The sequence below is a fragment of the Myodes glareolus genome, chromosome 10, assembly GCF_982192425.1.
Source record: "Myodes glareolus chromosome 10, mMyoGla1.1, whole genome shotgun sequence".
Taxonomy (NCBI): domain Eukaryota; kingdom Metazoa; phylum Chordata; class Mammalia; order Rodentia; family Cricetidae; genus Myodes; species Myodes glareolus.
The window spans coordinates 49,994,667-50,138,845 of NC_142035.1; the positions used below are offsets into that span (position 1 = coordinate 49,994,667).

The 144,179-nt window shown below is 40.5% G+C and overlaps 2 protein-coding genes and 1 long non-coding RNA gene across 6 annotated transcripts; 1 reads left to right on the plus strand and 2 right to left on the minus strand.

The window, feature by feature from the left end:
• Positions 1–1,208: 1,208 nt before the first annotated feature.
• Anapc1 (anaphase promoting complex subunit 1) lies at positions 1,209–79,606 on the plus strand. Of its 4 annotated transcripts, none has more exons than XM_048460053.3 (48): positions 1,209–1,324; positions 2,579–2,815; positions 4,198–4,359; positions 7,972–8,023; positions 8,212–8,312; positions 9,230–9,312; positions 10,554–10,627; positions 12,631–12,776; positions 12,910–13,130; positions 14,267–14,476; positions 16,847–16,942; positions 19,016–19,106; positions 19,198–19,263; positions 20,396–20,530; positions 22,125–22,268; positions 23,160–23,220; positions 24,470–24,657; positions 29,015–29,089; positions 30,144–30,412; positions 31,217–31,308; positions 32,202–32,350; positions 36,095–36,173; positions 36,526–36,562; positions 36,653–36,723; positions 38,252–38,430; positions 40,625–40,839; positions 43,689–43,807; positions 46,227–46,498; positions 47,420–47,654; positions 51,030–51,121; positions 53,647–53,781; positions 53,941–54,023; positions 55,014–55,092; positions 55,710–55,784; positions 58,575–58,651; positions 59,247–59,337; positions 59,450–59,503; positions 60,769–60,962; positions 62,305–62,391; positions 64,656–64,773; positions 65,973–66,050; positions 66,362–66,429; positions 67,281–67,419; positions 69,832–69,918; positions 71,040–71,135; positions 72,683–72,878; positions 74,999–75,133; positions 76,569–79,606. In XM_048460053.3, the coding sequence occupies exons 2-48, from the start codon at positions 2,603–2,605 to the stop codon at positions 76,682–76,684; spliced, it is 5,835 nt and encodes a 1,944-aa protein (XP_048316010.3). In that variant the 5' UTR covers positions 1,209–1,324; positions 2,579–2,602; the 3' UTR covers positions 76,685–79,606. The 4 variants fall into 4 exon arrangements, with proteins under 4 accessions (XP_048316010.3, XP_048316009.3, XP_048316012.3 ...); XM_048460052.3 differs by having other exon boundaries at positions 1,232–1,463; XM_048460055.3 differs by having other exon boundaries at positions 1,232–1,463; positions 19,201–19,263.
• Positions 79,607–100,888: 21,282 nt separating this feature from the next.
• On the minus strand, positions 100,889–110,677 carry LOC148120637 (uncharacterized). Its single transcript, XM_087911221.1, has 10 exons — positions 110,378–110,677; positions 110,099–110,209; positions 109,816–109,932; positions 108,720–108,836; positions 108,347–108,547; positions 106,866–106,924; positions 106,473–106,558; positions 105,954–106,128; positions 105,768–105,854; positions 100,889–104,617 (listed from the first exon to the last, which is right to left on the minus strand). The coding sequence occupies exons 1-9, from the start codon at positions 110,505–110,507 to the stop codon at positions 105,795–105,797; spliced, it is 1,056 nt and encodes a 351-aa protein (XP_087767347.1). The 5' UTR covers positions 110,508–110,677; the 3' UTR covers positions 100,889–104,617; positions 105,768–105,794.
• An 800-nt stretch (positions 110,678–111,477) lies between these two features.
• On the minus strand, positions 111,478–116,938 carry LOC148120638 (uncharacterized). The gene is made up of 3 exons (XR_015739147.1): positions 116,841–116,938; positions 112,453–112,680; positions 111,478–111,587 (listed from the first exon to the last, which is right to left on the minus strand). It is a non-coding gene; the product is annotated as an uncharacterized LOC148120638 (long non-coding RNA).
• Positions 116,939–144,179: the final 27,241 nt, after the last annotated feature.

Below are 144,179 nucleotides of genomic sequence, written 5' to 3' on the forward strand. Positions count from 1 at the left end.
TCCCTCGTCTCTTCAACAAAAACCTTCTCCTCAACCATAACTAGTAGCAGTTATGTCCTCATTTTTACTCATTGACCAGTTTGCTCCCTACCATTTTGAGTTTCCATGTGTGGGTTCTTCAGAAGCCAAATCCCATATCCCTCAGGGGGACTTTTCATCCAAGTCTGGCAATGTGGAGACACCACAGTCTCAAGGAGTATGACAATGGCCTGGTGGCATAGAGAATCATGAAGAACAGCGTACCCTTCTACTCCAAGTGACCACTTTTAGGGTTGATAGGGCTGGTAGACTGAGGAGGGTGGGGCAAGAGGTAGAGGAGATGGAGAACGGAAGCGATGAGATTCTGAGAGGCAACTCAAGTGTGCTCTTCTATTGGTTCTTCCAGAAAGCCCTGTTGGAGATAGAACTTTGTAGGATGATGGGGTTTGTGGGAAGGAATATAAGATTGGAGTTGAGCATGCGGAATATAATTGCTAATTTGACTGTTTTGAATACCCAGGCAAGGAGAAGCGAAGTGAAGCTCAGGAGCTGAAGAGGCTTAGGATAGGGGGTGATGGTGTTGGTGTGTGTGTGTGTGTGTGTAGTGCTGAGAGGAGCAGGTCCCCAGGAAGGAATTCTTGTGTTGCTGGGAGAGCCTATTTCGAATACTCAGCTAAACAGTCATTCCTCTCACCAGTTCTAAGAGAAACTCCTTCCTGTTGGAGTGCAGCCTCAAGCTCTGAAGATGACATTCCAAGTAAAGGAGAATGAACCACAATATCAAGGTGTGTGTCACAATAGACAAATATGCAAAGGCATCAAATTCCAGATAAATGCATTTCCGGGAAAAGAACAGGACTGGAACTGGAACTTTATTCTTAGGCACTGAGAGGACCCGCCATCTTTATTTTTATTTTTTTTAAACTCAGAGATATCAAGCAATTACCGGATTAGAACCCATTTTTGGTGGGAGTATGCGAATTTCTGTACTTTGCTAGCATTCCTGAGAAGATCAGCGGCCTCCCTTGTGCTCCCGTTCTTCAGTCGGGAGGCACACATCTCTTCTTGAGATGAGGAGGACCGCAACCAGCTAGAAAAATTACCCAACATAACACAATTGAGAGACAAGGTCTGGAGCTAGCAAGGAGGTGACGTCATGCGACTGTGGATGCTCGCTCAGGCGCCTTCGTGAGCTGCGCAGGCGCTAGGCCCGCCCCGCTGCCGCGCGTCCCCGTGGCGCCCTGCCCCGGGCGCGAGGCAGGACGGGAAATCCAAGATGGACTCTTCCATTTGAGTTCCGCCCATCCGTCTTCGGTTCCCCGCTGCGGCCCGTTCTTCCTCCGGGGTCAGTGAGGGACAAGTGATGAGAAGCTGTGGCGGCCGAGGAGCCATCCTGACCGACCTGCTCTCGGGCCTCCGCGGCCCCTGCGCCTCCGGGGAGCAGCCGGGGCTCGCAAGCGCCTGACGCGTCCCGAGTCACTCAGGTGCGGGCCGGGCTGGCTTGCGCATCGCTGCGACTTGATGTCGGGGCTGCACTGCACCCGGTGACCGGAGGGCTGAGCGGCCCGGGGCGGGCCCTGAGAGCGTGCTGGGGTGAGGGAGACAATAGTCTCAGATGGGCTTTTCGGGGTGCGCCCGACGCGCCCTGCGCGGGATTCTCGGGCCGCTACCTCTCAGCGCGGCTTACTCAAAAAGCCTCTTTTTGTAGAGACACAACTCTGGGTTCCGCTCTTCGCATATGTTTCTAGTAACCAGTAATGACAGTTTTATTTATAGCACGCCAGCTATGTGGCCCGTAATGAATACCACAGTTAATAAGTTTGGGAGAACTGTGAGAGCATTAAGTATGATGCTTTTGGGCTAAAAGACATCGAACTCTGAAAATGATGCTGTAATTAATAATCCTGTAGGTTTGTTTTAAGGTATAAGAGAGTGAAATTATATAGTTGCACAAGAGTAAGTCGAATAAACCTGCCAGTTCTTTAATGTTGTTGTGGAGTAGAATTTGGAAAAGCCAGCTACATTTTGGAATTTTTTAGACGTTTTATAAGGCATTTATAGTTCTTCAAATTGAGCTCTTCTCAATACTGATGTAGTTCTAGGAGGCGGAAAAGACATAATCATCTCAGGGATGACATTTAATTCACAGCACGAAAGACTGTGACTGTAGAGGGCCTCATAGAAACTTAGGTGCTTGAACTTTGAGGTGTTTGTAAGGAAAAAACCAAAAACAAAACAAAACAAAAAACAAAAGACCGATGCTGTAAAACTTCAGATAAGAACTTCAAGTCATATTTAGTTAGATGTTGCTAATCTTAAGTGTCATTTTAAACACTAACAGTTGGCTATAGTACTCCTATCAAATGCTTGCTTTGAGCCATGTTTGGGGATTGTAATTTAACTGATATGCCATACCCTCTCTCACCTTACATACTAATGCCACACAGACCGTCAGGAGGTTAACCAGCCCTGCTTAAGTATGCGTAGAAATGTTTGTGCGGTGCTCTGGCATGTTTCCGCCTTAGCTCCATGCAGGTCTTTGTAGTCACAAACTGGTTTTGACTAGAAGGCTGATGAGCTTGTGTTTGGATTCACACAGAAATAATGTTGATATTTGGAACCCATGTCGAACTTCTCTGAAGAAAGGGCAACGATGATTGCAGCCGGGGATTTGCAGGAATTCGTTCCTTTCGGTCGCGACCACTGCAAGCACCACCCTAATGCTTTGAACCTTCAACTTCGTCAGCTGCAGCCAGCCTCTGAATTGTGGTCTTCCGATGGTGCAGCTGGCTTGGTGGGATCTCTTCAGGAGGTTACAATCCATGAGAAACAGAAGGTTTTATAACGATTCTCATCATACTTTTGAAACATAGCATGAATAAATCTACTTGTAATTTAAAGCTACGTAGATGAATATGCGAAATTAGTGTATGTTGGCACTTGGGCTTTAAAGGCTAACATGCAGTAATTTCAGTCTGTGCTGCTTACGTGGGTGCACTACATAACTTGTAATGAGGGTTGAGTACCGCTATCATGGCTCATTTTAAAGTTTGTTTTCACTTCATATGACTAAATGTTAGAGATTAGAAATGCTACCTGCAACACATTTTATGTTGTTACATAAGAGTATTAGAGTAGTGTTTTTTGTTTTTGTTTTTTGTTTGTTTGTTTTGTAATTAGGCTTCACTACGTAAGTCTAACCCTGAACTTTTGTTCCTTCTGTCTTAGTCTTCTGAGTACTGGCATTAGAGGTATGTGCCACAGTGGTTGGCAAAGTAGTGGTTCTTATGGAGATGAGATGTAAAAGTATGTCAGAAAACAGCAGCCCCAAAACACCAGAACAGAATAGTTTCTGTGTATCCCTCAGCTGCTGCTGCTTTTTATTTTTGGTAGTTCTGGAGCCAAGCCAAGGTCATGGTCTTGGTAGACAAACACTCTGTCACTGAACTATACATCTCCTCTGCTGCCTTACTTAATCTTCATATGCCTTCGAAATCAGAGCTCTTGGAATGTACATAGTTCGAAATCAGAAACTTTCTGTCTTCCATTCATCTTGTGGGTGGGACAAGGGGAAGAAGCTGTGCAGCAAGGACGTCTACACTGCATCAAGTCCTCCATCGAGCCACATGTGCACCTCACTGTCTCTTTTCTATTCTCTACATTATATTTAATACATACTTTCAGTTTCCATTCAAGCATGAATTTTATTTTATGATCTGTATGTAAGATATACTTTTTGCTTACCTGTGTTTTTGGCATAATAATACAGGGGACATAGAAATATAAAATAAAACACCTAACACGGAATTTTTGAGTCAACTTTAAAAATTATGTCTGTGGGTATTTTACCTGCTTGTGAGTCTATGCACCATATGTGTGCAGTGCCCACAGAGGCCAGAAGAGGGCCTCAGAGCTCTTGGAACTGGAGTTAGAGACAGTAATAAGACACCTTGTTAGGTGCTGGGAATCAAACCTGGGTTCTCTGGAAGAGCAGTCAGTGCTCTTAACCACTGAACCATTTCTCCCACCTCTAAGTAATCTCAAGAATCTCCTGATACAATGTACCACTTTGCTAATTCACCCATTTTGCTTATCCATGTACCACAGTGTTTTTGGGACTTAGTGTTGAGTTGAGTCTTAATCCACAGGCAATAGACTGCAGTCTATTGAAAACAAAGGAGGAAGTGCTTGAGCATGTCCCGTGTGTTAATTTTTTAGGAAAGCTGGCAGTTAAGAAAAGGTGTGAGTGAGATTGGAGATGCAGCCGACTACGATGAAGAGCTCTATGTGGCTGGGAACATGGTTATCTGGAGCAAAGGGAGTAAAAGCCAGGCACTGGCCGTGTACAAAGCTTTCACAGTGGACAGCACTGTCCAGCAGGTGAGCTCACTGAGTTTGTACAGTTGATTAACTATAATATAAGTGTTTTATAAGAAAGCTTGCATTTTAAATGTGTAACTAATGACAACAGCAGTGTCCATTATGTCATGAAGTGAAGAAACTGGCAGGAAAGTGAGATTCTCACTTTATCCATCATGACTGCGTTTCTGTAGCCCAGGCTGCCCTGGCACTTTTGAGATCCTCTTGCCCAGCCTCCTGAGTGCTGGGGGACAGGTGTGCACACCACACCTGGCTCAGTCTTTATTTATATTGCTATTGTTTTTGTAATACTGAGGATTGAATTTAGGGCCTTCTATATGCTAGGCAAACACTTTTACACACACACACACACACACACACACAGCACTGAGATAAAGTATATTAGCAGTAGATGTGGACCTTGAGGTCTGTTATTGTCAGCAAAAAGTTATGTGACCTTAAGCCAGGCAGTGGTGGTGCATGCCTTTAACGCCAGCACTCAGGAGGCAGAGGCAAACAGATCTCTGTGAGTTCGAGGCCAGCCTGGTCTTCAAGAGCTAGTTCCAGGACAGCCAGGACTGTTATACAGAGAAATCCTGTCTTGGAAAACCAAAAAGAAAAAAAAAGGTTTGTAAACTTTGTAAACTGAGGCTGCTCCCTTGTTTCCTGGCCACCCAGACCCAAATCATCACACAGAAACTATATTAATTACAACCCTGTTTGACCTTTAGCTCAGGCTTTGTATTAATTAACTCTTACATCTTAAATTAACCCATGTATTCTCACGAGACTGTGGCTTACTGTGCAGGGTTCTAGTTAGCGTCCTTCTCCTTGGGCAGCTACATGGAGTCTTCTTGTCTCTACCTACTCTCTGTCCTCTCTGTCTCTGTTTTGATTTCCCACCTGGCTTTGTTCTGCTAAGCCATTGGCCCAAACAGCTTTATTCATCAACCAATAAAAGTAACACATATACAGAAGGACATCCCACATCAAAAATTATGTGACCTGGTGAAGCACGCCTTTAATCCCAGCACTTGGGAGGCAGAGGGAAGGCAGAGGCAGGCAGATCTCTGTGAGTTTGAGGCCAGCCTGGGTCTACAAGAGCTAGTTCCAGGATGGACACCAAAACTACACAGAAACCCTGTCTCGAAAAACCAAAAAAAAAAAAAAAAAAAAACCCACAGGAAATACTTTAAAGTTCATGATTACTATAATTCATTTTCAGATGTTGAGTATATTAAAGTTACTGGATTTATAGTGAAAGGAAATTCAGCCTAATTTGTTGCTATTGTAGTGGTTGTTAGAACCAGTTTCTAAAAATTAGTAGAAGAAATTAAGCACTTACTATTTCAGGAAGATAGGCAATTTATCTTTTAACTTTTTGAAGAATACCAACCCATAAATGTAAAATAAATGGTAGAAGTGGAAATTAATTTGTAGCTTCTAGTGTGCTAATCAGTTCAGGCAAGGTTATAGTGGTTATTAACACCATTGCAGAAAAGGATAATACTGTGTCAGTAAGGTTTTACTTGGTAAATGTAAGTAAGCAAATACAACTTTTCTTTGAGGTTGTTTTTGGTGTCTGGCTCAGCCAAGTGATTGAGTTCAGGGCAACTTACAGTAGGGTAAAGGATATGTACTTCCAGCTAGCTGTAATATAGAAAAAAAATATGTCTACTATATTTTCTTTTGAGAAATATTTAATGTGTGTCTATTTCGAACTAGCTTCCAGTTTGTAATAAGCTTGAGGCCTAAGGGAATGAAACTACAAAGTAACATGAGATGCAGAGTTACTAATAGCATGAGATGAAGAATGGGTTGAAGATTATTTGTCCGTAGCTGTGGCCAGAAAGATTGCTAGGCTGATAAAGGTACTTTCTGCTAAGTCCAACAATCTGAGTTGAACCTACAGGACCCACATGGTGGAAAGAGCAGTGACTCCTGCAAATTGTCCTCTGACTGCTACAGGTGTGCTGTGGTGCACACAAAATAATAAGTGTGCTACTTGTTAACCCATTGTTCTTATCTATGCTACCACATGGCTGGGTACCTTTCTCAGCAGGGCAGGTCACATCTTGCCTCTTTGGAGTCTGGGCACGAGTGGGGGGAATGGACTTCCTCCTTTCTAGCATTCTCCTGTTCTCATAGTCCCACCTCTACTTCCTGTCGGGTTGACCCACCTATACTTCCTGCCTGGCCAATCAGCATTTATTCAAAATAAACAGATTGACAGAATACAGACAGTTCTCCCGCACGAACTACTAATGAAAAAGAACAAAGTTGGATCTGGTGGTGTACATTCCTAATCACAGCACTCAGGAGGAAGAGGCTGGCAGATCTCTGTGAGTTTGAGACCAGCCTGGGCTACATAGTAATTTCCAGGACAGCCGGGGCTCTGTAGAGAAACCTTGTTTCAGAAAATAAAAATAAAAAGGAGTGGCTGATGGCTGATAATTATGAAAGTTGGGAATGGAGATACATTTTGTGTACTTTGTGTGTATATTTGAAATTTTTCATAATTAAAAGTTTAAAAGAATAAAGTAGGAAATTAGTAACTAGATGAATCCAGAATTTGGAAATGTTTACATTCTGGTCTCTTTAAAAAAGTGAATCAGGGAGGAAAAGCACTGAATGGTGGGCACTAAAGTGACATTCTCAGACTCCTTTCTTTCTTGAGCAGCGTTTTACTGTGTAGGGCTCAGGCTGTGCTCAGATGAGCACCCCATTCCTCTCGCCTCTCTAGTGCTGTGTTTATAGGTAGGGCAGCCAGTGGTAGGCCAAATGCACTATTTTTTAAACTTTTTAAATGAACTTTGTTTGAATTCTGGTTCTAGAAACTAGGTAAAAGATTTTTTTTTCTTTTTTTGGGTGGTTGGGGAGTTGGAAAAGTTAAAAGAAGGATTTACTGTTAGATGATATTAGAGTATTATTTTCAATCTTAGTATTTGGGAGGTAGACCAACCTGGTCTACATAATGAGTTCCAGGCTAAGCAGGGCTACATAGTGAGACCCTGTCTCAGAAGCAAACAAACAAAAGAGAACATCTTTATTAAGTTAGATTTACTTCGTAGCATTTAAATTAAATTAAAGTTTTTAAATTAAAATTACTTAGTAGCATTTTATTATTTTTTTAGGATTGTGGCGGACTATATATGCACAACTTAATTTATGTTTTAAACCATTTTTAAGTGTTCAATTTAGTGAATTAATAGAGACAGATGTTTTCTAAACATTTTTAAAGTAAGAGCATAGAGAGTGGGATTAGTTGCTGAGTCACTTTTAAACTCAATTCTTGCTATTATAGGATGCAGGGTTTACATAGGCTGAGCTGATGTTTGAGCTTTAATTGCAAGACTTGTGTCAACTGAGTCTTACTGTTTTATTTTCCTTTCTCTTAAGATTTAATTATCATATGTCATCTTAGGATATGTTAAGTATTCTAATCTTATTTTTTGTTACTCTTGTTTCTTTCCATGATATGTATGTATGACTGTATGAGCGCATATATGTATAAAAATATATCTTTATTGAACTGAGGAAATGTATTATGTAAATATCATTGTTACTGATGTCATTAGCTGGCAGATTATTTAGATGTAATTTTCTTAGACAAGCATTTTGTTTTGGTTTTAGGCATTGTGGTGTGACTTCATTACATCACAGGATAAATCTGAAAAGATCCACAGTAAGTTTCTTTATGAAATCTTATTTTCCATATTTCCAAATATTTAACTCACTGTGTAATATGTTTATAAGTAATTCTTAGTCATAGTGATTTAAATTAAAAGTTTTGCATTATGCATTAATGAACTTTGGCTGTTTGGATTGAACTGTTTAGCAGGAAAATAACCCATAAATCTTGTATGCTTTCAGAGAGCCATGAAGTAGAGAAATGCATATGTATATTACAGAGCTCATGTATGAACATGCACAGCGTAGACGGGAAGGATTATATAGCTTCCTTACCATTTCAGGTAAACTTGAGTGTTTTAAGTTTGTCAGTGTATTCAAAAAAAGGGGGTGGAGAAGAGATGGCTCAGGGGTTAAGAGCACCAGCTGCTCATTCGGAGGATCTGGGTTCAGTTCCTAGCACCCATGTAGTAGTTCACAGCTGTCTGTAACCCCAAAATCTGAAACCCTCACAAATACATGCAGATAAAACGCCAATGCATATAAAATAAATTAAAAAAAAAAACCCTACCTCTTTTTTTAAAAAAAGAAGCTGGGCGGTGGTGGCGCACGCCTTTAATCCCAACACTTGGGAGGCAGAAGCAGGTGGATCTCTGTGAGTTCGAGGCCAGCCTGGGCTACAGAGTGAGTTCCAGGACAGTCAGGACTGTTACACAGAGAAACCCTGTCTTGAAAAACCAAAAACCAAAACAACAACAACAACAACAAAACCTTTTATGTGTGTTTTTGTCAGAGATCATGTGTAACAGCGTTTTACAAAGATCTTTATGTGTCGAGGGTGTTAGTTGTACTTAGTATTTTCAGTTCACCGTGTCTGTCCTTTTCACAGAAATAGTGTTTTAGTGAAGCAAATTACAGTTTGAGATGTTCGTCAGTTTAGTGATATTTAAGAAACCATTTTGGCTTTATTATAGTAGGTAGATGAATAATATTGGCCTTTTTATTGCAGCACATCATCATTCAATAATGATACCAGTGATATTGAGGTTTTCTTTCGCTCTCATGTTGGTGCCTACACGGGCAGCAGTTTCACACTGAGCACCTCTTCTGTGGTTTTGTCTTTGAAGTACTGTAGTTTGTGATCATGTTACTTCGAAAGCTCTCAGTAAATTCCATGAAAATTGAATATTCAGTCATGTTTACAGAAACATTTTCTTAAACTTGTTCTCTTACTTCTGTTCCCCCACCCTTGTATTGATAGGTGGCAAATGTTTGGGCCACTAAATATGGTTTGCTGTTTGAACGAAGCAGTTCTTCACATGAGGTGCCTCCAAGTCTACCTAGGTATTCAATTTATTCTCTTCAGAATGTTACTTCTTGGGCTTTTAAGTGTTGATTCTGAAGTAAACTTAACCTAAATGTTTGGGGTGGTGATGATGTCCATACTCACAGCATAAGAATTAAAACATTTTCATGCCAGTTTGAGCTCAGCTGTGACTGCTCATCCAACACTTCATTGTCCTGTGATCTTTGTGCTAACATTAAACCGTGGTATAGTGACGGTTCAGTTACTAGCTCTTCCATGTCTTCACGTACGACTGTGGACATATTGCCACTCTCCTTATTTGTTCCAGAAGTGGTACTTTTTACCTTTTGCCATCTGTGCAGACTCTCACAGACAGCCCAGTGTCTGTTAAGTGCTCAGTCATGGTGGATACCTGCTGATGGGCACCTACCTTGCCTCCCTGTAAACTGAACTTACTGAGAGGAGGAGCGTACAAACAAACACAGGGTGTGCAAAAGTAGGTGCTCACTGCGTCAGCTGTTTGCAGATTTGAATCTCTGCTTTGATAGAAAGCCAGCACTTTCCCTCCACCTTCCTGAAAATTGCATGCCATTACTTGACATACTTTTTTCTTCTATTTAAAAATGTCCCCTGTATGAACAAGGTAGGAAATTAAATTTCTTAACTACTATAGTCACACTACCCCTAAGGGGGATAAGTGAATGACTGTCTTAAGCCTGTTTTTATTCTTTGGGTTCTGTCATGTGATGGCTGCTATTTGCAGATTTCCCCCGAACAGTCATTTTCTTTCTATGTGTGAATTTATGGAGTTACTAAAAGAAGATATGTTTAGATATATCTAAAACAGAGAATGCTATGATAGATGGTATTTGAAGAATTTAGAAGGTTCCTTTTTGAGATAGCTGCAACAGGATGCTTGACAAGCCCTTGCGGGAGGAAGGATTGATTTTGCTAAGGGTTCCAGCCCTTCCTTTGGGGAAGGCAGGGCACAGTTCATGGTAGAAGGGCTATGTAGCAGAAGCTCTGTGGATCTTGGCCTATCAGGAAGTGAAATGAGGGATTGGGAACAGGGCTGGGCGTTAACTTTCAGACCCTATTTTCCCAAAGGCTCCAGTAGCCTCCCATAGCAGTGCTGCAAGTCGGGGACCACGTGTTCAAATATGAGCCTATGAGGGCATCTCACGTTCAAGTGGTAACAGTAGATTTCTAGTTGCTTGTTTAGCACGAGAGTGCACATAGTTATCTTATTGATGACTGTTTGCGTTTTGTTTATTGTTAGAGAACCTTTGCCTACTATGTTCAGCATGCTACATCCACTGGATGAAATAACTCCACTTGTTTGTAAATCTGGAAGTAAGTATACTTTTGTACTCTTTTATATAAGCTCTGTTTTAATATCAAGGGAGGGAGAAAAATAAAAATTTTATTTAAAGAGACTTTTATTATGAAAACAATTCATTGAAAGCGAGGACAACAGTTGTCTCAGTAAAACTAAAGACATAAGTCAGTGAGGGACACTGATGTTTGTTAATTTGCCTTATGTAACTGTCCTTTGAATGATACTTGGATGAACTTTTTTTTTTTTTTTTTTTTTGAGAATAAAAACATAGAAACATAGGTCCTGATTACTGGGCACATTTTAGTGTTCCACTTTTTTTGTTCAAGTTTACTGACGATCCTCACTTTGAATGTATCTAAAGTATTCCTGTATGCTTGACTTTAAATTTAGGCTTTACCAAGCATGAATCAACACCTACAGATAGTAAAGGTGGAAGACTGGAAGGACATTTGTAGTCTTTGGTCATTTTACTGGTGCATTCCAAATGCCACTGAGGTTCTATCTCCTGCATCATGAGTGGGATAGCCATGGCTAAATCGAACCTCTGTTCTGTTTCTCTAAAACATACCAGCTGTCTTTTTAAAGGTTGTAGCAAATGACAAAAAAGATTGTTGATCATGTAGGATGTTATGAATAATATGTAAAACTGTAAACACAGCAAGATTCTGATTTGATAGAAATGGGTGGTGGTGATAAGTACCTATAATCCCAGCAACTTCTGAGGCTGAGGCGGGAAGATTGCTTGAGACTAGCACTTTGTGGGCAGCATGGGCAACACAGTGAAGCTACCATCTATTTCTCTCTCTTAAAAGATTTTATTATTGTTAATTTTAATTATGTGTATATCCATGTGTGGGTTTGTGCACGTGTGTCCAGATACCCACAGAGATCAGAGGATAGAATTGAATCCTTGGAACTGGAGTTAAAAGTGATTGTGAGCTGCTTGGGCCTTCTGCAAGAGCAGTAAGCATTTTTAATGGCTGAGCCATCTCCAGCCCCATTCCTCCCTCTACTAAAAAGAAAAGCCCTCTAATTTTAGTGGAATGGTGACAGTCTGAAATAGTTTTATTATTTCTTTGGTTTTTTTTTTCATTTTTTTTTGAGACAGGATTCCACTGTGTTGACCTGTCTGTGCTGGAACTCTCTGTGTAGATTCGGCTGCCTCAGATTTACAGAGATCTGTGTGCCACTGCCTCCTAAATGCTGGGATTAAAAGTGTATGTCACCATGCCTGGCTAGTTTTATCATTTCTTTATAAAATAATTTCTATTTCTGGAGAGTAATCATGTTTTTTTCCATTTCCCAGTATTTTAACTGAGAAGGAAATTGTTAAGGATATGGAAAGTGGTCTGTAGTGTTATAGAAAAATAACTGAACTCAGCAGGAAAAACTTTTCATTTTTAATAAGTAAAACACATCATTCACTCCTGGGTTAGTTATTGGAGGGCAGAATAGAACCAGTCAGCCAGCCAGTCAATCAGACTTTTCTAATGATTGTAATCTTGAAAGAAATTGATGATTGGTTGGACGTGGTGGTGTGGGCCTTTAATCCCAGCACTTGGGAAGCAGAGGCAGGTGGATCTCTGAGTTTGAGGCCAGCCTGGTGTACCTAGTAAGTTCCAGGCAGGACAGCCAGAGTCTCATAACGAAACCCTGTCTCAAACAAACAAACAACTTCCCTGCTCTCCCCATAAAAGATGAAGAAGAGGTTGATTGTTGAAGGAGTCCTGAACCCTTTGCCTCTGGCTGATGAGTTTAATGATGAATCAGAACGAATCTTGAACTTTTGAGTTATATGTGTGTCCAAGACCAACTAGTCATTGTGTCATGTTCAGTGCATTTTGACACTCAGGAAATTTAAAATCCGTTGTCAGTATGTAACAGTGAATGGGTTTTGTGCTTTAATTGGCTTGGTTCCCTTTCCTTTTAGGAACAATGAGAACTTTCTTCATGGAGAGTTCTTTTAAAAAGGTAAAGCTACTGTTCTGTACCTGGTCATTTCCATTTTGATTTTCAGGTCTTTTTGGCTCATCACGGGTGCAGTATGTTGTAGATCCTGCCGTGAAGATTGTGTTCCTCAACATCGACCCCTCCATTGTAATGACCTATGATGCTGTTCAGAATGTGCATTCCGTCTGGACTCTGCGGAGAGTAAAGCCAGAGGTGAGGGTGACTGAGGCTGCTTCCTCTGTGAGAGAGAGTGAATCCTGAACATGTGTACACTTTTGAGGTCAATTGAGTTTCCATTCACTCTGTATTCTAATTGTTTGTTTTTTCCCATTCACTTTGACTTAAGGAGGAGAATGCTGTTTTAAAGTTCCCTGAGCAGGCAGGAACCCTTCAGAATGTAGCAACTAGCAGCTCCCTCACAGCACATCTCCGAAGCCTCTCCAAAGGCGAATCCCCCGTGGCTTCCCCTTTCCAGAATTACTCCTCCATTCACAGCCAGAGTCGCTCTGCCTCATCTCCGAGCCTGCACTCCCGCTCGCCTTCCATCTCCAACATGGCGGCTCTCAGGTGGGGCCTTTTCCTTGCTCTAAACAAATATTCCAAGCACTGGATACCTGGTGTTTTAGTTCTCTTATGTTTTGAAAAATTTATGGCTTCTGTTGATGACTTTTGGGTAGTTTTTAGGGGGACTAGGCATAAACCTAATTATGGTCTTTTTACAACTTCTGAATCTATGATGCCCCAGTAGTTTGTGTTTGAGCTGTGTTTAGAAGCTGCTTAGGATGGAACGCTATAAAATTGCATTGTTTCTCCCACGATGGGGCAGCACTTAGATGACATTTAATTCTACAAATACTTTGCTAGTGTTTTTAAACCTTACTTATTTTGGTTTTCGGGACAGGGTTTCTTTGTGCCTGAAACTTACTCTGTAGACCAGGCTGGCCTTGAACTCTTAAGAGATCAGCCTTGAACTCTGCCTCCCAAATGCTGGGAACAAAGGCCTGTGCCACCACTGCCTGACTAGTTTGTATGTCTGAAAGTACAGCAGCATACTTTGAATAGTGTATGCTATTTATTTTTTGAATAAGAAAATAGATTCGTTTTCGGTTCTAAGTGCATTTTTTTTTAAAGATTTATTTATTTATTATGTATACAGTGTTCTGTCTGTATGTATGTTTGCAGACCCGAAGAGGGTACCAGATCGCATTATAGATGGTTGTGAGCCACCATGTGTTTGCTGGGAATTGAACTCAGGACCTCCGGAAGAACAGTCAGTGTTCTTATCCTCTGAGCCATCTCTCCAGCGCCATGAATTTCTTTTTCTTTTTTCTTTTTTTTTTTTTAACACAGAGTCTCTCTGTGTAGCCTTGGCTGTCCTTGAACTCAGTGTGTAGATCAGGCTGGCCTCAAACTCACAGAGATCTGCCTGTCTGCCCCCTAAGTGCCGGAATTAAAGGCGTGATCCTCTATGCCTGTCATGAGTACATTTTAACATGAGTTGTAAATAAAGTTGTAAAAAAATTTAGGCTCTCGTAAATCACATCAGGACAAATCTTTTAAGTAGTTGTTCATTTCTGAAAGTGTCTATGTAACTAGGATTGTACCATGAGTGTTTCTCATGTGTAGGATTTAAGACGAATTATTGGCATGTGTTAGGAATCCAAGTTGCTCCTGGTGATGCCCTCTCTCTGGTTATTTTGCAGCCGTGCTCATTCTCCTGCCTTAGGGGTGCACTCTTTCTCAGGGGTGCAAAGATTCAACCTTTCAAGCCATAATCAGTCGCCAAAGAGACACAGCGTTTCTCATTCTCCAAGTGGCAGTTTTAATGACTCATTTTTGGCACCAGAAACGGAGCCTATTATTCCTGAGCTGTGCATTGACCACTTGTGGACTGAAACACTTCCTAATACAAGGTTTGGTGGATATAATTTTATATTCAAAGAAAAATATTGCTAACATTTTGGAAAATGTTTGATGTTTTGCCTGATGGTATAACTAAGTGGTAGAGTGTTTGCCAAATATGTGTGAAATGTTTTAAAATGTCCTTTGACATTAGTTATGGCATCAACACATAAACTATATAGAGATACATATTTATACTACCTTAATTTTAGAAGAAATTATTGATACTAAGGTGATCATAAAAATGCTTTTTCATTGAATTTTTCTTTAATATAGTAATCTTTGAGATTTGAGGTGTTTGAAGTTTTAGGACAAAATCCCTAATTCTGTAATGTTGTAATCAGGGTTCTATTGCTGTGAAAAGACACCAAGACTAAGGCAGCACTGATAAAGGAAAGCATTTACCTGGGGGCCTTGCTCATGGTTTCAGATGGTAGTCCATCATCATGTTGATTGGAAGCAGACAGGGATGTCATTGGAACAGTAGCTGAGAGCTGTACATCTTGATCCATAGGTATTAGGCAGAGCAAGAGCGAGACACTGGGTCTGGAGTGGGCTTTTGAAACCTTAAAGCTCACCCCAGTGACACCCCAGTGACACACCTCCTTCCACAAGGCCACACCTAATTCTCCCTTGATAGCTCATCAGCTTGGGGTTAAGCATATAAGTTTGAACCTGTGGGGGCCAATCTCATTTAAACACCAAATGTAGCTGCGGTTTTGAGGGAATGTTATCTTTGTGTTAGGTGTTAGCTCTACTTTTTGAGAAATAAATGACCCTAATCTTTTTATAATCTCATTGATAATTTGTTATTCAGCCACATGCCAGTGTGTGTGCTAATTAACATGGCAGTTTAGTGATTGTCCCACATAGAGCTAAAGATAGTGACATTGGAGTGCTCTCCGTTCTGCGGTAGGCCTTGGGGAAGATGGGCACTGTAGGAGGCTGTGATCCAAAGAGCAGTTTGGTGTGTGAGTGGATCACAAATACTCCTACTTTGCTTTGACAGGCTGAGAATGAAGAGGCTTGAGTGACTGCTTTTTAGGCCTGCTTATGTGTGCACAGGAAACAGAAACAACAGAACAAGTTGCAGGTGTGACTGAGGCAAGAGGGGTGGACTAGGATTTAAAGAGTGTGAGTATCAGGCTCCTGGGGTCCCTGGCAGGCCTGTGGATAAATTCACAGGGATTCTGTTAATTCTGAAATTGTTAGGTGGTGGTGGGTATGTGTAGTGTGTAGGCCTTTTCCTGGGCAGGTGTTTTGAACATTCATTCAATGTTCACATTAGTCTGTCACCTCCTAACAAGTTAAAACTGAGTGGTGTAGAAGGCTAGGGACTCAGGGTATGGGAGGTGGGTGACGAGAGCTGCTTCAGAGAGAGGAAGTGAAGTCAGGTGGGAGTAGCAGACATTTCGAGAAGAGAATAGTGTTAGTATTTCCAGGCACTGGTGCTGTTTGGCCCTGACTGTTACCTCAGAGGAAGGTCACTCACCTTAGGCTTGAGGGATGGTAGGGGAGCGTGGAACAAAAGGTAAATAGGAGGTGAGGAAGCGAGAATAGGTTTATTGAAAGTTTTCAGTAGCTAGCTGCCTAGGCATGTTTGCCTTCGCTGAACTACGTAATGAGAAGTAGTCTTGTGAATTTCATCCAAGTTTGTTGCTTTAACTAAAAGATAAGAGTGGGTTTTTTACCTAGCCACACAACATTTTTACTTCTGACCAAGGAGCTCCCCTTTGTTCCTCCCCCTCATGGTGTGTGTGTGTGTGTGTGTGTGTGTGTGTGTGTGTACAGTTACCTAATATATACATGTGAAGGTCTGGACTTGACATTAGGAGTCTTCCTTGGTTCTTCTATCTTCCATACCTTATTCACTGAGGCAAGGTCTCTCAGTTGAGTCCAGAGTTCACTGGTGACTAATCCGTCTTGCTATCCTGTTCTGGGACCCCTTGTTTCTGCTTTCTGAGTGCTGGGTTTATACTTGGACTGCCATTTAGTTGGGTTCTGGAAATTCACACCACAGTCCTCATATTTTGTGGTAAGTGCCTTCGAGTTCTACCACCTTCCTAGGCCTCTACTTAACCCTGTAGATCATCCCTTTTAGGTCACAGTTTGCATTCTAACATGAGGGTACTTGAGTACGGCTGTCCTCAAGGAAAGAGAGCTTTGCACATATAGAGAAAGGAAATGGTGAATAAAAAGGGAGTCTGAAAGTAGAGAAGTTTTAGAAGTGATGGTTGAACACATCCACATGGAGTTTTTATGTGATGGTTATTGCTTGATCCAGGAAGTAGTCTACTTTTTTGTAAAATGTTTCCAAACATTAATTTACTGAAGCAGCTCTTTGAACTAATACTGACAGTTTACTAATGCGTTTACTTTAGAGAGAAGAACTCTCATGCCTCCAAGGTATTTATAACAACTGACCTGTGTGGACAGAAGTTCTTGTGCTTTTTAGTGGAGGCTCAGCTTCAGTTACGGTAAGTATTTCTATTTCCCATTCTCTCTGAAGATCAGCACTGATTCCTACTCTCCCTTTCTATTTTTCTTGTAGTAAGTGTACAATTAAATGATTTTTAGTAAATTTGTAGAGGTGTGTTCCATCACTAAGGAGGGACCCTCTGCCATTTGCAGGTCTTTCTCTGCTCCCAGCCTCAGGCAGTCATTCTAGAGGGCTTTCTGCCTTGTATATTAGTCATGTTTAAAAGAAATGTTATTATTTTGTAGCCCTGGCTAGCTTGGAACTTAAGAGATCTGCTTGCCTCTGCCTCCCAATTTCTGGAATTAAAGGCATTTGTCTACAACCTGTACTATAACAGTGGTTTTGGTGGTGATTTCAGTTTCATTTTTCTTTTTTCTTTTCTTCTGGTGATCTACTTTGTCCCTTTTCATAGTGATTTTTAGGATCCACCCTGTTGGGACATGTATGAGAATTTCCTTAGTATTATTGTACAGTACTCATTTTATAGATAAGTCACATTTGCCTGCTTACCAGTTGATGAATAGTTTATCTCATGTAGCCCTGGATGTCCTGAACCTTTTATGTAGACCAAGCTGACTTTGAACACATAGAGATCCACCTGCCTCTGCCTCCCTCTGGGATTAAAGGGCATGCGGTACCAATGCCTACTGTTCACTTTTGACCACTGAATTAGGAACCTGTGGGCAAATATCTTTGTATGGGTATATATAATTTTGCTTTTTCTGGGTACATACCCAGCAGTGGAATTGTTGGATTGACTGATAAATCATGTTGATATTATTTCAAGAAATTGGCGAGTTGATTTCCATATAGGCTGTGCAGTTTTGCATTTCTTCCTTCAACATGTGAAGGTTCGTGTCTCTTTATCCTTAATAGTTTTGGCTGTCAGCATCTTTGATTATAGCCACCCTAATGGAGTGTCAAGTAGTTTCTATTTATATTTTCCTGATGATTTTTTTTAAAAGAAGAATTATTTTCTGTGTATGTATGTTTTGTCTGCATGTATGTCTGTGTACTGTGTGTGTGCATGCCTGGTGCCCACAAAGGTTCTTGGCAGAAGAGCACATCGAATCCCCTGAAACTGGAGTTAGCAATTGTTGTAAGCTGGTGTGTTGGTATTGGGAATCAAGCGTCGTTGTCTGGAAGAACAGTCAGTGCTCTTAACCTCTAGCCATCTCTTCAACCCCTTCCTGATGCTTTTGATAGTGATCATTTTCTCATGTGGCTAGTAGCCAAACACTTACTTCATGGGAGAATTGCCTGTTCACATGTTTTGTCTACTCATTTACCTTTTCATTTGAAAACAACTATAGCTTACAGCTAGTTGCAAAATTGTAGTGAGGTCCTTCTATATCATAAAGTCTTTTTTAATTTAAGCCTTTTTTTATCATTGCATTGTGTGTATTGTGTGTGTGTGTGTGTGTGTGTGTGTGTGTGTGTCTGTTTATCCTATGACATTCAAGTAAAGGTCTAAGGGCACGTTGGAGGTATCTGTTCTCTCCTTCACTGTATGGTCCTAGGGATTATACCCAGGCTGTTGGGCTTTACCTGCTGAGCCTTCTAGCTCTCTGGCCTCGTGTGGTTTTTTTCTCTCAGTGGTAACATCTTATGTAACTGCAGCGTGTTTTTAAAGTCAGGAAACTGGTATCAGTATGACCCACACATCTTTCTTTGGTTTTACATGTATTCATTCATGTGTGTATATTTATATGAATTCATGCGTCTTCTATCTGCAGATTGGTGTAATTGTTGTAACAGTTAAAGATAGAAAACAACTTTTGCGTTCTTGAAGATTTTCCATTTTCTGTTCTTTTGTATCCATCCCATGCTCTCTGTCCTCTTGCTCCCTGCCTGTAGTGAACACAGACTTGTTTCTGCATTTATTTTTTGAGACAGAGTCTCTATGTAGCCCTCGCTGTCCTCGTTCTTGCTCTGTAGATCAGTCTGGCCTTGAACTCCCAGAAATCCACCTGACTCTGTCTCTGCTGAAAATAAAGACATGCGTCACCACTGCCTGGCCCAAATGACACCCTTAAGACTTGTTTCTTTCTGTTTTTACTTTCATATTTAGTTGTGTAAAGTTTCAAGAGAGTAATGACAAGACCCAGCTCATCTTTGGCTCTGTCACCAATATACATGCAAAAGATGCAGCCCCAGTGGAGGTAAGTGCACATTGAAAATCATTATGCTTTACTAGATTTTTCTGAAAATTTAATTAATTTACTCAAACTACAAGAGATTTTTTTTTTTCAGAAGATAGACACCATGTTGGTACTAGAAGGCAATGGAAACTTGGTGCTGTACACAGGAGTGGTTCGGGTACGTCAAAAGCAGTGCTTTGTGCTTTTTGTAGAACTGCCTGCATCATTTACAGTTGGCTCTGATTCTTCTATGCAGTTTGGCAGAAGATTCTTGTTAAATGGGAAATGAAGCCAATTGTGGAGGCCAGTCCCAATTTGGACGAGGGCTCCCTGTTAAATGCATTGATACTATGCACCTTTCTCCACCAAATGGAAACTTTTATTGAGAGTAGGTAGAGTCTTAAAAACCAGCTTTGGATTGGAAGATGAGCAACTTTGGGAAGCACCAACATTGCAACATTTTATTATATTAAATGTTGTATATGCTGGTTGTAGCTTCCTTTTGTAACTTTTGTCAAATTTAAAAATATATACTTAAGCTGGACGTGGTGGTATACCCCTGTAATCCCAGCACTTGGAAGGCAGAGGCAAGTGGATTTCTAGATTCGAGGCCAGACTGGTCTACATAGTGAATTCCAGGACAGCCAGGGCTACATAGTGAGACCCTGTCTCCAAAAAAAAAAAAAAAAAAAAAAAAAAAACCCAAAAAACCCTACAATATAAGTATTATAAGTATATGTTTATAAGTATTATATACTTAGTTTGAGGAATAATGAAGAAAATGTATTGCCAGTAACTTTTTTTTATTAAATTATTATTTTTGAGGCAGAGTCTTAATAAATAGCACAGGTCTTGGGAACCTCCTGCCTTAATCCCTTTATACCTGGCCTGCCTGTAAACTACCCTGGCTTTCCTGTAAACTGCCTCTTGATTTTGTTAGCTTTGCACTTATCTATGTGTCACTAAAGAGCAGTTTGTTTATTTTTCCTTGTTTTGGAGTTTTTATTAAAAAGTTGTATTTTATATAAATATGACTCTTGAGATGTACTTTATGGAATATTATATACTATCTTGACTGTATTAACATCTCTTTCCAGCTTTTCTGTAAAAAAGTTTCCTGAATCAAACAAAAGAATTTATACTGAGGTATTCACAGTTGACTGGTCTAATTTGAGAAGTTGTTAAATATGTGTTGTGTTTAGTGGTCATGAACTTCACTATATATAAAGACTACTTTGTTCATGTGACTAAGCATTTAACTTAAGGATATGATCTATTCACTACTCTCCCCTCCTTTATATTGCTCAAAGGTGGGGAAAGTTTTTATTCCTGGTCTTCCGGCTCCTTCCCTGACAATGTCCAACATGATGCCTCGGCCTAGTACACCTCTAGATAGTGTATCTACTCCCAAGCCTCTTGGTAAACTACTTGGATCAATGGATGAGGTAAGAAGTAGATTAGATCTTGTCAACTGTTAATCATGTTTTAAAGAAGTTTGGTCAAGTTTTACTATTCACAGATAGGAGTTTCCAAGCACAAGTGATGCTTACCACATTCTTTGTGCTGTGAGAAGTGCTCTTTGAAGATTTGGAGAGGTGAAAATGGTTCTTTTTTTTTTTTCTATCTAGAGATCTCACAATTTACCAGGATGTAGTAGATGTGTGGTCTGCATAAGAAATCATAATTTAAGGTAGTCTGTCAAGAGTTGTAAGTGAGGAACAGAAAGTGCTAATATTTCATCCACTGAAAAGGGTTACACATTGCTGGGAAGCATGTCATTCCTGACCTGAACTTTGAGGGTAAGAAGGGTAAATAGAAGGGGGTATTTAGGGTAAGGGCATGAACACAGGAGAAGAGAGTGCAAAAGACTTCCTGAGGCGACCTCAGTCTTGCTGTGAAAGTCAGATAACCTTGAGCTCCTGCTTCTCCTTCTCAGTGTTGGAACTTATATAGATATGCACTACCATATATAACTAGAAGACAGCCTGCCCCCGGTTTCTCTGTGTAACAGCTCTGGCTGGCTGGGAACTCACTATGTGTAGACCAGGCTAACTTTGAACTTGTGGAGATCTGCCAGCGTCTGCCTCCAAAGTGCTGGGATAAAGGTGTTTACCATCGTCCAGCCAGCTAGAAGATCTTTTTAGTCCATGTCTGTCTCCTAACACGAACTAAAGTCTTAACCAATTTGTACAATGAGTAAGAAGGGTGTTGGGTGAGGCATAGCAGAGAGTGGGATAATAGAATAACAACAACAACAACAACAATAATTATTCTTATGCTAACATATCTACGTGCTAGGCACTGTCTGTTTTATCAGTATTTCCCTATTTAAGGCTTTATAACAACTTTACTGATTGGAAGATACTTGGTCCTCACTTTATAGTTGGATGTACAGCGGTACATGGAGCTTAGTTGTCCAAAGTTAGAAGCTAGTAAGTGATAACACTAGAATTGCCAGTCCTATCAGTATGTTCTTGAAGGAAGATGGGTGACATGACAGTGTTCTGAGTGCAGTTCTCCTGGCTTTGTAAGTTTGTGAGAGGTTTCTCATATCAGGGTTTGTTCCAAGTATGTTTTTCTTCAGGTTCAAGATAGGAAGGCCAAGTACAACCTGTCTCAATATAGGAGAGAAAAAGAGGGTCTGAGTGTGGTGTATGCTGCAAAGGAAGAGGGTAATGTACCAGTCCTCAAGAGGTGTCAATGACAGTGTGTTGGCCAGCAGTGTGTGCTCTTGTAGGCTGTTCGGTACCACTGGGAAATGAGACAGTTCTGTGAGCATCTTGTCTGGTACTAGTGCCTACCAGGCTGGAAAGAAAGCCTGGAGACAAGTAGTCTGCGTTTGAGGATCTCATAATATAGCTATGTATGTATGTATGTTGTCAGTCAGTTGCTTTTGTAGTTTTCTGTGAAGAGTTTGGTCTATTGCAGGCTCATTGTTCGTGGAGCAGAATGATTGAAATCGTCAAAGCATATGCAAAAGTATAGTTCCTTATCTTTAATTCTCAAATAGTCCTTAATCTGTGTTGTGACTTTTTGTAGGTGGTTCTGTTGTCTCCAGTTCCAGAACTGAGGGATTCTTCAACGAAACTTAATGATTCTCTCTACAATGAAGATTGCACTTTCCAGCAACTTGGAACTTTCATTCATTCTGTGCGAGACCCTGTTCATAACAGAGTCACTCTAGTAAGTCCTGCAGAGGTGGGCGTGCTGGCCGAAGGCCGTTTGTCTGAACACTTCACATTGGGCAGGATGTAAAATTATGTATGAAAATGAACACTTCTCGTGATTTTAAAGCATTTATTATTGTGTATATGATGTGTGTATGTGGGGTGCGCATACATATTGTACTCAGAGGACAACTTTGTGGAGTTGGTTCTCTCCTTTCACCTTCACGTGGGTTGTAAGAATTGAGCGCAAGTTACCAGGCTTTCAGGATAATTGCTTTTACCTGCTGAGTTGCTTTGCCTTTTTTTATCTCATAATTTTTAAAATATACTATCATTTTGTACTGTTTAATTCTGCTTCTATTTTCTGAGATTTCTTTACTAAACATTTACTGAAGCCCACCCCTCGCTAAGTTGCTGTGGGGAGTCAATAGTTTCTGGGATTTGGGGGTAGGGAAGTGACTGTGTTAAAAGCACATCATATGAAATTCTCAAGTAATTAATAAAAATATTTAATGCTTTTGTTTAAAACAAGCATGTTTAATCCATTAATTGCACATTGCCATGCTTTTATCTTTTTGGTGAAAGTCACCTTTTGATAATGGTATCTCTTAGTGTTTGTTTAAAAAGTGGGCACTTGACTAGGCATGGTGGCACATGCTTTTAGTCCCAGCGTTTGGGAGGAAGTGGACACTCTATTAAAACAAAGATTTTGAAAGTGTTTTGCAAAAATGCATATTTGTTTAGGAACATTCATTTATGATTGAAAAATGTAGTTCTTTTATTTTATTAGATTTTGCTTCAACAGGCAGATGATGGTATAAATTACTATATGTGTGTGTGTGTGTGTGTGTAAGTGTATATATATAAAAACCGTTTTTTTTTCCCCTTGTTTCCATTCTTTCACTAGGAACTGAGTAATGGCTCCATGGTTAGGATCACTATCCCTGAAGTGGCTACCTCGGAATTAGGTATGAGTGAGTCAGACTATACTCTACGTTCCCAGTTAGATGTATCACACAGTTGGTGGAGACAGTTCTCTGTTTTTTGGGTTTTGGTTTTGGTTTTTTTTTTTTTTAGTTTTTTTTAAAGGAGTTATTTATGTGTGTATGTGTATGTCTGTACATGTATGTCTGTACATGTATGTCTGTACAGCACATGAGTGCAGTGCCCATGGAGGCCAGCAGAGGGCATTGGATTGCCTTTAACTAGAGTGGTAGATGGTTGCGAGTTGCTATATGAGTGCTAGAAATTGAACCCAGGTTCTCTACAAGAGAAGCTGGTGTTCTTCACTGCTAACCTGTCTCTCCAGCCCAGTTTCTCCTTGTAGTGTTTCTTCTTTCTCTTAATTTGTTAAGAATTCTCATTTTATTTTCAGCTATGATATACTTGCCTCTTTGGTTTTTCTAAGATTCGTTGTCATTTGCTTCTAGTCTTTGCAGTGTTTGTGATCATAAAGCAGATTGATGAGGAAAAGGTTGTGTTGCAAAAGATGGAGTCAGTGACAGTGATGGAGGGGAGGGAATGAGAATGAAAACTGCTACTATCTGGAACCATTTATTTCCAATAGCAGATCCTTGCCGTTTACAGCAGGCAGTACCCTTGGCTCTCTCAATTGTAATTGGTGTTCCCACCAGTGACTTTGCATCACTAAGAATAGTATATATAATATAGCATTTCCATAACTCATTGATGGCATGGTGAGGGAAGCCTCTTTAGAAATTAAAAGTTGCAGGTTTGGTTGACAGGAATGTTCACTCATTTAGAGCATCTTATCTTTCAGTACCCCCTAAACATTCCTATTGGTAGGTACCTGTGTGGATGTTGTATCTGAAGGCTTTAATCAGTGGCTTTTGTAAATTTATTGATGGAGAAGTTAGATATTTTTCACATAGTAAACTTTATTATTTAAGCTAGGACAATTTTGAGAATGAAAAATGAATAGTTATTGGAGCAGTGGTTGTAAATCAAGATTATCTTGGGTGAACTGGGCTATGTGCACACCTATTTCTAATCCAGAATTAGGGATCTGACAGCTGTAGAGTTGGTTTAAAGTGATTGACATTGATGAGGTAATGTTTGTGCTCGATTGGCTCCTTAAGGACAGTCTTTTCTTAGTGGCTGGCCTTGACATAGTAGCCATTTAAACCTTTCCATTTTAAAGGAGGAAAGAAGTATGTGCATAGGAAACATACTGAAATCAGTGTTTGCTTTTAATAGTACAAACGTGTCTGCAAGCAATTAAGTTCATCCTGCCAAAAGAAATAGCAGTTCAGATGCTCGTCAAGTGGTACAATGTCCACAGTGCTCCGGGAGGACCCAGTTACCACTCAGAATGGAGTTTATTTGTGATCTGTCTCTTGAACATGATGGGTTATAACACAGATCGCTTAGCATGGACCCGAAGTGTAAGTAAATCCAGTTGCTCTCTTCATTTGTCCTTTGTAAATGTAGTGCTTGCGTGACTACGTAACACGAGACTGACACACACAGTAGCAGGTATGTTGTATTTATGATGCTGGAATAGTACTGTGGCATATTGTATTTATAGATCATAATTCATATACTCAATATGTTTTGAGTCTTTATAATGTGTTAAAGCACATTTTACTTTCTTTTCTATTTTTAAATTAAGGTCTTACTGTATATGTAGCCCAGACTGGGCTTTAATTCACCATATTCCTGACTTTGCCTCCCAAATGCTGGGATTGCAGTTATGTGTTACTAATGCCTGAGTTTGAACTGTTTCTCAGTTCATCTTTGTAAAATGACTACAGATAGCACTCGTGGTTTTGTAGATGGTGAATCAGAGACCTCATAGACTTGTGCTTTGCTCATTTAAAGTTCTTTAGTCTGAGAGCACTGTTAGCAATGTAAAGCTGTGTGCCTCTCAGGCCTCTGAGTCATTTTTCTGCAGGACCTTCATAGGTGATGACAGAATCACCAGCAGAGTGCCTTCAGTGTGGGTGTGGTCATTCCTTTGGAGACCACTCTCCAGACAGCCATGCTTGGGACTGTGAAGCAGTCACTACAGAATATACTTAGCCTTTGCCCCCAAAACTCAGATGTACTTACCTATGTGTTTTGGCCTCATGCTAGTAATTCCATTAGGAAAAAACCCAAAAAAACAGAAACCCTTTTTCCTCTTCATTATGAAAGTATATTTTCTCACTGAGGAGGATTTGGAAAATGGAGGAAGGAGCAAGCAATTGTCCCCCATTTCTGAGAATAGCTGTTATAGACACTTTTAATGATGCTTTTTACATAAACATGATACTGATAGAGATTTTGTGTGTCCTTAAAATTGTTTCATAGAACCCTTTTATTTGTTTTTTTATCATATTTAAGCAAATAGTTAATGTTTGGATTTTATTAAAAAAGTTTTCTTATGTAGTTGTGACTGAGTGGTGAAGGTGATGGACTAGAAAAGTTTTCTGAGTTTGAGTAATTTACCAATTTTTTTTTACATAAATTACTAATCACATATGTAGTTATTTCTCAAGAAATAAATCTTTTAAGAGATGGGGCCAGATAACATTTAGAAGTGGTGTCCAATCAAAATTCTTGCTAGTGTTGTTTAAAACTACCTGTTACTGCATTGATTATTTGTGATGTAGTGACCCTTTGCTAGATTAGAGCAATTGTTTCTTTTTTAATTAATTAATTTATTTTTTACATACCAATCTCAGTTTCCTCTCCCTCTTCTCCTTCTTCTCCCCCCTCCTTACCCCACCCCACTCCCATCTGCTTCTCAAGGTAAGGCCTTCCCTGGGAAGTCAACTGAGTGTCCCATCACCTCATTGAGGGAGGGAATCTCCCCAACTCATCTAGGCTGAGCAAGTTATCTCTCCATAGAGAATGGGCTCCACAAAGTCAGTTCATGCATTAATTTTATGATCCTGGTCCCACTACCCAAGCCACACCTTTGTCACCTGTATTCAGGGGGCCAAGTTCAGTTCTCTGCAGGTTCCCAGTTGTTAGTCTGGAGTCTGTGATCTCCCACTAGCTTGGGTCAGCTGATTAATGGTCTTGACCCTTTGGTCTTTTTTTTATTGTTTTTATTGAGCTATATGTTTTTCTCCACTCCCTTTCCTTTCTCCCCCATCCCCTTCTGCACTTTCCCATGATCCCCACGCTCCATTTACTCAGGAGATCTTGTCTTTTTCTATTTCCCTTGTAAATTAGATCCATATATGTCTCTTTTAGGGTATTCTTTGTTGTCTTTGTTCTCTGGGATTGTGACTTTAGGCTATTTTTTCTTTGCTTTATGTCTAAAAGTCACTTTTGAGTGAGTACGTATGACACTTGTCTTTCTGGGTCTGGGTTGCCTCACTCAGTATGATGTTTTCTAGATCCATCCATTTGCCCACAAGTTTCAAGATGCCATTAGTTTTTTCCACTGTGTAGTCCTCCATTGTGTAAATGTACCACATCTCCTTTATTCATTCTTTGGCTGAAGGGCATTTAGGTTGTTTCCAGGCTCTGGCTGTGACAAATACTGGTGCTATGAACATAGTTGAGCACATATCCTTGTGGTACGATTGAGCATCCTTTGGATGTATACCCAAAAGTGGTATTGCTGGGTCTTGAGGTAGGTGGTTTACTTATTTTGTGAGAAATCGCCATACTAATTTCCAAAGAGACTGTACCAGTTTGTGTTTCTACCAGCAATGGAGGAGTTTCCCTTTACCCCACATCCTCTCCAGCATAAGTTGTCATCACTGTTTTTGATCTTGGCCATTCTTACAGGTGTCAGAGTTGTTTTGATGTGCACTTCTCTGAAGGCTAAGGTTGTTGAGCATTTCCTTAAGTATCTTTCAGCCATTTGAAATTCCTCTGTTGAGAGTTCTCTGTTTAGGTCTGTACCCCATTTTTTTTATTGGATTATTCTCTTGACCAGTTTCTTGAGTTCTTTGTATATTTTGGAGATCAGACCTCTGTCTGAGGTGGGGTTAGTGAAGATCTTTTCCCATTCTGTAGGCTGTCGTTTTGTCTTGTTGACTGTGTCCTTTGCTGTACAGAAGCTTTTCAGTTTCAGGAGGTCTCATTTATTAATTGTTTCTCTCAATGTCTGTGCCACTGGATTTATATTTAGGAAGTAGTCTCCTGGAGCAATTGTTTCTTATTTCTATGCATGTGGGAATGAGCTTCTTTTTTCTGGCTCTTACTGGTCAATTAAGAATAAAGTATAACTCTTGAGGTTTTGACTAGCTGTTTGCAGCCGTTTGCTTGCATTTGTTTCCTTCTGCAACCCGATAAAGTCAGGCCATTTAGTCACTCCTCTGGTGTAGACTCCTCCAGAGACATCTCTCTTGTTCAGGATATAAGGCATGGATTTGCACTGTGCCTTGTCACCTCATCCTCTCGTTCCTTTCTGCTCTTTGTCATCTCTGCCAGACACCTTGACCTCTCTGTTCTATTCCCCAAGCTCTGCAAGTATGTCCCATCCTTGGACTTTTGCACTTGCTGTTTCCTTTCTGACAAGGCGTGCTTGGGTCACTGTTCACTTGTCACTCCAGTACAGCTTGCCCGTCTGTCCTGTGCACAGTTGGTTCCTTCCCTATTCGCCTGTTAGCACATCTGTTAAGTATCTATACTTACCTGTCTGTCCTCCCTTTGTCCATTGGAATATAAATTCTAGTGAGGCAGGGAATTCTGCTCAGTCTTCTTCACTACCCTGTCCTGTGGTGCATGGCTTAGACGAATGCTCAGTGAACAGCTACTGAGTGAATGTCCTCAATACTAAGTTTATGTCATTTAGTGTGTAAAGGAATTGCCCTTTGTAGTTTAGTTGAGAACAGTCTTCCAGTGAGAGCAGAGCTGACTTTTAGTCTAAGTGTTTGTAGTACAGTTGTTACCTCCTCCTGTCTTTCTGTACTTTATCACATAGAGGGTGAGAGGATTTTAAAATTTTGATTAAGTACCCTTTGACTTTTTGTAGGTTTTATTTTTTTTGTGTGTGTAATTAACCTGTAGTGCTTGTTGATCAAGAGTTGTGTACCACTGTCTCGCAGAGTATTAGTGAACTAGCTCATCCCACATTTTTCATGTGGTAGGAAGGATTAACACCCACCCTTTTGTAAAGAAAGTTATGGTTCACTGTCTTCCATGTTGCAAATAGCTTTAATTGAGAAGAAAATCCCTTTAAAACAAACAAAAAACCAGATGAATCGTAGTATATGCCTAGGCTGGTGCTGAGGTATACTCAGCAACTCTTGCCACAGTCTCTTTAGTAACTAAAGCCGTACGTTTGCAGTTCCACCTAACTTGAAAGCCAGTTCTCAAGGCCATGTTACTTTGACACCTTAAACTTAGGTCATGTTTTTTAGATCAAAGCTTAGGACAAAATGGTTCTCATTAGCCAGCAGGGTTCATGGTGCTTATTTTCTCTTTGTCCAGATTTTATTTTTTCTTTCCATTTTCATAACATGGCAAAGAGTGCTACTGACTCTCTCTTATGACTTATGTGATTTTTCGTGCTCCTTTGTTTGGATATAATTTGTGTCATTAGAGAAGTAGGGGAGAGAAGCAAATGACCATTACTGTACCTACGTACCCAGGCACTGTACTGAATGCTTTGCACTCACAGTTTAGCTCCGTGGTGACTTAAGAAGAGATTTGCACCACATGTGCTGGTGAAGAGAAGAGTGTTAATGACTTTATTCCGTTTTTTTAATTAGCAGAACTGACAGTTGAATCCTTAAACTGGCCAATTAACAATAATAATATCATGATTTTGTCTTCTGCTTTGTGGTTGTTTTTCAGTCTGACTTTGAAGGATCACTTTCTCCAGTCATTGCACCCAAAAAAGCGAGGCCTTCTGATACTGGATCCGATGATGTAAGCATTGTTATTTCTTGCTAATATTACTCATTTGTGGAGACTTGCACAGATATCCCATGTCTGATATTCCTATTAATTGTCAGTTTTTCCAGTATCTTTTGCTTTTTCTTTTTTACTTCTGAGTATATTATTTTGAAGGATAAAATCTGTTACATTTTCTGTCATTTATTTAATTTTGTCTTTGATCATCATACAAAAATTAGTATGAATGTATATGTTTTTACATGATTTCAGTGTAGACTTGTGGATATTTATTGGTAATTGATCAACTATTTGCCAGTATTTACCCTTTTTTTTTGTTTTATATTTTTGCTTTTTCAAGACAGGGTTTCTCTGTGTATTCCTGGCTGTCCTGGAACTCGCTCTGTAGATGGAGTTTAAGGCTGGCCTTAAACTCAGAGATCTTCCTGTCTCTCCCTCTGAGTGCTGGGATTAAAGGCCTGTGCCATCATCGCCCAGCAGCATTTACTCTTTTATGTAGCATTTCTCTGCTTTACACTTAAATACCTCAGATTCCATGGTATAGTCTAAAGTGGTCCAGAGCACAGTACCTTTCCATATTGTCTCTTTGTGTCATTTGTAATCAACCCTTTCCCTCTTATCTTTAATCAAGCACTGACTTGAATTCTTTGACCATTCATTAGTTGTGTCTGTCATAGATGTATTCTGTATTCTGTACATAAGGTTTCTGTCATTCAGCATAATGTACTGAAGATGATCCAAGGTGATGGAGTATCAGTTGTATGTTCTTTTTATTACCAAGTGTTATGACTATATTGTAGTTTGCTTTGCCCTCCTGTCGGACAGTAGAGTGTTTCCTTTTGTGTTTTTAATGAAGGTGCCTATGGAGTTCAGAGATACCAGATCCCCTGTAGTTGAAGTTAAAAGTGGTTGTGAACTACCTGCTGTGGGTGCTGGGAACCAAACTCAGGTCCTTTGCAAAAGTAGTGTGTACTCTTAGCTGCTGAACTGCAGCCCCTTGCAGTTATTTTAAAATGGCATTTCCAACAAGCACTATGTAAGTAATTACTGTCCTTTTTATTCTTCTTAGGACTGGGAATACTTACTGAATTCAGACTACCATCACAATGTTGAGTCTCATCTTCTGAACAAATCTTTATGTTTGACTGCTTTGGAAAGTTCAAGGGTGAAAGAAGAAGATTTTTCACAGAACCTTAGTCTGGATTCTTCAACTCTTCTCTTTCCTCACATTCCTGCAATTTTCTTTGTTCTTCACCTTGTCTATGAAGAACTCAAGCTGAATACTCTAATGGGAGAAGGAATTTGTTCCCTTGTTGACCTGCTTGTTCAGTTAGCAAGGTAGGTGTTGTTAGGACACTGCATTAGGTCCTCAGAGGGTTTGCTTTCTGTGATATGTAGAGGAGCCTCGTTAGAAAAACTCCAGTCTCCCCTTCTCAGTTCAGGTTGGTATTTCAGCCTCTTGATTAAGATGATAGCACATTCTCTGACTTCTGTGATTCTGAGGATTCTGAAATACTTTTGAAACTTGGCATGTTTATTTGCTGATCCCCTTATGACAGATCATTGTCATCACAAATGTCATTTTGTATTTAATTTATGGCTTTCAGAAAATACATAGCACCTGCCCCTGTAGCTATGGCTGACCTAAAAACTTTAGATGCTCCTGCCTCATCCTTTCAAATTTTAGGATTTCCAGATGTGTGCCACCATGTCCTATATTTTCCATACATATGTTATTTATTCTTCAAAACTTGTAGTAGCCAGGAGTAGTGGCACATGCCTATAATCCTAGTGCTTGGAAGACTGGTGGAAATATTGTGTCTGAGAGAAACTATTCTATGGCGGGGGGAAGCCTCAGAGTGGCTTAGATAATATGTCTCTGTTTTCTGGAAGAAAATACTGTGGTCTGTAGAGATACTTGCCGCAGATCACACAGCCAGTAAACAGCAGGAAGGAGCAAGATCGTGCTCTTTCTCTAGTTTGACCTTAATGAAGTTTGTCTAGACAGATGCTTGCGTGTGACACCAGATACACATGGAAATACTCCAGATCTGAAAGCTTTCTCTAAACATGCTTTTTAAGTTGCAAAGTTAACTGATGGGGGCTGCTTTAACACTTTTGTGTATGCTCTTACTGTTATAGGGACTTAAAATTAGAGGCTTACATGGATCACTACTACAGAGATTACCCAACTCTAGTCAGAACTACTGGACAAGTGTGTGCGATTGATCCAGGTGAGTGTTGGCATCCCTGCAGGTCTTCTGAGTAGTGGATAGGTGTTTGTTGTGTCTCGGGGAAAAGCAAAGGATAGATGTCTTTTTAGCCAGGCGGTTTTAAATTGGTAGCATTTGACCACTGAGTTGAAGTAAGCCATAACTTATTTAGTGTGTAGTTAAAACTTTACCTATTCCAAAGCTTAAACAACCTCTGGTGTCATAAACACTATAACTTTGACTTGTGCTGTTCAGTAGAGGCCAATGGCTATACTTAACTTTAATTACTGTAAAAGTTTAGTTCCTCAGTGCACTAGACATATAGGGCTAGTAGTTACCACTTATCCCTCTCTCCACTGCTCTAGTCTAGGCTTGCCCTGAAGGGACTCAAAGAGCAGAGCTTAGTCTTTTGTGTCCCTTTGTTTTTTTACCTTTACAGAACTAGGCAAAAAAAAAAAAAAAAAAAAAAAAAGATTCTTTAAAAACTATTTTTTAAAATTTACTTTTATATGTATTTTGTGTGTGCGGCAGTGCATACTTGTATGAGTATGGGTGTGCATGTGCCATTACATATGTGTGGAATTTAGAGAACAACTTTTTGGAGTCAGTTCTCTCCTTCCACCATGTAGGACCCAGGGATCGAACTCAGGTTATCAGGCTTGGTGGCTGGTGCCTTTTACTGAGCCATCTGTCCAACTCTTGGTATATGGTTTGTAAATGACATTGCTGAATTTCTATTTATAATGGAGTAAAATATAAATAATTTAAATTTATAAATAATCAGCCATCTACTATGACAAAAATATTTTGGATAATCATTGAAAATATAGTTCTTATAATTTGAAAGGACAGGTACTATGACCTTTTTGTCTTATGTATTTGTGTGCCTTTCTAAACATTTGTATATTCTAAAGGTCAAACGGGATTTCTGCATCATCCCTCGTTTTTTACGTCTGAGCCGCCAAGTATTTATCAGTGGGTGAGTTCTTGTCTGAAGGGCGAAGGAATGCCACCCTATCCTTACCTCCCTGGGGTCTGCGAAAGGAGCAGGCTCGTGGTCTTGGTATGTATCTGGAGTATTGACTATCTTACTTAGTTTTAGTTTTCTTTAAATTGTCATATATAGAACAAACAGCATGCACATGTACACACATAAAGTAAAATTGCAGTGTTTCTCTCCCCCATACTGTTCTATAAATTACAGCGGATGAATAGTTTCATTATTACCATTTTAACTGTAATATTGAACGTTTATAACACCTCTCTCCAAAATCACTCTTTTGAGAGTTATCGAAGTTGTCATTCATGCTACCAGATCCTGACTTCTGTTGCTGACAGTCCACTGCATTTTTGCCCCTGTAGTTGGCTTATGTGATAGCTGGGTTGGTTCCAGGTTTTATCAGCTATAAATACAGATACTCAAAAGGTCACACACAGACTTTAATGTCAACATAAGCTTTCATTTCCATAGGGTAAGAATAGAGGATGGGGTTGATGGCTATATGCTAAGTATATACCTGTCTTTACAGAAATCTCCAACTGCTTTCCCGAGTATCTGTTTGTTCCATATTGCCTCCAGCAATGTTTAGAGAGGTTGCTTTGAATTCTTGTCAGTTATTTGATACTTTCCTTCTTTGTTTTCGTCAATCTGGTTGCTCTGTAGTCTGTCTTACTGTGCTTTTTAATTGCATTTCCTAGTGACTATGATTTTGTTTAGAGGTTTCTGCTGAGTAGTTTTTGTCAAAATGTGGTTTGCTGCTGCTGTCTCCTCCTTTAACTTTGTGTTGTTGTTCTGCCAAGAAAGCCTTTCTCTCTTTTTTTTTTCACGTAGCACTTACCATGTCGACCAAGGTGGTCTTGAACGGTGATCTTGCCTCAGCATCCCAACTGCTATGGTCCTAGGACAACACTACCACCCCTGACTAGCCATGCCTTGAGAATGTTTTACTCTTTGGCTGGCTGGCTCTTTGAACACTAGTTGTTGACATGACCGTCCCTTTTTTGCATTTATGCTTTTGTCAAGTCTTTTCCAGGTGGTTCATTGAACTTGTGTGTTCTCCACTTTGTCTTGTTTGTGGTAGTTTCATAGTAAACCTTAAAACTGGTTTGTGGTACTCTTCTTCCCATTATTATTCTCTTTAGAAGTTGTCTTAACAGTTTTATAACCTTTGCCTATTTAATAATTAGTTGACTTATGGTTATTGAAAGTCCTGCTGAAATATTTTTCAAAGAAATATATTTTTAGAATGTTGTTGTTCTTGAATAGTTAATACAAGCCCCAAACTTGCATATAGAACCAGACGGCATTAGTAAAGTTGAGTTCCTTGGCATATAAGCTTTTGTTTCTTGATTCTGAGGCAGTATATGTGTAGGCCTGTTAGGGATCTTTCCAGAAGTACAAGAGATTCCTACTGCTTTTATCCCCTCTTATCAAAGTTAGAAATCTGTAAACATTCTTTCTTCTTGCCCTTCTCTGTTCTGTTCTGTTCTTCTTCGTGTTGAACAGGGCTTTCTCAGTCTTCCATGGCTCTAGGTAGGCAGTTCTGTGTTTTTTTTTCTCTTAATTCACATATGTAATCATCATCACCACTTTTTCTCCAAAATTTTTTCATTACCCCATCTTAGTTTAGTTTCCTGTTGCTGTGATTAAACACCTGAGAAAAGTAACTTAGGGGAGGAAGGGCTTATTTTTCACAAGTCCATCTTTAGTCCATCACTGAGCAGAAGTCAGGATGGCAGGAAATTGCAGCAGCTAGTCAGTCACATCATATCCACAGTCAAGAGCAGAATCCAGTGAATTCATGCCTAAGTCCTTAGTTTGTGCTTTCATTTTATATAGTCTGGGATCCTCTGCCTAGGAAATGGTTCCACCAAAAATTACATCAGTTAACATAATCAAGGTAATTCCTCAGGCATTCTCAGAGGCTAACCTTAATCTCAACAATTACAAGTATGCCGAAAGGACTTGCCTCCTAGGCATTTAGTTGTCTGTAACCAGTTTGTCATGAACCGTGCACCATTAAACAGTAGTTTCCTATTCCTCTTCCCTTTTAGCCCTGGTAACTTCTGTTCTGTGAATTTGCCAAATTATGTACCTCTTATTGGAATACTGCTATTAGATACTTATAAATAAGGATATTGTTGCCTCAGTGGGCGAAGTGATTGTCCTGTAAGTATGGCTAGTTTGGATCCTCAGAATCCATGTAACGTTTGATGCCATGATATACATCTGTAATCTCAGAGTGCCTCCAGGGAAATGGGAGGCAAAGATGGCAGGATTCCTCAGAAGCTTGCAGGCCCTGATTTACACAGTAGTGACTAATATCCCCTGCCTGGGAGGCTGAAGACATGGCCCAGTGGTTAAGATCTTTTGGCTGCTCTTCTAGAGGACCAATCACTAAAAGACCCCTGCCACAAACAAGGTGGATGACAAGAGCCAGCAGATGAGTTTGTCTTTTGACCTTCATATGTGTCCTATGCCACACATATGTCCATATTCACATATGAGCACTCAACAGGAATATGCATGCATACATACACCAACATACACTGTACAGAAATAATTTTTTTGTGTGTGATCTTAATTCATTTGAACTGGTTTATTTTTTTTTGGTATTGTTTTTGAGTTAATTTGTTTCTAAACAAACTGAAGGCTAAACGAGATTTTTGAATAGCTACTACTTTTAGGTACTGTTAGGATATGACTAGGTATCTGTAAGGATAACTAAAAACATGGTTGAGTATTGAGCAGATGAAACTTTCACTTTGCTTATGCTAATAAAAGAATGCTCCAAAATTTTAAAAATTTTAACATATATTTACCATAATTCAAACAGGTTTATTCTCTGGTATGAAATGTATTGGCTACACAAAGACCTGCGTGTAAGGGCATGAATCAGTTTTCTTATAACCTATGTATGCTGGGAATAACCTGTATGTCCCTTAATTTAAAAAGGTTTTTTTGAAATCATTAATTTTATTTAGCTTGTGTCGGTGTTTTGCTTGCAAGTATACTTACTGTGTACCTTGTGCAATGCAGTGCCCATAGAGGCTAGATGCCCAGGAACTGGATTTACAGATAGTTGAGAGGCATCATGTAGGTGCTGGGAATTGAACCTGGGTCCCCTGGAAGGGCAACCAGTGATCTTAATCACTGAGCCATCTCTTCAGCCCATGTTCATCAATTCCTGAGTAGATGTATTAAGTTGGCATCTCTGTAATGGATACTACTCAGCAGTGAAGAGGAACAAGCTAGCGGTTGTGGCATAAAGAGGATAAATCTCATGTCTGTGCTTTGTTGTACAGTAGACCTGGAAAGACTCTGCTGTGTCATCCCATATACATCTTGTAGGACAGATAGGCTAGGGGCAGGAGAGCAGGCAAGTTATTTCTAACGTTGTGGAGAAGGGTTGCTGACAGAACACAAGGGGTGTGTGAGGCACGATGCAGCTTTTCTGTATTGAGAGTGATAGTAGTCACGTGGTGTTATATAATGTTGTCCGGCCTTGTAGTGTTGGACACCTAAATGTATGAGCCTTTCCTTTATGCTTTCCTTTCTTCCTTCTCTTCAGTTAATAAGAACAGGTTCATCTGGGTGTGGGATCATATTCCTTGTAATCCCAGCACTAGGAAGTGCAGGAGGCTCAGTAGTTCAAGGCCAGCCTCAGATCTTTTTTGATCTGATGGGGCATTTGATGTCACTCATGCTACATGACAGCCTGTTTCATAAATAAAAATAACCAAAACAACTGAATTAAAAGTAAACAACAACAAAAACAAGTAACAGATTCCTTTTCTTCCTCTTCAGAGCGTTGCACTCTACATCCTTGGTGATGAGAGTTGTGTTTCTGATGAAGCCTCGCAGTATTTATCCAAAGTAACCTTAAGTAAGTTGTCAAGTTGTGTTACAGTGTTTGGGTATCCCAAGTAGGATGTTAAGATGCTTGTTTTAGAGACCCATCTTACTTCTTTATAATACCATTCAGTCTACAGCCACAGCTGAATTTCAAATTTCGGCTTACTTAAAGCCTGACACACCTGGCTGCTATTCTCAGCATGACTGTATAGGACTATGCTAGTCTAAAGAAAACGGTTGTCTGTTGCAGCTTGCCACAGTACTACTTGATTTTTTTTATTTTGAAGGAGTTTTTGGTTAATGAATTTTTATCTACAGATATCTTCTGTATGTTGTTTTCCAGAATGTCAATCAAAATAAAGTTTCTATCTGTTGCCTTTCAGCCCCCCAGAAGTCACAAGCAGAACAGGAAGAAAACAGGTAATTTGTTTGAGATTGTGCTTTCATATGTAAAATTGGTAGCTATGTTAAATGTTTGTGTTTAATGTTGTTTTATTTTATTCTTGGTAGGTTTACTTTCCGGCATTCTGCTTCAGTTTCCAGTCTAGCAGAAAGATTGGTTGTCTGGATGACCAATGTAGGTAAGAGCTGCTTTGTCATCTTGGGACTGTATTGTCATGACTTCCCTGCTCTCCCTGGACTGGGGAAGCATGAGGAGAGAGGCGAGGCTCTGGTTGTCTGTAAAGGCTGAAGATTGAGCATCCACAACTTCCTGTATAAGAGTAGATGGGACATCAGCCTTTTATATCTTAAGGCATTAGAAATCTTTATTTTCATTCCCTGTGGATCGGTGGAGGCAGTAGCTCTAGCTCTGTAAATTGGTCTCAGAATGACAAACTTTAGTTAATGTACATCTAATTGTGAAGCCATTCTGAGACTTTACATTTAGATATCAGAAATGGGCACTTTGGCATCATTTAAGGTCAATCGTGTAAGCACTTCAGAGAGTGCTCTCAAATGCACTGTGATGAGTGAATGCTCAGCTAACAAGAAGGGAGGAAAATTAATTCTTTGTTTCTTGCTCCAAATGCCCTTGCTCCTAGGTTTAAAAATGTAGTAAAATTATTTGTTTTTTAAAAAAACTGAGAAAAACAACAACAACAACAACAACAACAACAAAAAGCAAAGTTACCCATGCCAGAAGTGGTGGCACACACCTTTAGTCACAGCAATCAGGAGGCAGTGTTTCTTGTTATTTTACCCAGAGTATGTTCTCAATGAAGGTTTTCAGTTCTTTCTGTGTGACTTGTTTGAAAATAACAATAGTTGTCTTACAGTGTACATATAGGATGAGTAAACGAAAAATATTAGATGAATTCTGTCCATTATATAATATTTAGTAAAAATTATTCCTATATAAGGAAATATTTTTGCTTCAATAATTGATCAACTTTTATATCATGAATAATGGATAATGTGAAGTTTAGGATGTTTCTAGAAAAGTAATAGAATAGAAATTTGAATGGTCTGAGCATTACAAGTATTTTAAATAAAAATATATTGAATATTATATGAATATATTCATACAAAAGTGTGTGAAATGTGAATATAGAGGATAATAATAAAGTAAATTTTGGTTTTGGTCACCTGCTTTTAAAACAGTGTGACCAGTGCAAGTGCAGCTAATACTTACCTGGTTGCTGCCACTCATTTACCTATATATGACCTTTGCCTTGCTTTTCTTCATTAGTCATCTTAGGAATGTATGTTTGAGTGTTTTGTGTATGTACATACAAGTACCACATTCACCTGAGCTGATTCATATAGTTTTAAGTCATTTATTGAAGACAGACAGTGGGACTTGCCTTACTCCCCTTTCTAGTCACCATAATGAAACAAAGTTCCTACTTGATATTTTTATTCTTATATCTTGGTGCACATGTGCATGGTGTTGTTTGTAACCAAAGGAGTGGAGATATCTTGCCAACTCCCAGAGTAATGGTACCAGTTTACAGCACTGTTAGTTATGGTGAGAATTACTGCTATTTGCTGTTCTCCCCTGCTCTTAGTACTGGTGGACTTCAGTGTTTGTTGACTCACTAGTTTGAGGATGATTAGGGAAGTGGCAGATCTAACTGAAAAGCCTCTCTTCCTTTGTTTTCCTCCAAGGTTTCACTTTAAGAGATTTGGAGACTCTTCCCTTTGGGATTGCTCTTCCCATCAGGGATGCAATCTATCACTGTCGGGAGCAGCCTGATTCAGACTGGTCAGAAGCTGTCTGCCTCTTGATTGGACGGCAGGATCTTTCCAAGCAGGCTTGTGAAGGAAACTTACCCAGAGGCAAATCTGTGAGTATCAACACAGGAAGTTCAGTTTAGGCTCAGATAAAGTCAAAGTGGAACTTTGACTTCTTTTCCCTTTGTACCTTTACATTATGGTAACTGTATTCACAGTTTGCCTTTTGTAAGTCAGATAAAGTTTATAATTGAACAGGGGAGCTGTGGACTTAGTGACTGCCCTGTGTTACCTGTACCTTTCTTTGCCCAGAGTCAGGACAGGTACAGAATCAGCAAGCCACTGGCCATGCCTATTCAGCTACCTGTACCTGTGGAAGCAGCTGTTAACTACACAGGAAAACCGAGAGCCTTTGTACCCTCTTGACTGACTGTAATAATAAGTGTTCTCATTCATATTTTTTAAGAGATTAGATTTCTTGAATATAGCCTTTTAAATAGGTATAAATATATTTGCACAATCCCTGAATAACAGGAAGACTGAAGCCTGAGGAAGAATATGTTCTCCATTGGGGTTAGTTATTTAGGTGCCTTAAAGACTCTCTTCTTTATACCCGTTTCAGAGTGGGTTCTGAGAAGCCTAGAAATGAGTAGCATTTTTTGTGTGTTTGTTTTTGAGACAGGATCTCTCTGTAGACCAGGCTGACAGGCATAGGGCTCACAGAGATCTGTGTGACATCTCAGAGCAAACAGTGGGAACCAGGCTTGTTCTGTTAGCCTTTGAGTCCACCCATCATCATCGGTGTGCATGAGTCACAGTGGCTCTCCTAACCCAGCAGTTGCCTGCCTCGGACTTGAGCTAGAATAGAATCAGTTCCCATAGGAGTCTAATCTCAAATTTGTGTATAAATAGCAACTTCAGTTGACTTTGTATTTGTCCTGTTTTAAATATAAATCCATTCTTATTTTCTTGATCAAGAAAATCCAGGTGTGGTAGTACATTGCTTGTAATCAGAACTTGGAAGACTGAGCCAGGAGAGTCACCATGAGTTCTAAAGTAGCCTGAACTACATAGTGAGTCCCTGTCCCAAAACACAAACACACACATGCACACAAAGATCTTTGGCATTTATATTTCTTTTGCTTCTGGGAGCCATTCAGCTCATAAACACTATAAATATTAATCTATAAATTATTTAAACGGCAGCCTAGGCAAGTTTGTCTAAATTTTGTTTCTTCAGTTATTTGAGGCTAAATTTCAACTTGTTTCTGCTGTTTGGGGTTATGTTCTCTAGCTAAGTTATCCATTAGAATATACAGTAATATATTGTGTAATGATGGCATACATTCTGAGAAATGTGTCCTTAGGCAATTCTGATGTGCAGGCATGACAGTGTTTGTAGCTGGGTCTCTCGGCATAGATCCTATCATGTGTGCAGGCTCTTGGAGGAAGTGCTGTGTAGTGCATGGTTATAGTTTGTTTTTGATTGGTTATTCCATAGGAACCAAAGTAAGTTTTTATCTTGTCTCATACACACACACACACACACACACACACTCCATTTTTTCCCAGGTTAGCTTTGTTTCCTCCACACTAATAAGAAAACTCTAGCATTTTAATTAGGATCTAATCTTTTATTGGAGTGTAGAACTTTGCTTGAGAGGAGATGGAGTGTCCATGAAGTGTACATTGTGTTGTAGTCAGACTGAAGCATGGGGCTGGGAAACCCTGCGTGAGATAGAGCACAGGTGAGGTTTGCAGGTGTGTAGAAATGGAAAGTGAAAACCAGTCACAATCCAAGTCTTTTGCTGCTTCAGTCAGCCTTTGCTGGTGTCTTCCAGGTTTTATTCCTCTGCTTCTGTTAATGTGGAAGTAGGTTTCAGTCCTACACTAATAGTGAGTTCCTCATCTTCTTTTTGGAGTAACTGGTTTCCCTGAAGAAAAAAAGAATTAGCAAATGGATTGTTTTAGTAGATTCAACTCCCTGATTATAACTCTAAATATAAACTCATTTCTTCAGTTTAATAAAGAATGACTCCAGTGCAGTACTCTAAGAAGATTTGTAGCAACTACATACTTATGTAGGCTCAGGGTGATAATGGGATCAGGAGAGTGTGACCAGCTTTTGTGACATAGTGCCCTCCCAGTGCCGAAGAGCTGAGCTTGTATGACAGTGTAGAGTGACTTCAGGACGCCTACCAGTTATGCTTACCTCTAGTGTAGAGTTGTGTACTGTTAACCTGTTTGCCCTCTCAGTCTAGACACACAGCTGCCTCTCAAATCACTACCATAAAGTCTGTTATGTAGGTGCTCTCCTCAGATGTGTCTTCGGGAACCGAGGCTGAGGAGGAAGACGATGGCATGAATGATTTGAATCATGAGGTTATGTCATTAATATGGAGTGAAGATCTACGGGTGCAGGATGTGCGAAGACTGCTTCAGAGTGCACAACCTGTTCGTGTCAATGTGGTGCAGTACCCAGAACTCAGTGACCATGAGTTCATTGAAGAGAAAGAAAACAGGTAAAATGGTTCATCCTGTCCAGTGTGTTACACTTGAGACTAGTTTGTGTTTGTTTGTTTTCCTTTAGTATTTTAACTTTTCTTTTTTAAACATTTATTTGTATTTGTGTGGTGTGTATGCACTGCAGTGAGTATGTGGAGGTCAGAGGAGTTGGTTGGTTCTTTCTTTCTACTAGGCTTCAGCTGGCTCGGTGGCAAGTGCTTTTTCTCACTAAGCCATCTTACCAGTTTGGTGGTTAGTTTTAAATGTTAACTTGCTATAATCTAGAATTACCTGGGAAGAGAATTTAATTTGAGAAATTACTTAGATCAGGGTGGTCTGTGGGGGACTGTCTTGCTAGGAGGACCAACCTTGACTGGGCAGCACGGTTTCATCGGCTGAGCCTGAACTGTCTAGGAATGAAGAGAGCTACCTGAGCAAGTGGCAGACCACTGAGCAGCATGGGTGTATTTTCTCTTCTGCTCTTGCTTGTGGCTGTGATATGGATCAGACTTTGCACTGTGACTTCCTTTTCTATAATGAACTGTAACCTGGGGTTTTAAGCCAAATAAACTCTTTCCTATCAAAGAATGCTTTTGGTCAGGTCATTTATCACAGCCATAGAAATGAAACTGTAATACTTACCTAATTTTTTTTTTGTTGTTTGTTTTTGCATTTAAGATACTTAAAAGCTAAAGCAAAGAAACTTACTTGAAGTTAAAAAATCTACCTTTTATTTTAATTTTACATCCAACTTCAGTTAGCCATATATGTTTTAAAAATATTTTTGGTTTTTGGGGATATAATTATAACCTCTTCCTCATGAAATATAACAGCATACTTCAGAAAAGGCCAATCTAAGTCAGAGAATTTGTCAGTGAAGCATACACTGGACTCATTCTTCTGTTTTGTAATTCAGGAGGAGATTTTGAGGTACTTGTTTGCTAATTTTTAGTGTGGCTTAAACTCACACCAGTTGTATTGGTTACTTTTTTGTTGCTTTGAAGAACTCTTTGACCTAACTTAGGAGCTTAGCTTCAGGAGGTGTGAGACAGGTGCTGTCATGGCTCCATCTGTGGGGACAGGAGTGTTAGGTGACTGACTCTGCTCTCCTTCCGCTTTCCTTTATTCCCGTCCTCCCCTGGCCTCAAGATTACTTAGTTGCTTAGCTGGCCTTGATTTCACTCTAGCACAGGCAGAGCTTGTATTGGGGCTCCTGATTTGAGGAGCGGGAATTACAGGTATGAACCAGCCTATCTTCTTTTTCTTATGGTTTCAAGGGCAGTCGTCACTCATGCTTCACTACAGTCTACCAAAAATCCTGATTTCTCTCTATTTCCTCACTGCATGGACTCATGTTATGACTTGAAATTGAGGCTAGAGCACATAGTTAGGAGTGGGGGAATCTTGTAGTAAGGCTTAACACCATTCCTGGATGAACTTGGATAAATTACTTAACCTTTTATTTTTTGGGTTGACTCATGTCATGTAATAGACATGAGTGTAACAGTTACACCTCATCAGTTGTTGGTATCAGGTCAGTTCTTTTACATAGCACTTAAAGTATTTCATAGTGCATAGAAAAGCTCACTGTAGTCAGCCATTATTAACAGTGTGTTGATTCTTTTTTCTCTTTAGTCTTTTAGTATAGTGGTTTTCAACTTTTCCTAATGCTGTAATCCTTTAATACAATTCTTCATGTTGTAGTGACTCCCAATCAGAGTTATTTTTGTTGCTACTTCATAACTAATTTTGCTACTGTTATGAATTGTAATGTAAATGTTTGATATGTAGCAGGTTGTAGGTGAGCCTTGTGAAAGGGGTTATGATCCACAGGTTGAGACCCACTTGTTTTTATTATATCTGAAATCAGAGTGTATCTTTTGGTCAGTCGATGGTAGTCTAATTGGAGGGCTTTTCTTGGTGCTTGATGGGATTGTTAAGCATCCTGTTAGTGGCGTCATGCATCCATGGGCTACAGCATTGGTGCTATTGCTTTATTTTAGGACTTTTGTAAGTGGAATTGGATTATGTATAAAACATTCTTTGGGATCCAGCTTCATGGATTTCAATTTCCTGCATCCCCAGTTATTGTACTGTTCTTGTTCCAAGGAATGTTAGGGCATTAGAATGTTAGAGTCTGCTGTAATAAGCTAGAGAAGCAGAGCATTTATGTAATTAGGGAGAAACCAGCCTAGGGAATATTTTTGTCTGCAGAGTGTCATTCCTGTGTTAGCCTCTGAAGGGCCTTTCTTTAATCTCAAATGCGATGTTTAAAAACTTTTCTTAAGTAGGAATGCCTACTTCCAAATTTTCTGTTAGTTTTTGTCCCAGGGGCCTATATAGAGTAAATTCAATGCAGAAACAAGCATGGGGTGTTAGTTTTCCAGTATGAGCAGCAGAAGCCATTTTAGCTGAACATACCTGGTGTGTAGATCTGGTGACTCTTTCCTTTGTGTCCAATACGCAGAGGTAGTGGTGTTTTTGAGGCAGTGTTGGTATAAAGAATGAGGAGGATCTGTGTGTACTGATGCAACTCAACTGAAAGTAACACTAAGAGGAACCACCCCAATAATGTACGTTCTTTAGATCAGGTTAGCATCAGGCGGAGTAGAATGTAGTTAGTTGTGTTTTCTACCTCAGGAGATTGGGTCTCATTCAAAGCAAATAAGGCAATGTGTGTCTGCTTCCGCATCCTGATGAGAGTACGAGTTGTGAGAGGAATTGGTGATCCTCCCATGTCTGGAGCGGAGGTACTTTGTGAGGACTGGATTGTGTATCTTAGTCCCTCTTGAATAATTACCTCCTGTTAGAGTCCAACTATGAACTCTCTTAACAGTTTGTGTGTTGTTTTGTGTTTTTATTATAGACTGCTCCAGTTGTGTCAGCGAACTATGGCTCTTCCAGTAGGACGAGGAATGTTTACCTTGTTTTCATATCATCCTGTTCCAACAGAGCCATTGCCTATTCCTAAATTAAATTTGACAGGTATGCTAAATTCTGGACACATCAACAGAGGACCAAGGTCATACATGGGTGGGGGTCTTTTTTGGTTTTTTTTGAGACAGGGTTTCTCTAGCTTTGGAGCCTGTCCCGGAATTAGCACTTGTAGACCAGGTTGGTCTCAAACTCACAGAGATCCGCCTGCCTCTCTTTCCTGAGTGCTGGGATTAAAGGCTGCGCCACCACTGCCTGCTGATGAGTGGGGTTCTTTTGTATTATTTTTGTTAAAACCAAAGCAGTGTTTCTGTGCTCTCATTGATTTTAAGCATTAATAGCACTATAGTGGTTATTGATGCTCATACAGCAAATTGTATAATTTACGTTTCTCTTGGCCATGACAAAATACTATGATAAGCAGCTTAGGAGAAGAGTCACTTTGACTCTTGGTTTGTAGGGATACAGTCCATGATTGCAAGGAAAACATGAGGACAGGAACAGCTGTGGGCTGGAGCTTCCTCAAATTCCAACAATTAGGAAACACACAGGAGGGGCTGTAAACCTAAAGACCAGCTTTCAGTGGCTCATTTCCTTCAACATTTCCCACACCTCGCAAATTCCACCATCTTCGGGAATAGTGCCACCAGCTGGAAGCCAAAAAGTAGATGAATATCGCCTATTACTAATTTTGTGTTTTATTGTGATTATTTTAAAAAATAAAAAGTTCGGAGAGTTATTGTTGATAAGGGCAAAACAATTTAGGGCTGGATGTGGTGGTGCATGCCTTTAATCCCAGCACTTAGGAGGTAGAGTTCCAGACCAGCCGGGTTACACAGTAAGATCCTGTTTGTTTTGTTTTTAAATGTGAGACTTGAATTTTAAATAATCTTTAAGTCTACTTTGTACAATCTTTAAGTTGTCTTGAGATATCCATTCTTCTGTGTGGCTAGAGGACACAAATCAGCCACTGTTCATCTACTCAGAATTTGTATTCAGTAATGTTTTAGACATCTTTAAAATGGTGTTTTCAAAGTTCTAAAGATTTTGGTAGCTTTGTACAATACTCAGTATTTATTTTGAATGTCTATCATGTTGTCATCTTGGCACAGTGGACATCACATCAGTCTCAAAATGTCCATTGATGATTTGAGCTAACATAAACCATTCATAATATAAAGCTATGGTCATGTTTGTATACACAATATGTTTCAATACTCAAAGGAATTAGAAAAATCCAGACTGAACTTATAACATCACAAACATTTAATTTATATCTCTTGCGGACCATCACAGTAGAGAATGTTCCTTTCTAATTCACTAGGTACTTCTCTGTAAACAGACACTTTCTGTTTTGACACATTGTCTTAGCTCAGGCTAACCTCAGAATTTCTATCCTTCTGCCTTAGCCTCTTAAATGTCAGGATTAGCATTTTAAATGAAACTGCTGTATATGTGTGTACATGTGTGTGCATGTGTTGGTGCCTGTGGAGGTGAAAGAACAATGGTAGTTACAGGTGGGTGTGTCACCTGATGCAGATGCTGGGAACCAAACTCTAGGTCTCTTCAAAGGACAGGAAGAGGTCCTGACAAGTGCAACCATCTCTCCAGCTCCACATTTGGCATTTTTAATATCTAACATGTGTTAGATATTTACAGATACCTATGTGCTGAGGCATAGACATATGAATCAGTTAGGGCAGATTTCTGAAGGTCCTTGTCTCTTTAAATCCTTTAAATTTACACTTTGCTTTAATATCTAGACAACAGTATAGAAGTAAATGTTTGAAATGAATACCAGTCTCCTCAGTCATCTGTGGGAATTTGTTATTCATGTAGTTAAACTGTGGTGCTGATCTCCATTTAGTTTCATTGTGCCTCCCTGCAGTTGCAAATACTGCAGAACAGTGAGAACTCAGACCAGATAATCAGTTATTTTATTGTGTGTTAGCAAAATGGACTCTGAAATATTTTAAACTGTACGGTTTGTTTGTTGGTTTTGGAGACAGAGTTATGTAACCCTAAACCCTGACTGACCTGGAATGTATGTAGACAAGGTTGGAGTCCAATTCACAGAGTTCCACCTGCTTTTGCTCTGGGGTCCTGGGATTACATGACCATGATAATTACATATTACCATGCCCAGCTGATGTATTTATGCGTGTGTGTGTGTGTTTTGTGTGTATGTTTGTACCTGGGTGTATGTATGTGTACCATGTATGCGAAGGAGTCTAAAGGGGTTAGAAGAAGCATTGAATCTCTGAGAAACAGAGTTACAGAGGGTTGTGGGCTGCCATATAGGTGCTAGGAACTGAACCTGGGTCCTCTGCAAGAGGAACAAGTGCTATTAACAGTAGAGCAAACTCTCCAACCCCCAATAGGGGTTTTGAATGCAATAAAGGCAACCTTATTTCAAAGACCTGAGTTTTAATTTTGTAAATGTTCTTAATTCACTTCTTTCTCTACTTAGGGCGAGCCCCTCCACGAAACACAACTGTAGATCTTAATAGTGGGAACATTGATGTGCCTCCCAATATGACAAGCTGGGCCAGCTTCCATAATGGTGTGGCTGCTGGCCTGAAGATAGCCCCTGCCTCCCAGATAGACTCAGCTTGGATTGTTTACAACAAGCCAAAGCATGCGGAGTTAGCCAATGAGTACGCCGGATTTCTCATGGCCCTGGGTCTGAATGGGCATCTTACCAAGCTGGCTACTCTCAATATCCATGACTACTTAACCAAGGTGAGAACCTGTCATCCTATGCCTGGCATTGTGTAACACATACCTACTGCCCTACCTCCTGATTGTTAACTTGCCCTGTTTCATTCCTGCACTTCTAAGTATGTTCATCTTCTAGAAGGAAGCAGTCTTCCTAAAGTGTAAATCAGTGTGTGACCTTTGCTCAGAACCATTTACTCATCCCCCATTGCTGTCTGCTTCTGGGGCCTGTGTGGTCCTGCTCACTTCTGCAGCCATTGTACTGCTTTTCCATTGTTTTTCCTTTGAGTGTCCCACTTTCTGCCACTTTTCTGGCTAATGTGTTTAGGTTCTTTAGAGATAGCTAATAATTCTCTAGCTCCTCCTAATAAAAAATTATTAGTCTCTTTTAAATAGTCTTCTATACTCTGTATTTGTAAACCAATTTTAATTGTGGGTGTCTGTGTTCTGAATTTAGCATGTTTCCCCTATTAGAACACTATAAGAGCTGGTACCACATATGTTTAGTTTGCCACTGTACTCAGTGACTGCCATGTAAAGGTGCTTATTGAAAGAAGCAGGCGTTATTCTATCTAAAACTGGGGCTGGGGAGGTGGCTTAGTTAGTAAAGTGCTTGCCATGCAAATACAAAGACTTGAGTTTGGTTCTCAGCACTCACATAACAAAGCCAGCTCTGGTGGAGCATTTTGCAGTTCTGGTGCTGGGGAGGTGAAGAAAAGGGCACCTTGGGGTCTTGCTGGCAGCCAGCCTACCTGAATGTGAGTCTTAGGTGCCAATGAGAGACTGTGCTTCAAAAACTAAGATGGATAGCTTCCAAGAAACAACATCCAAAGTCAATATCTGGTTTCTTAAAAATTAATCTCTCTCTCTCACACACACACACTATTTTAAGAAAGCCATATTTGTTATGGTAGTGTCTGAGGTTTATTTTGTTTGTTTTCATAGGGCCATGAAATGACAAGCATTGGATTGCTGCTTGGTGTTTCTGCTGCAAAACTTGGCACCATGGACATGTCAATTACCCGGCTTCTTAGCATTCACGTTCCTGCTCTCCTACCCCCAACATCCACAGAGCTTGATGTGCCTCACAATGTTCAAGTGGCTGCAGTGGTTGGCATTGGCCTTGTTTATCAGGGCACAGCTCACAGACATACTGCCGAAGTCCTGTTGGCTGAAATAGGTATGCAGTCAATATTGTTTAATCTTTACAGTATACATTTCCACTCAAACATATACTCATAGAAAATGATAAATTATGAAAACTAAGGAAAACAAAGAGTAGCTTTTATTAGTACAGAATGACCAGATAATTATTTTTTTTAAAAAACAAAAAGGTAAAACTGAACAAGTAACGTAGTCAGGGCTTCTGTTGCTGTGTAGGTGGTAAACCTGGATTGGCAAACTCACGGCTGAGCTTGAGGGTACACGTGAGTATGTTGTTCATCTCACACAAGGCAGTGTCTAGCAGTGATCTGCACTTCAAACGAGATGGTTTTGGTTCCTAATAGCACATTGTTTTCTTCTGTTGGATAAAAACACTTGAAAAATAACCAAGTGATTGTCTCTTTCTTGTGCTCACCTCATACCTTTCAGTTACCTTTTAATCACTGGTGAAATGTAAAGGATTTACATCTTAATGTAAATGCTATACAGTTTTTACACTTGTATTGTTTAGGGACTAATGATGGAAGTATCTGTGTTCAGTGCAGGTACAACTTAAAAAGTATATTTTGGTGTGGTTGGTTGAGTTCATGGGTGCAGAACCTATAGATAATGAGGCCACTGTATATGCAAGTTTAACTTATAAATTAATGAATTAACAATGGTACATGATGTTAGAATGTGATATTAAGTTGGAAGCATCACCCCAGTCCTTGGCATCCATCCCAGTCCCCTGGCCTGGGAGTTGGGTTGGTCTGTACTCCAAATCCCAGCATGCCAAGTCCTGACCCCTCCCTGGGGGAGAGTCAGACCCCTCCCACAGGGTATTTAAGTGGGTGCCCAGAGGAGGAATACGTGGGTCCCGGGTTTTGCATGTGCTTCCTGGTTTTCTGTCTCCCCTGCCATACTCTCGGCCACCCGAGAGTGCTGCATTTAATAAAACATGGGCATTTTAATTTGGTTTAATTTAACTTTATTTATTTATTTTTGCGCCCATAGAGCTGCTGTTTTAGGATTTTTCCTAATATATGGTGATTCCGCCGAGATTTAGAATAGGATGATTATAATGCTCAAGTAAAGTTGGGCATTTTTATTTCTAGAATTTGGCATTTAATGTTTTCGGAACAGCGTTGGCTACCAGTAGGGAAAGCATGGAAAGTAGCTTTTGAGGTTTCTGAACTAGAGTGTGTTAGTGAGGATGCATTATCCTTTAGCATGATAGCATCACAGAACTGTTGCAGCTATGTCAACACAGTTATGTCGTTCTACATAACGAACGACAGTTAAATTGTCCGGCTGGTTCTGTTGGTTACTCTGGTTCTGCTTCACCTCTTCCAGGAACCAGGCTAGAGGGTGTGTTTTCTCTTGTGATGTTTATGTAGGAGACTTGATAACAAAAGTTTTAGTCCGTTGCTGTTGTGCCAGCCAAAGTCATGCCACATTGGGCAGGTCCACCAAAAAGCTATTTCATGAGATGGCTGTACCACAGGACAGTGAAGATTGTGGCTGCGCCTTTGATCTGCCATAGTGATAGAAGTGATTCACAAAATTGAAACATTCCTATACCAAAATATAAAGTTGCATAAATTATGGGTCTGAAAACAGTACCCAGAAGGTCCCTCACACTGCTATTTAGAGCTTGTTCATCTAGAACAGTGGTTCTCAGCCTTTCACAGGGGTTACCTAAGACCATTGGAAAACACAAATACAGTTTTTTAAGGTTTATTTATTTAGTATGTATACAGTGTTCTGCCTGCGTGTGTCTCTGCAGCCAGAAGATAGATGCACCAGATCTCATTTACAGGTGGTTCTGAGCCACCATGTAATTGCTGGGAATTGAACTCAGGACCTCTGGAAGAAACAGTCAGTGCTCTTAACCTCTGAACCATTGCTCCAGCCCAGCCATCTCTCCAACCCACACAGATACATTTATAACAGTAGCAAAATTACAGTTATGAAGTAGCAATGAAAATAATGTTATTGCTGGTAGTTAATTAATTTAATATTGTGTATCTTATGAAGTTTTCTAAAATACCTAATTGTTAGAACTTTCTTTTTTGCTTTAAAAATTTTTTTTAGTTTGTTTTATGTGTGGATGTTTTGCCTGTGTGTATGTCTGTGTACCATGTACAGTGCCCATGAAGGCCAGAATAGGGTGTTCGATATCTTGGAACTGGAATTACAGACAGTTGTTAGCTGTTACCATGTAGGTGCTGGGAATCAAACCTGGTTCCTCTGGAAGAGCAGAAGTGCTTTTAACCACCGAGTCATCTCTCCAGCTCCCTCCCCCCCCCTTTATTTTTAAGGTAGGGTCTCAGCCCAGGCTGGCCTAGAACTACTTCCTCCACCTCCCAAGTGTTGGGATTATAGCATGTGCCATCTTTTCCAGCTACTTTCAGAAGTTGTTTTTATCTCTTTGCTAGCATACATAAGTATTATACTGATTACCTTCATGTAACTTTTCTCTTTTGAATGTCATCCTCCCCCCACCTCAGAGAATAATTCCAGAAGGATAAACTTCTTTCTGAAGGGAGAGGTCTTTATACATAACACATTTTGTTTTCTGAAGTGTCAGATTTCAATCTTCCTGATGCTGCGGCCCTTCACTACAACCATAAAATTATTTCATTGCTACTTCATAACTAATTTTGCTACTGTTATGAATTGTAATGTAAATATCTGATATGCACCGGTTGAAAACTGATGCCCTAAAGCATAGAGTTAGTAGAATGTAGTGCTTTTAAAAGTGTGAATTTTTATCATAAGCACACATACATGATATTATATAAAATCAAATAAAAATCTAGAAATAGTTTTTAACTTAAAAGCATAATGTAAGTGCATGTTTTATTTATTATTAGTTCTTGAACATTTTAAATCACATCTGATGAATGCATGAATGTACTTGAAAATAATAAAATCAGATAAAATGGTTTTAATTTATTTTTTGGTGAAAACAGGTTTGTTTGTTTTGTTTTGTTTTGTTTAGAGTAGATGTCTGCTTCCTAACGTGTTGTTGGGGTGAGCTCCAGTGTGGAAGGTCAGCAGGCAGTTTGCTGGAGTTGCTCTCCCACCATGCGTGTTCTGGAAATTGCACTCAGATTGTGAGGTTCGGCAGCACTGAGCCTTCTGTCCTGCCCAAAGCAATTGTCTCTTTCAAAACTATAATTCTTACTTCTTGGCAACTTTCTGGTAAAATCCAAGTTTTCACAGTATTTGAAAGCTGATAGAAGCTTTGATAGGTAAATTTAAGAACCTTTGGGAACTTTAAATCAGCTGTTAAATTGGATGCCCTTTGGACAATGTCTTTATCTTAAGTATTTGGTCTCTAGAACTTTTACAAATTGGGGTTTGTAATAGGCTGGCTTGACCTGTGCTTCTCTGCCTTCCATAGGGCGCCCCCCTGGTCCGGAAATGGAATATTGCACTGACAGAGAGTCCTACTCTTTAGCTGCTGGCCTGGCCCTGGGTATGGTTTGCTTGGGGGTGAGTAGTCTGTCTTCCCTGCTTTTACCCAGTGTCTCTGTGTACTGAAAGGAACATCCTTAACACTTAGCCCTGAATGCCACTCTGCTGTCCTGTCATGTCACCCAGAGCCCAGCCTTTTCTTCTTTCTGGATTATTTTCTCAAAGTTTGCAGTGGAGAAAAATTATAGTGAAGTGAGACTTTAAGATTTCTTGTCCCTGACTTATATGTGTTTATAGTTAAACTGTGATATTTCTCTTTCATATTTATTTTATGTGTATGCTTTGCTTGCACATGTGTCTGTTCACCATTTATGGGCAATGCCAGCAGAGGCCAGAAAATGGCATTGGATCCCCCTGGAACTAGAGTTGCAGATAGCTACCATGTTTGTGCTTGGTATTGAATCCTGGTCCTCTGGAAGAGTAGCTAGTGCTCTTTACCACTGAACCGTCTTTCCACCCCTGAAATTTCTTGAAAAACGTTCAAGAGCTAATAAGATAAAGAATGGTAAATCACTCTGGAAGAAAATAGGTCTGGAGAGATAGCTCAGTGGATAAGAATGCTTGGTGTAAGCACCAGAACTTGAGTTTGGATTTCAGTACACACGGAGAATGATAGAGCAGGATACCCAGTATCCTCCTGTGGTCCCTGTGCATTCTTATATACAAGTACCCATACACGTTTGTATGTGTACCTGCACACACATGCAAATGCACCACACTCAAACACATATGCTTATTCACACAAATATAATGATCACTCTTTTTCTCTCTACACATACACGAGTAGAAAAATAGTGAAAATATTTATGATTAGAAGCCTTAATCTGTCACAATCACTAGCAATAGCCCTAATCTTCTTTTGCTGCTCTGTTAATCAGTATATTCCAGAGAGTTGCCATAGTAGCTGTTGCTTTGCAGTGTCAAGTTAATTCATCTTTAACTCCATCCAAGAGATGTCTACAAAACTACCAAAAACATTCCATGTAATTACTGTTTTTTACTTGGAATGTGATTGCCTTGAAAACCCACCAATGTCATGTTCTAGTCAAACTAAATGATATTCAAAATGTTGTAACGGAACATGTTGCTTCTTACATGTATTCTAAAATCTGTCATTGTTGGCTATGTGTTTTCTCCTCACATCTGATGTGGGAGCTAAAGAGGCAGGTGGTACTATGTAAAAAGCTGTGAATTGGAACTGGAAATTTGGTTCAGACATGGTGAATGTGATTATTTGACTATATTACTGTCTGTTGGTTAAGCAACCCCATGACTGTTGAGCAGAACTGCTGTGTGTGACATTCAGCCCTGGCATTTAGTAGCTAGGTGTTGTAGGGAGGCTGCTTGGTCGTTCAGACTCAAAATAATCACACAGAAACTATATTATTTAAGTCACTGGTTGGCCCATTAGCTCTAGCTTCTTATTGGCTTACTCTTACATCTTAATTTAACCCATCTCCATTACTCTGTGTATTGTCATGTGGCTGTGGCTTACCGGCTAAAGTTCTGGCGTCTGTCTCCTGCAGGGCTACATGACTTCTCCTTTACTTCACCTTCTTTCTCCCAGCATTCAGTTTAGTTTTTCCCGCCTACTTCTGTTCTGCCCTGCTCTGCTATAGGCTCAAAGCAGTTCTTTATTAATCAATGGTAATTATATCATACAGAGGGGAATCCCACATCAGCTAGGTAGGTAACCTTGGGCTGGGTTCAGTTGCACCTCCCTCTCCTCATTATAAATGGGTTTCTCACTAGTAGTTATTCGGTAGTGTCTTTGTTTTGTTCTGTTGCTGTGTTAAAAAAACTGACCAAATCTCCTTAGGGGGGAGGATAGATTTATTTCTGCTTACATTTCTATTCTGGGCAGAAACTCAAGTTGGGAACCCAAAGCAGATACCATGGAGGAGCCTGATTGTTTGCTCACTTTCTGGCTTGCTTATAGGCTCATGCTTAGCTAGCTCTGTTTTACAACCCAGGACCACTTGCCTAGGAATCGTACCTTCCACTTTGGCTGAGGCTTCCTACATCAGTTAATAATCAAGGCAGTCCAGTCTCATCTAGACAATTTCTCAGTTGAGGCTTTTCTCTCAGGTGACTCTAGGCTGTATCAAGTTAAAACAAGCAAAGCTAATTAGGACAAACAATATTGCTGAATTGAGTTAATTCATTTTAAATACAACAAAATTAAACATGATACTGAGTAAGCATTTAGTAAGTTATTGTGCTTGCCTGTAGAGATCACAGGTACAGTAATGGTACTCATGTGTTCACAGTTCAGGTTCTGAATATATACTCAGTCTTTTCCCTTACTCTCAGTGTTGTTATGTCTTTGACTTTATATATTTTTATGAAACCAAAGAATGTAGATCTGAATGTAAACTACAGTTTTCGAGAATTAATACTTAATATTAGTTAATGTGTAAGATGTTTATTGTAATTGAAAGAATTAAAATGTCCTCTTCTGAAGTGTTCCTTGGTTTATGGGTATGTGTTGCTGATTTACTGCTGTAAGACTTCTTTTCATCTTAGTTATTTGATTTTTCCAGCATGGCAGCAACTTGATTGGTATGTCTGATCTCAATGTGCCTGAGCAGCTGTATCAGTACATGGTTGGAGGTCATAGGCGTTTTCAAACTGGAATGCACAGGGAGAAACATAAATCTCCAAGTTACCAAATCAAAGTAAGTCAAATCAGAGTTAGAGATCAGAATGTTACAAGCTGGGAGGGTTAAGGCTGGCTTCAAAGTAGTGATTTCCTACCAACAGTTAGTAGTGTGCTGATGGTATGTATGCTCATCCTGGTGAATTCAGAGCTATTACATGAATACCTTCTTTTACAGGAAGGCGATACTATAAATGTGGATGTGACTTGTCCAGGTGCTACTCTGGCTTTGGCTATGATCTACTTAAAAACTAATAACAGGTATGAGCACCCACCTGTCCCTTGCATGACATGTGGCATCCTTTTTGTCCTCAGCTGTATAATCTTCCCATGTATATCTCCCCTGTGCTAGAGCAGCCTCATGTCTGTTCTCTCATAACAGGAGCTGAGTAGACTTTATATTATGTTTTCTTTGGTAATGCTGTTTGTCAGGACACTTGTCTCACTGTGCTTAGGTTATCGGTCCCAGGACCCCTTAAAGACACTAGAACCCACAAAATTATGGGATTTGTGTGTAACCTAAGCATTTTATCTTAGTACTTAAAATCATCTATAGATTACTTACAATATGAGATACACTTATACATACCATATAAATGGTTGTTAGTACTGTATTGTTTCGAGAATAATGATTAAAAAAATCAAAAGACCATCTGTTTAATCTAGATGTAAGGGTTTTTTTTCCTCCCTCCTGGTACTTTTGAGTAGATGTGGAAGCCCAAAGAGCTGCCCCATTCCTTTTTGTAGTTTGGCATATTCTTGTGAGTACTGTTGAAGCCAGAAATACTGAGCATTATTCTGTATTTGGTTACCATTTATAAAAATGGTTTATGCTTTGTTTAGAAGCTTTTCTAATGACCAAACCTTCTGCTTTCTCAGTCTGTTCTGAGTTATGTCCCCAACTCACCTTAATTCTTTTAATTTGAAAAATATTCTGAGATTCATGAAACTCTACAATGTTCTAAATTCCTTCAATTAGGAAAGTTCTATGCAGAATTAACAAAGTGGTAACAGATGCTCTGTCAGTGTCTTCTGGATACTGGAGATATTTCACTGAACAAGACAAAACTAAAATATCCTCATGAAACTGACATGTTATAGTGAGACATAAAAATAAATATGTGAGCATGTGCGAAGCATTAATGAAAAGGTTAGACCTTTGCTGGAGGGGAAAAATGATTGGATGTCTTTTGAGTTTTGATTACCTGGCTTTCTTGAGCAGTAACCTTCATTGATGTCCTCTGCCAACAGATCCATTGCTGACTGGCTGCGAGCTCCTGATACCATGTATTTGCTGGACTTTGTGAAGCCAGAATTTCTCTTGCTTAGGGTGTGGTGCTTTGTCATTTTTATCTTTCTTGACATGAAAGGGACTTTTTTTGTCATCCTCAAGTTTAGCTACAATTCTAAATGCCTTTCCATGAAAGGCTTTTACTTTTAACTTGCCATGATTTTCTGATTGGCAATGTTCTTTTGAAGTTTCCCAAGTAGAGCTTAGGAAGGCTAGGAAAGGTGACCAACCTGATAGATAATACTTGGGATGATGTTTCTTATATTATTGTTTAAAAAAACAACTACTAAAAGGCAGCTCATGACCAGTATTATTGTTAAGGTTGTAATGAGAGTATAGTTTAGTGCTGTCTGAAATTGTACTGCATTTCTTTAATGTTTGAACCACTACACGGAAGCCTTTACGTTGATGTATAAACTGAGCCGTGGCTTTTTCCTTTGTGATTTTTTTTTTCACAGCAAACCATTGAAACTTTGATGATGATGAACTGAATTTTAATTTTCTTTAAGATCTAAATCTCTATATATTTAGCTGATAGTCTATGTTTTTTAAAGTAATCATTAGTTGGGAACTAATCTTTAGTTTATTTACTGCTATAATTGTTAGGAAATAGGTCAACTTTGCCTAATTAATTTTGTCTGTAATTCATTTTTAAGACACTTGCTCGGTGCCTGATTTTGTGGGATGATATTTTACCAAATTCCAAGTGGGTTGACAGCAATGTTCCTCAGGTACGTAAATACTGTAACTTTAATAACATAAATTGTGATTTCTTGCAAGATATCCAACATACTATAGAATATTTTTTTTTCTCATGAAGACAATCATTTATCCTTATGGTATCTTCTTTTTAAAAAATTGTTATTTATTATTTTTAAGTGCGTGTACGTGCATACATAAGTGCTGGTGCTTGAAAAAGCATCAGATCCTCCCGGAGCTAGAGTTACATTGTAGTTGTGAGCTGCTTATAGTGGGTTGTGTAAGTTGAATTCAGGTCCTCTGAAGGAGTAGTACATTCTTGTAACTGCTGAGCAGTCTTTCCAGCTCATCTTGTGGGTTTATCTTTTGAAGTCAGAGGAATATTCATTTTAAAAGTGTGTTCTGAGAGCCAAGGAGATGGCATAGCAGCTAAAGTGCTCGCCCAGAGTTAAAACATCCAGTTCTTGTTCCTTCACACTGGTCCTACTCTGCAGGGGTGGTCATAGGCTGTGGTGTCCTGGTCCTGCTGGACGTCACCATTCTTCTTGCGAGCCCTTAGTTCCCAGATCTGTTGGAACCACTGAACCTCTCTGGGCTATCTGATAGAGGGAATAGACTGGCATGGAGGGATGGGTGGTGCTGGAGTCTTCCCCCTGATCTTACTCTGAGTACTCTGCTTGTGTGGTGGTGCTTTCTGAAATGGATGTGCTGGATGTGATATTAGGGTCCCCAGATCCCATGTAAGTCCTGGTGGGAGAAGGAACAGCTGAAACTAGACATACTGGTGACCTCTGGGTTTGATTAAGAGATCCTTCTTCAATGGATAAGGCACACACACACACCTACAAGCTTTCATGTCTACATGCCATATACCAGATGAAAAGAAGTAAAAAAAAAAAAAAAGCCGTATATTGACCACAGACCTCTCAGTCTTTTGTCCTCAGAGACTTTAAAGTTGTATTGTTTAAAATTAAACTGGAACACTCTTAATGTTTTATTCTAGTTCTACATTTATCTAAGATTCTGTTTATAAAATTTGCAGTCTTAGGATATAGTAAATGAGCTGAGTAGTTAGAAGCAGCAGTCTACTTTTTAACAAGACTTCAGAATCCGTATTAGAATTAGCTGCTGCCAGTGTGTGTCCTGCATTGTTTCCACGCCATACCCAGAGTAGAACACTTTATGTGAACACCCATGTTACTGGCATGTGCTATAGGTAACATTTTACTGTATAAGCTCATTTAATCGCATCTTTGTTTGCTTACCCATCCATTATTTTATTTATAATTTTGACTATATTTGCAAGTTATAAATAATAATGAATTTCTCCCAAACATATCAATATATGTATCATTAACTAGATATCAAGTTAAATTTTTTGAATCATGGAACACACAATTAAATGTACTGTTTAATGAGATGTGGTGTGCCCGTGGCCACAAGCTTGTGTCCTGTATGCTGCTTCTCTGAGCACTCACCCTTCCATACTCAATGTGCTAGTCTCACTGATGAATTGACTTTAATGAAGTAACCTACAGAACATATCTTTTGTGCGAACCATTCACTCAGCATGGTATGTGCTGTTACTGAGTGTTCATAGTCCATCCTTTAGGTTTATTCTGTCATGTGAACATTTCAGTTACTTTTCTGTAGTCTTTTGTTGGGCGCCTGGGCAGCTTCAGCTTCTGGCTGTCATGGATCAGCCTCCTGTGAAGATTTGCAATAATTAGTGCATAGCTGCTGAAGTTTAGTGCATTAGGTTATATGGGCATTGGGCAGAATCACCCAGATAGGACAGGCAAGGGCAACCCAGAACCAAGGGCTGTTAGGACCTGGCTGATCTCCTACTTGAAATCCACCTGTTTCTGCCTCCTGAGTGCTGGACTCACAGGCACACACCACACTCCACCTAAGGGTTGGTAGTCTTTTTTTATTTGCTGTATACCTCTACCTGCTTGCAAGTGATTCTCTCTCTCTCTCTCTCCCTCTCTCCTTCTCTCCCTCTCTCCCTCTCCCTCTCCTCCCTCTCCCTCTCATCTCTCCTGTTTTTATTTTTTATTTTTTGTAATTTAAAGAGAGCATCGGATGATGGAAAAAGAAGGGATGAGATTCTAGAGGACTTTTCTTTGCAGTTATTTACAACTCATATTCTTAGTTTTGCTTTTTTTAGTTGATGATCAAGTGTGGTGTTGTGACCATGGCTGGTGGAACTGTATAATAATAACTAGCTAACACAAAGGGCTTCTGTATACAGCTTGCTAATTCTAAGAGCTGTCAGTGGATTAACTTCCATTATGTTCTTTTATGGATTAGTCACAGAGCTGCCAGGTGTGTGACCTTAGAGTTGGCTTTGAAGCCAGCCCAGGCTCCAGTGTACGTGTTCTGTTAAAGACCCAAAGGAGGCCCAGTGAGAGGCCTCAGTGAATCGGTAAGGGCTCTTGCTGCCAAACCTGTAACCTGAGTTTAATCTCGGGAACCTGTGCTTTTTAGGAGAGAATTGTGGTTACAAGAAATTCTCTGACCTTTACACGTACCATGACACCCACACACAATAAATAGAGAAATAAATACACAAACAATTTTAAAAAAATAATTCAAAGGAATTTAGACCTGCCTACTGTCAAAACAGAAATAACCTGTTCTTATATGAAGTTACAGGTTAAGTTTTAGTATATGTTACTGTTACAATCAGGTTATCCATGTGTGTATAAATCACTCACTTTGGAGCTTACTTTTTGTAAATACAGCCATGACAGCTAATTTATGGCATATTTGTAACTATAACAGTGGTGTTCAGACATTCTTGCTTTCTGTCTTGACAGATTATAAGAGAAAATAGTATCTCTTTGAGTGAAATTGAATTGCCTTGTTCAGAGGACTTGAATTTGGAAACCTTGTCGTAAGTAATGTAACACATAATATTAACTATGTTAGCACCTGTCAGATGAGTTTCCTTCCATGTGAGGATTGTTGGCTGATTTGAGTAATTCTGAATCCCTCATTTTTGTAATCATTATTTATATGATGTGTGTGTGTGTGTGTGTGTGTGTGTGTGTGTGTGTGTGTGTGTGTGTGTAAAACTCAGGAGGTAGAGGCAGGAGATCAGGCATCCTCAACTATATAAGTGAGTTCAAGGCCACACTGGGACACATGAGAACCTGTTTGCAAAAAAAAGAAAGAAAGAAAATGGAAAGTTAGTTGTACTTTCTTTTTTTTCATTCTTTCCATGGTGGAGGGAGACTTTTAAAGTTGTTCTTCTTTATAGTATATGAAAGAATGGCGTGTAAGAGGCATGCTAGTCAGTAAAGGTCACGTGATCTTCTGCAAAAATCTACAGAATCTGCCGATAGGTTAGGGCCTTCTTCAGCATTCTCAGAAGGCTGAAAATTGGTTTGGAGAAGATGAATATTTATTATTTTTATTCCAAGAGGATAGATGATAATGGATTTTTAAAGGACAATAGGAACATTATGTTTTCTGTAATTTGTTTTCAGGCAAGCACACGTCTACATAATTGCAGGAGCCTGCTTGTCTCTGGGTTTTCGATTTGCTGGCTCAGAAAACTTATCAGCATTTAACTGTTTGGTGAGGAATATCTTGGCTTGTGCTTCTGTGCTGTGAGCTCTCCTTCTGTTTTACTATTAAAGCCTTAAAAATGCCACTTTTAACTTTCAATTTTTCTTTTCTTCTCTTCCAGCATAAATTTGCAAAAGATTTTATGAATTATTTATCTGCACCCAATGCTTCTGTAGTAAGTCTTTTTTTCTTCTTTCCCCTATTTGGGAATAAAGTAAACAAAGAAAATTTCATAAGCCCGAAACTCATGGGTTGTCAAATACCTTTGCTATTTGAATTATAAAGGAGATTTGAAGCACTACTCATCTTTATGTTTTGGTTTTAAGATACTAAATTAGATGAGAATATGGTTACCCTTGAGACTCTGATTAGCATGGGAGGATGCATGTGTTTCTATTTCTTGTGACAAGAGAAGAAATAAGAGAGATATAATATTTGTGGATTGTCACACTTCATATTCTATTATGTTACTGAATACTAAAAGTTTCCTTCATGAAAAAAAAAAACCCAAAAAGTTTAGAGAGGCAAGACTGAACTATGTGCAAGCCCACAAGAGGCCTGCCCCTTTCTGAATGGCAATGGAGGGGGGTGTAGATGGGAAAGGGGAGGAGAGGAGGGAGGGGAAGCTGGTTGGTATGTAAAATAAATGAAAAAATGTTATTTAAATTAAAAATTAAAAAAAAAATCCAGGGAGGATACAGTTGTTCTTGAGACATTGCCCCCACCCCCACCCCCAAAGAGACTGCCAGAGTATATTTTCTGGTTGACAACACAGACCCATGCAGTCATTTTTATAATGCGAAAACATTAGAACTATCAGAAATTAGGTATTTAAGTTATGGCATTTCCATATGTTCTTACATATTAGATGTAGTAGAACCATTGCTGTATAGTTTCTGTGTATAAAAATTGTTTGTAAGTCACTAAGAGAGTTAGCATATGTGGTAGTGTCTGCTTTTCATCTGTAAATGTATGTGTGTATGTGTGTATGTATGTATGTGGAAGACTTGTTTTTAAAGATTTGTTTATTTTGTATACAGCATATTTGCCTGCAGGCCAGAAGAGGGCGACAGATCTCAGTACAGGTGGTTGTGAACCACCATGTGGTTCCTGGGAATTGAACTCAGAACCTCTGGAAGAGCAGCCAGTGCTTTTAACCACTGAGCCTTTTTTTTTTTTTAAGATTTATATATTTAGGGAAGAGTTTTCTGAGAGAATGATGTCTATAGGGATAATGTCAGTTCTCAGTGGGTGGTGCATTGTTAATTTATGATGCTATATTTTTAAACTCTACATTGAATTTATATTTCATAATCAGAATATTCATTTTTATAAATTTAGTTTTAAAGTTACAAACATTTGTAATCTTCCTTGTCAGATATTTTGGTAATTAAGAAACGCAATTACAGTTAATACAGAGTCATGTTTTTGTGTCACCAGACAGGGCCCTACAACCTCGAAACCTGTCTGAGTGTTGTCCTGCTGTCTCTTGCCATGGTGATGGCTGGCTCTGGGAACCTGAAGGTGTTGCAGCTGTGTCGCTATCTGCATATGAAGACGGGTGGAGAGATGAACTATGGTTTCCACTTGGCCCATCACATGGCCCTGGGTCTTCTCTTTTTAGGAGGAGGAAGGTAATGAATTTGGCTTGTTTTGTTTTTCCTTAATAAAAAGAGTTGATGAGAGAGATCTATAAAAGTGATTTTTGTTTGTTTGTTTTACTTTTAAAAGTACGTTTTTCTATTGTTGACCTTTTTTCATATAAATGTTGGAATTTGTCATTTTCATAGTAAGTAATCTGATAAAACATTAATCAAAACTGCATTAGCTCTGCATCAGTTGCAGAGGGTTGAAGTCTCTTGCCATCTTGTCTTTTATCTGTAGCTTTACTTACTTATCTGATGTCTGTGACCTTGGCCAACTGCTCTAGTTTCTGAGTTATATAGGTTTATTTTCACCTCTCTAGAAGTATAAAAAAATTAAAATTTGGAAGTTAGAGATAATGAGGAAGATGTGCATTTCCCTTTTATGTTTTGTGACAGTTGCTTCTTTCTAGTAATTTAGGATTATGAATGTTTAAAGCTGGTGCTATAACTCAGTCATAAAGTACTTGCCTACCTATCTTGTACAGGACCCAACCTCTGAATTGTTGCAACAGCAATAAAAATTAAAGAGCCAACAAAATGGATAAAGGGATGTTAACTATCAAAATTCTTTTTATTTTATGATTTTTAAAATTTCTTTATTCCAAATAAGCCCTATCTTATTTAGTATGGCTACTTGCTTTTCTTTCAGATTGGATCACTTTTCTTCATCTCTGCTTCTGTCTCTATTTTTTAAAAATATTTTATTTTTAATTATGGTTTGTGTGTGTCTACGGAAGGGTTTATACACTTGAGTTCAGGTTCCTGTGTCAATTCCCCTGGAGCTTGAATTACAGGCAGTTGTGAGTTAGTTGCCCAACATGGGTGCTGAGGGCCAAACTTGGGTCCTTTGGAAGAGCAGCTCACACTCTTAACTGCTGAGACATCTCTCCAGCCCCTGGCGTTGCCTTTTAGTGATTGTTTTATTTTTAAATTGTTATGTTTTTCTGTAAGATTTATACTTATAATAGCCTGCACTGTTATGTTTAATCTCCAAGTTTCTAGTGTTAATATCTGAATATTCATCTTTGAATTTTGATTTATCAAAATGATAAAGTACTTCATTATCCTTACTCTGTTGTTTTAGGATAAACCTTACTTATTAATCCCTGGGTTGCATTGTGACATTTGTAAAATGTTACTTTTTTTTTGAATAGTAGTCATTCTGGAAATGATACAGGGATTGACTGTAAAGAGATATATCCACACCAAGGATACACTTTGTTTATCAAGTATACTTTGTTACAGAACCCCACTTTGCTGGCTCAAGAATGCCTGGAAGATATGAGCATGGAAATTAATAATGTCTGTCCCCACTGAATTTGCTCTGCAGGTACTCTTTGAGCACATCTAACTCGTCCATTGCTGCTCTTCTCTGTGCCCTTTACCCACATTTCCCAGCCCACAGCACTGACAACCGGTGAGTCCCATGCATTGCTTAACACTGTTTCCTGAGTTATCTGAGGGTAATTAGTCTGTTTTGCTTTCATGGGCAATTGCTTTGTTTTTGAACTTACCTTCCTGGCTAAATCTATTAAACATCTCTTTCAAAGTATTAGACTAGAAAAAAATTCTGGACATCTGATGCCTTATTATTCTTACATCTTTGAAACTTGTGAACCCAAATGTAGGCCAGATTGAGTTATCTTTAGGTGCAAATTTACCATACAAACTTTAGTAGCCAAGGGAAGTTGGCTACTATATATATACTTGTTGTAAGGAGGCTGCTTGTTGGTTCCTGGCTGCTCAGCCCTGAAATAACCACACAGGAACTTTATTATTTAAAACACTGCTTGGCCCATTAGCTCTTGCTTCTTATTGGCTACCACTTATATCTTAATTTAACCCATTTTTAGTAATCTGTATATCGCCACATGGCTGTGGCTTACCTAAAGTTCTGGCATCTGTCTCTGATGGGGCTACATGGCTTCTCCCTCTCTGCCTTTCTTCTCCCAGGATTCAGTTTAGTTTTCTCCACCCACCTCTGTTCTGCCCTGCTCTGCTATAGGCTCAAAGCAGTTTCTTTATTATCCAATGGTATTCACAGCATACAGAGGGGAATCCCACATCATATATTTATATATACTATTTATTTTTTTTTTGTTAAGATTATTTAATTCCAAGAAAAAAACTTAATTTGATTTAGTGGCAATGTGAATTCCTTCTTTAATATGATAGCTGAGAAGTTTTGTGTAAATGGCATCAAAAAGACAAAAATCGAGACCTATAAAAAAATAAAACAATTTAGAAGTGACAGGAAGCAGTAGCCCCAGAAGTCTTATACAGCAAGCAGTAGAGAGCATCTAGAGAGCATGTAAAGCACAAGAATGACTAACACGTCCTTCTCCAGGAGCGTTCAGGATAAAGGGACCTCTTTTGTGCACTGGGAAAGAAAATAGCTCCTTTTTTTTGTTTTTGTTTTATTTTTTGAGACAGGGTTTCTCTGTAGCTTTGGAGCCTGTCCAGGAACTAGCTCTTGTAGACCAGGCTGGCCTCTGACTCACAGAGATCAACTTGTCTCTGCCTCCCAGTGCTGGGATTAAAGGCGTGTGCCACCACGGCCTGACATTTTGTTTCTGTTTTTAAGTCATTAGTTTTGTGTGTGTCCTATATGTGTGTGTGGAGGCCAGAGATTGACCTTGGGTGTTATGTTCACCCATCACTCTCCATTTTACTTTTTGAGATAGGGTTCCTACTGACTATAGAGCTTGACTGGCCATTGGGCCCCCAGAATCCCAGGATTCTCTTGTCTTCACTTTCCCAGCACTGCAGAGACACAGGTGTGTGCCTCTGCACCAGGATGTTAGTTCTGGGGAGCCAAGCACAAGCCTTCATACTTAAGCCATGTGCACTTTACCACCCCGCTGAGTCATCTCCTCAACCTTGTTTTATTTTTTTTTTTAAATTGTAATCTCATTTCATTACTCTTTAATAATGGTATCTAAAAATTAAGCATTTGTGTTTGGATTCTAAAATGTAAATTGTAAAGTTAAAATTTTTAATGTGAAAATTCAAAAATAGATACACACAGTTGCCAGTGTTTACTGTGTATGTCAGTGAGTTGTGTGATTGTGTGCGAGGATGTATATAAGAGAGCTTTGCTGTCTGAGAATTGACAGGTGTCCTTCCTTCCCTACCAACCCTGAAGAAAAAACTACAGCATGTCCCTGAGATAAGTGACGAGGATGTCTTGTGTGGAGAAGCCAGGAATGGTTGAATGGAACTGTTGTTTCAAGTCAATTGTTCAGGCTCCATTAATAAATATTTTCTTGTTAAGACATTCCTTGTTAAACTTTTTTCCACCTGTGAACTCAGACCAAGAATTCTTGGACTAAAGATTACATAAGTAGTTTCTTAGAATTTCTCTATGCGCTTTGGGGCCTGCAAGATGGCTCAGTAGATAAAGGTGCTTGCCACCAAGCCTGATGACCTGAGCTTAATCCCCTGTACCCACATGGTGAAAGGAGAGACTAACTTTTTTAGTTATCCTCCGAGCTCTGCATACAACTATCAGATGGGCATACACACAAGTGTAATAAAAAAAAAAATTAAACTAGAATTTCTCTGTACTTTTAATTCAGTTTTTCATCTTCATTTCAGATTCTTGATAGGAAGGTGTTTGTCACCCCAGCTTCTTTTAGTCTGTCAGCAACAGTGATTGTCACTTCTGTTTTCTGTGCACAGGTATCATCTCCAGGCCCTCCGGCACCTCTATGTGCTAGCTGCAGAACCAAGGCTTCTGGTACCTGTGGATGTGGATACAAACACACCCTGCTATGCCCTTATAGAAGTTACTTACAAGGTAGCTGTCCCTGTCATCTCTGTGGGCCAGGTTATTTTAAAACCATTTTAGCAAAAGATGATGATAGTAAGTTGAACGTCACAAAGAACAAAGCTTCCCATGTTGCTGTTCACTACCAGGCCATGCAGGCTCACTCTCATGTTCACTGCCAGGCCATGCAGGCTCACTCTCATGTTCGGGTGTAGGTTTTGACATCATCAGCTGATCACTGAAAAGTGTTCCTGTTAACTTTATGGGGCTAATTAAATTGTTCTGCAGAGTCATTTGAGTAAGAATGATTCTTAGTTTGATTTTGCTGAACCTTTGAAATCCCTAAATTGTGTATTTCAGTGATCTTTCATTGGCATGTACACACAGATTACAAACCATGTAGTTGGTACCAAATTATTAAATACTTCTATTTGTCAAAATGTGCTACACTTTGAAATGTGAAAGTGAGGTGATGATGTCATATTCCTGAAGGAAATGAATGGCCGGGCATGGATGCAGTGATAACAGTGTGATAATTGGAGGGTTGTGTGGCATGCTGGAATGTTCTTATCCCGTTGAAGAATTTGGAGCAATTACAGCACTTGTTCTCAACATGTGTTTAAACCCATGGCTTAGAAGCACAGCCCTTCAGGTTTGCTGCCCAGTGATGGTGATGAATACTCCATAATAGAATTTAGGCTTGAGTCTTTTAAGATTTGAGTATTAAGGCTGTAGCTATAGATCAGCCCTAGAATGCTTGCTTGGCATGCACCAGGCCATCATGGACTTTGTGTAGGACTGCTAAGCAAAAAGACTATCAGAGGGTTCGGGTTTCTTTTGCTGTGAAGACATGATGACCACTGCAATTCTTATAAAGGAAAACATTTAATTGGGGTGGCTTGCAGTTCCAGAGAATTAGTCCGTTATCATGGCAGGACATGGCATTGGATATGGTGCTGCTGAGAGTTCTTGATCTGCAGGCAATAGGAAGTGAACTGTTTGCCACACTGAGTATAGCTTGAGAAAAGGAGACTTTCAAAGCCCACCCTCACGAAGACATACTTTCTCTAAGGCGCACCTCCTAATAGTGCCATTCCCTTTGGGGGCTATTTTCTTTCAAACCACCACAGAGAGGTTGTGTTGTTTCATAGTAAAGTGCAGACCATGAGCAAGGGGAAGGCACAGAGTGACCATTTGGCCAATGCTAGTTGTGTTTTATCTTTGTAAAGGGCACTCAGTGGTATGAACAGACCAAAGAAGAACTGATGGCTCCAACCCTTCTTCCAGAACTTCATCTGTTAAAACAGGTGAGTTGGCATGACTTGGGTGGTCTGTCTAGGGGTAAATGAAAACAATTGCATAGCAGTAAAGGTGTCCCCTTTCTCTCTGTTTAAGAAAGCAGCAACAGGAGGTGTTTTTATGAAGGATAGAGGAGGTCTTGTCTTAATGGTCTTTACTAATAGCCTGTGTCTTTTCAGAACATGGTTCACACCCTTTTTGTAAACAGCTGGATCTTGTTAACCTAAAGGTGGCTCATTGCAGCCAAGTCACTATTTCCTCTAAGAAGGCTGTTTGGTTTGCCAGCTTTGAATGACTATGTTTACATTTGTCCTTGCAGATGAAAGTTAAAGGGCCAAGATACTGGGAACTGCTCATAGATTTAAGCAAGGGAGAACAGCACTTGAAGTAAGTATGCTGAATTCTCACTTTTGCCTTTCTGGCAGTGCATAGAAGTCTTCAGGGAGGTGATATTCTAGATTAGGGTCTGAGAACTGTTTGTTATTCTTTGATCTCATCCACGACAGCATATAGAGTATATTGAACAGTATGTTCTATGTCTTTGAAGCAAGATTTGTTTTAAAATGTAAAAGTGTTAATTCGAGAGTCAAACTATAATGTTCACACAAGTTCATTGAAAAACTAGAACATGTTATTTTACTTACTTTAGACAGTCACGGGATTTCTGTGGGTACAGTACGATTTGGTTTAAAGGGGACTTTTTGTAACTACTGATGCTTGTCAGATGTCTTCTCTTGCTCCCTTTAGCTATTGTCTTGTTACAACTAACAAAAGGAAAATAAATTATATGCAAGTAATTATTTTAGCATTTTAATAATTTTATACCTTGGGAAGTATGTAATTTGTTTAACTGCATAAAAGTTTTGAAAAGCATGTAAAAGTTTCATAGTTTAGTCCCAATTGTGTCGTCTTTTTCTGCAGTAGCTAATTTCTATTTGTTTGGTCTTAGATTACTTAGTATTTTCTTTCTACTGAAGTTACTACATCTTTAGTATTTGCTGTGTCTCAGGCATAGTCAAGGGACACAGAAACCACAATTTTAGCTAATCCCAGTCCCACAGAGCAGTGGAGCTGCAGCCTCACTTATATGCACTCATTCATTTTGTACATAGTGAATAATCCTGCCAGAGAATGGCGAATTCGTCTTCCCCCTTGAAAGTGGACTGGAAAAAGCTAGCTTCAGCAGAAAACTGCCATTAATACCGCCTGTAAAGTCATCTTTTCTCTCCCCGCCCCAGGTCCATTCTTTCTAAGGATGGAGTTTTGTATGTAAAGCTCAGGGCAGGCCAGCTGTCCTACAAAGAAGATCCAATGGGGTGGCAGAGTTTGTTAGCGCAGACTGTTTCTAACAGGAACTCAGAAGCCCGGACTTTCAAGGTAGTGTTGTGTTTCATTTAGTGTCTTCTTTTATTGCTGTAGATTGTAAGACCTAATCGGCCATGATTTCCACTGCTTTCTTATGTGACACTTATAATGAAATAGGGACATCCTGCTAATATTCTATGTAAGACTTATATTTAGTGCCACATATAGTAAACTTCCACACTACAAGCAATGTTTGGTTTAATTATTTTACTTGCTAGTCCCTCAATTAGAGAAATTTGCTAGTTAACACTTGTCTCCCTCCCTCCCCCCTGCCCGCCCGCACCCCCTTCTTCCTTTCTTTTGGCAGTGTTTCAGTATGTTGACCAGATTGGCACCACCTCTCCCTGGCTCCCCTTTACTCTTTATCTCTTAGAGGCTGAATCATGGCTTTATACATGCTAGATTAAATGTTTTGTCATGAAGTATAACCCCAGCCTTGACCTCACATTGTGATTCCCTTGCCCTAGTCTCCTGAGTGCTGGGATTATAGGCATATACCACCATGCTTGGCTATATTCCATTGGGTGGGGGAATCCATTTTTAAGCCATCATTTGTTTCTTTAATCTTGATGAAAATGAAAGGATACAGCATGAATCTTGATTTTAATTTATTATTTCATAGTACTCATTACCAGTACAGTAGTATTTAAAATGAAAAAATAGTTAAAAGTATGAGGTAAAATTCAATACTGTGGAGGGGTCAGTATATATTTTATGTTCTAGAATTCTTTTCCATCATTAGAAATGTGTTCTGTAATCTAGCCTTAAACTTGGGAATTTAATCTTAGTTTTTAAGCATTTCATAGGCAGATGTTTGCTGAGGATTCTCAGAGTACTTGGGGCTCATAGATCAAGGATGTGTCAGTTCAGCAGCTCAGGACTAGGCACAAAACAACTTTCCTTATCCCTGAGTTAGGAGATAACAGAGTACTATAGTTCAGCTTAAATCTGATCTGAGATCAGTCAGTTGACATTTAGCCTTTCTCATAGTTACTGGTTGTAAAGCTATAAAATCTCCCAGTTTTGATGTCAGTGTGTTGTTATTAGCAGCAATCAATTGATGTCTCTGGAATATTTTGAAGAGTTGGTCTGTGTTTTTGTGTTTTTTTGTTTGTTGTTGTTTTGTTTAGCTTAAATTAGCACTATTTTTTTTTAAAACTTCTCACCTATATGAAAAGCTGTTTCAATTTATAAGGGAAATAGATAAGTCACAACTTAGTTTTGAATATTGAACGTATATAGAAATTAAAAGAAAGTTCAGTCTCCTGCCTGCTACGAGTTTAAAAATAAAATAGGAACCTAAATTGGAAATACTCCATTTTTAGTCCTGAATATTAAATGGTATACTGAGGTTTTTTCCTACTATTTTATTGTAGTAAAATGCACAACACATAACATTAGTGCCTTAGCTATTTTTAAGTGGGAACTGTTTCTAAACAATAGCAGATACAATGTTGACATGTAGCCATTAGAAGAATTACAACTTGCAGACCTAAGCTATCCCTATCAACATTAGCTCTTTTGCTAGCCCAGGCAGCAGCCCCTTTGGCTTTTTGTCTGTGTGAGTCTAGTTCTTCTAAAGGCTCTTATGTGAAGGATCATAGTAACTATCCTTTTGTGGTGGCTTCCGGAGAGTGAGACAGCGAGACTCCTTTTTCCTTACTCTTCCATACTACTTGGACTCTGTCTGTCTGTCTGTCTGTCTGTCTGTCTGTCTGTCTGTCTATCTATCTATCTATCTATCTATCTATCTATCTATCTATCTATCTATCTATCTATTTTACATCCCAGCTACAGTTTTCTCTCCCTCCTCTCCTTCCAGTCTCTTTCCTCTACCCCTTCTCTCCCTGCCCCCCCCATCCATTCCTCCTCCGTTTCTGTTCAGGAAAGGGCAAGCTTCTTATGGATGTCAACAAAACATGGCATATCAAGTTGCAATAAGATGAAGTACCTCTCCTCATCTTAAGTCTGGACAAGGCGACCCACTATGAGAAATGGGTTCCCAAAAGCCAGCAAGAGAGTCAGAGACAGCCTCTGCTCCCGCTGTTTGGAGTCCTCCAAGAGCAAAGCTACTTAGCTGTCCCGTATATGCAGAGCTGGTTGTTGTTCCATCTCTGTGAGCCTCTAAGTGCTTGTACTTTAAGCCGACTTTAGTTAGACATGGAGGGAGGGAGGAAAGCCTTTTGTGGACAGTTTATATGAAAAAAGACATGTTTATTATTGGTGTTTTGGTAGATCAGCACTTCATATTAACTTATGCAAAAGCTTCTTGAAGCAGCTTCCTAACAGAGGAGAGGGACAAAGCTCTAGCTTGTTTTGTCCTGTGGAGCATTGTATGAAAAGAGGTGGTAGAGTTCTTAGAGTGAGCAGAAAGGGGAATAGCAGTTGGTTATCTTCCCTTAAATGATTGTTTTTCTTTTTTAGCCAGAAACAGTTTCATCATTCACTTCTGATCCAGCGCTTCTGTCATTTGCTGAATATTTCTGTAAACCAACTGTGAGCATGGGTCAAGTAAGTATTATACGGTTTTCTGGGCCTCAGGGCAAGACTTTTATTAGTTCATCAATAGACAACCAAAGACACCTGTAATACTCATCTGCCTTTGAGATTGATGATATCCTTCACGTTGTTACATGTTTTTGCTTGGGAAATATAGATGGTCACAAAAACAATTAAATTTAGTACCTTTCTACCCTAATAGGAGAAAAAGGTTACAATTTCTAAGGTATTAGTTATGATGGGTGATGGTTCTTGTGTTCATTCTTGAAAGAATTTGTTCTCAGTGTTTTAGCACCATTCTTGGGTGATTTGGGTTGAAGCCTGTTGTCGAGAACATCCAGCCTCCCTAAGATATAGCTTCTTCCTTCTAAGGAAAGATGTTTAGATGCTGCCTTACAACGTCACTCTGAGTGCTGAGCAAAGGAGCTGCAGCCTCACTACACAGTGCACACTATGCAGGGACTTTCCCCACACCTCACAGTTCTTTTTTATATTTATTTAAATAGCTTATTTTTATTTATTTTACCTACCAACCAGTTTCCCCTCTCTCCTCTCCTCCCATGCTCTCCCCTTTCACACACACCCCCCAAGTGCACAGGTATATCCATCATTTGGATTTATAGATGAGGAGACTGCTTACTTGAGCGATCACACACCCAGGTTCACATAGCTAGTAAGGACTAGGGTGTGCATTTGAGGCCAGGGAGACAGCTCTAATAAATCCTGTGCCTTCCTTTGCCACCACCATTCCTTCCTCTCTCCAGCCCCCACTGCTGCATTTGATTCTGAGAACTCATTACACTTACCTGTGTGCTGTTTATCCTTGCCTCTTTGTTGGTCAGTGCTCCTATGTGTATCCCACTGCTGCCAGCCGACTGAGGGCTCATGTCTGCTGTGTTCTCACAGCATTTTTTTTTAACCCTAGATTGATCATGATCAGATCACATGCTGTTTTCTCGCCTTCCTTTTCTGGGTTTTGACTGCTGTTATAACACTGCATGGACTATGACTTTTTATAGAGGAACTGGTTTTCACTGTTTACCACGGAGCTGCAGAATAGGCATTGTAACTGCTCCATAGTTGATTTTGGAATATACTTTGATGTGCTAAAAAGTGCTTTTTTCCCCCCATAGAAACAGGAGATTCTGGACCTCTTTTCTTCAGTACTCTACGAGTGTGTTACTCAGGAAACTCCAGAGATGTTGCCTGCCTACATAGCAATGGATCAGGTATGGTTTCAAAGTTGTTTGTGTTCTGATGTGATTGATCCTGTATTTCAAATGACCTCTGTAATAGTATGGGAAGTTTCTTGTATTCAGTTTTTAGTTTCTTGTTTGCTTTTAGCCATCTTAGCAGGGAACCATTCCCAGCTGGCAGCTCTATGCTAACGCACAAAGGCTGGACTGGTGCCAGCAGGAGTGCTCTCTGGAAGGCTGCCTTTCTCTTAGGAGTTCCATGTCCCTTTCTGTCTTCTTCTGATGTGGGGAGGAAGAGATCATTTCCTCTTTTGCACTAGTGTTCCTGTGCCATCTGTTGCCTCCTTTCTAGAAAACTTCTTCATAGGAAGGCCACAAATGAGCAGTAGGTGAGCCATATGTACCCCAGTGATTGCTTGAATATGAAATCCTACCTCCTTGGCCAAGACTGCAGGAAGTTTGAGAACCAGGAATTGGTGATTTAGGGAGGTGGTGTTCATTTTGGTTCTCTTGATGGTTAGTAAGTGCCTAATAGGAGCATGCAGAACATAATGCCTGAGAGCTTTCCTGAAGCATCGGCCTCTCATCAGAGTTGTTATTAATATAGCTTTCTCACATCTCATAGTTTTTCACACCCAAATTTGCAATTAAGCTAAGCCAATAGTTTTCTAACCTGGCTAAAATGTATCTGGGGAATCTTAAAATACAGATCTTCAAATCCTGTTCTATACCTACTTAGTTGAATATTAGGGTGGGAGAGGGTGGTGCAACCTCCAGAACCTATAGTTTTAAAATCCTCAGTAAATATGAAAAGTTTATAGATTAGCAGTTGGGACTCTGTCTCATGCCAAAGAAATAGTCTTTGATAGTCAAAATAATCTGCTGGATAGCTGAGTAGAAAAGCATTTAGGCAGCAGATAATTCCCCAGACATGAAAGTTGTCATATGTAGAGTAGTGTTCCACACTCCAGCAGAAGCCCAGGCCCAGAAGGCTCTACAGTATGGGGCCCATCTCTTGTCAGTTGCAGAGAGTGGCTGTGCTGCTGTGCTGGCTCTTTGCTTGCTGCTTCTCTTGGTGTAGTAGCTAAGCTGTGTTCTTGGTTGCTAGTTCCCTTTCTTTTAAAAGCTCTGGGAACTCTCCCCCTCCTAGACCACCTACAACAGTCTCCATGGATGAATGTCTCCTGCCTTGGTACCTTTATAGGTAATTCTTAAGATCAATAGTTACCCCCTGCCCCACTGGGATTCCTGTCTGATCCTGTTGACATTGTATTCGACCTCTTCCCCAGAGATTTATACACCAGTGGATCTTCCTTATTCAGAACTGCTGAATGGCCTTGACCTTTGTTCCTTGTACTTGGAAGTTGCCTTCAACCTTTGAAGAAAGTGAACCACACCAGGGAAGGCTCCTTATTTTGGTCAGCTGCATTTTAACCCCCCGTGGTTCACCATGGCCTTTTGCTGATCTTGTCATCCATATTTTAAGCATACCCTAGAATGCAACACTGAAGAGGACATGATTACAACATCCTACCATTTCATTAAAACAAACTGTTTTTTTTTTCTGTTTCCTCACGCAGGCTATAAGAAGTCTTAGAAAGAGAGACATGTCAGATACATCTGATCTTTGGCAGATAAAGTTGATTTTAGAGTTTTTCAGTTCCCGAAGCCACCAGGAGAGGCAGCAGGACCCTAAGCGAGGTCTCTTTATGAACTCTGAGTTCCTGCCTGTGGTGAAGTGCACTATTGATGCCACCCTGGATGAGTGGCTGCAAGGTATGTGACACAGTGCCCTTGTGCTTTTAGGGTACACTCGACTGAGGCTTCTCTATTCTAGCAGTTCCCAGTGGCAAACAAGGTAAACCTGAGCATAATCTATGGCTTGATTGTGTCCAGTTTGATGAGTTAAATCCTGGATAAGTCTTTTAAAAATACATTTACCTGCTTTAGGAATGGGCTTATGGAATGAGTCAATGAGATCTTGTGGCCATGGCTCAGAGAAGTGCTAACTTCAGAAAGAAGGAAACTGTAAAGTTACTCATAACTCTCAGAAGTGATGTGACTGTGGGAATGCGGTTGACATATTACTTGTACCTAAAACTGACTGACTGTGATTGGCGTAGTCGATCGGTAGTTAGAATTAACCAGACTAGCTTAATATAAAAGATTCAGCTTTAATAAATGGAAGAAAGGAAACTTACAAGATCAGGGTTCCAGCGATCCAGGATCGCAGGGAACAAAAAGGGCAGAGGCAAGCATATCTGTTTTCTTTGGCCCCAGGGGGACACACCCTAAACAGAATGTGATTGGCTGAGACCCATCATGTCTGCAGTCAATTCCTGGACTTTTATATCCCTTTCTTTTCATTCAGCTCTTCCCAGCAAATAGCTGACGGTGACCTGCTTTGTGTCCACACAAACCCTAGTCCTAGTAGTAACTATGCTTTCTTATTTAAGCTGCCCTGCTGGGAAATAAGCTTCTGACAAACAGACTGTAAAGCAGCTTGTGGGGAGTGAATGAAGAAAGTAGCTGTGTGAGCACTGTTCTTCCATTTACCAGATGCTTCTGTGTAGCTTTGAAATGTTTCTGATAGGCATTAGAATCACCATTTTCTGTGTGTGTGAAAATGCTGTAGAATAGGTGTCCGTGTTTTCTTTTCATTAAATTTTGTATTTCAACACCAGTAGAGAGCCTTTGTTATTGGGAAGTATGCCATTAAGGCTTATCAAATTCTCGGAGGAGTGTAAAGTGACAGCCCATTCTTAGCATAGTACCTGGTTGGTCTTGTTGCTCTTTAGGGTACTTGGTGAATTCAGTTTTCCAAGCATCTTTAGGTCTCTTATTTGTTTTCTCAAATTTTCTTTTTGGTTCAAATATCTGTCTTTTTTTAAAAAAATTTTAAATTATTTTATTTTATTTTTATGTGCATTGGTGGTTTTGCCTGCATGTATGTCCATGTAAAGGTGTCAGAACTCCTGGAGCTGTAATTATAGACAGTTGTGAGCTGCCATGTGGGTGCTGGGAATTGAACTCAGATCCTCTAGAAGAGCAACCCATGCTCTCAACAAATGAGCCATCTTTCCAGCCCCTCAAATGTCTGTCTTAAGCTTGTAGCAGAAGACAGAACTGAATTTGGTTTAAATAATGAAGTTAGCAGTATGCTAGTATTACTAGAAACACACAGATAAGACAGGTTTAAGAGGTTCCTTAATTGCTGGTTCTTCAACTTTTACCCCTAAAGTTCCATTATGCTACCCTCTCTGTGGTCACTTTATCTCCTCATATTGTACAGCCAGCAATTACGACTTTCCAGTTTTTCATGATGCTCAGAGAGAGACAGAGAAAGGAGTTGCTTTTAGGAACCTTGGCATGAAGAGGGTCATTCCTGTCCCAGAAGCAAATGTGGCATTGACCATCTCATCCTATTCCTCAGTCCACCCCTCCTTGTTGCAGAGAATGTCGTCACTGAATGGCTGCATCTTGGTTACAGACATGTTTTTGTACTTTTTCTCCAGACCTACTACACCAGAAACTCCAGACTGTGTCAGACTGTGTTTCAAAAGCTCTCTGATAGGCATTGGAATTTGATCATTTCCAACCAAGAGTAAATAGAGTCTATCCTGGCCTTAAGTCATTCTCCTTGAATACTATACTGGAGGAAAAAAAGTGACAGTGGGTTTTTGTTACCATGTAATCTCGTGTATTTGTATATTTTCTCACCTCCTCAGCACTCTAAACTGGGCAGTATCAGGCCACCCTAGCCTCTACCTGTGCATCACTTCCTGGTTTGTGCCAATGGCTAAGTATGCACTTTTGAAAGAGTAATAAAAATAATCCTTCCCATTTTTCTCATCTCTGTTCTTGGTCCATTGAACTCCTCTTGTGTCCTCTCACAGCTGGAGGTGATGCGGCTGTGCATGCCTACCTCAGTGGGCAGCCTGTTGACAAATCCCAGCTGAACATGCTGGCCTGCTTCCTGGTCTACCACTCTGTGCCAGCACCACGACACTTGCCGCCTCTGGGACTGGAAGGTAATTTCACCTTGACCCGCTTTTCAGTACATGTCCCACCAGTTTCTAGTTAGGGAGACACTCCTGTGAGTTACCTGCTCTAATGCAGCACTCATCTTTAGTCGTGCTTTGTGTTTGTTGAGAATGCTTTCTGAAAATAGAACAAATCATATACTTTTATTTCTAAAAAAGTGTTTTTCAGAGTAGGACTATAAACTAAATGTGTATATTTTTCTGTTATAATGAATGAAATCTATATGTATTTAAGTTATACGGATTGAACTCAGGGTCTTGGGCATGGCTGTCAAACACTCAACCTGAGCTATATTTACAGGAGTTACTTTATTTTTCTTAGAACTTTTTAAGGTTTCCTAGTTTTTAAAAGTTATATGTAATCACAAATTCTATTACCCTAAAACTTTAAAGCTACAGGTACTTAATTTTCTATATCTTTACAATTTTTACATTAAGAAGTGTAGAAAGTTGAGTGAAGTGCTGTTTGGAATATGGAAACAGGCTCTGAGTTTGTCTGATCGATTCATGTCATGCTTAAATTGATATTTTGAGGATGAAAAATACTTTTGAGAAGGGGAAGGTTGTTTGTATAGTGTTTAATCACTTTTAGCTTAATGCCAGTACTCATTTATGGAATTTAGGAAGCCTCAGACACTATAAACAGACTTCTAATTATGTCCATGAGGAATTGCTTGTATTTTGTGGCCTCTTCTATGAAAACAAATACAGAAAGACAAATCCATAAAGTAATGGCTTGATGTTATCCTTGCTGGCTAGATTGTTTGAGAGGTTCTCGGTTGTGTTGGGGAAGGGGAGCCTTAAGGACCTTGAGTTGTGTGAAGGAGGTGAGGATACAGAGAAGCCTAGGGAGCTAGAGTTTGCAAGATGGGTATCAGAGAGGAGAGGGCTGTGGGGGTGGGTGCAGAGGGCAGGACTTCAGAGAGGAGAGGGCCTTTGGGGGGGGGAATGCCAGAGGGTGGGGTTTCAGAAGAGTCACTGGCCAGGAAGTTGCCTGTAAAGAGCTTGCAGATGGACAAGACAATTTACCAGCCCAAGATGGTGGTACCCGTCCCACAGCCTTCAGTCTGTGGTGGTTTTTTGTTTTTGTTTGTTTGCCTCTTTTATTTTATTTTTGGTAGAAGATCGAACTCACAGAGCAGAAATTAAGTATTAAAATCAGTTTTCAGAATCACTTATCATAATTGAGGCTAATTAAATTTAATGTGCATAGAAAAGTTCCCACAGTGGTTGAATCTCTAAAGTACAGAATGGGTAAGTTTAAATTCTTAGTATTTTAGGAAATTAAAAATTCAGGGATTGCTTCTAGGGGCTTCTGTCTTGAAGAAAGAACACCTGGCTCACACATATGTTATGCTCCTTGGGAGGACTGTGTGACTAAGGCTGTGCAGTGATGTAACCTCCTGCATCTCTGTCTCTTCAGGGAGTACGAACTTTGCTGAACTCCTCTTCAGGTTTAGACAGCTGAAGATTCCAGTCCGAGCTTTGCTCAGACTGGCTCCTTTGCTGCTTGGAAACCCACAGCCGATGGTTATGTGACCACATCTGGTAGTAAACCTACCTGAAATGACTCCAGCACAGAATCATAATGACAGCAAAGCTGAGGCAGCATTTCTGTTTGGTGAGCAGTGGAACTCGGAGACGTAAGCCTCACTGTGTTTAAGATCTGTGTCGGAAATGCTCCAGAGACACTGTTGCTGTCCATGTGTCGTTAGCCAATGTGTAAGAGCCGGTTCAAATGCTCTTTTGTAAATAAAGATTTTTGGTTTGTTTTCAAAACTATTGGTGATTGCTTTGAACTTCAGAACAGAGCGACAGGCTGATTTTTGAAGCCTTTGAACTTCAGTGGTTCAGATGAAAGGTCTGTACTCAGAAGTGCCAGGCTGAAAAACCACATCACGAAAGTGGACTTTCCGCCGCTGTTGAAGAATCCTGTGTTGTCTTCTGTGTCACCGTCTTCTCTATGATATGACGGACGATGTGATCACTGCAAGCAGAGTTCTAGTGAAGAATTGCCTGCCCAGCATGGAGTGTGGGACTGTGCCCTGACCTCTGCTGACTGTGGGCTGCAGTTCTTGGGCGGTAACAAGGTTAAAGGATACTTTAAGGGTAAGTTCTAATATGATAGACCCGATGGCCTACTCAGGAGAAGAGGAGGAATGCTTTTCTTTCACTATTATGTGAGAATTAGCAACACATTGCTTAAAAGCCAGGAAGACTCCCTCATGGGGAACCACTCAGACAGCGTCTTGGACTTCAGCATCTCGAAGTATGAGACATAAATTTGTCACCCTTAAACCGTCATGTCTGGTACTTGGTTTTAGCAGCCTGTGCAGGCTAGTGTATGATACCTGCCCAATATACCTAAAATATAAAATTGCCCCTATAGAGGAATGTTAAGAAAATGTTTTTAAATATAAAAGTTCATCAGAACTGAAGATTTGGGGAGTATTTTTGTGTTCTGGGTTTCAAGATAGCCCATATGAAGCAAGATAGTCCTCTGAGGGCACCTAAGCTCCAGCCTCACGTGGCAGGAAGAAAGCTTCTTCCACATCACTCCAGCCTGTGCTCATAGCTTGATTTCAGAAGAACAGAACCATGAATAAGTAGGAACTGCAAAATTTCTACCTGCTGATTTCCCATTTGTTACTGAAAAAGCAAATATAGGTGGCTCCATTGGGATTTGGTAATGTCCATCTGCCTGCATCAAGGTAATTTGTGACTGACTTTAACAGCAAAATGTGTTTTCCTTCACTCTTAAAGATTGCTATGAATTGGTAGGTGATGAGCGTTCAGTTTCATCAAGATTGAACCCACTGTTCAGGCGATTGTTATTTTCACTCTCAGTTGTTAATGGTTGCTGTAGGAAGACTTGAGAGGCATCTGAGTAGTTTCCGGACACATTAACTCATACAGGAGGGAAAATAGTCATGACGGTGTCGACAAGAGTGAACAGTAAGCTTTAAAGAGAGGAGCGAATACAGTGGAAACTGCATTGATGGGCCTGTGGTCAGCTGGATGGGCACAAAGAATAAATTCTAGTGTTCTCGAGTCAGCAAATAATCATTATCTTTACTAGTTTCCAAAACATCCCGTGGGAAGCAGTCTCACCATCCACAGCAGCCAGCCTCCTGGGAGCCGTCGCAAGGGAAGAGCTAGAGAAACCTGGCAGTGAAATGTCTATTCTCAAAGCAGCACCTGGGACTTCAAGTGAAGGCTGATTGGCCAGAATTTGTTCTATTGCTTCACCTCCTATGCACATGGAGTGGAGACAAGGTGTAGCTGCTGTGAGTACAAGTATCGTCTGCTACAGACACACAACTGAACAGTGCATTCAGATTTCCCCAAAGGATATTGACATCTCCTCCCTCAAGGTCTAATGAGGGAGCAGGAGCCAAGGCAAATTGAGGTCAAATGTCAGGCTTCTGCTCTGACATAGCCCTCACTCTACATGCTGGGCTCTACCCATCCCACTGCGTTCCAGCCCTGCTCTGGTCTGCTGTTGCCAGCCTGGATTCTTGTCCAAGAGACTCAGAAACGGCTTCTCAATGTGAACTGAAAGGACTTCGCATTGGCAGAGCTTATGAACATGTTGAAAAAACAGGCGAGCATCTTTGGACTCACATGGGCCTTTGTGTCTCTTTTCTGAGTTGTACTGATTGACTTAGTCTATTACTGTGGTCACATTATGTAGAGCATCTTGTTTAAGCTTTTGTCTTTTAGCTTTGATAAACTTGAATACTGCCATCTTTTTCATTTAGGATACTTTGGAAAGTACTTTTCAACTTTTTTTCTTTTAAACATTCATATTAGAATTTTAAAACAGGAACTTCATAATAAATTCAGTAAGATTTATAAAGTACCTGTCAGATCTTAATTCCTGTGCTTTTTATACTCAAGTGCTTAGCTGAACTGTTAGCCTTTTCTCTGTAGCTAATGAATGTCTCAAGTCTCTGCCTTGTGAGATTGTGTGCTTTAAGAACTCAAGACATGCTGGATCTTGATGTCACAGAGTTGCCTCATGGATAGAGGGTGGGTCCCTAAAGCAAGCACAAAGGTAGGAAAGCCAGTGTTGGTCGTATTTTCCTTCAGATTAAAACATCCCTCCAGGAAGAAGAGGTAGGGGAAACTCAAGAGACTAAACAAGCATCACATGTCTTAGAAAGTTGAAACTTAAGGTCATAAAGTGCTCCCCCAAGGTTGTAGAAATAGAGCTCTATGTGTTTGTGGGGCATAGGGACTGGAGGATGGTAAAAAGACAGAAAGGGGCAGGTTGACTGACCACCTGAGCTGCCTAAAGGAGGAGGCCTAGCTGCCCGGGAGAGGAGAGTCTCTAACTAGTCAAGCAGTCTGCAAGTTGTGAAGAGGGGTTGCCCATGTTGAGGTGGCTTTGGTGATACAGCTGCTTTTGAGTTGCCCCTGCTCTTGTAAGTGGTCCAAATAAACTCATTGATTTGCTAAGCTGGACTTTGGCAATGTCATTTCTTTGGTCTGTCTTTGATTTCCTAACTGATTTATGAACATGTGTCTGGGGGTTGGTGGGGGGAGTCTTCCCAGAAAAGTGTCACACAAAGCTAGCTGTACCACTCACTTACCTTTTAGGCTTGGATGTTTCTGTGCATATTTCACTTACCAAGCATGTTTGGGGTTTGGGTGAATGACTCAGTAATAGAGTCTAAGCACATACTGGGCCATGGGTTCTATCCCCCAGCCACACACACAAATACTTTCAGTATTACCTTTTCTACTGTCAGAAGTTAAACAGGTGGAGAGATGAGCACAGATCTGAAGCTGAGGAATCCAGAGCAGACACATTGTAAGTAGCCTGCTAAGCCACAGCCTTCCTGACCCTCCAAGCGACACGAGCAGTCCCAAACCCTCTTTCCACATCATGTATGCATTCATTCAAAATCCCAAGAGCAGACCATGGGTACTGTCTCCAGTATCATCTCACTCCAAACTCTGATCTGTTGTACTAGTTCTTTAAAGGTCTTCCTCCGCCCGGTTCATGGGCTGCGTGTGAGCTTGAAGACAAACCAAGTCAGACAGCCAGCTTGATTCTTGATTCGTGTTTAAATTTTTAAACAATTACATGTGTGTGAAGGTCCGCGTGTGCCACAGAATCCCCATGGTGGGGGTAACCATGCTTTTTATTTTGAGATTTAAGTTTATGAATCTGAGTGCCTGTTTAAATGTATGTCCATTCATCACATGCTTGTAATGTCCCCAGAAGCCAGAAGAGGGCACCAGATCCCCTGGGACACACAGGACAGTTGTGAGCCTGGGTGTAAGTGCTGGGAATTGAACCCAGGTCCCCTGCGAGAACAGGTAGTGCTCATAATAGCTGAGTCATCTCTTCAGCTCCAAGAGAAGTTTTGAGCATATGTCTTCACCTGCCTTGTTGAGGGATGGTCTCTTGTTGCTGCCGTGTGGCATACTCTAGGGATCAAATTCATATCAAGGTTACAAGACGAGCTTTTTTAAATCTGCTGGCTCTATTGAATCACCCTTAGTGTCTGGCTTCCCTCCTGGTTCTCAAGACCTTAGATGCTCTGAACCTTGGCTTTCTTCCTCTGCTGTCCAGATGGCACTCTCATCCTGGAGATGTTAACTGCTTGCCCTTCCCCCTTCCCCAATCGTTATTTTTAGTGCCTTGGAATGATCTTTTTTTAAAAAATTTTTAAATAGAGTTTTTTAAAAGAAATACCAATCCAAATTTCCACTCCCTCCCCTTCTCCTATTCCCTCTACACAACCCTCCCACCCCATCCCCATCTAATCCTCAGAGAGGCTAAGGCACATTGCTTTGTGGAAGGTCTAAGGCCCTCCCTACTACATCTAGGCTGAGCAAGGTATACATCCAAAGAAAATAGGATCTCAAAAAGCCAGTACGTGCAGTATAGATAAATCCCAGTGTCACTGCCAGTGGCCCCTCAGTCTGCCCCAGCCATGCAACTGTCAACCACATTCAGAGGGATTAGTTTGGTCCTATGCTTGTTTCTTCCCAGTCTAGCTGGAGTTAGCTCCCATTAACTCAGGTAAACTGTTTCAGTGGATAAACCCTTCATGGCCTTGACCTTTTGCTCATATTCTCATTCCTTCCACTCTTCAACTGAACCTTGGGAGCTCAGTCCAGTGCTCCGATGTGGGTCTCTGCCTCTGTTTCCATCTGTTGTTGGGCGAAGGTTCTACGGTGATATTTAAGATAATAATCAGTCTGACTACAGGGCAAGGCCAGTTCAGGCACCCTCTCTTCTATTCTATCTCCTGGGAATTTTTCTAGAGCCAGGTTTCTTGCTAACCCCATAATGGCTCCCTCAATCATGATACCTCTTTCCTAGCTCTCATATCTGTCTTTCATTTCGACTATCCGATTCCCTCAAGTTCTCCTCAACCCTCCCCTTCTTCCCTTCTTTTCCCCTTCTACCCTCCCTTCTCCCCCCGCCCCCAAGCTCCCAGTTTTGTCAGGCGATTTTGTCTGTTTACAATTTCCAGGTGGGTCTATATATGTTTTTCTTTGGGTTCTCCTTATTACTTAGCTTCTCTAGGATCATGAACCGTAGGCTCATTGTCCTTTGTTTATAGGTAGTATCCACTTATGAGTGAGTACATACCACATTCATCTTTTTGGGTCTGGGTTATCTCAGTCAAGCAAAGGACATAGTCAATAAGACAAAAAGGCAGCCTTCTGAATGGGAAAAGATCTTCACCAACTCCACATCAGACAAAGGACTGATCTCCAAATATATAAAGAACTCAAGAAATTAGACATTAAAATTCTATATAACCCAATTTAAAAATGGGGTGCTGAACTAAACAGAATTCTCAATAGAAAAATTTCAAATGGCCAAAAGATACTTGGCCATTTGAAAACATGTTTTCAAAAAAAAAAAAAAAAAGAAAAGAAGAAATGTTCAACTTCCTTAGTTATCAGGGAAATGCAGATCAAAACAACTCTGAGACACCATCTTATACTTGTCAGAATGGCTAAGATCAAAAACACTAATGGTAAACTTATGCTGGAGAGGATGTGGAGTAAGGGGAGCCCTCATCCATTGCTGGTGGGAATGCAAACTTGTATGACCACTTTGAAAATCAGTATGGTGGTTTCTCAGAAAATTGGGAATCAATCTACCTCAGGGTCCAGCAATACCACTCTTGGGCATATACCCAAAATATGCTCAATCATACCACAAAAGCATTTGTTCAACTATTCATAGCAGCGGTATTTTTAATAGCCAGAACCTGGAAACAACCTAGGTGCCCCTCAACTGAAGAATGGATAAAGAAAGTGTGGCACATTTACACATTAGAGTACTACTCAGCAGTAAAAAACAATGACATCTTGAATTTTGCATATAAATGGATGGAATTAGAAAACTATCCTGGAGGGCTAGAGAGATGGCTCAGCGGTTAAGAGCATTGCCTGCTCTTCCAAAGGTCCTGAGTTCAATTTCTGGCAACCACATGGTGGCTCACAACCATCTGTAATGAGGTCTGGTGCCCTCTTCTGGTCTGCAGACAGAATATTGTATACATAATAAGTAAATAAATAAATATTAAAAAAAGAAAACTATCCTGGAATGATCTTTCAAAGAGTGAAGAGATTGATTTTACTCTGTGAGTCAGAGTACTTTTTAGTAATAGATAAATAATTTAAAAACCCAATATTTATTAATACAAATCATGTAACCAAATATAATCAAAATACTATTAATGTAAACAACAGGCTCAAAACATTATAGCTCAAATAATATAACCGGGATAATACAGTGTGCTGTGTGGTACATGCATGGTATTTACTTTCTTATTTTAAGTTTCTATTTGATCTGCTGTCTTTGCTTTTTTCACACCTATTGGATGCTTTGTACTTAGGATGACTCTACCCCTCCAATCCCTCTTTTCCATTCCTAGTCTCCCAACCTTTTGTTTCTTTGCTCCTCTTCCTCCTCCTGGGCCCTAATGGCTGCTTGTTAACTCATCAGGGCATGTAATTGCATATAAGCTCACCCTCCTGTTTACTTTGTTTTCAGCCTCACATCTCTACAGTATCAAGCCCAGTACCTCAGGGCTTCATCTCAGATTTTCCACAGCCTCCATGTGGTGTAAGCCTTCTTTGAACAATCTGGTAGACCGCAGAAAGGCTCAGAAGACAGCTTCCCCAAGAAACTTAGAAAGTGTCTTTTCATCCCTATGTAAGTCTCCATCCGCCAGCCTGAGTGGTTCCCCTCCCCATCTCAGTTGTCTCTTCCTAGTGTTCTCCTTGCCACTTCCCAGTGGTGGAATTGACTTCTGCCTCCGTGTTCTTGGGAGTCTAGGACTCCCAAGATTTCCACTGTAACCTTCCTCTTCCTATACCTGGTCTCTGAAGGGATTGCTTCCTTTGAGGGACCTTTGCTCTGGGATACTAAGGGGTCAGGGACCTTTGTAGGCTGGTACCCATTTGAAGGCAGAGGACAGTGATGCCTGCACTGAGGGCCACTTGCTCACACTGGACTTTCCATCCTGATAATGGGATGGAGGTACGTGGCTGCCATTGTACAGATCCCTGGATCCTAGGGATAAGACAATGGTCAGGGAAGGGGATACTAGGGTTGGGAACTAACAAAGAGAAAGCACAAGGCAAACTCTTAAACATTGCATAGAGGCTACATGGAAGAACAGAACTGGGGAGATCGGTGGTCACTCATCTGTATGAAAGACAAAACTCTAGGAGCCCTGAATTTGTATTTAAAGATTTATAACATTTGGAATTTAAGCATTCTCAATGTGGTTGTTTTTGACACTCCAAAGAAACCTTGGAGTGAATCTTTGGCCAGCTAGCTAACTTGTGAAGACAAGGTTCCTGCTTTTCCCCTCTCCCTTTTCTTTAATTGTCCAGGGTCAAAACAGACCTTCACACCCTGCAGGATGGGAGGACATTTAGTGGGTTATTTTAGCACAGCCATATGCCCAGAGGAAGAGACCCTTAACCATTTCATTAGAGTTCTTTGCCCATTTGGAGTAAATTCAAACAGAAAAGGAAATTTCAACCAAGTAAAATGTGCTTTGGAGTGTGACACCATACAGTGTTGTTCCTGGCTATGTCAGGGTTATGACTTGTTCACAGAATTCTCTGCCCACGCCCTCATTTTTCTTCCCAGCAATCTCACTGTTTGCAGAAACTAGTAATCCATGACTTCATTTGTCCATGGAAATGTGGCCTGATCATGTCTTTCGTGGACCCAGCTCAGTGAACCTTCCTTCATGTAGGAGCTAAACATACAAAACCTAGGAGCAGAGGTTGGAATTTCTATTCTCTCCCAAGAGCCACACAGTGAGAGTCTCTTCTCCAGAGCGCATTACTTCAGTGTTTCTCATCTAGATAGATTTTGAAATGTCATCTGAGCTCAAATTGGAATTGTTACCTAGACAATATGTTTCTTCTGCTAGTTAAAAAACAAAACCACACACACACACACACACACACATACACACACACACACACAATAAAAGGACATACAAATTGAAACCTTGTGTCATGGGTTGCATGGTCCTGAAATGCAATCTAGTTTGAAAATTGGAATTTAAACACTTTCTATACTTAAGCAGTGCTCATATGCCTGTATGCTCCAACCCAAGAGGAAACGCCAAGATAGGAGACAGCAGAGCTTCCTCCATGTCTGCACAGCCCTGAGTACAGGTTCAGGGACTCAAGGACAGAGCTGGCCCGTACATCTGGAGCCTCTGGCCAGGACCTCCACTCACCCTGCTCACTCACAGTGTGCCATGACCCTGCTGATGGCTCCCAGGCCTGGGAACCTAATGGGTACTGTGGGGCACCCGGCTCCAGACCCAGTGGTGTGGGTTCTGGTTCTGGATCTGAAAGGGAAATGAGAGGTGAGTCCAGGAGGATGGACCCATCTTCGTTCTTCTCTGGGCAGCACCCTGTCTACCCCCTCCCCTCGCTGATCCCTGGCAGATCTCTTCACACTCCTGTCGTGTGACCCAGGCTCGGTAATCTATGACTTGGAGGAACTTTTACAACCTTTGGAAGTCCTGTACAAGTCTTTCCATGTGTCATGTGTCTGTGCCCAGCAGGTACTGAAAGATGCTCCTCTTGAATATGGGGTCATCCTCTTCCATGTCACAGGCGATGTAGCATGTCCCTAACCATGACTTCTAGATTAAGGCAGGGCTGTTGAAAGAGGTTACATTGGTGGAAGAAGAGATCTAAGAGACCAGGTATGGCAAACCATATCTTCAGAGTGACCTGAATCCACAGGGACTCCAGGGCATTCTCAACACAAGGTCTATGTACCTACTTGGTACCCCTAGGAAAAGGGGAATCCTCTTTCCAGAAGTCCTCCCTTCAAGTAACCCAGCCTATAAGAGGCTAGTGGTGATTTCAAGGCACTTCCATGATCTCAGGTCCTTTCTCCCCTTACTGCCTGGTAGCTTGAACATTTCAATTCGAGTTTCTATGTTGTTGTCTGAGGTTTTTCTCTCCTGCCCAGTTACTGCAATCGATAAGTCCCAAAGAAATCACACAGAGGTCTATATTGGTTATAAACTGATTGGCTCAGGCTTCTTATTAACTCTTACAACTTATATTAGCTCATTATTCTTGTCTATGTTAGCCACATGGCTTGGCACCTTTTTCAGCGAGGCAGTCACATCTTGCTTCTCCTGTGACAGGGTCACGACTGGTGAGATATGGGCTTCTTCCTTCCCAGAATTCTCCTGTTCTCCTTGACCCACCTCTACTCCCAGTCTGGTTGTCCCACCTCTACTTCCTGCCTGGCTACTGACTAATCAGCGTTTATTTAAAAATATAATTGACAGAATAGAGACCATGTTCCGACACCACTATGTTAAACACAAAATGATGATGGAGTTATGGAAGCTGTAAGAGTTGGGATTTGGATAGAATGAGAGCTGGTCCCTAGGAGATGCTCACAGGGCTAGGAATAAGTGGATCCATCCTATTGTAGAGATATCCAGGCAGCCCAATTCAACCCAAAGTACTCAACCCCAACACACAGCAGGTCCTGTGGGCAGATAGAAGGCTCATAGGGATGGAGAATGGACAGTGGACACAGGCCAAAAGATCTCACTGGGCCTCTGGGACCTTCCCCATCCCTTTGCAATTCAGCAATTTCACACTTAGAACTGCTGAGGGGTCTAGAAGCCTTGTACCTGGGAAGGAGTTTAGGGACGTAAAGATGGGCCCATTCTTTCCTCTGCTTGAGAGCAGATCCATTGCAGAACATTTCCTTTTCTGTCCATCTCTAGGAGAGAGTCCTTAGATGCATCATCCTCGCTGGTGTTGCAAATTTTTTTGGTCACTTTGAGGAAAATGTCAGCTTCCAAGAAGCTCTGGATCAGAGTGCTCTACAAAGGAAGGAGGATGAGGAAGACTGTATTCTCCCACCTGGGAGGTTAAAGGTCAGATGTGGGCTTTCCTCTCCATGAATTCTTTGGCAAGAATGGCAAAAGGTAAGAGTGGCATCCAGACCCCTTTATCAGCTGTTTCTTGGGGGAAGCCGCTGCCTTCCTCCAGGAGTCTCTCAGTTCTACTATCCCAAACAGCACTTGCTTTTCTCATTGACACTTGCATGTTGGAAAGTAACTTGTTGAATGTTGTTGCTGTTGATTTTTTAACATGGTCACTGGTGGGATTTGAGCTGTTTCTCCATGGTTCTCAATGCTTAACAAAATTTCCTCAACTCAAGAACCTGATTTAGCTAGGTGGTGGTGGTACATGCCTTTGATCTCAGCCCTTGGGAGGCAGAGGCAGACATATCTCTGTGAATTCAAGGCCAGCCTGGTCTACAGAGCGTGTTCCATGACAGACTCCAAAGCTACATAGAGAAACCCTGTCTTGAATCTCCCCAAAAATTAAAAGAACCTGTTTTTTTTTGTCCTTATGTCTCTGTGATACCAGTCTGTCAGTTGGCCATGTTGTGGTTGTGACTGACTCCCTATGCATTACGTGATGACTGATGCAGATATCCTGGCAGGGATGGAGAGTTCATAGCCCACTGCCCACAGCATCCCTTGTAGTGGCATTTCAATTGTATCTTAATAAATAAAGCTTGCCTGAGGATTTGAGAGTAAAATAGCCCCACTGGTTAGCCTTATAGACCAGGTAATGGTAACACACTTTTAATCCCAGTAGCCACATTAGTTGTCATAGAAACTGGGTAGTGCATGGCTTTAATTCCAGCGGTGCATGCTTTTAATCCCAACTCTAGAGAGGATTATAAAACAGGAGGAGACAGCTTTCAAACACAGTCTCATTCTGAGATTCCTGGAGGCAGATCGCCATTTATGACTGATGTTGAAGTAAGAGCCAGTGGCTGGCTGCTTTTCTTTTCAGGTCTTCAGGTTGAAACCTAATTTCTCTCTGAGTTTTTATATATCCCTCCCTTCCTGCTTTCTTGCATCATCTCACTGCCTGAAGTCATGACAGTTTTCCTCTGCATAGAAGCTTTTTGCTTTTGACTTGTTTTCTGGGGGCACAGGTTTTATGTGAAGACTTGAGAAGTAGGGACCTTTTTATCCCTTCCATCTGCCCTCAACACCATGACTAGTGGAGCCATCGAGTGGGTCTGCCTGTGGAGAGGTAGCTGTCTGTAATGTGTTAGTCTCTTTTGTTCTGAGAACTCCATTGAGACATAAAGGAAACTCCTAAACGTTAAAGAACCAGTAGACCCTGAATCTGTACCCCCTGGGTTTGTTCTGAAGTCTGGGGGAAAGTTTCTCAGTTTTGAGAATTAGCCCTATGCATTTCCCCAACTCAAAGAACACCCCAGAAGTCAGCTGAAGGCTCCATGGTCCTTAGGGAGGTAACTGGGTCTTTTCTTCTTATTTATCCAATATGGGCCACAATATAGCCCACAGCCCATATGCTCTTCTTTGCCCCCTTCTGAAGAACTTTAGCTCAGAAGCTGCCTCAGTGACAGCTAGGCAGTTACGCTAGAGGCCTGCAGATTGCTCTCCTAGAAAAGTGCAGAAACAAAACTCTAAGTAAGTGCTTCCTGACTGCCTCTCTGAAGTTTGGACATTACCTCAGGAAGTCAAGGTGACAAGAAGTCACTCAGTATAACGGCCTTCCTTCAGGGACAAGGAAGTTCAGGGTGATAGAGTGTGGATACTTGGATTCCTTCCTTGACATCCCCCAACATGTTTTTCCTCTGGCCCCTCTTCCTCCTGGTTCTCTTCTCAGGGATAACCTTTTCAGAAGCATCATTAGAGCTAACCTGTGGAGCTGAGGGAGAGAAGTCACCACATGATCTTGGGAGCAACTCCCCCCCCCCACACACACAATGTGGGCTGCTACTTTCTAAGGAATTTGCATGTGAATTCTGAGGATGTGAAAGGAATGGTCAGTGGTGTGCCCCCCTTGATGTATTCCCTCATATACACACCTGCACTTAGCTACTTATAAAAAGTACGGCCAGGGATTGTCTTACTATATGCCATTCTTTGCCATGCTTAGACTGCTCTCTGGTGCTGCTTTCTCTGTATTATTCTGCCTGCAGAATGTCTCTATGGAGACAGATGAATTTGTTGGACTTCTCTGTGTCATAACTACAAAAGTGAAGAAGGAATAGCCCTCCTGATTCATCAGGACACCCCTTGAAGTGGTCCTCTAGAACTTGACTTTAGGAGTTGAGGGTGGGAAGAGGGCACATGGTTTTCTACCCTCCACTCACCTGGAAGCCACGGGTGAAGAGGACTAGGGACACACCTTCCATGGACACTTCCTTCTGACTCTTTTTCACTGGGTTCTGATGCTTTGGGGATATCTCCGAGACAACTGATGTGAACATGAAAGAATCCTGTCTTCTCTCAAAACAGGTAAGGGACTCAGCTTGATTCTAACCAGGGTATTTCTTTCTGTTTAACCTGCTTTGTGGAGAAACAATAATTAAAGTTGTAATAATAGTCATAGTCAATTTTCTTAGAAATTGCCATACTGATTTCCAAAGTGGCTGCACAAGTTTCCACACCAGTGGTGAAGTGTTCCCCTTATTCCACATCCCCTACAACATAAGCTGTCATCAGTGTTTTTTTTTGTTTTTTTCAAGATAGGGTTTCTCTGTAGCTTTGGAGTCTGTCCTGGAACTAGCTCTTATAGACCAGGCTGACCTCGAACTCGCAGAGATCTGCCTGCTTCTGTCTCCTGAGTGCTAGGATTAAAGGTGTGCCCTACCACCACCCGGTTTATCATCAGTGTTTTTGATTTTAGCCATTCTGACAGGTGTAAGATGGTACCTCAGAGTTGTTTGTATTTGCATTTCCCTGATGGCTAAGGATGTTGAACAGTTCTTAAAAGTGTATCTCAGCCATTTGAGATTCTTCTGTTGAGAATTCTCTGTTTAAATCTGTACCCCATTTTTAAATTGGATTATTTGGTATTTTGATGTCTAGTTTTTTGAGTTCTTTATATATTTTGGAGGTCATCCCTCTGCCAGATGTGGGATTGATGAAGATCTTTTCTCGTTCTGTAGGCTGCCATTTTGTCATATTAACAGTGTCTTTTGCCTTACAGCTTTTCAGTTTCAGGAGGTCTCATTTATTAATTGTTCTATCCAACGCTAAGTCCTACTTTCTCTTCTATCAGGTACAGTGTGACTGGGCTTATGTTGAGGTCTTTGATCCACTTGGACTTGAGTTTTGTACAGGACAATAGACTTGGACCTATTTGCATTCTTCTACATGCTGACATCCAGTTATGTCAGCACCAATTGTTGAAGATACTTTCTTTTTTCCATTGTATAATTTTGGCTTGTCAAAAATCAGGTCCTCATAGGTGTGTAGATTTACATCAGATTCTTCTGTTAGAATCCGTTGATCAACCTGTCTGTTTTTATGCCAATGTCATGCAGTTTTTATTACTATAATTCTAGCTTAGTAGAGCTTGAAGTCAGGGATGGTGATGCCTCATGGAAACATTTAACTGGGGTTGGCTGTTTACTGTTTCAGAGGTTCAGGACGTTATCATAATGGCAGGGAGCATGGTGGCACACAGGCAGACATGGTGCTCGAGGAGTAGCTGAGAGTCCTACATCTTGCAGGCAACAGGAAGTCACTGAGACACTGGGCAGTATTCTAAACATAGGAAACCTCAAAGACCAACTCTACAGTGACACACTTCCAACAAGGACATACCCACTCCAACAAAGCCACATCTAATACTGTCACTCCCTGTGAGATTATGGGGACCAATTACACTCAAACTGTCACAGTGTGGTGTCTCAAAATTATAGTTTTAAAATTATAGTGAAATTATGATTGAGTGAATACATACCGAAGGAAAAGGCCATGGGCTTCAAGGGAAGGCTGTGCTTTTGCCTCCACAGGAAACAAAAAGCTATGCATTCCTTCAAAATAAGTGAATATCAGATTTGATTGGGGGAACCTCCTGCAGATTTAGGCTGCAGACCTGAGGAAGGAAGCCAGGAAAGACTGCAGGACAGGTGACATGTGTGGCTGGCTGGTCCCTCTGCATGGGAATAGCTCTGAGACTGGATGAGGCATGATAAATCTTTTTGGCTACAGAATACTCATGACTTATCATTTATGCCATTCTTTCATATGGAAGGGAGAGAGATCTATATTAGAGTTTGGTTATACAGTCCAAACAAACTAATAGAGTTGACAGATAATCTTTTACCTACTCAAACATAGAGCTAGGAATCATCTTTAATTGATTTGTGCATATTGCACATTCCATACTTGTGCTATATTACTTTTAAAAGTTTGTGTTTTCAAAAAAAAAAAAAAAGACCAGACACCAATGAAAACAAATAGCCCAGGTGATCCAGCCCTCTCAAAATGCCTCTGTTGCAGTTTTCTCATATTCTACATCCAGAACAACTTCAAAGCTGCTAGCTGAGATGCTCCAGCCTCACTGAGACTACTCCATCCGGGTCTTCAGATAAGCGCTACTGTTATTTACCATGCACGAGAATGGGCAACAAGATATACAACAAAACCCTCTTTAAGAATTTTATTAATAAAGACTGGGGGACGGGAAAGGAGGGAATGCTCAGGCCTGTCTGGAAGAAACGTGGCGCGAGAGGGAGTGGGGTGGGCTTGTCTGTTTTTAAAGGCAGTACAGAGCATGCATATAGAGGTTTACATAGCCACAGCACACATGCACATGAGTGGTTTGTGTGGCCATACATATACATATGTATATGTATACATACATATACATACATATACATAGGGCGTAAGGCCCTAGGGTGACTAGGCATTTTGCCTAAATGCTGACGGTGCATTTGCAGCGTGGGACCCCGGAAATGCTAACACCTAGGGTGTCTAAGCATTTTGCCTGAATGCTGACAGCTCAATGTGCGACTGTGGGACCCCAGACATGATGGAAATGGTAACACCTGCACTTTTTCCTCCACCAGAGACTAAACAAAAAATAATACAGTTAGTTCCCCCAGGAAGGACTTGGTCATTATCTCAATTTTCTAAGGGTTCCCTAAAGGTGCAGTCACCCCCAGACAACAGGAAGCAGTCTTGAAAACACAACACCCACATTTACAAGAGGTGGGGTGGGTGGTTTGTGGCCTTTCAGTGGATGTTTGTCATTGTTTAGGGGGATTAGTTACAAGTTGTTATTGGTCATAGTCAGGAAACTAAACAAAGGTGGTTAGATTCAGGGATCTTTTTCTAAAAAGATGAAAAGGGGGAGATTTAAATGATAGGGCAATGGCTAGATTATTGAAACTACTTTTAAACTGAAAAGCTACTAGTAATCTTAAATATTTTACATTGGTATGACTTTTGTACATTGATAAAATTTAAGGTTACTTTTGTTATAATATACAATATGTATGTTTTTACTTTTGGTTAGGATATTGTACATATGCACCTCATTTTAAAATGTAAAGTTCTAGTCCTTAAAAGCTGTTATTACAAACTGTTTAGGATAATTAAAAAATTAGTAGCTAGTAGTCAGTCATCTATAACAATGAAACTTGAAGTCTTGTAGATATGTTTTTATGGTCAAACAGATTTATTTTAGATAGATAATATATAAACACTTAAGAGATGTATAGAATATGGCATTTAAGACTGGGAGGAACAAGCATAGGAACAAACTAGCTCCTCTGAATGTGGATAACAGTTGCATGACTGGGGCAGACTGAGGGGCCACTGGCAGTAGCACCAGGATTTATCCCTACTGCATATACTGACTTTTGGAATTCTATTCTCTTTGGATGTATACCTTGCTCAGCCTAGATATAGTGGGGAGGGCCTTGGACCTTCCACAAGGCAATATGCCTTACCCTCTCTGAGGATTAATTAGGTGGGGGTGGGATGGGGGTGTGTGTGGAAGAAATGGGAGGAAGGGAGGGAGGGGGAACTTGAGCTGGTAGTTTTTTTAAAAAATCTAATAAAGTAAAAAACCCTCAGTTTAATATCCTTATTTATTTTTTTATCTATGACTCTGTATATCTTTTATCTTCTCTGTCTTATGGCCATGCACATTTATCATACTTACCGTGGCCCGTTTAGAGGCCTTTTTTTTTTTGTCAGAATCTGTCTTCATTATGTATCTGTAATCCTTTTCTGACCAGAAGCATTTTTTTAAAATGTTAACCGGGCATGACTAGGACGAAGATTGTGGCATTGCCTATTGGCTTCACCCTGTCCAGCATGGCGGAGGTATGTTCCCCTCCAGCTCTGCTCCAGGCACACAGTGGGTCTGGGTCGTCATTAAACAACTAGTAGCATACTGCTCACAAACCCCATTCACATACTTCGTAGCAGAACCTTCTGAAAGAGCCAGAGCCATTCGTGCTGCAAGCATGAACCAGGACGCCATCTTTTAAAGAAGCTGTGCCTCTGCTCACCATCAGCAGAGAGAGCCTATATGAAAAAAATGCAGCTACCAAGAACCTGCAATTGATTCCTGTTTTGGTGGGTCTAGAGGCACTTTTTATAAAAAAAAAAAAAAAAAAAGCTTTCTTAGCCTTTATGTAGATCTACGTTGCTGAACGTTGGGTGCCATTATTTAAATGGAGCCTGCATTTTTGTTTCCTGGCCGCCCAGACCCGAATAATCACAGAAACTATATTCATTACAACAGTGTTAGGCTAATGACTTATGTGTGTTCTTAGCTAGCTCTTATATCTTAACCCATTTTTATTAATCTATGCATGGCCACGAGTGTGTGGATTACCGGTAATGTTCGGGATCTTTCTCCGGTGACTACATGGTGGCTCCTTGACTCTACCTACTGTCTCTATCTGTTTAGATTTCCTGCCTGGCTTTACTCTACTAAGCCATTGACTGAAATAGCTTTATTCATCAGCCAACAAAAGCAACACATATACAGAAGGGCATCCCACATCAATGATGGAAAATGGTTTATGTCTAAGATGTTGTATTCAAAAGATAGGACAGATAATGGAGTAATTTCTACAAATTTGCCAAATACAAATGAACTGGATATTGTAAATGTAATTCTTTACCAATAATTGTAATTATCAATTATAGTTTTACAAGGTTAGAGTTAAAGTCTTTCTTTTTTATTTAGACAAAAGGGGGAAACATGGGATTTTTGATCCTCTTGTGACATTCCAAACTGTCAAAGTTTACCTTGAATGGGGCAGGGGGTTGGAGCCAGCCACTAGCTGACCGGAATTAATCATAGAGAAGCCAGCAATTTGGATAGTGAGGACCTACAGGAAGGAAAGGGTGAAGGCTAGACTCTGAGCAGTTTTTTTTTCGTTCTGGGACAAAGGGACACATCTCTTGTGGTGTCTCTAGGCAAGATGCAAGGTTAGCTGGTTGCTTCTTGGCTTCTCTGATCTAGCAGGTTTTTACCTCACATCTGATTTCCAAGTCTTCGTTGGTAAATAGAACAGTAGAGACTTAATATATACCTGCATGTTATAGCCACTGAGAGCCAGGTTGCAGAACCAGATGCCCCTCAGGCCATGGCCTGAGTGACTCTGGCTGGGTGCTGACTACAGGGCCTTTGGGGCCACAGACAAAAATAAAAAGATCAATAGATTCATGTGTAGCCACTAAGCCGAGAGAAAAACTTCAGTGTGGACTTACAGTGGGGCCATCTATTTCATCGACCTGTGTGTATTGTATAGGTGTCAGGCTGGTTTTTATTGCTGTGGTTCTGAAGTAGAAGATGGAAATCAGATATAGTAATCACCTCTTGTGTTCTTATTTTCACTCAAAGTTTTACAAGACAGGGTTTCTCAGTGTATCCCTGGCTGTCCTTGAACTCATCCTGTAGATCAGGCTGGCCTTGAACTCACAGAGGTCTACCTGCCTCTGCTCCTTGAGTGCTGGGATTAAAGGCCGACACCAGCATTGCCCGGTTCATGTTTATTTTCAGTAAACGTAGTTTAGATGAATTTGTGTGGGTGAATGTGGTTTAACGGCTAGCCACCCTCCTGTAGCATGAATAACAAAAACCCAGAGACAGATACTGAGGTTCAAGTTGAAGATGGAAAGCAAAGTAGCCAAGGCACTAGAGAGTGCTTACCTCTACCAAGGCTCAGACAAACAAAGGGGTAATCCTGTCCTCCAAGTGACTGTAGACTACAGTGCTCTCTACCAAACGTCAGACTGCACTGAACTCCTGTCTTATATTCCTCTCTTGAGCTAGAATTAAAGGCATGTCATTCCAAGTGGTGGGATCAATCAAAGGTGTGAGCTCTGTTATCTTTTAGACTGATTCATTCTCAGGTAGCCTAGGGTGGCTTTGAGCTCACAGATGTCCATCTGCCTCTGTCTCCCGAGTGCTGAGTTTAAAGATGTAGACACCATTGCCTGTTCCCTATAGTTAGCTAGTAGCCTATGTGGCTCTGTGTGTGTGTGTGTGTGTGTGTGTGTGTGTGTGTATTTGGCTAACTAATGGCTTAGTGTGTGTGTGACTTACTAGTGACTTAGCTCTGCACTGATCTTCAAGTTCTATTTATTAAAATACAAATAAAATCTGACTCCCAGGATCTTCTGTGCCTGTGCCTTTTAAGTCTCTGGTGGAGTTCTGAATCTGGGCATCTTTTCTTTGCAATTCAGATGTGCATCCTGCCAGTCCAACTTCTGCAACCTTGCTTTTACCCTCAGAATCACTTTGTATCTTTCAGATATTCAAGAGCTGAATTTTGCTTTATGAGCCAATCAGAGTCCTTCTAGCAAATACTCATTTTTTATTAATACAAATAATGTTGTAACACAAATAATATTAGCCATATAATGCTAAAACCAAACATTATAAGCAAAATAATATAACAAAGACAGTATTACTGAAATGCGACAATATAATTTTATAAAGAAAATAGTATAACTTTTGTATGTAACAAAATTTAATATGCAATGTATTAATGATATTTCAATAATATAGCTGGAATATTACAATCAAAATAACCAAACTATTACCATCAAAGTAATATAAATAAAATTATTAGAAAATAATGTAATTATTATAACCAAAAGAGTATAACAAAATAAATAAAAACAAAATAACATGTCCAAAATACTGTAAGAAAGATAAACAAAAATATGACTCAAATAATATAAAAAACATAGTAGAAATGTACTGGCAATACTATAAGCAAGATGATGAACCAAAGTAATATCATCAAAACATCATAAAACACCAAATATAACCAAAATATTATAACCAAACAAATTTAAACAAAGTTTTATAATGAAACAAATATAACTAAAATATTTTAACCAAAAATATGCTCAAAGTATTATAACCAATTATAACAAGAAAAAAAGTGAAAATAGTATAACAGAAACAATACAACTGAAATATGAATAATGTCAGCTGTGTGCTGAATTGATGTGGTCTTTTTCTTGTCTTCAGTCCTATCTGCCTTGCAGTGGTCTATTCTGTAAGCGTCACTGTGACCCTGGGATCTGCCCTGTTGATCCTCTGTGAGTCCTTCGTTCCTGTTCTTCAGTTTTCACCATGTTTTCCCCAGTGTTTGGGTGACCGTAGACCCTCATCCCCTCACCTCCTCTTCCTCTCCCATTTCTGCTCCTGCCTCCCTCATTTGCAAGCTGGGTTGTTTCCCTGTGGCAACAGCCTGCATTTCATGGGATCCCCTTATCCCTCAGATCTCCACATCATTATACTCAGTGTTTCCCATCAGCAACTGGTCAGATTTTTCCACCATCTTCTGGGATAAGCTGGCATTGTAGAACCTGGTAGACTATTTTAGAGAGTCACCGACAATAGGTTCCAAAGACAGGTGCTGCGGGAGCTCCTTCCGCTCCTTCAGTCAATAGCCGCTGAGATACCAGCCCATTGGGGCGTGGTCTCTCTCTCTTTAAAAAAGCAACGACTGTCCTCCACTCTCTCTCTGGCTTCTGGCTCCGCTCCCGGCTCCTAGACTCCTTTCCTGTTTGCACAGAGGGGCTGTTGTCTGGGACGGTAATCTGTAAGTTTTTTCCCCATTGAATAAATAACCATTCTATTAATCATAATTCCAAACCGGTGTGGGATTGTTTGTGACTTACGCCTTCATCTGTCGCCCAATGTTTGGTTCTAGACCCCCCCCCCACCCCACGCGCGCTCAGCTGCCTGCCGCCAGCTCGGCTAGTCACGAGCCCTCCCTCAGCTGCGGCCTGTGGCCTGTGTGTGGAGCCAGCAGTTCACGCCTTCCGAGCTCCACAGGCTCGGAACAGTCTCTGCCTGCCGGGTTTACTCTTTTCTGAGTTGTTTTTAAATTTCCCTTGTAAGTGCGGGCGCTTGAGTGGCGTGAAACAGAACGCAAGCAGTTGCCAAAAGCTGCAACCCCTCGGGGCAACTGGGTCACGTGGAGGCATACGCGGCTTCCGGGTTGCTCTTTTCTAACCATGGATTCTGGGTTTCTGGTTCCGTGTATGAAATTGATTTAATTACATTTTCTTTGTTGAGCAACTTATATTTCCTAGTTTTTAACAAATACTAAGGCGGATACTGAAACAAGACCCCGTTTCCATCACCTTTGCAGTGGTTCTAATCGCGACTTGGCAACAGCGCCGCCTACTAGAGAAGAGATAATATGGCAGTTTTTGTTTCCAATGCCAATTTTACTGTTTTCTTTATTAATACAATGGATTATGTCATGCAAGGTTTATATGACTATGGGGATACATTAATTTACTTGTTACTAGGTTTCAGTTTTCAATATTTTATCATTACAGAAGATACGATTTTTACGGGCTAATAATAAACAACTAGTTGAAAGGATTAAAATTATTGAAAATCAGGGGTTATTTGAACAAGTGGAAACTATGATAGACAAAATTGACTCCATATCCAGGGGTACTAGGAAGTTACCTGAAAGGGTTCAGGCTGTTGAATTTGACGTTCAGATGCTACCACAAAGTTTTGATAAGGAAACAGATAGAATGTACCTCCAGAATGGGAACCAAAAAACTGAGACCTTACTGAAATTCCTAGAAACACAGGTAGGTCAGGAGATTCAGGATTTAAGGGAGACAATAATAAAAAGATTAGAAATGACTGAAGAAATTATTGGAGCTGGTGAACAGAGTAAGGAGGCACAAGGACAGGATACAATGCCACCACCAGCTGTTAGAACTGGCTTACCCAGGGTTCTAACAACATACCCTGTAATTTATTCTGACAAAGCGTCAACTTCTAAGGCTCAAAGGGAGTTAAAGAAGCTAGATGGACACCAATAGCAATGAATGATTTAAAAGAAATTAAGCAAGCTGTCGTTAATTATGGCTTGCACTCTACATTTGTTAAGGAAATGATAAGGACTTGGGCTTCTAATGTCAGAGCTACCCCCCATGATTTCTCTCAGCTAGTGTCTGCAGTTTTAGATGATGGACCTTCCTTAATGTTTGGAATTTATTTCAGAGAAGAATCCAAACATATGGAACAGCAAGGAAGAGCAAAAGGTGTGGAGGTTTCCCAAGATCAAATTCTTGGTGTAGGAGCATATGCTGATCCACAGGTCCAAGCTCTTTATGATGAAGAAGTGCTGTCCTTATGTCACAAAGCAGCCTTGAATGCTTTGAATAGAATACAAGATCCAGCAAAAAGGGTTGAATCATATACCAGGGTTAGGCAGGGACAGAGAGAACCCTTTACTGACTTTGTGCAAAGATTAATTAAGGCTCTGGACATAGGGGTAACAGACCCAGAAGCTAGACGAATACTTCTTGAATCTCTAGCTTTTGAAAATGCAAATACAGAGTGTAAAAAGATAATTGGGCCTTTAAGATCTAGATCAGCACCTATGGAAGAATGGATACAGCATACAATGAATGTTGAGACGTTTAGCTATAATGATGAATCCTGGGTAGGAGAAGCGATTTCCGAAGCTATGAGGAGACATCAAACTACCAGGTGTTTTAATTGTGGTAAATTGGGACATATGAAAAGTGATTGCAGGCAAAGAAATTCTAGGAATAATATCTCCTCTGGGAATGACAAAAATGGGAGACCTCAGCCTTCAGGTATATGTAGGAGATGCAGTAAAGGCCGACATTAGTCCAACGAATGCAGGTCAACAACAGACAGACAAGGCAACCCGATACCATCAGGAAACTCCTTGAGGGGCCTCTCGCAGGCCCCCAAGCCAAAAGTGGCCCAGTCATTCCCAGTTACAGTGGAAAATGTGTCTCACCAAGAAAATTGAAAACTCCAATGTCTGCTGTAAAAAGTAATACTGGTCTAAATGATGAATTACATGTGGAGAATGAGTCAAAAAACTCAGTAGGACAGAGTAAACATATATTTTGGCAGACTTCTATTAACGATCAAAGACCAAAGCTAAGAGTCTGTATAAATGGCATTTTTATTGAAGGCTTATTAGACACAGGTGCAGATGTAAGTATCATTACTCCAGAATCTTGGAATCCAAATTGGCCTCTTCAAGAGGTAGATGTTCAGTTCCTGGGAATTGGAACCCTATCTTGTGTAAAACAAAGCACAAGATGGGTGGAATGCATAGGGCCTGAAGGGCAAATAGGAATACTAAGGCCATATATAGCCAATATTGCAATAAATTTATGGGGTTGTGACCTGCTACAGCAATGGAATACCCAGACTAACATTCCTGTAGTTCCAGGAACTCACAATTCTGGGAAGGATATAATGAGGTAGTATGGGAAAAGGTCACCAGCCATTCAGGCTGTACAAGAACATACAGCCAATAGCAAACCTTTAGAGGTACCAACAGCCCTACCTTTAAAATGGCTAACTGAGAAGCCAATATGGATCAAGCAGTGGCCTCTAGCTGAAGATAAATTACAGGCTTTGGAACAGCTGGTACAAGAGCAACTAGATGCTAACCATATTGAAGAATCAACCAGCCCTTGGAATTCTCCTGTGTTTGTTGTAAAAAAGAAATCTGGTAAATGTAGAATGGTGACAAATCTAAGAGCTGTCAACAAGGTAATTCAACCTATGGGTCCTCTACAATCTGGAATTCCTTTGCCTTCTCTATTACCAAGAGGATGACCTCTTATAGTTATTGATTTGAAAGATTGTTTTTTCACTATACCTTTGCAAGAAAAGGACAGAGAAAAATTTGCCTTCACACTGCCTACTTATAATAATTCTCAGCCTACTAGGAGATATCAATGGACTGTCCTCCCCCAGGGGATGCTCAATAGTCCCACATTGTGTTAATGTTTTGTTAATAAGCCATTGGAAATAATTCGTAAGCAATTTCCCAAGTCCATAATTTATCATTACATGGATGACATTTTATTATCTGATTCAAATAAAGATATTTTGGAAAGTATGTTTGAAGAAGTAAAGAAAGTCTTGCCTAGGTGGGGATTACAAATTGCCCCTGAAAAGATTCGAAGAGGAGATTTTATTAATTACCTAGGTTACAGAATAGGGTTAGAGAAAATTCGAACACAAAAGGCACAAATTAGGAGAGACTGGTTACAGACTCTTAATGACTTCCAAAGATTGTTAGGAGATATTTCCAGTCTACGACCAGCTGTTGGGATAACACCTGATCTAATAGGTCATTTAAACAAAATCTTAGATGGTGATAAGGATTTGAATAGTCCCAGAAAATTGACAGTTGAAGCAGAAAAGGAACTGACAATGATTGAGGAAAAATTACAGGAGGCACATGTGGATAGGGTGAACCCGAATCTTAGTTCCATTCTAGTCATACTGCCTTCCAGAATTTCTCCTACAGGGATTTTAATGCAGAGGGAAGATGTTATTTTAGAGTGGATATTTATACCTCATAAACTAAGTAAAAAATTAAAAACTTATGTAGAAAAGGTCTCTGAATTAATTATAAAAGGTAAACCGAGACTTCGTCAACTAGCAGGTATAGACCCAGCAGAAATTATAGTGCCTTTTACTACTGAGGAAATAAGAAAGTTATGGGAAGATAATGAACCATGGCAAAGAGCTTGAGCTAATTTTTTGGGAGAAATTAACAGCAACTATCCCAAAAGTGATAGACTTAACCTCATTAAAGAGAACTTCTTGGATTCTTCCTAGAATTGTACGTGATGCTCCAATAACTGGAGCCCGGACATTTTATACCGATGCAAATAAATCAGGGAAAGCAGGTTACAAATCAGAATAATTGAGTAAGGTGGAACAAAGCCCTTATAATTCTCTCCAGAAGGCAGAATTATATGCCATTCTTATGGTGCTAAGGGATTTAGAACCTCTTAATATAGTTACAGATTCATAATATGCAGAAAGAGTTATCTTGCATATTGAAACCGCTGAATTCATACCAGATGACACAGAGTTGACTTCATTGTTTATCCAGGTACAGGATATAATTAGGAATAGGCTTTGTCCAATGTACATAACACACATCCGGTCCCATACCGGTCTGCCTGGCCGTCTAGCCCAAGGTAATGCTGAAATTGACCAATTATTAATTGGAAGCGTGTTGCAGGCCTCAGAATTTCATAAAAAACATCATGTCAATAGTAAAGGCTTAAAGAAAGAGTTTTCCATTACATGGCAACAAGCTAAGGACATTATAAAGAGATGTCCTACTTGTTCTTTCTATAATCAAACACCGTTGCCTGCAGGGAGTAACCCAAAGGGTACTCAAAGGAATGAAATCTGGCAGATGGATGTGTTTCACTTTATGGAATTTGGTAAATTAAAATATGTACACCACACCATAGACACGTATTCAGGTTTTCAATGGGCAACTGCCCTGAGCTCAGAAAAGGCTGATTCAGTAATCACACATTTATTGGAAGTTATGGCCATCACGGGTATACCTGCACAAATAAAGACAGACAATGGTCCAGCATATGTATCTAAGAAAATGAAACGCTTCTTTGCTTATTATAATATAAAACATGTTACAGGTATACCAAATAATCCTACAGGTCAGGCAGTTATAGAAAGATCAAATCATACTATAAAGGATATGCTAAACAAACAGAAAGGGACGAAAGATACCCCCAGAAATAGATTGCATAATGCTTTATTAACCTTGAATTTTCTTAATGCTAATGAGAAAGGAACAACAGCAGCAGAGAGACATTGGATAATGGAAAAAACTTCTGAACTAAACCAACCTGTTTATTTCAAAGACATGCTGACCTCTCAATGGAAGCCAGGAGATGTGCTACGTTGGGGAAGGGGTTTTTCTCTTGTTTCCACAGGAGAAGAAAAATTGTGGATACCATCAAAATTAATAAAAGTTCGATTTGAAGAGGAGAAACCTCTTGGAAAGGAGAAATGACAGCTCATCTACAATGATTTTATTCATACAGGTGGTAAGAAAAACATATAGAATGGGGCAGGGTTCTGTTCTTATCTCCACAGGAAAACACTCATCTTTGAAAAATTCAAGGGACCCTGGATATTTGAATACTGACAGATGGACAATAACGGCCCAATAGGGACTATCAAGAAAACTGAATAGGTTCTGTAAGTAAAATATACTAAATCATATTTCTAAATTTGTAGAGCTGGTTTTAGAGTTGGACTCTGGCTCAGTCCCTCTCTAATTCCAAGCCTGTTGTTAAAAGAAAAACTCAGAGTTTCTGTCTCATGTCAAGAGCCACGATATGGGACAGAAAGAAATATGAGTTTAGAAAACATCTTTACTTTTCTTCTTCTCTATCATACCTTTCATTAAATATATCTATCATGTCTTTCATTGAATATTTGTATGTCTGTATATGTCTATATGATTACTGTTTAAGTTTTCCACAACGAACAATGAGTTTTTCCTGCAGTGACATTTGAAGTTTCCAGGAAGAAGATGGGGCCCCATAACAACAACTCCACCTGGTTGATATGATGTCATGATACTGATAGCGCTACTACAAGACCTGTTTTGGGTACCAGCTGCACAAGACGGTTCCAACGTGGTTAGCTGAAATGGTGCACATCTTGTACAACATTCTGGCCAGACCTCCACAAAATACTCAGAGACTATTTGCAATTTTGAAAGACATTGATCTTGAAATTTAACCATCATTTTACTTTCACAGGATCCCCCAGAAAGAACGTCGCCCCCATGACAGCTGGAAGTAATTCTAGAGAACGACGTCCCCTCTCCCAGTAAAGTTTGTCCTTGGGTTTAGGGCCATCATTTAGGGGTTGGTTATAATTAGTATACGGTTGAGGGTTGGGGGAGGAATTTTATAAGTGCAGGAATCTTTAAAAAAAAAAGAGGGATAATTGGATTATGGGATAATAGATTTGTACTTGTGAGTTATTGTTTTTTAGACAAATATATTGGTATAGATTCTTATATATTGATACAAAGTTAAATTATGTTCACTATTTTATGCATGCATGCTTCTACCCCTGTTTAAAACATTTTTATGTATTGATATATATATATATATATAGTATTGGTATATGTATATTTACCATATTGCATTGTACACTTCTACCTCTGATTAAGATACTTATATATTGTTTATGTATTGATATATATATTTACCATATTGCAATGTATACTTGCACATTGTTTATATTTGGAGGTCATATTGTCCTCATTTATTGCACAGTTGTTTATTGTCTCAGTCTTTAAGTTAGATAGGTATTGAGAATTATATAGATCAATAGTCATCCAAGTTTCATTTATAATTAGACTAATCAGGTTCTTTAGATACATAGAGATTATATTCAGTATAGATAGATAATCTTCAACCTCTTCAAAGAGCTGTAGAAAATGGCCTTTAATCTAATTCAGAGCTCTGTGATAGGGAGACACAATCGCTCCTGGCAACACCAATCTATTCCCGAGAGAATGTTGAGCACCAAAGACACTCCACCTGGAGCCTTTCTTCTTGCCAGAACTGACCTTTGGGTAAAGAAATGCCCATTCCTCAACTACTGACAGAGTTACAGAATATCTGTAAATGGATAAAACAGGACTGTCATATCCTGCCAAGACAGGGTAAGATAGTTTTGAAAAGTTTCTTGCCTTTGAAAATGGTATGTCAGTTACATCAGGCCTTAGCCAAAGTTGGTTGCTTCAACGCTGCAAACGTGACTTTGGGTGTTTGCCCAGGTAGCCAGTTGTCTCTGTGATTTGGTACATGTTCTGGAAGTTGTTTGATTGTACTTCCTAATTATGCAGGTAACATTATTTCCCTTCTCAGATCTTTGATGGGATTGAAGATTATATAAATGTAGTTACTTTCCTCTCATGACTTGGCCAAGTTATTTGTTATACAAGACTTAAGCTAGTTAGAATAGGATATTTGTATTTATTGTATATAATTTCATAGGTTTGTACTTATTGTATATAATTTTGTAGTAGGCTTAGAACTCTCTTACTTAAACAAAAGGAGGAGATGCTGCGGGAGCTCCTTCCGCTCCTTCAGCCAATAGCCGCTGAGATACCAGCCCATTGGGGCGTGGTCTCTCTCTCTTTAAAAAAGCAGCGACTGTCCTCCACTCTCTCTCTGGCTTCCGGCTCTGCTTCCGGCTCCTAGACTCCTTTCCTGTTTGCACAGAGGGGCTGTTGTCTGGGACGGTAATCTGTAAGTTTTTTCCCCTTTGAATAAATAACCATTCTATTAATCATAATTCCAAACTGGTGTGGGATTGTTTGTGACTTACGCCTTCAGACAGGGCTTGCTGAGTAGGCAGACCTGGCCTTATCCTCTGACTTCAGTCACTTCTGTGTTCCAGGTCCCCTGCTACAGCTCAGAACCTGGACTGGCTTGAGTTCTTCCTCCTCTGGTCCAGGACTCCTGAACTTTGTGTGATATTGTGGCGTTCTGTCCTCAATCCCTGAAGATAATGTTGTTTTGGAATCCAGTGAAGGATAGTCCAGGTAGAGCCAGCCCTCTGTAGGCTACCGTCCTGAAGCCTGAGCTCCGTTGGAGGTGTTGTTGACCAGCTTCACATTGTACATCCTCTTCCTGGATCCTTCATCCTGAAGGTATAAGGAGAGCCTGGAGTGGAATGTGGAATTCTGCAGGTACTTGTATCGTAGGGAAAAGCTCTTGTGTCTTGTGGAGGGGAGGAAATGGCAGGGGTGAGCAGGAGCTACAAGGAGAAAAAGAGAAAAAGAAAGTGTCATTAGAATAGAGGCAAACCCCTGTACATCATACCAAAAGTTCATAGTGGAAAAAACTATGGAAGATCATGTCACTTCTCATGGCTCCAGTGACAAAACCCAAGTAGCCGTGACTACTGCTACTGGATTTGGAATCCCGAGATCCCTTGTGTACATGTATGTAGTGAGTTTTGCCATTTTAGGAAAGTGCTGGGGATGAGGTAAACTTTCCACTAAACTGGGTTTATCTTATAGTGCAGGGCCCCTCATGTCATCTTTACACTGACATTCTTGATCCGCAGGGACAGATGGGGCTGTAGCATGGCAGGATATTTAGTGAGTTAAATTAGCACAACCATATGCCTGGAAGAAGAGACACTTAAGCATTTCACTAGAGTTCTCTCCCCACTTGGAGTAAATCCAAATAGAAAAGGGAATTTCAACTAAATGAAGTGCGCTTTGGCATATGATGCCAGACAGGGTTGTTTCTGCTGTGTCATGGTTAGGACTTGCTCTCGGAATTCCCTGCCTGCTCCCTACTTTTCTTTCCCAGTGTTCTCACTGTTTACAGAGACTAGTGATCCCATGACTTCATTTGTCCATGGAAATGTGGCCTGATCATGTCTTTCATGGACCCAGCTCAGTGAACCTCCCTTCATGTAGGAGCTAAACATACAAAATCTAGGAGCAGAGGTTCAAATTTCTTTTCTTTCCTAAGAGCCACACGGTGAGAGTCTCTTCTCCAGAGTAGGTTACTCCAGTGTTTCTCATCTAGATATATTTTCAAATATCACCAGAGCTCAAACAGGGGTTATTTCCTAGACAACGTTGAGTTCAATTTTTTTTTCTGCTAATTAAAAAAAAAAAAACCATACACACACACAAGAAAAAGGGACACGCAAATTGAAACCTTACGTCATGAATTGCGTGGTCCTGTGATGCAATCCAGTTGGAGAATTGGAATTTAAGCACTTTCTGCAACTCAGCAGTGCTCACATGCCCACATGTTGCCCTCTAAGAGAAAACTCCAAGATAGGTGGCAGCAGAGCTCCTTGTTATGTCCACAAATGACCAGATTACAGCTTCAGGAACCCTGGCTAGTCCCTGCATGTGGAGCCCCTGGCCAGGACCTCCACTAACCTGCTGATGGTCCCCAGGCCTGGGAACCTAAGGGGCGCTCTGTCGCACCCGGCTCCAGACCCAGTGGTGTGGGTTCTGGTTCTGGATCTGAAAGGGAAATGAGAGGTGAGCCCAGGAGGATGGACCCATCCGTGTTCTCTGGGCAGCACCCTGTCTACCCCCTCCCCTTGCTAATCCCTGGCAGACCTCTTCACACTCCTGTCGTGTGAGCCAGGCTCGGTAATCTATGACTTGGAGGAACTCCCCCTGCAGCCTTTGGAAGTCCTTGTATAAGTCCTGCCATGTGTCTGTGCCCAGCAGGAATTGAAAGATGCTCCTCTTGGATATGGGGTCATCCTCTTCCATGTCACAGGCGATGTAGCTGCCACAGGAAAGGGGAAGTACATGTTCCTTCCTAACTGTGACAGTGGAAGCCAGGTGGGGGAGCATGAAGTTCTAAAGACAGGGTGGGGAAGCAGTCTGTGCAGGGTAACTTTGGTCTAGACCATCACAGGGCACCCTGGTACAATGCCTGCAGGACCCATTCACTTCTCAGCCCAGGAAAAGGTACCTTCTGTTTACTTATTCTTAATACTTTACTGATGTCAAGACCTTCTCTTCCCTCCCTGACCTAGTAGTCCCTTGCAGCTCAACTACTCTATGACTGAGGGTCAACACTTAGTCCTGATGGGGGTGAGGACAAATTGGTTCCCTCGTGATGCTCACAGGGCCAGGAAGAAGTGGATCCTGTTGTAGAGATGTCCAGGCAGCCCGAGTCGGCCAAAGTACTCCACCACCATGGACAGCAGGTACTGTGTGGAAAGAGAGCGGGTGAGGGAAGGCAGGCAGTAGACAAGAGGGCAGGAAATCTCAGTGGGGCCTGGATCTTCTGAAGCTCCAAATTATACACAGAAAGGGGGAGTGGAACACATTTGATTTGTGGAAGTGAGCTAATTGGAAAACCAGGAAGGAATTTGGGGGCTATAATAGGGATGGGCAGCATGTCTCTGCTGCCTCTGTCCTGGAGCGCAGTCCTGGGTTATCCTGGCCTAGTACAGTCTGATCTTTTCTGTGTATCCCTTAGGGAAGTGACTACAGAATATTTGAAGTTCCAGATACCTTGTCGGTCACCCTGAAGAAAATGTCAGCTGCCAAAAAATTCTGGACCACAGGATCCTCTGCAAAGAAAGCAAGCATGAGAGAGACTTGAACCTCCCATCTGGTGAACCATGTGTATGATTGTGGGGGGATCTTTGTCAGCAATGTGTGGCCTCCAGACCTTGCCCCCTGAGATGAATACCGAGAGGAAGCAGGACCTCTCTTAAGGTCTTAACCTTTCTATCAAAACCACAGTTTGTTCCTGTTATTGACTCACCCATGTTGCTTTTACGTGTTGATGTTAGTGTTGTTGATTCCTGAGCTTGGTCAATGATGGCATTTGATACTTTTCTTCACTGAAGGAATTTAACATGTCTCTCAATGTTAAATTTTACTTCACTCAAAACCTTATGTGGGGCCTAGATCACTACCCCACTGTCTTCCCATTTACCATATTGTGACTGTACCAAGTTCCCCTGCTCTGGATGATGACGGAATCCTTGGGCAAAGATGGAGAGTTTCTAGCTCCATGCTCACAGCCTCCCAACATCCCACTACCCTGGGTCTCCTCTCCCTCTGAGGTAGAGACCAGATTCCCCTGCTCCACAGGAATTCATTTGTCTTTGAGGTCCTTCCTGGAGGCACTATTTTCTAACAAAGACATGCCCCTTGGGAGGTCCTGTGTGTGCTTCACCGACTGCCAGGCAAATAGTGCTTGCACCACATGGGTCCTCTGCAATGTCCCTGACCCCTAGAGGGCTCTGTCTGAGAGAGTTCTCAAGGTGTTAGGGCATCCTGTCCTCTACCATCCAGTATGACAACCCACAGCCACGTGTAGGCCCTGAACACAGAATCACAACTGATGAGATCAGGGAACTGAACGTACATCATCTGTTTAATTCATTTAACACAAAGTAAACAACTGCCTGTGACTGGTAGATGCTGTACTGGGTAGAGCACCTGGGTGTTGTTCACAATCTGCCACACTTGGTCCCAGATCTATGACCTGATACCACCTAGAGAGACCTTCTGTGCCTTACTAGTGCCATAGAGATCTCCTGCCTTCTTGCTGTCCCACCTCTAGGTGCCATGGCCTTCTGAACCTTTCCTGTGAAGCTGTCAAGAGCTAAGAGCAAATTTATTTTGCAAATGTTTAGTTTTTTGTTTTGTTTTGGTGACTCCCGGCTAGTGCATGACCAAAGCAAGGTTGAGTGACATTTCCTCATTCTCCAGTCTCTACCATCTTGAGTCCTGAACTTGGTCTATGAGTAGAGAAGCACCATTACTTCAATACCCACATGTGAGCCTGGTTTCTCCTCTCTAAGGACTTGTCAGAGAAAGGAGAAAGCTCCAGAAAACAAGTGGGCCTTCATCTGTGTTACCTGGAGACCCATGAGCATTCTGGGGAGGTTTTAAGTACAGCTCCCTACACCCTATTCTCAATTTGAGACTTGGCCCTAAGTATTCAATCCTGAGTCCAATTCTGAGTTCAGAGAACCCACCCAGAATTCGGTAGAAGGCTTCAAGATCCTCAGGCCGGTAACTGAGTCTTCTCTTTTTTACTGTGAGTTTTGTTCCCTCGATATGGTCCACAGTCCATATGTTCCTCTTCTTCCTCCTGGGGAACTTCAGCTCTGAGGCAACTCCAGGGGTGGCTTCAGAGGTGGATGTGCCTGAGGCCTGCAGTCTGCTTTCCTGGGTATCTGTGGGTACAGAATCTTCTCAGTAAGTGTGGATGGACAGTGAGAATCCTGGCCACTTCCTGATCATTACTCATGAATTGTTCATTTCATGAAGACAGAGTAAAAGTAGTCACTTGACTGCAACTGGCTCTTCAAACAGAGACCACAGTGTCCAGGGAAGATGGGCACATACCTGCTTTGACATCCGCCTGTGACTTTGTCTTCTGGACTTTCTTGCTCTTGGCCTGCTGTTCAGGGCCATCCCCTGGAGCGTCATCACTGGAGATAAGAATGATGTTGTCTTCTGGATCTGCAGGAAGAGAAGACCTCATGTGACCACAAGACGGACAACCTGTCATGGCAGAGTTCTTCCCTTCTCATAATTCCATGTGACATTGAAGAAGTCTGGGAGGAATGGCCTTCACTCATCCACAGAGGAGACTAGAAATTGAGTTACTATGTACTGTTCTTTGCCAAGCTCCAGATGATCTCTGGTGCCTCTTGTTCTGGATCATTCTGTCTATAAAAAGCCCCTATCAGACAGAAGAATTCGTTGATCTTTATCTACCATAGCTGCAAAGGTGACCAAGGAAGTGATGTCCAGGCTCACCAGGACACCCTTGCTATGGCCCTGTAGAACTTGATTTTGAACAACATGTGTAGATGGAGGGACTCTGCATAGTGGCCATGCTGTTTCATTCATACTGGGACATGAATGTCAACAGGTATGCAGACACATACCGGTCAGGACATTCTCCAGTTTCCTTTTTCTTGGCCCACTGTTGTTTATGGGTCTCTGCTCAGGGCCACCCCCTGGAGAGTCAACACTGGAGATAAGAATGATGTCTTCTGGATCTGCAGGAAGAGAAGACCTCACATGACCACAAGAGGGACAACCTGGACATGGCAGAGTTCTTCTCTTCTCATAATCCCATGTGACATCTGATGAAGTCTCAAGAGATGGCTTTCACTCATCCACAGAGGAGACTAGAAATTGAGTTACTATGTACTATTCTTTGCCAAACACCAGTTACTCTCTGGATCCTGTTTCTCTGGATCATTGTGTCTACAGGAAACCCCTATGGAGACAGAGGAATCTGTTGGTCTTCTATCTACCATAGCTACAAAGGTGACCAAGGAAATAATGTCCTGACTCACGAGGACATCTTTGCTATGGCCCTGCAAAACTTGATTTTGAACAGTTTGGGAAGATGGAGGGACTCTTCATGGTAGGCAGGCTGTTTCACTCATACTGGGACATGAATGTCAAGGGACATGTAGGCACATACTGGTCATGACATTTTCCAGTTTTCTTTCTCTTTGTCCTTTGTTCTTTTTGGAGTTGTGGTCAGGGGCATCCCCTGCAGAGCCATCCACGGCAGTCCTAATGCTGCTGGCTTGTAGAGCTGCAGGAAGAGAAGACCCGCACATGAGCCGGGCCTGCTTTGCCAGTGCTGGGCTCTTCCCTTCCCACACACATTGTGGAGTTTGCATGTACCATCTGAAGATATCTAAGAAGTTTGTCCCCTAACTTCCATCTACAAAGGTGGCTTAGAAAGAGTTCCTGTGTACCTTTTTTTGCCAAACAAATACTATCATCATGCACCTCCTTCCCTGTGTCATTTTGTTTGCAGGACTCCTTTGTGGCAAGAGTTGACATCTCTGATCTTCTGTCTGACATAGCTATAAAAGGTAAATAAGAAGTTACCTCTTCCTCACCAGGACACCATTGTCGTGCTTCTATAGAACTTGACTTGGGAGCTGGGGAAAAGGGTCTAGGTGCCATGGTCATGCTGATTCATCCTTCATTCATATGGGGACAAGCGTTCCAGCACCAAGGATCATACACACCTGTTTTTGCTTTCCCATGTCCTTTTTTCTTTTGACCTTTCATTGTGTTATGAAGCTTCCGTGTGGTGTCTGAGGCAGCTGTTGTAGATATAAAGGAATCCTGTCTTCTTTGCTTTCCCAAGCAAGACATGGGCCCACCCTGATTCCAACCCCAGGCTATTTCTGTGTATTACTTTTCTAAAACAAAATAATAAAAAAAGTTGTAATAGTGGTTACATGGTTAATGATAGAAGATTTTTTTTTTGTGGTGATGGGATTTGTACATAAGAGTTTCACACATGCTGGGGAAGTTCTCTACCATAGAACTATAACCCGTAATTATTGATTCCTTATGGAATTAGAATTTCATCAGTACATAAAGAAGTCCCTACTTAGTCTTTGTAATCTGTGAGGTAAGGACGTTCATTTGACTGCCTTATACATCAAAAGGTAATTTCTGGACTTGCTTAGTGTGTGTCTTAGACTTGCTTAGATTTTCCAATGGTAAGAATGGCTACTGAGCATCAGTCATGTTCCAGTAGGGTCAGGCTGGATGACTTCACACACCTGTTTTCTTTGTCATCCCTCTTTCTATATATCTATGAACCACTATACATTCATAGGTAGTTAAATCTCCTTAAACGTATAGATCCTGTGTCCCACATCATCTCCCTTATGGCTGTGTCTTAACAGCAGTCTTTGGTAGACAAGATTCTTTTTAAACATCCTCCCTGTTTTTATTCATCTCCCCTTGTTTACATTTCTCCCTATCCTCTGTTTCCCTTAAACTAAAACCTGTTTCCATTCTCATCATATCACCTTTGTCCATCTGGAGACTCCCAGGGGAATCTCTGACACAGCTCTAAGACTCTCTGAAGGAATGTAGTTGAGCCCTGACATTCAGTCTAGCTTGGCATAGGGTGACACTCACCTGTGTGAGCACCTGCTCTACTCTTTCAAGCTCTTGACCCTACAGGCTTTCTCAGAGCTTACCCAGATCTCAGTCTCACAACTGTAAGGAGAGACTGGCTGTTGCCAAGTGAGCTCAAACATTCTGCAGACACTGATGACATCACACCATTCCACCAGAACTTATTCTCTGATCTATTAAAGAAACATACCCAAGGAGCAGTCCATGGACATCCTGAGTATAGGACTGGTGTGTCCTCTGGACACTGAAATGATCTTCTCTTTTCCCACTGCTACCATCTTTATAGACTTCTTCTTTTTCCTTAGATTTTGGTATATTGATACAAGTTTAAAGTTATTTTTTGCTGTAGTATATGTATATTTCTATTGTTGTTTGGTGTATTGTGCTGTGTAACTCATTTAAAATTAATGTATACTTAAAAATACAGATTAATAGCCTTTAATAGTCAAACTTAAAGTCATATTACGTATATTTTCAATGTCATATACAGATATATTTAGATAAATGGTTGATCTTCAATGACCTACAGAATATGGTATTTAATATGTTTTGTAACTGACAGCGTTTCTTGACAGTGATACATGTCTGTTTCTGGCAGTACCAATCTATTTCAGAGAAGATGATGAACATTGAATAATTCCACATGGAATTTGTTTTCTTCATGGCAAAATCTAGGCACTTGGGCAAAGAAATTGCCCTTTTCTCAATTCCTAATAGTGTACTTCCCAAACTGGACCAGTAGGACAGAAAACAAGGCATCTGCCAAACTTTGCCAAGACAAGGTAAGACAATCCTTTCAAATTTATTCCTTCTCAGAAATGTCTGTCAGATATGCTAGACCTGTAGGCCAAAGTTGGATGTTTCAACTTTTCAGAAAAACATAGGATGAACTGTCCATGCTTCCAAATATCCCTGTGTTAAACAAGAGTTCACCATTCTGGGGTCTTTGACAGAGTTGAAGACTGAATAGCCATAGTTAAAGTTTTCTGTAGTTATAATAATAGTTAAATTATGTTTAAATGTTTAAAGTCATAAAGATTCGATAAATAATAGAATATTTTCTCTTATTTTGCCAAGTACAAATGAATTGTCTATTGTAACTGTTGTTCCTACTTAATGACTGTTTTGTTATATATACTTTTACCATGTTAAGGTTAAAACCCACCTTAGACAATAATGGTGAAATGCTGTCGAATAATCCTTGTATATACCATGAATATGTATGACTCTGATTGGTTAAATAATGAAGATGACTGGCCAATACCTGAACAGGACAAGGTTAGGCAGGAGAGCCAAACTCACACTGCTGGGAGGAAGAAGGGTGGAGTCAGGAGTTTCCAGCAGATACAGAGAGAAGCAAGACGGGCATGGTGTACTGAGACTAGATATCAACCTATGAGGCATAGCACAGATAAGAAATATGGGTTAATTTAGATGTAAGAGTTAGCTAGTAACAAGCCCAAGCTACTAACCTAATTAATATTAAGACTCCATATTGAATATTTCACAAGGAACCATCATGATTCTCTTTCCTTTTTGTAATTGTAAACTGATTGGTCCATTAGATCAGGCTTCTTATTAACTTTTATATTAGTCCATTATTCTTGTCTATGTTAGCCACATGGCTCGGTACTTTATTTGGCAAGGCAGTCATTTCTTGCTTCCTCTGAGTCTGGATCACTCTAAAATTAAACTTCATTCTTCCCAGAAATCTTGTTGCCTCTCCTCTACTTCCTGTCTGGCTACTGGCCAATTGGCATTTTATTAAAAATAATACAAGTAACAGAATAAAAGACCATTGTCCCACAGCACTTCCCCCCACCCTTTTTTTTAAAAAAAAAACAAGAACACTGAATCCAATATCTTTTTTTAACTTTTCTCCTGATCATTATCCATAACAACTTGTAACCAACACTCTAAACAGAGGAAAATAAACATAGTCTATTTTTTGGGAATGTGGGCATAGATTTTAAGTCTACTTCTTGTTGATTGGGGGCACTGATAATATTATGGGGACCTAAAGAAAATTTATAATTATGAGCAAGTCATGATTGGAGTATCCTGTGAAGCTTGATCATCTCAGGCAGCAGTCTTGAATCTGTTCTAGATGTAGAACTCAGACATCTGGGCTCCTATTGGAGATTTCCCAGGGGGTCTTCTTTGATCAAACATGATTTTTCTTTCATGAATCCTTGGTTCCTGTACTAACACAACATAATGTCATTTTCTTATCCAGGTACCCTGGTGTCCATGGAAGGACTGACTGCAGGCATCCTTATTTGTTACCTGCAAAGGTCCATGAGAACTGGTCAGGCTCTCAGGTGGCCTGTGAACATGTTTAAAGTGACTTAGTGTGCTCCTATTGGGGCAGTGTAGCAGTGTAGCACCTTTGCCACCCAGTTGCAGTGTAGAAATCCCTGGACAGTGTAGGACCCCTGCAGAGGGCACACCTATGTGATTAGGCAGGCATATTAAAGTTATAAAAATGTTACCATCTTACATGTTAAATAGGTAGGAATTTTCTTTAAGTTTCCTATAAAAGATCCAGTTGCTTGACTATTCCCCAGCGACTTTGTGAATATCACCAACATATGTGACAGAGTGTCTGCAGAGGAATTCATGCCTTAGTTGGACATAACTTGTGTGTGTGTGTTCACATATTGGATAGATGATCTTAAACCCCTTAAGAGACTTACAAAATATGGCATTTGAGATGTTTTAATAACCTAAGGCTTCTCATAACAGGGAGCCATGGCTGCTTCTAGCAGCTCCAGTTTACTTCAAGAAAGGATGATGGGTATAGAAGAACCTTCATATGGAGTTTGATTTCATTGTGACAAATTAGGACACTGGACAAATTGCCTCGACTGCTGCACTATGGTATCCAAATTGGACAAGGATGATACAAAAGAAAATGACTGCTGAACTTTGTGAAGACAAGGTAGGACATTCCTTCAAAATTCCTGTTTTATAAAAAATTCTGTCAGATATTCTAGGCTTGTAGGCTGAAGATGGATGTTCCAGTATTACTGAAGACAGCCAATTGTTTCTGTCATTTCTGTAGTTTTTGGATAGTACTTGCTCTGTACTTCCTGTTTACTCAGGTAATATATCATTCTCAGTTTTTTAATGGGGTTGAAGACTAGATAGTTTATAGTTACAGTTTTCCTGGTTATAAATTCAGAAAAAAGCTTACATAAGAGATGTAAATTTTATAAGGTTGCAAAACATAAAAATCCAAGTTGTTTATCTAAAAAGATGTGTTTAGGTCTAAATTATAGATTTAGGATGGTAGTACAAGTTATGATACAATATAGTTTAGAACTATAGATTCAAAACATATGATAGATAATGGAGCCATTTCTCTGAAATTGCCATAAACAGACTTGATATTGTAAACATAATTCTTCCCTGATCATAGTAATTATTGTATATAGTTTTGCTATGTTATAGTTCAAAAATCTTTCCTTTTTATTTAGACAAAAGGGGAGAAATGTTGTGCCATATTTTGATAGTATTGTGACAGTCCAGACTGTCAGTAAAGTTTACCTCGGTCAGGGGGAGGGACCAGTGATAGCTGAGAGTAACCACAGAGAAGCCAACAATTTGAATAGAGAAGATGCACCAGCAAGGAAGGGCAGGAAATACACTTTGAACTTCCTTTTGGTCCTGTGCCAAAGGAAGAGACATTTCTCTTTCTATGTCTCCCACCAAAAAACAAGGTCAGCTGGTTGCTTCTTGGCTTCTCTGATCTAGAAGGTTTTCACCTGCACATCTGACTTCCTACTCTTTGTTGGTAAATAGAACAATAGAGACTTAATTTAAACTACATATGTGTTCAAAGCAGAGTCAGGTTGCGGCACCAGATGCCCCACCAGGCTGTGTCCTGAGTGGGTGGTGGGACACTGAGTGCAGGGTCATGGGGCCTCATATGATAATTAAAATATCAGTAGATTTTTGTGCAGCCACCAAACACACAGAAAAACCCATGTGTACTTACACGTGGGCCATCTGTTTTATCAACCTGTGTGTTTTGTACAGGTGCCAGGCTGGTTTTTTGTTTTTGTTTTTTTTTATTGTTATGGCTCTGAAGTAGAAGATGGAATTTAGGTATAGTAATAACCTCTCATGTTCTTATTTTCAATCAAACTAGTTTAGATGAATTTGTGTGGATGAATGTGGTTTAATGCCTAGCTACCCTCCTGATTCCCAGGAGTTGAGATGGAGAGACTTTTCTCTCTCCCTGTGTCCTTTACAGTCTCTGGTGGAGTTCTGAACCTGGGTTCTTTCCTTTGCAGTCCTGATGTGCCAGCTGCTCCCTCAACTTGCTCTTTTTTTTTTTCCAGAGACAAGGTTTCTCTGTGTAGCAGCCCTGGCTGTCCTGAAACTAGGTTTGTAGACCAGGTTGGCCTCGAACTCACAGAGATCCTCCAGCCTCTGCCTCCCAAGTCCTGGGATTAAAGGCATGTACCACCATGCTTGGCTGTCAATGTTGCTTTTAACCCGTTGGAATCATTTTTTATCTCTCAAATAGTTATGAACTGGATTTTGCTTTCTGAGTCAGTCTGAGCCCTTCTAATAAGTAATTCACTTTTATTAATACAAATAATGTCGTAACACAAATAATATAAACCATATAATGTTAGAACCAAACATTGTAAGCATAATAATATAACCAAGACAGTATTACTGAAATATTATCATAAAATTTTAGAATGAAAATAGTATATATGTAATATGTAATGTAATTTAATAATGTAATTTAAATAATATAACCAATTTATTACAATCAAAATAACCTAAACAAATAAGATCACCAACCATTACAATGAAAATAATACAAAGAAAATTATTAGCAAAATAATATAAACAGATATAATAATTAAAGTTTTGTAACAAAAATAACATAAACAAAATAACTTATCTTAAACACTATCATAAAAATAATGTAACAAAACCATTATGATTCAAATAATATATCCAAATTAACATAATAGAAATGTAGTAGAAATATTATAACAAACATGTATAAGCAATATGATGCTACCAAAACATTATAAAACACCAGAGGTGGCTGTGCTTGAGGCCTGCAGGTTGCTCTCCTGGGTATCTGTGAGGACAGAAGCATCTCAGTAATCATAGATGTGGCCTCAGCGGAAATCCTGGCTGCTTACTGACCATTACTCAGGAATTGATCTCCTTTTGAGGACAGAGTGGCAAGTATTCACTCGGCTGCCACTGGCTCTTAATAAAGAGACCTCAGTGTCCAGGGATGATGGGCACATACCTGCTCTGACATCTATGTGGCCCACGTCATCTTTCTTGTGCCTCTTTATCAAGGACAGTCATTGGTAGACAAGACTCCCCTCGATCATCCTCCCCGCTTTCACTTTATCCTCCCTTTTGTTCACATTATGTCTCTGTTTTCCTTGCTCTAAAACCTGTTTCCATTCCATCCAATCACCAGGGCATCTTGACACACTTTCTATTCTCTCTGAAGGGATGTAGTTGAACCCTGACATTCAGTCTAGCTTGGCATTGGTTGACACTCACCATTTGAGCACCTGCTCAGCTCCCTCAAGATCTAGCTCCTCATGGCTTTCTCAGAGCTTAGCCAGGGCTCAGTCTCACAAATGTGAGGAGAGCACTGGCTGTAGCTAAGTGAGCTCAAACATTCTGAAGACACTGATGACATCACACCATTCCACCAGAACTTACTCTCTCGTTTATGAAAGAAACGCACCCAAGGAATAGGCTACGGACACCTGGGATAAAGGGGTGGCAGTCCCTCTGGACACTCAAGTGATCTTCTCTTGTCTCACTGCTGTCTTCTTTTTGTACTTCACCTTGTTCCTTATCAAATCTTTCAAGATTACAAAAAAAGCAATTTCCTGGGAAAGTCAATTTAGAAATCACAAGATCAAGAATTGACTCTTTGACGTACAAAGCTACTCACCAAGTTTATTTTGTTTTCTTTTCTTATGTTATTTGTTTTTAGTTACTAGCATTCTATAATCAAGTCACCTTTAAAATCTTATATGTTGATACCTAGAGATCGTACATCCCCTTTCCAAATTCTCCCTCATGATAAGAACATTCATGACCAGTTCAGTACCCCAGGGAGATGGAGATTGGTCACAAACCTTCCGTGGGTTTCCTATATTTACATGCTGCTGCTTTTGTCTGTGTATTTAGTTCTGTGCAGTTGTATGTCTCATGTGCTTTTGTGATCTCTATCAAGATGTACCCAATCCCACAACAAGGAGTCATCATGGTTCCCTCTTAAAGAATTCTTCTCCCCCACCCAATTTATCTGTCAACCATTAATTCCATCTGTGTATAAAGTGAGGACACAGAAACTCCAAGGTATGGTTGTGAGGGAAAGGGTATCTTGTTGAGATGAGGGAGAGCACAGCCAGAGGCGTCTGGAAGAGTTCAGAGCAGGGAGAGAAAGCAGTAGACTAAGCATGGCCTGCATTTGGACCAGGCCATGAGAGGAGACGGGAGGTGGAGACCTTCAGAGAGGAGGAGAAGAAAACAAAAGATGACCAAGGGAGTGATAGCATGCAATGACAGGGTTATATAGGAAGGGAGGGTAGGAAGCCCAGGAACTTAAGAAGTTTTGGGTAGGGGTGGGGTGAGAAGAGCCACAGGTACTGAGTGCCCCTGGAGGCCAGCATGTGCTTTGCTATGCTAATAGGAACCACATATTGCCATTTGTCTTGAGTTTCTTTTGGACCTGAAAATCTGCAACTCCATAATATTGGGATATTTTTCTTTATCAGAGTATTATATAACAGGAGAAAATCTATAACGCAGGATGTATATTGTTCCTCAGCAACATTTCAAATCCATCTAAGTATTTGCAAGAATCAATAGTTAATTTCTTTCGACTACTCCAAGATCATATGTGTCCAAACATGGGTTAGCCTCCTTCTGGCAATGAAACAAAATACCCAAGACTGTCTGTTGAAAAAGAGGGTAGGTGGGCAGGCAACCTGGCTCTGCTGGTAAAGGCGCTTGCTGCCAAGCATCCTGATGACCTTTCCCTTGGAACAAGCTTGATGACCTGAGGTCGGTCCACAGAAACCACGTGATGGAAGCTGGGATCCAATGCCTACAAGATGTTCTCTGACCTCCACATTACATCATGAGACACACACACACCACACACCGCGACACACGCACACACACACACACACACACACACACACACACACACACACTACAGAGAAAAGAGGATAGGCTGCTGGAGGTGTAGATCAGTGGTAGAGTACTTCCTTAGCAAACGGGGCCCTGAGTTCAATCCCCTTTACTGCAAAATGAAAAACTAGAAAGGGTTCATTTCCTATCAATTTTGAGGACATAAGTTAATGATTGCTTGGCCGTCTTGTCATGGTGAGGCAATCCATGAGTGCAGGGACTGTGAGGTAGCCACAATGCTTGCCTCATGATGGCTGGAATGTAAGACAAAGAGGACACCACAGCCCCTTCAAAGGCACCCGGAATCAGCCTCATCAAGGACCTAGCACCTCCAAGTTGACCCCACTTCTTAAGTGTCCCATTTCCCCCAGAAGGCTTGAGCAAGCTTCTAACGCGTGTCCTGGGACCTTGCAAATTAAGCTGCAGCAGTGCAGTGCAGGTTCATTTGTAAGCCCTGCTGTCCTCTGCTCTACAGAAGTCTGCATTTTGCTCTCATCAGCAGTGGATGAGGGACGTGGCTCACTGCATGGGCAGTGTCTCACTGGACAATTATTTATGCTTTACACACATTATTTTGTTATTATAATTACATTTGTAATAGTAAATAATAATTTTCCCATATACTTATCTATGTATCCTTTCGGGCGAAATGTCTGTCAATGTCTTTTCTAATGCAAGGGTCTCCTGCCTGGAAAGAAAAAACAGAGTTATACATGTGTCCTTTATAAGGCTATACTGTGAGGACACTGGTGAGTTACAACTGAGTGGATGGAAGAGAAAACAAGGATAGTTGTATCCAGAGTCATTGTGTGTGTGTTTGGGGGCATCTCCCACAGAGACCTGGTTCATTACACATGGAAGAGTGATTGTGACAAGAAGGACATTGACCCAGGGAAGATGGACTGCTGAAATACAGAGAGGGGTCCATTGGCACATGGAGAAAGGACCATTGGTACATCAGAAAGGATCAAAGGCAGAGAAGACTATTGGCACATGGAGGAAGGACCATCACTATGGGATTGTGGATTTCTAGAGACCATGTGCCAATTGAGATGTCACTGAAGATTACAGTGGGAACAGAGAATTCTGGGCAAGGGTAGGCAGGGAACTCCTCTAACAGACAACTCTGAGGGACAGCTTCATTAATGGATGCCTCTCCAATGGACTGAAAAGATTAAAATATAGTATTATTACTGTGCTCTTATGTGGATGGCCCTGGCTGTCTGGTGATTGTTCATCCAGCAGGCAGAACATAGCCATGGTGTGACCAGGCTTCATCTCTGTCCCCAACATCAATCTGTGTAAAAGGCCAAGAATGAATGTTTCCTTCATTTAGGTAGAAGAGATTTGCAGACAGGAGAAGGGGAGGGAAGAAAGGAGAGCTCTGCTCATCCTGTTGTCCCGGGACGAAACTGTGAAAGCATGTTGGCGTTGAATATGGATTCATGAATCCTTGGTTCCTGTCCCAGCACAGTGTAGTCTCATTTTCTTATCCAATAACCCTGGTGTCCATGGGAGAACTGGCTGAAGCATGATTATTTGTTACCTGCAAAGGTCCATGAAGAACCTCAGAGGCCTGTGGCACATGTTTAGAGTGGCTTTGAGTGCCCCCTGTTTGGACATTGTTCCAATGATAGTACCTTTACAGCCTAATTGCAGTGTAGAAATCCCTGGACAGTGTAGGACCACAGCAGAGGACACACCTATGTGATTGATTAGGCAGGCATATTACAATTATGAAAATGTTAGTATCGTACATGTTAAATGGCAGGAATTTTATTTATATCACCTATAAATGAGCCAAGTATTTCTCTGCTCCACACCGTCTTTGTGAATGCCCCCATCATATGTGGCAGAGTGTCCACAGAGGGATTTTTTTTTGAAAGTAAATTTTATTAAATTATAAAAGTTTCCATTTCTGCCCCTCTTCCCAACACCCTCCCACTCCCCCTACACCCTCTCCTCCTCCCTCTTCGTCCCTTAGGGCAGTCAGGGTTTCATGCCCTGTGGGAAGTTCAAGTTCCTCCCCCCTCCCTCCAGGTCCAGGAAGGTGAGTATCCAAACAGACTGGATCCCCAAAATCCAGAATATGCAGAGGAAACAGGTCCCAGTATCATAGTCAATGGCTTTTCAGAAAGACTTCGGGCCAGCCACATTCAGAGAATCCGGCCAAATTCCGAGAATCTGGTTAGATCACGTCCTCGTTCAGTCCCAGTCCAACTGGCCTTGGTAAACTCTCATTAGATCCGTTTCCTTGTATCAGTGGGTGATAGCATCCCTCGCAGTACTGATTTCGTTTTTCATGTTCTTCCTCCTTCTGCTCCTCATTTGGACCTCGGGGGGCTCAGTCCGGTGATCCAATGTGGGTCTCCGACTTTATCGCCGTCCTTCGCCAGATGAAGGATCTATGTTGATAAGCAAAATATACATCAGTATGGTTATGGGCCACGGCCGATTCAGGCACCCTCTCCTCTGTCCAGAGAACAATCTGGGGGATCTCTCCTTGGACCTGGGATCCCATATATAATCAAGTCTCCTGTAAACCCTAAAATGACTCCCTTAGTTGAAATATATTCTTCCCTGATCCCATATTCATCCTTCCTCCCTCCTCCCCCCATCCCAGGCCACCGAGCTTTCCCCATTCCTCCCCTACTCCCTTCCCTCTAACCCTCTCCCCTTCCATCAACCCTCCCACCCACCCCCCCCATGCACCCGAGGTTACCTGGGACTCTTGTCTATTTCCTACCTCCTGGTGGATAGCTAAATAATCTTCATCAGGTTCATCTTCTTATTTAGCTTCTCTAGGATCACGAATAATAGGCTCAAAGACCTTTAATTATGGTTAGAATCCACTTATGAGTGAATACATACCGTGTTCCTCTTTTTGGGTCTGGCTTACCTCACTCAGTAAAGCATTTTCTATTTCCATCCATTTGCATGCAAAATTCAAGATGTCATTGTTTTTTACCACTGAGTAAAACTCTAATGTGTATATGTTCCACACCTTATTTAACCATTCTTCTATTGAGGGGCACCTAGGCTGTTTCCAGGTTCTGGCTATTACAAATAGTGCTGCTATGAACATAGTAGAACAAATGCTTTTGTAGTATGTTAGGGAATCTTTAGGGTATATTCCCAAGAGTGGAATTGCTGGGTCCTGAGGGAGGTTGACTCCCAGTTTCCTGAGAAACCGCCACACTGATTTCCACAGTGGCTGCACGAGTTTGCATTCCCACCAACAATGGATGAGTGTTCCCCTCACCCCACATCCTCTCCAGCATAGGCTATCGTTGGTGTTTTTGACTTTAGCTATTCTGACAGGTGTAAGATGGTATCTCAAAATGGTTTTGATTTGCATTTCCCTGATCGCTAAGGAGGTTGAGCATGACCTTAAGTGTCTTCTGGCCATTCGAAGTTCATCTGTTGTGAATTCTCTGTTAAGTTCAGTACCCCATTTTTTAATTGGGTTAATTAGAGTTTTAGTGCCTAGTTTCTTGAGTTCTTTGTATATTTTGGAGATCAGACCTTTGTCTGATGAGGGGTTGGTGAAGATCTTCTCCCAGTCAGAAGGCAGCCTTTTTGTCCTACTGACAGTGTCCTTTGCTTTATAGAAGCTTCTCAGTTTCAGTAGATCCCATTTATTCATTGTTTCTCTTATTGTCTGTGCTGCTGGGGTCCTACTTAGGAAGAGGCCTCCTGTGCCTATATCTTGTAGACTATTTCCCACTTTTTCTTCTATCAGGTTCAAAGTGGACGGATTAATGTTCATGTCTTTAATCCATTTGGACTTGATTTTTGTGCATGGTGATAGATATGGATCTACTTTCATTTTTTTACAGGTTGACATCCAGTTATGCCAGCACCATTTGTTAAAGATGCTTTCCTTCTTCCATTGTATACCTTTAGCTCCCTTGTCGAAAATTAGGTGTTCATAAGTTTGTGGGATTTATGTTGTCCCAGTTGGACATGAGCAGTGGCATTTGTATAGCAGCTTATTGGGTTCATTTCTTTCCTTTCAGGTGTATTCATGGAGCTGAGTTATTTCCCCTCTTAGGGAAGGTCAAAGTGTTTTCATTTCCTGTCCTTAGAGCTGATTCTGAGGGACAGCTGCACTTTGGCAGGCTTTTAGGGTGCAACAGTCATGCCAAGATGAGTTGTGGCTCCCGGGTCTCAGCCACACTCACATGACCGTGCCTTCCCAGATTTCCTTGTGGTAGGCACAGTAGGAGGGAAGGGTGGTGGGTCACAACTTACAAGGGCTGTGAGTAGGCCTGAGTCAGGACCACATCTGTAGTGAGGTCCTTCCTGCCGAGCCCATGTGCAGCGACTGCAGCGTCCTCCCCTCTCTGACTGGCACTTCTTATCCTCATCGCTCGAATTCTCTTCCCTCTTTCTCTCTTCGTCTCTTACTCTCCCATACAGCAGATTTGAATTTCATGGTGCATCGGTCTGTCTAGAATATGAAATCCTCAATGGTGGGTATCTTTTTGTGAGTAAACAGGCTTCTAAACACCCAGAATTCACACTTCTTTAAGAGACTGCTAGGTTACCGCAGAAGGGAGAAGCTTGGGAAGGGAGGATTCCTCCTGATACCCGAGGGAAGTCTTTGTTGCCCAGACTGGTGTTTGTTTTCACACTTACACAATATGAGTCATGAACACAGGAAGGCACACACATTTTGAAGGCACAAATCACCATTTGTGCTGACCTTAACGAGTATATTTTTTTCAAGTGTAGTTATGCATGGTCAGCCTGGCTGGGGTGGCTGGGAAAGGGCCCTTAAGGCTGTCCTGTGACCATGAAATTCTACTAGACCTTTCTTAACTCTATCATTTATGACCACTTAGTACCAGCATCTTTGGCTTTGGAGCCTTTAAATGTGGTTTATTTCCCAACATTCCTGGCTGCCTGTTATGGCTTAGTGGTGGATTGAGTGTGTGCTGGAGACCTGATCTTCATTGAGACTATTTAGGAAGTTGGGTTTCCTCTAGGAGATGCTTAGTTCTCATGGGATTGCCAGTTCCTCTAGAGAAAGTCATTCTAGAAGAGCAAGAGTTTTCCTAGGATATGTCTGGGTTCTTATCATGTCAGGAGTGCACACTTGTGCCATTGCAATGCTGCCTCCCTTGAGAGCATGAGAGGGGGCTGGTTAATGGTTCATCCATTAATGGATAGGCTCACAACTGAAATGTCAGGAGAACATCAGAGGTCTAATTGGGAAGACTGCCCAATCTTTGATATTCTACCTGATACAAATAAATCTTTAGGTTTCTCAGGATCTGGTGATTTGCTGCATTGACAGAAAAGATAAAGACATCAGTTCTTTCTGGTCTCTCCCACCTACCCTGCCAGATGCTGAGTATTCTTGACAGTGGTCTCCCTATGGCTCTCTGCCGTAATGATAGTGGACTAAAATCTGAACTGTGAGTCAGCATCCAATTAAATGCTCATGATGTCTCTTCACAGCAATAGTAACCCTTACTTAGAAAAATTCCCATGGGCAGTGGATAAGGGTTCTTCCTGCTTTCTCCACATCCTCACCAATGTTGGTTCTTTATTTGATGACAGTCAATGTAACTGGGATGATATGGAATCTCAAAGTAATTTTTTAAAGAAATCTTTTGTTTATTTATTAAAGTAATCTTTCTCAAATACGTTCTAATCCTAGCTCCCTCTCCCTCCTGTAACATGAGGGCCTGCTTGTTGGGGTTCCTGTCCTGCCCGGTTCCCACAGCCATTTAGCCTCAGTGAAAATCACACAGAGGTCTACTTAAGTTATAAAACTGATTGGCCCATTATCTCAGGCTTCTTATTAACTCTTCTAACTTATAATAGCCCATTATTCTAGTATATGTTAGTCACATGGCTCAGTGCCTTTTTTAGCAGGGCAGATCATATCCTCCTTCTTCGGTGTATAGACTGGACTAGGGGAAAAGCTTCCTTCTTCCCAGAATACTCCTGTTCTCATTTCCCTGCCTTTACTTCCTGTCTGGTTGCCCTGCCTATACTTCCTGCCTGGCTACGAGCCAATCAGTGTTTATTTAAAATAATTGATAGAATACAGAATTGTCCTGCACCATTTTCCCCTCTTTTTTTTTTTTTTTTTTTTTTTTTTTTTTTTTTTTTTTTTTTTTTTTTTAGAAAACAAGAACATTCACAGTCCATTTTTTGGGGGGAATGTGGGCATAGTTTTCCATGCTACTTCCTGCTGGTTGGGGGGCACTGATAATCTTATGGGGACCTAAAGAAAATTTAGAATTATGATCAAGTCCTGACTGGGGTATCCTGTGAATCTTGATCATCTCAGGCAGCAGTCTTGAGTCTTTTGGATGTAGAACTCAGACATCCAGGCCATCTCTTCCTACAAGAGATTTCTCAGGTGGTCTTCCTTGATCAAACCTGATTTTTCTTAACTCAGAATGAATCCACAGTGCTGCAGGAGCTCCTTCAGCTCCTTCAGCCAATAGCCTTTAAGATACCAGCCCACCTGGGCGTGGTCTTTTTTGTTTTACAAAGCAGCTGTAACCATGTGCTCGCTCTCTTGCTTCCGGCTCCCCTTCTGGCTCTTAGACTTCATTCCTGATTGTGCTGAGGGCTGTTGTCTGGGACGGTGATCTGTAAGTTTTTCTCCTTTTAAATAAATAACCCTTTTATTAACCATAATTCCGAATTGTTGTGGGATTATTTTGTGACTCACACTTACATCTGGCATCCAACGTTTGATTTTAGAACCACCCTCCCCAGCTCAGCTGCCTGCCGCCAGCTTGGCGTGGCATGAGCCCTCCTCAGCCACGGCCTGTGTGTGGAGCCAGCAGTTCAATATAGAATATCGTGGGGTGGCTTTTCTTGCTGCAATTCTTTATATTTTCTCTTTACATGCCTTGGATTGACTTCAAGTCCCCATGCACCCTATCATTTGCCTCCCCATGTCAATTTAAACTCCACGCCTCCTGGGCTCCATGGGCCCAAACAGTCTCTGCCCATCTGGTTTGCTCTTTTCTGAGTGGTTTTTAAATCTCCCTTGCAAGTGCAGCATTTAAGCAGCACAAGTCAGAGCGCAAGTGGGTGCCAAACGCTGCAACCCCTCGGGATGACTCTTTGTCACGTGGAGGCATATGCAGCTTCTGGGTTGCTGTTCTTTACCCGTCAATTCTGGGTTTCTGGTTACGTGTATGGAATTGATTTAATCACATTTACTTTGTTGAACAACTCATATTTCCCAGTATTTAACAAATACTAAGGTGAACACTGAAACAGGACCCTGTTTCTGTCACCTTGGCATTGGTTCTAGTCACAACTCAGCAACAGTGCCACCTGCTGGATAATAGGTAATATGGCAGTTTTTATTTCCATTGAAACTTTTACTGCTTTCTTTACTAATACAATGGGTTATATCATGCAGGTTTATATGACTATGGAGATACCTCAATTTACTGGTTTACTAGGTTTCAGTTTTCTTCTCCATATTCTATCATTAAGGAAGAATATGGCACTCCTTGGAATGATACAATCGTTACAGACTAATAATGAACAGCTAGTTGAAAGGATTAAAATTATTGAAAATCAGAGGTTATCTGAACAAGTGGATACTATGATAGGCAAAATTGACTCCATATTCAAAGGTAGTAGGAAGTTACCTGAAAGGGTTCATACTGTTGAATTTGATGTTTAGAAGTTATCACAAAATTATGATAAGGTAACAGACAGAATGTACCTTCAGGATTGCAATCTACATGATATCCAAGAAAAGTTCAAGGAGGACCTGTTATCTTCGAAGGAAAACATTAAAACCTTGGAATCAAAGGTACAGAATGGGTACCAAATAATTGATACCTTAGTGAAATCACTAGAAACATATGCAGGTCAGGAAATTCAGGCTTTACAAGAGACAATGATAAAAAGATTTGAAATGACTGAGGAAATTATTGGAGCTGGTGAACAGGGTAAGAAGGCACAAGGACAGGATACAACGTCACCACCAGCTGTCAGAACTGGTTTAACCAGGGTTTTAGCGTCATACCCTGTAATTTACTCTGACATAGCGTCAACTTCTAAAGGCTCAAAGGGAACCAAAGAAGGTAGATGGATGTCAATAGGAATGAATGATTTAAAAGAAATTAAGCTAGCTGTTGTTAATTATGGCTTGAATTAATTCTGCATTTGTTAAGGAAATGACAAATACTTGGGATTCTAATGTCAGAGCTATCCCCCATGATTTCTCTCAGTTAGTATTGGATGATGGACCTTCCTTGATGTTTGGAATTTATTTCAGAGAAGACTCCAAACATATGGAACAGCAAGGAACAGCAAAAGGTGTGGAGGTTTCCCAAGATCAAATTCTTGGCATAAGAGCATATGCTGATCCACAGGTCCAAGCTCTTTACGATGAAGTAGTATTGTCCCTATGCCACAAAGCAGCTTTGAATGCTTCGGATAGGATACAAGAACCAGGTAAAAGTATTGAGTCATATACCAGCATTAGGCAGGGGCAGACTTTTTGCAAAGATTAATTAAGGCTCTGCAAATAGGAGTAACGGACCCAGAAGCTAGATGAATAATTCTTGAATCTCTGGCTTTTAAAAATGCAAACTTAGAATGTAAAAAGATAATTGGGCCTTTAAGGTCTAGATCAGCACCTATGGATGAATGGATTCAGCATACAATGAATGTTGAGATGTTTGACTGTAATGATGAATCTTGGGTAGGAGAAGCGATTTCTAAAGCAATGAGAAGACATCAAACTGCCAAATGTTTTAATTGTGGTAAATTAGGACATCTGTAAAGGGATTGAAGGCAAGGAATTTCTAGGAGTAGTATCTCCTCTGGGAATGACAAAAATAGGAGACCTCGGCCTTCAGGTATATGTAGGAGGTGTGGTAAAGGCCAACATTAGACCAATGAATGCAGGTCAACAACAGACAGACAAGGCAACCCGATACCACCAGGAAACCCCTTGAGGGGCCTCTCATAGGCCCCTAAACCAAAAATGGTCCAGTCATTCCCAGTTACAGGGAGAACATGTCTCACCAAAAAGAATTAAAAAGTCCAATGCCTGCTGTTAAATGTAATACTGGTCTAAATGATGGGTTAAATGTGAAGGATGAGTCAAAAAATCCATTAGGACAGAGTAATGGCAGACTTCTATTAACGATCAAAGACCAAAGCGAAGAGTCTGTATAAATGGCATTTTTATTGAAGGCTTATTAGACACAGGTGCGGATGTAAGTATCTAAATATCCAGAATCTTGGCATCTGAATTGGCCTCTTCTAGAGGTAGATGTTCAGTGCCTAGGAACTGGAACCATATCTCGTATAAATCAAAGAATGAGATGAGTTGAATGCATAGGGCCCGAAGGGCAAATAGGAATATTAAGGCCATATATAGCCAATATTGCAATAAATTTATGGGGCCGTGACCTGCTACAGCAATGGAATACCCAGATTAACATTCCTGTAGTTCCAGGAACTCATAATTCTGGGAAGGATATAATGAGGTATTATGGAAAAAGGTCATCAGTCATTCAGGTCATAAAAGAACATAAAACAACTAGCAAACCTTTAGAAGTACCAACAGCCCTACCTTTAAAATGGTTAACTGAGAAGCCAATATGGATCAAGCAGTTGCCTCTAGCTGAAGATAAATTACAGGCTTTAGAACAGCTGGTATGAGAGCAACTAGATGCTCACCATATTGAAGAATCAACCAACCCTTGGAGTTCTCCTGTGTTTATTGTAAAAAGGAAATCTGGTAAATGTAGAATGGTGACAAATCTAAGAGCTGTCAACAAGGTAATTCAACCTATGGGTCCTCTACTATCTGGAATTCCTTTGCCTTCTCTATTACCAAGAGGATGGCCTCTTATAGTTATTGATTTGAAAGATTGTTTTTTCACTATACCTTTGCAAGAAAAGGACAGAGAAAAATTTGCCTTCACACTGCCTACTTATAATAATTCTCAGCCTACTAGGAGATATAAATGGAATATCATCCCACAGGGGATGCTCAATAGTCCAACATTATACCAATATTTTGTAAGTCAGCCATTGGAAATAACTCGTAAGCAATTTCCTAAGTCTATAATTTACCATTACATGGATGACATTTTGTTATCTGATTCAAATAAAGATACTTTAGAAAGGATATTTGAAGAAGTAAAGAAAGTCTTGCCTTAATGGGGATTACAAATTGCTCCTGAAAATATTCAGAGAGGAGATTCTGTTAATTACCTAGGTTACAGAATAGGTTTACAGAAAATTAGAACACAAAAGGCACAAATTAAGAGAGACCAGTTACAGACTCTTAATAACTTTCAAAGATTGTTAGGAGACATTTCCAGTCTATGATCAACTGTTGGGATAACACCTGATCTAATAGTTCATTTAAACAAAACCTTAGATGGTGATAAAGATTTGAATAGGCCCAGAGAATTAACAGCTGAAGCAGAAAAGAAACTGGCAATGGTTGAGGAAAAATTACAGAAGGCACATGTGGATAGGGTGAACCCAAATCTTAGTTGTATCCTAGTCATATTGCCTTCCAGAATTTCTCCTACAGGGATTTTAATGCAGAAAGAAGATATTCTTTTAGGATGGATATTTATACCACATAAACCAAGTAAAAAATTAAAAGCTTATGTGGAAAAATTCTCTGAATTAATTATAAAAGGTAGAGACTTCGTCAACTAGCAGGTATAGACCCAGCAGAAATTATAGTGCCTTTTACTACTGATGAAATAAAAAAGTTATGGGAATACAATGAACCATGGCAAAGACCTTGTGATAATTTTTTGGGAGAAATTAACAGCAACTATCCCAAAAGTGATAGACTTAACCTCATAAAGAGAACTTCTTGAATTCTTCCTCAAATTGTATCTGATGCACCAATAATTGGAGCCCGTACATTATTGATGTAAATAAATCAGGGAAAGCAGGTTACAAATCAGAATAATTGAGTAAGGTGGAACAAAGCCCTTATAATTCTGTCCAGAAGGCAGAATTATATGCCATTCTTATGGCGCTAAGGGATTTTAAAGAACTTCTTAATATAGTTGCGGATTCACAATATGCAGAAAGAGTTATCTTGCATATTGAAACTGCTGAATTTATACCAGATGATACAGAATTGACTTCATTGTTTATCCAGGTACAAGACATAATCAGGAATAAACTTTGTCCTATGTACATAACACACATACAATCCCATACATACCTTGTCCTCCAGCACAAGGTAATGGTGAAATTGATCAATTATTAATTGGAAGCATGTTGCATGCCTCAGAATTTAAAAAAAATCACGTCAATAGTAAAGGTTTAAAGAAAGAATTTTCTATTACATGGTAACAAGCTAAGGAGATTATGAAGAGATGTCCTACTTGTTCTTTCTATAATCAAACACTACTGCCTTCAGGGAGTAACCCAAAGGGTACTCAAAGGAATGAAATCTGGCAGATGGATGTGTTTCACTTTATGGAATTTGGTAAATTAAAATATGTACACCACACCATTGATACTTATTTAGGTTTTCAATGGGCAACTGCCCTGAGCTCAGAAAAGGCTGATTCAGTAATCACACATTTATTGGAAGTTATGGCCGTCATGTGTATACCTGCACAAATAATGACAGACAATGGTCCAGCATATGTATCTAAGGAAACGAAGCACTTTTTTGCTTATTATAATATAAAGCACATTACAGATACACCAAATTATCCGACAGGTCAGGCAGTTATAGAAAGGTCAAATCGTACTATAAAGGATATGCTAAATGAACAGAAAGGGACAGAAAAGACCCCCAGAAATAGATTGCATAATGTTTTATTAACCTTGAATTTTCTTAATGCTAATGAGAAAGGAATAACAGCAGTGGGGAGGCATTGGATAATGGAAAAAACTTCCGAATTGAATCAACCAGTATATTTCAAGGATATGTTGACCTCATAATGGAAACCGGGAGATATACTACGTTGGGGAAGGGGTTTCCACAGGAGAAGAAAAATTATGGATACCATCAAAATCAATAAAGATTCACTTGAAAAGGAAAAACCTCTTGAAAAAGAGAAATGAAACCACATCCACAATGGTGACAATCATACAGGTGATAAGCAAAGTTCATAAGGATTAGGGCAGGGTTCTGCTCTTATCTTTGCAAGAAAATACAAATCATTAAAAATTCAAGAGACCCTGGATGTTTGAATGCTGGCAGAAGAAAAAAATAACTATCCGCTAAGGAACATCTAGAAAACAGAATATGGTTTATGAATTCAGGTAGGGGTTACACTTAACATTTACACGCACTCGTGCGCGCGCACACATACACACACACACACCTGCGTGTGTGTATATATGTTAATATATTCAGCTAGTTTTGGAATTGGGTAATAACTATGTACTTCTCTAAACCCAAGCGTGTTGTTAAAAGGAACATTCAGAGTTTCTGTCTCATATCAGGAAACATCTGGTATAGGATAGAAGAAAGACTAGGAAAATTTTTTACTTTCTCCATGCCTTTTTTGTCTATATCATATTCTTCATTGAATGTATGTATATATGAATGATGTTTAAGTTTTTCATGATCAACAATAGATTTTCCTACAGATCTTTTTCCTGCAGTAATCTTTGAAGTTTCCAGGAAGAAGATGGGGCCCCACAGCAACATCTCTTCCTAGTTGAGATGACATCATGATGCAGACAGCACTACTATAAGACCACTTCTTTATTTGGATACCAGCTGCTGAAATGGTGTACCTTCTCATGACATTCTGGCCAGGACCACAAATAAGAACTCTGAGAAAAAAAAAAACAACCAACCTATTGACTGCTTGGAAATTGTTTGCAATTATACTAGACAGTAATTTTGAAACTTAACCATCACTTTAATTTTGCAGGATCCCATTAAGAGAACATTGCCCCCATGACAGTGGGAAGCAATTCTAGAAGACAACGCCCCCATTCCCAAAAAGTTTATCCATAGGGTCGGGAACACTGTTTAGGGGTTGTTGATTATTACTTGTATTAGATAGAGGGTTGGCGTGAAAGCTATGTTTGTTGCAAAAAAGGGGGGATAGTAATAGTGGGTAATAGAGTAAATACTTGTGAGCTATTATTTATGGATAATTTGCATTGGTATAGTTTTGTATATTGATACAAATTCAAATTATATCTGTTACTTTTGTTTACATTTATACACCTTTGCAAAGTTATTTTGTCAGATTGTATATATGCATGTTTCTACCTTGGTTTAGGACATTTTGTATATTGATACAACTTTTAGGATATATTTTAATATTGCATTATATATTACTCCTATATCTTATCAAAATACTTATAGATTGTTTATATTTTGAGGTTACTGTCCTCCTCATTTGTGCACATTTATTTACATTTGTGCACATTTATTTGTGCACATTTATTAAATATTCTAACATGAAGTTTTAGTCTTTAAGTTATATAGGTATTAATTATTATGGGTCAAAAGTTGTTCATGTTTGTTGTACATACAGTCAGATCAATTAGGTTCTTTAGATATACAGAGACTGTATTCTGTATCGATAGGGAATCTTCACCCACTTCAAGGATCTGTAGAACATGGCATTTAAATAACTTAGGGTTCTGTTGACATGAGACATGACTGCTTCTAACAACACCAATCTATTCCCGAGAAAATGTTGAGCACTGAAGACACTCCACTTGGAGCTTGTTTTCTTCTTGGCAAAACTGACCTTTGTGCAAGGAACTGACAATGCCGCAACCACTGACAAGATACATGATATCCAGAAATGAATAAACAGGATTGTCAAATCTTGCCAAGACAGGATAAGACAATTTTGGAAATTTTTATAAATAAATAAATTAATTTTAAAAAAGAATTTGAAGTAAATATAAAAAAAGAAAATTTTCCTGCCTCTGAAAATGGTCTGTCAATTACGCTAGGCCATAGCCAAAGTTGGTTGCTTCACTGTTGCAAAATGAGACTTTGGGTGATTGCTCAGGTAGCTAATTGTCTCTGTCACATATTGCTTGCTTTGGAAGCTACTTGATTGTACTTCCTGCCTGCTCAAGTAATATTATTTCTCTTCTCAGGCCTTCGATAGTGTTGAAGATTTGATAGTCATAATTACTGTCCTCTTATGATCTAGTCAAGCCATCTCCAATACAAGGCTTAGACTCCTTAGGATAGAATGTTTATTAAAACATTTAGCATATGTTCCTTGCTTAATATTGTTTATGCTGATTGTAATTCTTATCTAATACTTGATATCTGTTCCTAGTGTATATTGTTTTGTATTGCATTTGGAACTCTCTTACTTAAGCAAAAGGGGGAGGTGCTGCGGGAGCTACTTCCGCTCCTTCAGCCAATAGTCTTTAAGATATCAGCCCACTTGAGCATGGTCTCTTTTGTTTTAAAAAAAACAGCTGTAACCGTGTACTCGCTCTCTTGCTTCTGGCTCCACTTCCAGCTGTTAGACTTCATTCCTGATCGCGCAGAGGGCTGTTGTCTGGGATGGTGATCTGTAAGTTTTTCTCCCTAAAGGAGAAATAACCCTTTTATTAATCATAATTCCTAGCTGGTGTTTTGTGACTACACTACAATTAGGTTACGCCTACACCACAGCCTCTCATTTCCTGTGGAAACAAAAGCAAAACCTCTTCTCCAAAATAACATACCTTTTGATTTCAATTTTAAAATTTTCAAAATACCTATCTTGGATTAATTCAGCAGCATTTATAAGCAAATACCTTTCAGGAGCTGTTGCTCCTTCCTCAGCATTCAAACAATTCAAAGAGAGCATAAAAACATACAGTATCCAGATTCTCTGTGTATTGTCTATCTTTATGTGGCTTTACTTTAACCTCTATTTCTTTTATTTTTACTTTTGCTTTTTGAGACAGGTTTTCTGTATATCTTTGGCTGTCTTTGAACTCAGAGATCCACCTGTGTCTGCCTCCCAAGTGCTGGGATTAAAGGTGTGTGCTACCATTCCCTGAACTCACAGATATCTGTCTGCCTCTGCCTCCCAGGCCTTGAGATTAAAGGTGTGTGGTACCACACCTTGAACTCACAGAGGTCTGTCTGCCCTCTGTCTTCCAAGTGTTGGGATTAAAGGTGTGTACTACTACACCCAACTATTCTCTTTCTTTTTTATTTTAAGGACTTTAACCTTTAGCCTGCATATAATTTTTAACACAGTGTAAACCATTTAGAGGGGTTTTTTGTCTTTGAATCTCTCTTTGCTGTATCTCTCTCTCTTTTTCTGTTCACGTGAGTCTTTAATTTGCTAAGCAATATAGAGAGGATTAAAGCCATGGCTTTGATGGCTTGATGCACCCCATTCCTTAGATTTATGAAATTCCAGCCTCATGGTGGAGGTACTGGCTGGAGCCATGTTTATTGCCACAACTCTATTGTGTTTCAAGATTCCTGCCAGCAAGCAAGCTGCAGCAGTGTGCTCACAAACCATACTCAAATGCGCCTTATTGGACTGCCTGCCTGAAAGAGTCAGAGTTTGCCCTGGCAGGATGGCCCAGAAAGCCGGCATTTTAAAACAGTGCAGCTTTTTTCCTGCTATGGCTGAAAACCAAAAAGCATGAGGTCAGCTTTTCATCAACACCGTTTAAGTGTTTCGTGGCAGGGCCTCTTAAAAGAGTTGCAAAGTTTTGCAGCTAAACTGAGTCAGGAAGCCTCTCTTAAAATGAGAGCACTTGCCTCTAGCAAGCAGAGTAGACCTGAGAAATTGCTGCTACCAAGAAGCCATGCGTAATGCTGTTATTTTGTTCTAGAATTACTTCCCAACCTGTCTCAGGTTTTATTTGGATGCAGTTGTCCACACGTTGGCGCCATTTGTAACATGAGGGCCTGCTTGTTGGGGTTTCTGTCCTGCCTAGTTCCCACAGCCATTTAGCCTCAATGAAAATCACACAGAGGTCTACCTAAGTTATAAAACTGATTGGCCCATTATCTCAGGCTTCTTATTAACTCTTATAACTTATATTATCTCATTATTCTAGTATATGTTAGCCACATGACTTGGTACCTTTTTCAGTGGGGCAGGTCACATCTCCTTCCATGTCTGACAGGACTGTGAAGGAATGGGCTTCCTCCTTCCCAGAATACTCCTGTTCTTATTGCCCCACCTCTACTTCCTGTCTGGTTGTCCAGCCTATACTTCCTGCCTGGCTACTGGCCAATCAGCATTTATTTAAAACATAATTGACAGAATACAGAATTGTCCCACACCACCAGATCTTCCTCCTGCTTCCCCCAACTTCTCCCTAACTCACCCTCCATCCATACCTCAGAGAGGGTAAGGCTTCCCATGAAGAGTCAACAAAGTCTGGCATATGACTTGGAGGCAGGACCAAGGCCCTCCCCCACTATATCTAAGCTGAGAAAGTTATTCCTCTAGAGAGAATAGACTTCAGAAAGCCAGTTCAAGCACTAAGGATATATATAATATTACCTACGTAAGCAGGAAGTGCATTATAATCAACTTCCAAAACTCTAGAATTGACAGAAACATATTGCTGCTTGGACAGTCACCCAAAGTTTTTCTCTAACATTGGAGCATCCAGTCTTCAGCCTATGGGCCCATGGTATCCAGCACTTTTCCATGAAGTAGGAAATTCGAAGATCTGTTCTGCCTTGTAATGGCCAAGTCCATCAGTTGCTTTCTTCTGTGTTCTGCAGAATGTCTGATACACTTTTTCAGGAAGCAGGAACCCCAAAGGACTGTCTCACCTTCTTTAGGCAGCTTGAGCAGTCATTTTTTGTGGGTCCTGCACGTCCAGTCAAACAGATCAGGCAAGAGCAGTTACTTGTCCAAGTGATTAACAAATTCCATGAGGAGCATCTTTGATGCCCATCAACCTTTTGAAGTAGATGAAGATGGCAGTTACAAAATAATCCATAGTATCATAGAATTGCATATAATAAATGGATATTTATTTAGGGGTAGACTCACAGATCACAGTCCTCTGCACAAATGGGAAACAGAAACTAAATACAGAAGCTGGAAGAGAGAGAGAGAGAGAGAGAGAGAGAGAGAGAGAGAGAGAGAGAGAGAATATACCCATATTGCATCAACATTCATAGTATAAGAGGCCAAGTCCAAGTGGGCTGGGACTATAAAGACAACTGGCTGAAGGAATTCCTACAGCAACTCCACCTTTTGTTTAAATAAAAGAGTTCTAAGCCTAATGCAAAACTAAATCTAATAAAAACAAATATCAAGTATAAAAATTAGAATTACAACCAGCATAAGCAATAAATGTTTCAATAATCATTCTATCCTAAGGAGTCTAAGTCTTGTATTAGTAATGGCTTGGCTAAGTCATAAAAGGAAAGTAACTATGACCATCTAATGTTCAACCCTATTTAAGGCCTGAGAAGGGAGATAATATTACTTGAGTAGGCAGGAAGTGCAATGAAACAGCTTCCAAAATGTGCAGTAGATAGCAGAGACAACTGACTACCTGGGCAATTACCCAAAGTCTCATTTGCAATGTTGAAGCAACCAAGTTTGGGTAAGGCCTAGAGTAACGAACAGTCCATTTTCCGAGGCAGAACAGTCTTAACCTGTGTTGGCAAGGTTTGGCAATCTTTTTTCTTTTTTCCTTTTTTTTTAAAGTAATTTTATTAAATTATAAAAGTTTCCATTTCCGCCCCTCCTCCCACCACCCTCCCATTCCCCCCACTCCCTCTCCTCCTCCCTTTCCATCCCTAAGAGCAGTCAGGGTTTCCTGCCCTGTGGGAAGTTCAAGTTCCTCCCCGCTCCCTCCAGGTCCAGGAAGGTGAGTATCCAGACAGACTGGATCCGCAAAATCCAGTATATGCAGAGGAAACAAGTCCCAGTGTCATTGTCAATGGCTTTTCAGAAAGACTCCGGGCCAGCCACATTCAGAGAATCCGGCCACATTCAGAGAATCTGGTTGGATCGCGTCCTCATTCAGTCCCAGTCCAACTGGCCTTGATAAACTCTTGGCAATCTTTTTTCTTGTATCTACTTGTTTGTCCTGTCCAGACATCATGCATTTTGTCAGTGGTCAAGGTATGGGCAGTTCTTTGCCCTAAGGCTAGTTTTGCCAAGATGAAAGCAAGCTCCAAGTGGAGTGTCTTCCATGCTCAACATTCTCTCGGGGATAGATCAGTGCTGCCAGGAGCAATCATGTCTCATGTTAACAGAACCCTATGTTATTTAAATGCTTTGTTCTACAATTCTTTGAAGTGATTCAATATTACTTATCTATGAAGAATACAATCTCTATGTATCTAATGAACCTGATTAGTCTAACTATAAGTACGACAAACATGAAAGACTACTGACCTATAATACTTAGTAACTGTATAATTTAAAGACTAAGATTTCGTATTAGAATATTAAACAATCTTTAAACAACTGTACAGCAATTGAGGACAATGACCTCAAAATGTTAACAATGTATAAGTATCTTGATCAAAGGTAGAAATATATAATACAATGTGATAAATATATTCTAAAATTATATCAACATACAAAATGTCTTAAGCAGAGTTAGAAGCATGTATGCATAAAATATGACAAAATAATTTTGCATTAGTGTACAAATATTGTAAACAGAAATAGCATATCCAATATCACAAGTATCATATGTATTTGTATCAGTATACAATAATCTATACCACTGTAAATTGTCTATAAATAATAGTTCACAAGTATTCACTGTATTGCTTACTATTATTATTATTATTAGTGTGAGTAAGCTCAAACTAATCTACCTATTATTCCATTGAATTTCTCCTTTTTTTCAAAGAGATCCCTGAACCTACATAATTTCCACCCAACCCCCAACCCTATACCAGTTATAATCGACTCTTAATTGATGTTCCTTAGCCTAAGACAAACTTTGTTGGAAGAGGGGACATGGTCTTCTAGAATTACTTATAGCTGTCATGGGGGTGATATTCTCTCTATGGGATCCAGTAAAAGTAAAATGATAGTTAAGTTTTTTTTTTTTTAGTAAATTTTATTAAATCATAAAAGCTTCCATTTCCGCCCCCCCTCCCAACACCCTCCCACTCCCCCCACTCCCCCCCTCCTTCCCCTCCGTCCCCCAGGGCAGTCAGGGTTTCCTGCCCTGTGGGAAGCTCCAGCTCCCTCCCCCTCCCTCCAGGTCCAGGAAGGCGAGCGTCCAAACAGACTGGATCCCCAAAATCCAGCATATGCAGAGGAAACAGGTCCCAGTGTCATAGTCAATGGCCTTTCAGAAAGACCCCGGGCCAGCCACAGTCAGAGAATCCGGCCAAATTCCGAGAATCTGGCTAGATCACGTCCTCGTTCAGTCCCAGTCCGACTGGCCCTGGTAAATTCTCATCAGATCCGTTCCCTTGTATCAGTGGGTGACAGCATCCCTCGCAGTACTGATTTCGTCTTTCATGTTCCTCCTCTTTCCGCTACCCCTCTGGACTTCGGGGGGCTCAATCCGTTGCTCCAATGTGGGCCCCCGACTGCATAGCCGTCCTTCGCCAGACGAAGGATCTATGGTGATAAGCAAAATATACATCAGTATGGTCATGGGCCACGGCCGATTCAGGCACCCTCTCCTCTGTCCAGAGAGCAATCTGGGGGATTTCTCCTTGGACCTGGGATCCCATATATAATCAAGTCTCCTGTAAACCCTAAAATGGCTCCCTTAGTTGAAATATATTGTTCCCTGATCCCATATTCATCCTACCTCCCTCCCCCCCCATCCCCGGCCACCAAGCTTTCCCCGTTCCTCCCCTACTCCCTTCTCTCTAGCCCTCTCCCCCTCCATCGACCCTCCCACCCCCTCATGCACCCGAGGTTACCTGGGACTCTTGTCTATTTCCTACCTCCTGGTGGATAGCTAAATAATCTTCATCAGGTTCATCTTCTTATTTAGCTTCTCTAGGATCACGAATAATAGGCTCAAAGACCTTTAATTATGGTTAGAATCCACTTATGAGTGAATACATACCGTGTTCCTCTTTTTGGGTCTGGCTTATCTCACTCAGTAAAGCGTTTTCTATTTCCATCCATTTGCATGCAAAATTCAAGATGTCATTGTTTTTAACCGCCGAGTAAAACTCTAATGTATATATGTTCCACACCTTTTTTAACCATTCTTCTATTGAGGGACACCTAGGTTGTTTCCATGTTCTGGCTATTACAAATAGTGCAGCTATGAACATAGTTGAACAAATGCTTTTGTAGTATGTTAGGGAATCTTTAGGGTATATTCCCAAGAGTGGTATTGCTGGGTCCTGAGGGAGGTTGACTCCCAGTTTCCTGAGAAACCGCCACACTGATTTCCACAGTGGCTGCATGAGTTTGCATTCCCACCAACAATGGATGAGTGTTCCCCTCACCCCACATCCTCTCCAGCATAGGCTATCGTTGGTGTTTTTGACTTTAGCTATTCTGACAGGTGTAAGATGGTATCTCAAAGTGGTTTTGATTTGCATTTCCCTGATCGCTAAGGAGGTTGAGCATGACCTTAAGTGTCTTCTGGCCATTCGAAGTTCATCTGTTGTGAATTCTCTGTTAAGTTCAGTACCCCCATTTTTTAATTGGGTTAATTAGAGTTTTAGTGCCTAGTTTCTTGAGTTCTTTGTATATTTTGGAGATCAGACCTTTGTCTGATGAGGGGTTGGTGAAGATCTTCTCCCAGTCAGAAGGCAGCCTTTTTGTCCTACTGACAGTGTCCTTTGCTTTACAGAAGCTTCTCAGTTTCAGTAGATCCCATTTATTCATTGTTTCTCTTATTGTCTGTGCTGCTGGGGTCTTACTTAGGAAGAGGCCTCCTGTGCCTAAATCTTGTAGACTACTTCCCACTTTCTCTTCTATCAGGTTCAAAGTGGACGGATTAATGTTGATGTCTTTAATCCATTTGGACTTGATTTTTGTGCATGGTGATAGATATGGATCTACTTTCATTTTTTTACAGGTTGACATCCAGTTATGCCAGCACCATTTGTTAAAGATGCTTTCCTTCTTCCATTGTATACCTTTAGCTCCCTTGTCGAAAATTAGGTGTTCATAAGTTTGTGGGTTAATATCTGGGTCTTCTATTCGATTCCATAGGTCGACTTCTCTGTTCTTATGCCAATACCAAGCTGTTTTCAATACTGTAGCTCTATAATAGAGTTTGAAGTCAGGGATGGTAATGCCTCCAGAAGTTCTTTTATTGTATAAGATTGTTTTGGCTATCCTGGGTTTTTTGTTTTGCCATATAAACTTGATTGTTGTTCTCTCAAGGTCTGTGAAGAAGTTTGATGGGATTTTGATGGGGATTGCATTGAATCTATAGATTGCTTTTGGTAGAATTGCCATTTTTACTATGTTGATTCTCCCAATCCAAGAGCAGGGGAGGTCTTTCCATTTTCTGGTATCCTCCTCAATTTCTTTCTTCAAAGACTTAAAGTTTTTGTCAAATAGGTTTTTCACTTCCTTCGTTAGAGTAACCCCAAGATATTTTATGCTATTTGTGGCTATCATGAAAGGTGATGCTTCTCTGATTTCCCTCTCTGCTTCTTTATCCTTTGTGTATAGGAGGGCCACTGATTTTTTGGAGTTGATCTTGTATCCTGCCACGTTACTAAAGGTGTTTATCAGCTGTAGGAGTTCTTTGGTAGAGTTTTTGGGGTCGCTTATGTACACTATCATATCGTCAGCAAATAACGAAAGTTTAACTTCATCCTTTCCAATTCGAATCCCCGTGATCCCCTTATGTTGTCTTATTGCTATTGCTAGAACTTCAAGCACTATATTGAAGAGGTATGGAGAGAGTGGACAGCCTTGTCGCGTTCCTGATTTTAGTGGAAAGGCTTTGAGTTTCTCTCCATTCAGTTTGATGTTAGCTGTCGGCTTGGTGTATATTGCTTTTATTATATTTAGGTATGATCCTTGTATCCCCAGTCTCTCCAACACCTTTATCATAAATGGGTGTTGAATTTTGTCAAATGCGTTTTTCAGCATCTAGTGAGATGATCATATGGTTTTTTTCTTTCAGTTTATTTATATGATGGATTACATTGATAGATTTGCGTATGTTGAACCAGCCCTGCATCTCTGGAATGAAGCCGACTTGATCATAATGGATAATTTTTCTAATGTGCTCTTGGATTCGGTTTGCCAGTATTTTATTGAGAATTTTCGCGTCGATGTTCATGAGTGAGATTGGCCTGTAATTCTCTTTCTTGGTTGTGTCTTTGTGTGGTTTTGGTATTAGGGTAACTGTAGCTTCATAAAAGGAGTTAGGCAGTGACTCTTCTGTTTCTATATTGTGGAATACGTTAAGGAGTATAGGTATTAGCTCTTCCTGGAAGTTCTGGTAGAATTCTGCATTGAAACCATCTGGTCCTGGGCTTTTTTTGGTAGGGAGATTTTTGATAACAGCTTCTAACTCTTCGCGACTAACAGGTCTATTTAGATTGTTCACCTGTTCTTGGTTCAACTTTGGTATATGGTATTTATCTAAAAAAATGTCCATTTCTTTTACATTTTCCAACTTTGTGGCATATAAACTTTCATAGTAAGATCTAATGATTCTCTGAATTTCCTCTGTGTCTGTGGTTATGTCCCCCTTTTCATTTCTGATCTTATTAATTTGCATGTTCTCTCTCTGCCGTTTGATTAACTTGGATAGGGGTTTGTCAATCTTGTTGATTTTCTCCAAGAACCAGCTTTTTGATTCATTGATTCTTTGGATTGTTTTCTCTGTTTCTATTTTGTTGATTTCAGCCCTCAGTTTGATTATTTCCAGTCTTCTAGACCTCCTGGGTGAATCAGCTTCTTTTTTTTTCTAGATCTTTCAAGTGTGCTGTTAAGTCTCCAATGTGTGCTTTCTCCGCTTTCTTTAATTGGGCACTTAGTGCTATGAACTTTCCTCTTAGCACTGCTTTCATAGTGTCCCATAGGTTTGAGTATGTTGTGTCTTTGTTTTCATTAAATTCAAGGAAGAGATTAATTTCTTTCTTTATTTCTTCCTTGACCCAGGGGTGATTTAGTAGTTGACTGTTCAGTTTCCATGAGTTTGTTGGCTTCCTGGGGGGAGCATTGTTGTTGAATTCTAATTTTAGTCCATGGTGATCTGACAAGACACAGGTAGTTACTAATATTTTTCTGTATCTGTGGAAGTTTGCTTTGTTACCGAGTATGTGGTCAATTTTCGAGAAGGTTCCATGAGCTGCAGAGAAAAAGGTATATTCTTTCCTATTTGGGTGGAGTGTTCTATAGATGTCTGTTAAGTCCATTTGATTCAATACCTCCAATAGGTCTCTCAATTCTCTGTTTGGTTTCTGTCTGATTGACCTGTCCATTGGTGAGAGAGGAGTGTTGAAGTCTCCTACTATTAGTGTGTGTGGTTTGATGACCGCCTTGAGTTCTAGAAGAGTTTCTTTTACATATGTGGGTGCCTTTATATTAGGAGCATAGATATTCAGGATTGAGACTTCCTCCTGATGAATTGTTCCAGTTATGAGTATGAAATGTCCATCTCCATTTCTTCTGATTGATTTTAGTTTGAAGTCGATTTTGTTAGATATTAGAATGGCCACGCCCGCTTGTTTCTTAGGTCCATTTGCTTGGAAAACCTTTTCCCAACCCTTTACTCTGAGTAAGTGTCTGTCTTTGTGGTTGAGGTGTGTTTCTTGTAAACAGCAGAATGTTGGATCCTGTTTTCGTATCCAATCTCTAAGTCTGTGCCTCTTTATAGGTGAATTGAGTCCATTGATATTAAGTGATATTAATGACCAGTGGTTGTTGACTCCGGTCATTTTTTTTTAAGTAGTAGACTGTATGTGTTTTTCTTCTTTGATTTGTGCTTGTGAATGGTCGCTAGATGTTCGAGTTATTGTAGATCGTGTTGGGAATGTTGGATTCCTTCGGTAGTGATTTTCCTTCTAATATTCTCTGTAAGGCTGGATTAGTAGCTACGTATTGTTTAAATTTGTTTTTATCCTGGAATATTTTGTTTTCTCCGTTGATAGTGAACAATAGCTTGGCTGGGTATAGTAGTCTGGGTTTGCATCCATGGTCTCTTAGTTTCTGCAGTACCTCTATCCAGGATCTTCTGGCTTTCATGGTTTCCATAGAGAAATCCGGTGTAAGCCTGATAGGTTTACCTTTATAAGTTACTTGACCTTTTTCCTTTGCAGCTCTTAAAATTTTTTCTTTAATATTTATGTTTTGTGTTTTGATTATTATATGGCGCGGGGATGTTTTTTTCTGATCCAATCTATTCGGTGTTCTGTATGCTTCTTGAACCTTCATAGGAATATCGTTCTTTAGGTTGGGAAAGTTTTCTTCTATAATTTTGTTGAATATATTTTCTGGGCCTTTGATCTGCAGTTCTTCTCCTTCTTCAATCCCTATTATTCTTAGATTTGGTTTTTTTATTGTGTCCCAGATTTCCTGAATGTTTTGTGAAGAGAATTTGTTGGATTTGCCATTTTCTCTGACCAGAGCATTTATTTTCTCTATGGTATCTTCAGAATCTGAGATTCGTTCTTCTATCTCTTGTATTCTATTGGTTATGCTTGATTCTGTAGTCTCCGCTCGTTTACCTAGGTTTTCCATATCCAGCCGGTTCTCGTTTTGTGTTTTCTTCATTGCCTCCATTTCAGTTTTCAATTCTTGGACTGTTTCCTTTACTTGTTTGATTGTTTTTTCTTGGTTTCTCAGGGTATCACTCACGGATTTACTTATTTCTTCAAACTTTTTTTATATTTCTCATCCATTTCTATACTCATTTCTTCAAACTTTTTGTTATACTTCTCGACCAGTTCCTTAAGGGAGTTATTCATATCCTGTTTAAGGGACTCTATTGCTTTCATAATGGCACTTTTTTCCACTTCATCTGGGTTAGAGTGTTCAAATCCTTCTGTTGTAGGGTCATTGGGATCTGATATTTTCATGTTGTTTTTCAGATTGTTGGAGGAGGTCTTGCCTTGGCGTCTGCCCATCTCTTCGATCAAATGCTCTCTATTGGAACTTCTGGTATCGGGTCAGGTTCCCTTGTTGGGCAGGGAGTTCACTGATAGAATGCCTACCTTTCCCCAAGCAGGGTATTGAACCACAGGCACTGCCTCTTTCTGGGATGCCCCTATAGAGCAGGCCCAGTGTGCAAGGCAGCTGAGCTGGGGAAATTTTATGGGCTCAGTGGGAGGGGAGAAATATAGAAATTTGTACCTGGATGGAAGCTGGGATGGCAGGTGGGAGAGCCTAGCAGGGTGGAAACAGCACTGCAGGCTGACCTGGGAGTCTATGGGGTCGGGGAGAGTCCTAGCTTCCCCTCGCCGGGCCCCTGTCGCGGGCCCGATTCAACTCACCACTCCGAAGGCCCTCTGGATGGAAGCTGGGATGGCTGGCGGGGAAGCTAGCAGGGTGGAGCCAGCAGAGCAGGCTGACCTGGGAGTCTATGGGGTCGGGGAGAGTCCTAGTTTCCCCTCGCAGGGCCCCTGTTGCGGGCCCGAATCAACTCACCACTCCAAAGGCCCTCTGGATGGAAGCTGGGATGGCTGGCAGGGAAGCTAGCAGGGTGGAGCCAGCAGAGCAGGCTGACCTGGGAGTCTATGGGGTCGGGGAGAGTCCTAGCTCCCCCTCGCTGGGCCCGCGGGGACCCGAATCAACTCACCACTCCGAAGGCCCTCTGGATAGAAGCTGGGATGGCTGGCGGGGAAGCTAGCAGGGTGGA

What these genes read in the sequence shown, in the direction of transcription:
- LOC148120637 (XM_087911221.1), bottom strand. Translation starts at nt 110,507, where the DNA reads ATGTCTTGCTTGGGAAAGCAAAGAAGACAGGATTCCTTTATATCTACA. An exon ending in ACATGGGAAAGCAAAAACAG is followed by an intron (nt 110,210 to 110,377) that starts GTGTGTATGATC and finishes TACCTTTTATAG; the next exon opens with CTATGTCAGACAGAAGATCA. An exon ending in TATTTGTTTGGCAAAAAAAG is followed by an intron (nt 109,933 to 110,098) that starts GTACACAGGAAC and finishes CTCTTCCTGCAG; the next exon opens with CTCTACAAGCCAGCAGCATT.
- Anapc1 (XM_048460053.3), top strand. Translation starts at nt 2,603, where the DNA reads ATGTCGAACTTCTCTGAAGAAAGGGCAACGATGATTGCAGCCGGGGAT. An exon ending in TTGACAGCAATGTTCCTCAG is followed by an intron (nt 55,785 to 58,574) that starts GTACGTAAATAC and finishes CTGTCTTGACAG; the next exon opens with ATTATAAGAGAAAATAGTAT. An exon ending in CCTACATAGCAATGGATCAG is followed by an intron (nt 71,136 to 72,682) that starts GTATGGTTTCAA and finishes TTCCTCACGCAG; the next exon opens with GCTATAAGAAGTCTTAGAAA.